Here is a 115,660-nt window from a genome sequence, read left to right on the forward strand (position 1 = left end):
GAGCAATTTGCGACAGATGTGGGCATGTACAGTAGGCCTGCCGCGATTAAAGTGCCTCTGGAATAAACAGCACAAATCAATAATGGGTTTCTCCATGAGCTGGAAATCAGTCCTTGGATTCGACACCAATAGTGTTTGTCCAGGTGTCATATCAGGGGCACACACTGCCAAAGCTGAGCCACAACACCCCTGGTTATATCCATACCATAAACACACACACACGCACCCCTCCCCCAGCACACACACTCTGCAATGGAGTCCGGGTGGCATCTGGGAGGCTGTGATTGAGAAGTGTAAATAAATAATAATCCCTGGAAAGGGGACCGGCACATCAGCATCTGTCTACTCCCCTGCTAATAGTTTTATTGTGGCACCATCAATTTAACACTCTTTGTTTCAATGGATCCCTCATTCAGGAAGAGATATTTCCTCTTTTAATTGAACCGAACAGCTTTGTTTGAGAATCTTTTTCCTCTAGCCCTAAACATTTAACGCAAAAACAAAAGCTCGCACAGCCACATGATGTCAGAGAGCCTTTTGGGCTTTGAATGCACACAAACCAGCGCAGTGTAGAAGCGTAATGCGCCTGATACCTTTCATTGTCATTCAAACGACACAATGTGCCCTTCAAAAGCCAAACCTCTATCAGGATTACACGCCGTTCGAGCTAAAAGTGCCTGAGCGTGTGTTTTTTACATGCATGGGTGTGTAAATACAATAATCTGCTGGTCATTGGGTCGGGCAACCGGAGAGGACGTTGAAAGAGATATTCGGATGTGACAACATCTTTGTCATTGGTTTTCATGATTCAAAGTGTCAAAACAGGGAGATTTATAGGAAATATGTCTATGCAAAAATTGCTAGGAAGTTCCTAATCCTAAATGCTTACTGTTTTCCAAAACCTGTTCCTAAATATGACTCCGGGCCTCGTCTATGTACGTTTATACAGCGATACAACTTAAGTTTCAGAGAACTTGTATTGTTTTGTTTTTTTTACCTCACTGGCACATTTTTTTATTCTTGTTTTAATCATAAATATAATAAAACTGAGCACGCTCAGATAAGCAAATGGAACAAAAAAAGGTAACAAATGCCTTTTTGGAGAGTATTCACATAAACACAGTATACGTGATGTGATGTCTAACAGTATATTGGATCCGTGCATACGCTCTTAAAGCGACAGCAGAGATAGAAAATCACTCACTGACCGTGACTGAATAAGTTAAGTAGCTTTAATAAGGATTAATCTATATTTAATGTGTACAGTAGGTCTGGGTAAAAAATATCAATTTCTCATTTTTACGAACCGATATCGATTCTTAAATCTCAGGAATCATCCATTAGTCATCCTGTTTTCAGTTGATGAATGAATGTAACATTGTTGCGCGCATCCCGTTCAATAAATCGCAATAATCTTTGTGCTTTGTTACTTTTGATATGAAACAAAGTCTCAGATTTCAAATTACGTCCATTTTCTTATGAAATTCAAAAACATAAATACCGTTTTTGGCGCTGTGGCGTGAGATCGCTCTGGCTCAGCTGAAGAGAAGCACATGATCTTCTCTTCCGCCTTAATAATAGCAGTTACAGTGCGAAATAAACATGAATGAGCCTCTGGAAGTGTGTTAAAGATAGAGTACAACTTATTGAAATCCGTATCATGTGACATGGAATCGCTCAGTGTTTCAACCGTGGAAAGACGTCAGTAAATCAGCTTTTAAACAATGTCATGTAACATCACATTTACCTCAGAAAAACCATATCCAGTGACCATAAACTCGTCAGTCAGCGAGAAGAATTAACTCTAGAGAGGAGCATTTTGCTAAATATATGCACCATATTACATATTCATTATAATTTTTAATGTTCTTCAATTTTTAATGCATGTTTGAATAAATCTGGCAGGTTTTTATGACAGCCACCATTTAAATGTTTATATTTCATATAACTTTATTATTATAAATATAAATAAAAGTGTATTTTAAGTGTTTGTATACAAATCAGTTAATTTTTACCTTCAATATTATAGTCGAAGCCTATAGGCTACAACTGACTCCCATAGTTTACAATAATAGTTAAGAGATTTGTTTTCCTTGAGAAAATTTGCAATGTATTATCCTGATATCCAAAATAATCAATATTGAATCGAATCGAATCGAATTGTGAAATTTGTGTCAATACCCAGCCCTAGTGTACAGTAAGACTATGCCGTGTTATTTTACATTTGATTATTACATTTTTGGAATAATTTTCAATCTGAACACTGTTTATTAAATTTGTATTGTCATTCTTATTTTTTCCGTTTTGTGTGCAATTAGTTTCTTTGTTCTTATTGCATTGCTGACTGTTTACTTGTCTTGCGTAATTATATTTGGAGGACCTTTTTTCTTACATTAGTTAACCTAATACTAGTTTTTGCTGCGGTATCGATAATTGTGAAAATTCACTGATATTTAAAATTACTCATATTGTGAAATAACTTTGATCATATTGCTCACAATAATAGTGTTAAATAAGATTATTTTTGGTCAATATTGAAATCGCCATTACTTAGCTCTGACCACATCATTTTTCTTTTTTCTGTGCAAGGAAACAAGAGTTACTCAAAATACCCATACAAATGGCAAGTGGTTTGGAAAAACATTAACAAATAGAAATAAAATTGCACTGACTTATATTGGTATCGACCAGTAATATGTAAATATGCAAATTTACACAGAGATAAATCAGATTATGTTTATTTTGTTAGTACCAATTTATCCAAGCAAATTGTTTTATTCTTGCTTCAAACATAAATCTAACAAAACTGAGTGAAAACTATGCTAAAAAATAAACTTTATTCAAGACCGTGGATTGAAGTCTGAACACTTAAAGTAATAGCACACTTATCGCCGGATGATTTTAGGTCTCATCCACGTCCGTAGCAAAAACAATGTAGGAGTTACATGCCAAAGTTTAATAAGAAAGTTGTAAAAAATGTCGAACCCTGAGCAAAAGTAAAAGCGACTGTCTGATTTTAGTTTCTCAACCTTGCTTTTACATTAGCATCCAAGAGCAGCTCAAAGGCCACTTTGCATGGGACGCACACATCAACAGCAACAATAAAGGACAAAAGTCATGGAGTATTACAGCGTGTGTTTAAAAGTCCTCGGCTAGTGCGGAGAAGAAAGTGTTTCCGTGGACATCACAACATGGCTGATGGCAGTATAAATAAAGCATGCTGGAACATCTGGTCTTTGTTGTGCGTTCAGCTTTTTAATGCCTTCAAAGAGCAACTCTGACGCTTCGCTGACTACCACTTGGTTTTAGCATGGAATAATAAACCATCTTTGGGGAATTGAGGCGGCCCGCACCACTCGTTCGGCTATGCCACTTATACGTTTCCCCCGCCCCACCCGTTTACAGAAACTTTCTTTTTTACTTAGTTGGTTTTAAATTTTTATACCTCAGGGAACATGAGCATGTCACTGTATGGCTGTGAGCGCAATTAAAATTCCCACAGTTCTGTCCCCGCTCTCCTTCTGCTCCGCCAACGCCTCTCTAGATGGCGCTGACAGAGAAAGTCTTTGCATTTGTATGCAAGATAGTCGGCATGCCGGATAAGGGCTTTCTAAGACTCAATTAAGAGCCGAGGGATTGTGCATTAAACACACAGGTTTTAAAATCTGAGTGATTAGAGCTGATTTGCTTGGCCGGAACGGTCGTGTTCAACAGCTAGCGTTGATTATGACGATGACACCAGTGCTCAGATTCTACACAAGAAAGAAGAAGCGCACGGCGTGATTTAAACAATAAACATGCATGATTCACTGCAAAAAAATGCTTTTCTTGCTTAGTATTTTTGTCGTTTCCAGTCCAAATATCAAACATTTCTTAAATCAAGATCCATTTACTAAAGTAGTAAAATGCCATAAGATATTATGTCCTGTTTTCAGGGGGAATTAATCAAAATTAAGTGAGTCTTTGCTTAAAACAAGCGAAATAATCTGCCAATGGGGTAAGAAAAATAATGTTAATTCAAACAGAAAAATGTTAATTTGGCAGATAATTTTGCTTGTTTTAAGCAAAAATTCACTTAATTTTGATTTATTTCGCCAGAAAACAAGACTTAATATCTTATTTCATTTAAATACTTTAGTAAATGGATCTTGATTTAAGAAATGTTTGATATTAGACAAAAATACTAAGAAAAGCATTTTTTGCAGTGCATTGTACAGGGTGTATGGCATGTGACGTGTCCGTGGATGACTTTTCTTAATGAATTAAAGTTAATATGGACATATAATGTAAGGTGCATATCTTAAAGTCTGCTTTAAACACCTTTTACACTGTAGAAGATTTTCTAAATAAGCATTTTTGCCTTGTTTCCCACTTCAAACGAGGTCAAATGCATAAGATGTTAATACTTGTTTTCAGAGAATGTATCAGAGAACATGTCTTGAATTTGTAAATTTTTCTTACCAGACTGGCAAATTGTTTTATGCATAAATCGAATACAAATAATTTGCCAGTGCGGTAAAAATAAACTTATATATATTCTCTGGAAAAAAAAGAAAAGGTAAAATTGCATTTGAAATAATTCAAAGTAAGCATATTTTTATATTTTGACCAGAAAGACAAAAATGCAGACAATGTTTTGCAGTTTAGTTCATTTTAAAAAGTAAAAGTCATTTTTAAAGGTTCAATGAGCAATTCATTAATGAGCACATAAAAGAGGCATGCATAGCAATAATGACAGCAATAATTCTGCTGTTAAAAATAGTTTTGCATGTGTAAAATGTCACACCACAGAATATTTCAACTTTCCAAAAGTACTTCATATCAACTATTCACAATTCTGAAAGATGTTGAAAGTGTGGGTAGACGATTGCATTATTTTTGGAGTTCATTGACTTGAACATGCAGTACAAGATCCCATTCCCAAGAGAATGATCATTTTGCTCGGCATGAATTGTGGGAAACGCTGAGGCACAAAGGGCATTTTTATGGCCCTGCAGAAATCTCGTCCTGTACTCAATACTGTGAATTTCTCTGACAGACTTTTATTATTGGAGCATATCCTGTCTCAGATGACGGTGATGTTATTTGTGTCGCTCGGCTCTTTTCAAACGAGTTTCAGCATGTGTGAATTACTCGGAAATGACGTGTCTGAAAAGCGCAGCTCCCGATAAGAGAAGAAATGCACTCTGGATGAATTGTGGAGCTGTCTAGTTAGGGAAATGATGATGTTGTATAGCATCATTTAACAATTCAGTGGTACGAGAGACTGATGTGTGTGCTGTGGCATTTAATGACTCTGGTCTTTTGTTCTGTCAGTCTATGAGCCGCGTATGAACTATTGGGTGACGATGGATATAAACTTACACATACATCAAAAAAAAAAAAAAAAAAAACTCTCAAATTTCCTGTGACCAAGTTGAGGCACTTCAACATGTGTTGTGCTCAAATTAGAAAAAAAAATCCAGTCAAGCAAGGCCTACATTTCACACACTATAAATACATATTCAAAAACTATTCAAAAATAACTATAGTCATCCTAACAGGGAAAACATAAAACCAAAGAGTACAGACTATGCAATATATGTATGCATGTATGCATATATATATATATATATATATATATATATATATATATATATATATATATATATATATATATATATATATATATATATATATATATTTTACACGTTGTTCATAACTGGATCCAAGGGATATTTTGTTAAAATGACAACCAAAAAATCATATAGGCTGCATCAATCTCAAGATGCATCGAATTCCATAACGACACACAATATTTAGATATATTTCCCAGTCCTACTTTTAAGCAAACTTTCACTCTAAGTTTGAATATAAAAGGTTGCAATTCTACAATTAAAACATTAAGGATAATTAAAATTTGCATTTGATTACATTTTAAAAGGATAACTAAATTGTTATTTGATATCCTCCATTTTAAATTTGTATTTAACATTACAATGTTTTTATATACTATGTAATCCTGACAGTAAAATAAGCCACTATAAACTTGCATAAAGGTCAAGTAAAAAAAAAAAGTGCTATACCATGAAACAGCCAAAATCTTTTAAAAAAAAAATCGTTTAAAAAAATAGATTTGTGGTCATATCGCCCAGCATATATAATATATATATAATAACAATTTAGGTCTCAGAAATGGTTAAAAAAAAAACAAAAAAAAAACACATCTTTAAAAACTGTTGCATTGCTTTACACCAGTGGTTCCCAAACTTTTTAGAGTGGCATTTCAAGGGTTAGTTCACTCAAAAATGAAATTTCTGTCATTAATTACTCAGCATCAGTAACGTAGCAACTAGCATGCTTTGCTAAGGCAGAATACTCTGACTGGATCCAGACAGTGTGCATGTGCAGTTTTGAACGCAAAAGATGAGGTAATTTGATTGGGTGACCTCTTACGGCACTACCACTTTCCAGTTTTTACACTAGATGCGGCAATGTTTGTTTCAATGTTATTTTAAGGTGGAGTAGAATGGCAAAACTCACGCATTTTGTTCGCGTACACCCTGTCAGTTTGGGAACCACTGCTTTATACAAACTGGTCACAAATACATCGGCTGCAGGGAACTGTCACTTAACTGTGACATACGCAGTGTTTCATGGCAAAATGCTTTCAAAAAAAAAAAAGGGTAGGGAAAGGACTTTTATTTTGTAATAACTCCTAGATGAGATCAAAAACACTTCACGAGTAATTAAGCGAGCTTCAAACAAACCGAGGTAAATCAGCCACAAAACAGTTTGGAGTTTCGCCTGCGTTCAATTAATGCAACAGCCCCACCCATCGCCGGTGAATTAGCCCTATTCATCTCTGTTAAAGCGTTGAGAGGTGATGCTTCACTTTAACTGCGCCACACCATGCTTTATTTTCCTGCTAATCAGCATTTAGTGCTGTGAAAATCCAGGTGTGAGACTACTGTTGCAAGTTAAAATCTGTTCCAAGTTTTAGACTTTTTCCCCTGAAATCAACCATTAATTAGTCACAAACATTTCTCCTCCATTTCTAATTGGCTTGTATTTGTCAAGATACAGTTAAAGAGAACGTTTAATTAATTAAACATGAAAGTCACACCTTCCTGAGTGTTGGAGAATACAGATGTAACAGATTATTTTTTTCCCTCCAAAAATCCAGAGCCACCATCAGATTTGCTCAACTCTTTATCACGTTAATTAGCACCTCAATCCTGTCCTTTTTGCAAATGAGGCTAGGTGAGAGGTGTGGGTATAATGGCTTAAAATTCACAGAGCTAACGAGTTATTCATCCCTCCACAGCTGTTCCATCCATTTAAACACTTAAAAACCATTTTTTCGCCTTTATCTTTATTTGTTTGATTTTTTTCTGTGCTTTTTTTTTCCTGCATGATGGCTAGCTAGGTGTAAGTCGCGTACGCTCTGTCTAGCGTCTAGCTGTTTTTGCGGGAAGGCTTGCTCTCGGTATGACTAAAGTAGTTCCAGGTGGAAATTATATTCATTGATAGTTTAAACAAACAGGTGCGAGAAGCCCAACTTGAAGTGTTATTCTGCTTGTCACATTAATGGATGCGAAGCGGCAGAAAGAACCGTTAGGCTCAAATGTTGTCGGTGAGTTACCCACAATGCACCTACTGTACCACAAACACCTCGGCAAATGATTTTTGTTAAATTAAGCGCTGTTAAAAGGATTTCCGACAACTATAACACATTTCACTCAAGATCAGAGAACATAGGCGTTTTTTCGAGTAACAAAGTGAAATGATATCCTTCAGGACCTTGATTGTACATTAAACAACAAGTTGCAATCCAGAAATTGTTTTTTCCCTCGAGCTCTAACATAAAAATAAAATAAATAAAAAGTTTCCAGAACTGAGTTCCTGGAAAAACCATGCATGCACCAGTCAAACAATCCTAATGGATAATTATTTTAAGGTCTATTAGACCTTCTTGACGTCAATCAGATCTGTGCATTAGGACATATGCAGCCTATAAGAAATTATAAAATGATATAAGTTGCAGTCCGTAGTTTTTCCTCTTTGTCGCCATCTCTGTTCGAAATCTGCAATTGCAGTTATTCGCGGAGTTATCAACTGTACGTGGGTTGTGCCTTGGCACGGCACAGCGGGGATGAATCCGATGTTTTGGGAGAATGTGATTGTGCGGCTGTCAGTCACCGCCGGTGTGGATCCTGGCATTCGCAATCACAGATTCTACTTTTGGGAAGTATGACCAACATAAGAATTTTCACTGGAAAATGTCGTCTGAACAAGTAACATCCACTTTTATTCTGACCAACTAAGGGAAAAAAAGTATTGCAGTAAATCACGCTGATTAAATCTAACGATCGCTTATCATATCGCGTGCAAATTATACTTTGCTCTCAAATTGTTAATGTTAACAACATCAGCATTGCGTGACATTTAATGCCCTTCCGATATTATCCTTGTTTTCGCATGGGCCGGTTGTAGGGCTGTCACTTTTGTGAAAAAATCCTGTTCGATTTTTGAGACATAAGTGTTCATTGAATCGATTGTCCATGTCTAAAGATGTTTCCATTTTAAACGCCAAATATGGGCAAATCCACGGACAACTTTCTGGATCCGCCTTTCTGGATCCGCCATCATATTGATAAGTCTAATTATATCAAGTGCTGTGAGAAAAGGCTATAAATCTCCACCTCCAGCATCCTCACACTCATAGCCGACTAGCCGAGACTCTTCTTTATGTGGACAGATGTGACGTAATGACGCAAAGACATGCTCGAATTTCCCGCGGAAATCCACTTAATACCACTGGAATTAAAAACATTATTACAAGCTTACCGTTTTGAATCGAGCTACGGCAAGCAGAGAGTTTTGAACACTGGCTGGTTATGGTTTGTTTTGGATCATTTTTCACCCAAAAAAGTTACGGACTGCAGCTTTAAATTGCATAACGCTGAGATGAAGTCATGGCGATTCGTGATCTGGTGCTGATGTTTTGGTCACTGTGTAAGTGGAGCCATCAGTGTGAGTGGTTGCCAATGAGTGGTGTTGCTCATCCATGAGTTATTGCTTTAAAATGAATGCAGGTAGACAGGCTTCGAAAAGGAAAATAGGTTCAATTAGTACTTCAGATAATAAGAGGCCACTTCAGCTAAATTTCCTGAAAATGAATAAGTGGACACCTAGTGAGTAAATGGTTGTGTTGTTCAGAGTATTTTACCTCGGCTGAACCATTCCTGCTGTGAAGAAAAATAAATAACTAGCCATTGAACCTGCATTAGATTACGGTCTACGCTGCTTGCATAAGCACTTGACAGCAAGAACGCAGTAACTGTACAAAGAAAAATGTTAAAAGTGATATTTTAATGACATTCAAATGATTGAATTTACAAAACAAAACACTTAACTACATATCTACCTATTAGATTTTTCATGCATTACTCATCTTTTTATTGCCACTGTGTGAACAGCTTGTAACAAAACTTAACTGAGACCTTCTCTGACTTCCTAGTTTCTCTGAAAGCCTGTTGACTGATTTTAATGTGAAGGGGATTTTTGCTGGGAAAATCAAAAGAATGCAACTTTTACGCTCACTCCTGAGAGCCTCTCTTCTGTTCAATGACATGACATGAATGCTTATACAATGTTCAGGATAATGCCAAAAGAGCCATTCTGTGCTGTAATGTCAATATATCAAGGGATTCGTTCAAACTGTAATCTCAAATATACTAACATGTCGACATGATGCAAACATATCCACATCACTATGATCAGATGCTTTTGTGTGTTTATTTAGTTATTGAGAGGAAAACGCACAGCACATATTTACATATTCATCTAACCGTCGCTTTCAACCGCGTGGATGGCGTCGGGATGTTCGTTAACAGTTTATTGCTGCATAGATACTTCCATTTATATATTTTGTCATTTTGACGGACAGGATCGTAAAAATTCCGTCCTAATCTATTATTACCCATCATTTTATTTTTCATATTTTAATGATAGCCTAATAAGACATTTAATAGCTTCTGTTTTCGTTCACATTTTCATTTTTATTCACAAACTTATAAGACTATCACATAGGTTATGCATTTATTTATATTATGAAACGAAAGTTGAACAAAGACTGTACGCCACTTTTCAGTTTTCAAAAAACTTTTCAACAGTTGACGCAGAGCGCGAGAGAACGCGATAATCCCTTCCTCTTTACTATTACAGAACAAAATAAACATGAATGAACATCAGAAAATTATGAAACAAAGTACAACTTACCAAAATCCATATCATGTCTCATGTAATCAGTGTTGCAAACAATGTCACGTAACAACAGAAAAGCAATTCGTTGACCATAAACTTAATAGTCAGCAAGAAAAATAACTCTAGAGGAGCATTTTGCTAAATATATGCACCATATTACATAATCATATTTTTTTTATGTTCTTTAATATTTAATGTATGTTTTTTTATGAGTTTTTATGACATCCACCATTTAAAACAAAACGGATTAGAAACTTAATTATGCGTGTAAGCCAGAGAGCAAGTATGTATAAGTATTATAACTTATTATAAAATGGACTTAAATTACAGTCACCAGTCCAGTACAATAGACCACCCTCAATGTCATCTGTGAAAATGATGGACGGCAATTGGAAAATGTTCGGTTAACATTTGTGTGTGCACGAGCAAAAGCTGCTGGCTGCAGTTCACTTAACGGCCACTGGTGTCGCTAATAACAAGGGTTTCTGAATTCTACATTAAGCCCCTTTAAGAAAATCATGCTTCAACATTTAAAACATGCGTTGCAATGTCACATTGCTACGAGGTTGCTAGGGTGTTCTGAATGGTTGCCAGGTAGTTACCCAATAGCCCAAGTCAAAATATGATGTGATTTTTTTCACCCATTTGTTTTGTCCGCCAAGCAAAGTCTAATAATTTAGAAAAGTAATAGCACACAATATACATTATATACATACACATATTCATATATATATATATATATATATATATATATAAATACAGTATGAGTTTAAAGTGCCCCCATTATGCTTTTTTAAAAGCTAATCCTAATTTTGTTTTGGAGTCTCCCACAACAGGTTTACATGCATCAAAGTTAAAAAAACAGTTTAATTTTCTCATAACATACATTTGCACATTACCACATTTTTCAAAGATTCTCAAACAACTCATCTGATGAATCAATCTCTCTTAAATCCCTCCTTTCCGTGAGCTGCTCTGCTCTGATTGGCCAGATGGCCCAGTCTGTTGTGATTGGTCTACTGCATACAGCGCGTTTCGGAAGCTAAATGCTATTACCATAACAACTTCAGCTCTGGAGGCTTCCTAAAGCTCAGCGATTGTACACACTGTAAAGACAGTAACGATTACGTTGATTTTACCATATCAATCCGAGCACGAGTCCAATGATGAAACATTATTCAACCCGAACCTCCATCGCAAGGACAACTCGAGCAGGACGTTTCTCAGTGATACACTACTCGTTTTGATGTACATTATGAGATGTTGCAACTGTAATCCCTCACCATCAGCATTAACAAGTGCATGTCCATCAAAAAACCCATGTGTACATTTCTAATTTATTGCGGTGCACATGTGGGAACTGTATTAACTGTATCAATAATAACAGTGCATACATTAGTCGAGCTCTAGCGTGAATGACTGATGTAACAAACGTTTTAAAACAACTCTTGCTCCATGCTTTATCTTTCCTCAAAGTAGTGAGAATGACAGACGATCTGCATTAATAGACACAGTTTTAGCTAAGAAGTAGAGATAGAAATATTTCAGTAAGACAGTAATAACGTGAGTTAGCAGGTTAGCCGGAAAACTTACATTCACATGTTTTGTGCGACACCTTTAAACTTGTTCTACAGAAAAAGGCAGACAGTCTAGTGTTTGTAAGAGATAAAGACACGACTGGGGACGCTGTAAAGCTGCGCTCCTGGCACTATACCATACGGTTGCTTGGCAACATCTCAATTTAGCCGCAAAGTGGAGGTGTTTGAGATCGTCGCTGATAAATATTGAGCATGATGATATCTTGATCTCCACCGACCTGTTTTGTAGAGGGTCATCAGTGTTTTGTTCAGGTTTTGAATCTATTGCATAGGTTCAGAATGAGGTAAAATGGTGCCTTGCTGCACAATTACACCATTAAATTCGATTATTTTCGTAAGGCGCAGAGTTTGGGGTGGGTTAATTGAGCTGAGCAATGCTTGTTCTGTGAGAGACCACAGGCTTGGAAGAAACTGATCAAGAGACTACAGATCTAATTAGTCATCAGGACACAGACCGCAATCTGATTGGACCTCCTGATTCCACCTGAATCTGATTAACTTTACAATCCTCGGCTGTGTTCGTGATGCACTGCATTCTGCGGGGTATTGTACTATTTTTCAAGTATGTGGGACAATATAACACTTCCATGCAAGAAATAAAACAATGCAAGATGCAAAATGCAACGACGGTGGAACAACCCGAGGGCAAATAAAACATGACAAATAGCAGTATTGGTTGCACATTTTGACAAACACAATATGTCATCCAGATCTTTCATGCATGCAAAAACATGCACACTTTGCACAGCATACATGCAAACACCTTGTACTATTTCTGCAGCGTCTCGTGTGCAGTTTGAGTATCTGACTCATGGCAGCGGTGAACTCTCAGATTCTGGCTCTTCTTCAGATGTTTGCTCAGAGGAGCCAGGAAACCTTTACATCTATCAGACTGTTTGGACTGGGTTATCAGGCCATCCAGCTGTGCTGGGAGCTTGTTCAACACATCTATATACAACAGCACCACGTACAAACCAGGGCCGCTTTGTGCTGTCTAATAATTTTTCAAAAAAGTAGTATGTGAGACAATATGCATGCAGCATCTCCTTTGTCTTTCACAGAAGAAATAAAGCGAGTTCGGAACAACCCGAGGGCAAATAAAACATGACAAATAGCAGTATTGGTTGCACATTTTGACAAACGCAGTACATCATCTGGATCTTTCATGCATGCAAAAGTGTGCACACTTTGTACAGTATACATGCTGCAAAAATAGGCAAAAGAGGATTTTTGCCTCTCCACAGATATTTAAAAAAATAAGCAGATAAAATATTGGGTGAGAAAATGATTGATAGCGCAAATATTACTAAATGTAATATTTTACTGTCAAAAGTGACTTCAAGGGTTAGTTCACCCAAACATTATCCCATAATTTACTCACCCTCAAGCCATCCTAGGTGAATATGACTTTCTACTTTCAGCCAATACAATCTGAGTTTTATTAAAAAATATCCTGGCTCTTGTAAGCTTTATAATGGGAGTGAATGGTGCCTTAGATTTTGAGCCCAAAAAAGCACATCCATCCATCATAAAGGTAATCCATACGGCTCCAGGGGTTAATAAAGGCCTTCTGAAGCGAAGCCATGCCATTTTGCACAAAAAAATAAATAAAAAAAATCCATATTTATAACCTTATAAACTATAATAACTAGCTTAATAATAACAAGCTGAACAATGACTTCACGGTTTTCTCCAGAGCGGCTATATATATATATATATATATATATATGAACTAAATAATTTTTTTTTTTTTTTTAACAACAAACTTTGTTGCATTATTTTCCTGTCATCACTGTAAAGCTGCTTTGAAACAATCTGTATTGTAAAAAGCGGTATGTAAATAAAGGTGACTTGACTTGGCTTCCGGTAACGGCCGTACGCGAGTCTAATTCAAGCGGAAGAGTGACCTCTGACCCGACGCATGATTAATATTATTATATTATCAATATTCAAATATTCAATATTTTTATTTTATTTTTTACAACAAAAATGAACCATCACTGAACTTACTTAAAGCAACATTAAGGAACTTTTCCTCTTCGGTCGCCCTACAGGTTGGAAGCGGAATTGTCCATTACTGCTGTCGTAAATAATTTAAAACGATGTCCAGACAAGGTAGAGTATGTTGCATGATTTCATGAAAGCATGATGTAATGCGACATCAGAAACGAAGAAAAACTAAATAATGACTATTGTAACGCTTGACGTAAAGCAAGTCAAATTTGTAGTTTTCTTATGTCTCATTAGAACTACAGAAACGCGACCCGATCTGGCAAACTTGCATAGTGTGGTTATAGCAGATAAAAACTATAATAACTGGCTTAATAATAACAAGCTGGACAATGACTTCATGGTTTTCTCCAGAGCGGATATATGTATATACAGTGAGGAAAATAAGTATTTGAACACCCTGCTATTTTGCAAGTTCTCCCACTTAGAAATCATGGAGGGGTCTGAAATTGTCATCGTAGGTGCATGTCCACTGTGAGAGACATAATCTAAAAAAAAAAAATCCAGAAATCACAATGTATGATTTTTTAACTATTTATTTGTATGATACAGCTGCAAATAAGTATTTGAACACCTGAGAAAATCGATGTTAATATTTGGTACAGTAGCCTTTGTTTGCAATTACAGAGGTCAAACGTTTCCTGTAGTTTTTCACCAGGTTTGCACACACTGCAGGAGGGATTTTGGCCCACTCCTCCACACAGATCTTCTCTAGATCAGTCAGGTTTCTGGGCTGTCGCTGAGAAACACGGAGTTTGAGCTCCCTCCAAAGATTCTCTATTGGGTTTAGGTCTGAAGACTGGCTAGGCCACGCCAGAACCTTGATATGCTTCTTACAGAGCCACTCCTTGGTTATCCTGGCTGTGTGCTTCGGGCCATTGTCATGTTGGAAGACCCAGCCTCGACCCATCTTCAATGCTCTAACTGAGGGAAGGAGGTTGTTCCCCAAAATCTCGCAATACATGGCCCCGGTCATCCTATCCTTAATACAGTGCAGTCGCCCTGTCCCATGTGCAGAAAAACACCCCCAAAGCATGATGCTACCACCCCCATGCTTCACAGTAGGGATGGTGTTCTTGGGATGGTACTCATCATTCTTCTTCCTCCAAACACGGTTAGTGGAATTATGACCAAAAAGTTCTATTTTGGTCTCATCTGACCACATGACTTTCTCCCATGACTCCTCTGGTCATCCAAATGGTCATTGGCAAACTTAAGACGGGCCTTGACATGTGCTGGTTTAAGCAGGGGAACCTTCCGTGTAGGCTTGTTGCGATAGTCGGTGTTACTGGTGATACACGGTGTTTAACCCACCTACCGGTCATAGCACTTGACCACCGGCACCGTCACCATCGTGTTGAAGTTTTAGCCTATAGTAATAAAGCACTTAATTCAGTTAGTGACTACGTGCCTTCGTAATTTAGCGTAAGCGGAACGTTCACATATCGCGCCTAAAAACGCATAGAAAACGCTTTTTTTTTTTTTGCTGAAAAAGGCAGGCACTTTATTTAACGAATAGTGATTTTTTTTTAAATATAATTTCTTGTTTGATACTTGCACGATGTGTGCAGTGGTTCGTTTTAATAAATGCACTTTAAAGGTGTTTCATAAGTGCTTTTGTTTAGTTTTTACATGGTGTGTTAAGTTATTATTCATTTTGCAATAAAGATGTGTGTAATACAAGCGAGTGTCTTATTGTTTTGTGTATTTTTATTAAGAATAAAATAAATTAACCCATGATTAATTCAAACAAATGCTACTGAATTGCCGCTAATTAAAGTGAAAGTAAAATTGAGACGTGTGCACGTCCGCATTTTCGGCCACCCGAAATCCCTGACACGCAACCCCGGTGACACCGGGATTACCGGTTTTTTTACACGTCGATTAACCGGTGGAAAAAATCCGTCACCGCAACATCCCTACTTCCGTGCCATGCATGATTTCAAACCATGACGTCTTAGTGTATTACCAACAGTAACCTTGGAAACGGTGGTCCCAGCTCTTTTCAGGTCATTGACCAGCTCCTCCCGTGTAGTTCTGGGCTGATTTCTCACCTTTCTTAGGATCATTGAGACCCCACGAGGTGAGATCTTGCATGGAGCCCCAGTCCGAGGGAGATTGACAGTCATGTTTAGCTTCTTCCATTTTCTAATGATTGCTCCAACAGTGGACCTTTTTTCACCAAGCTGCTTGGCAATTTCCCCGTAGCCCTTTCCAGCCTTGTGGAGGTGTACAATTTTGTCTCTAGTGTCTTTGGACAGCTCTTTGGTCTTGGCCATGTTAGTAGTTGGATTCTTACTGATTGTATGGGGTGGACAGGTGTCTTTATGCAGCTAACGACCTCAAACAGGTGCATCTAATTTAGGATAATAAATGGAGTGGAGGTGGACATTTTAAAGGCAGACTAACAGGTCTTTGAGGGTCAGAATTCTAGCTGATAGACAGGTGTTCAAATGCTTATTTGCAGCTGTATCATACAAATAAATAGTTAAAAAATCATATATTGTGATTTCTGGATTTTTTTTTTAAGATTATGTCTCTCACAGTGGACATGCACCTACGATGACAATTTCAGACCCCTCCATGATTTCCAAGTTGGAGAACTTGCAAAATAGCAGGGTGTTCAAATACTTATTTTCCTCACTGTATATATATATATGAACTAAATAACTTTTTTTTTTTTTTAACAAACTTTGTTGCATTATTTTCCTGTTATCTCCGTAAAGCTGCTTTGAAACAATCTGTACTGTAAAAAGCGCTATATAAATAAAGGTGACTTGACTTGGCTTCTGGTAACGGCCGTACGCGAGTCTAGTTCTAGCAGAAGAGTGACCTCTGACCTGACTCTTGACGAGTGACCTCTGACCCGACACATGACGAGTGACCTCTGACCCGACACACGACGAGTGACCTCTGACCCGACGCATGACGAGTGACCTCTGACCTGACACACGACGAGTGACCTCTGACCCGACGCATGACCTCTGACCCGACGCATGATGTAGGAGTAGCGTAAGCTCAGGTGAGAGTAGACGCCTCTCGCGGTTCAAACAAATACAAACTCAAGCTTCTCCCACATTTCTCTTTTAAAAATTCTCGTTTTAGTCTTCGAATTTGTGACCGTTGTTTTGTTTTGATCTATCCTCTGCATTACCACGTTCGTCAATACGAAATGCTTCGGGTCAGAGGTCACTCGTCATGCGTTGGGTCAGAGGTCACCCTTCCGCCGGAACTCGACTTGCGTACGGCCGTTACCGGAAGTGATTTTAGATTATAAAGTTATAAATATGGGTATTTTTCTTACAAATCGCGTAGCTTCGCTTCAGAAGTCCTTTATTAACCCCTGGAGCCGTATGGATTACCTTTATGATGGATGGATGCACTTTTTTGGGGCTTTAAAATCTAAGGCACCATTCACTCCCATTATACAGCCTGGAAGAGCCAGGATATTTGTTAATATAACTCAGATTGTGTTTGGCTGAAAGTAGAAAGTCACACTGTACACTAGGGATATGACAGTAAGGAAATTTTCCTGGGAGTTTGGAGTTTTTCCCTCTTTTGCACCTCGCTTTTATTTCGCTAATTCAAAAGCGAGAGTAAAATGCACATGGCCACACGAGTATTCATAACGCCACGGAGCAGAGCGAACGTTTTCAATTAATTCCTATGGAAGTTGAGCGTGAACACACACTCACTCCACGCCATTATGAAATTAACTTGAAATTACGACTGGAACATTAAATTTACATTCAACAACAACGAAAACTCAGAAGTTGTCTGGCCTAAAGGTGCAAAGTCTGGGAAACAATCTTTGATCTAATGAAATGCTATTAAAGATGTCATTAAATTAAGCTAGGTTTTTTTTTAGAGCTCATTAAATGAAACACATATAGATGTTTCAGTTGTTATAAGAGCTTTGTTTTTTTCAATGCAATTTGGGGGAAAGTCTATTCGTCATTCCTTAACGACACTAAAAAATTAGTTTGACAATGATGCCCATCCTGAAATTAAACTGAGTTAAACGTGGCCTTCTTTCTTATGTTATGTAAAGTATAAGTAAACATGATTATCCATTAGGTCATTAAGAAGCCCAGCTGAGCCCGTTTGCTGATTTTCAGACCCTACAAGTGACCCAGATTTTGAAAAAGAAAGCAGGGCAATTTATACCAAAGGGGTTCATCATTTGAAGCATTACATCAGTGTTCTCTGAATGGACTCTACTGACAGCTAAATATGACAAGAAGGATTTATATATCTGTCCTTTACATGGACCCCGGTCAGCTGGATATTCAGTTACAAAACCAAAACGAAACAATGAAAAAGTTTACAAGGTTAATGGCATCAACAAAACTCAGAAAATATTTCAAGGATTTGAAGGCCGACAGAACAACAAGTCCAACACAAACTGTGAATGATAATTTAGTCAGTCAGACGACTGTTCTTAACCAAAATATCCCACTGTCAAATACTGTGCAGGTTGTAACAAAAACAACTAAAATGTACATACAACCTTAATTAAAATTGAGTATTGTTATAAATACAAATGTTTTGTTATCAAAATGTTCAACATTATTTTATACCAAATATTACTTATAGGCCTTTACCTGCGCGTAAAGTTTTTCAATAGGCCCTACATTAGGCTGTATATAAAATTCAAGAGAATATGCGATGGGCCTTTTTTCACATTTCCGGGAAGTCATCATAGTTGGGTAAACTTCTCGGTGAATGAGAGAATACATTAAATATAATTTTTGTGTTCCCATTTGATCAAATCTCAAATCACTCCCACAGCCTTAGAAACACCCTCACATAAGCCAAGATTCTTGTAATTTGATGCAATATAATGCAAATTATATTTGTTATAAATGTATGACTGTTATAAATGTATAAAAAAATTAAATATGAAAAAAAAAAATTGCAGGATTTACGTCAATGATGACCGTTACGTCAATGATGACCGTTAAAACACCTCATAGTTTGTGAAAAGGATCCATGCGTGTCAGTTTTTCAATAAAAAATAAAAAAATTCACGAGAACTTGCGATTCAGATGACAGTTCTAGCATTCATCGACTTGCGCTCATGTATGATGTTAATTCCATCCATTTCTAACTGGTTAAAATGGCGTTTTTACTACTCACCTCAGCCGCACTTTTGCTTCCAGTACAATCCTTCTAGTCGCGTGACACGTGACGTGAGTTGTGTTCGACTTGAAGCATCGATGTATTACATCAAAGTATCGCGAGAGCGATTCAAACGCATTTGGAGCGTCTTCTCTTTAATCGCTCTCGCGATGTTTTAAACGGCGTCTCCGAATGAAACTTGCGTTGGTGAATCAGTTCAACGAATCCTTTAAAGAATCGATTAAAACGCTGATTCGTTTGCGTCATCACTCAAAAATATTCGGGAAAGTGAATTGACACAAGGAGATTTGTCTTGTAGGAAAATAATTAAATGAAAATGTAATTAGGTCAATATTGCTGTTTATGGCTGTGAATTTTTATATTGGTATATACATATACAATAATAAATAAATAAATAAATAAATAAACACTAAATAAACTTGTTTATTTATTGAAAAGTAATGTGGAAAAACTTTTTTGTGTGTGTCAATTTGTTAATAATTAATCTGTGGTAATGTTTTAAGATTTGTAGAGTAAAATTTATAGTTTTTATTTTCAAGGGTGTAAAAAAAGTTAATAGACCTTTATGGTAAGATGGCTCTCCCAGAAGTGGCACAGAAGACCCCGGTGGCATGAAGTTACAAGTCTTATTTTTTTTATTTATTTCATACTTCTAATCATGGGGTTATTATCCAATAATTTCATGAACTAGATGTACATTTCAGACATCTTTGTTTTTCATTAAAATCTGTAGGCTAATTGAGTGAAATCATTCCATTTGAATTAGTATTGATATAATGATGTATCTTTAATTAAAATATGGTAAATTAAATATGTAAACATTCATATGCCTGTAAGTCAAAGAATACATTTATTCTGCTTTGTCTGTCATCGGTTGTTCAATTATTTAACTAAATTGTCAAAACAATTTTAAATACTATAGTTGTTTTAGTATTTTACATTAGTGACACAAAAAATGTATAATATATGCTAATAAAATTGATATCACAAGTCATTTACCCAACATACATTATATGTGAATATATAGGCCTAAAGTGTAATATATTCCTGTGATCAAAGCTGAATGTTCAGCATCATTACTCCAGTCTTCAGTGTCACATGATCCTTCAGAAATCATTCTAATATGATGATCTGATGCTCAAGAAACACTTCTAATATTATCAGTGTTGAAAACATGTCTTACACGGTCAGTTTTGATTTTATGTTGCCCGGACTCTTCGGCCGTGGAGTTCATGAAGACAGAGAACTTATTTTCCTAGAGAGATCGCATCAAAATGACTATATTGGTGTTTCTGCAGCAGGGGCTGATGGGTAATGTTTCACAATCCCAAATCCTGCTATCATTGTGTCAACCTGTTGTAAAATCTCTTCATTTACTCTTCAGGTCAAATATTGAGTGAAGTATTCTCAAAGCATGATATGATCAAAGCAGCAAAGTGGACTAATGTAAAGAATTGTTTAATTGTTAGGGTTTGACTTACTGTTACTGTTGTTTTTTCTTCTAATAATAGAGTATATATTGTGCTGTATATATATATATATATATATCACAGGTGAAATCTGAACTGTGGAACTTAAATATTGCCTTAATTTGCAAATGTTTTTATAAATATCTGATGGTTGTGTTTTATTTTTAGTTGTTTATTATATTATCTTATTTTATCACTTCTACTTAAACTTATTCTACTTATTCTTCCTCTAAACTTCTACTTATATTATTTCAAGTAATGACATATTATTTTTATGGTTATAGTTGACATTAATTACCCTGTGAGTTTTTTTTTTTTTTTTTTTTTCAAGACTTATATGTATATTTCTGTTTAAATATTAAGTATATGGTCAGGTTGTTTTCAGTAGTTAGTGATACACCATATCAGCGACCATATCAGATCAATTTCTAAGTGGAAATTTTATGATCTAAAAAAACAAAAAAAACAACAACAGAAAGAGGAGAATCTAATCCGTCATTGGAACACATTTCAGTCGAGGGCCTCCATGGTATAAGGAATTTTATTTAACATTTTCATGAAATTTGATGCCTGCTAATGTACACATTAAAATATTAAACTTCACATACTTTAAAAGAAAAAGAAAGTTATTTTCCCACTTGCAATAATAACAAACTGCTGTCATTCTGACAACAAACGATTGTGCTGAAGTTCAGCAGACAATCTGCAGAAACTGCAAACTTGCGTATTTTCCACGTTTTATATATATTAGTTATCTACATAGCCTACTTGTGTTCATCTCCTGCCACACGCATATGCATATACACAGTTTGCCCAAACAAAGGACGTTATTAATAACATAGTCATTTGCTGGATATTCAGTGGTTTAGAACTTACCCTCATCCTGAAACAAATCAGAAAACGTGAATGATATTTCTCGCTAAAAAAATGCCTGCAAGCAACACTGTGATGCTTTGAGGTCATTGATGATTTCCCTCCATATGTGCAAAACATATTTCCACATGAGTCTCAGAGCTTCACCTGGAGTTCACTGAGAAACTTCACAGCTTTACACCTCCATTCACCGCAGATCATCTCAGAATCACCTGCCGTTAAACACACGTTAATACTGTAGTGAAAGGACCAGCTGATGCGCATGCGCTGTGGATATTCTTTAATGCACATTAACGCAAAGATTCCGGAGTACAATACAAACAGTTTAATTGTGTCATTAACAATCAGTAACCACTCCTAGTTAGAACATTTCTGCGTAAAGAAACCAAAAAACACTTATAAAACAGTCAGTCGTAACAAAATAACTGGTGTTCTCATTGCAATAAACTCATAAAAAAGAACCACTTTTTTATACATCATATTTATACAGGAATAGCTTTGAATTGGATCGTTAACCAAAGGAAGACACATTGCAAACATCGATTTCACACAAATTGCATATGTTTTTCTGTCTAAGGTGGTCTATAGGTTAGTCGTTTACCTAAGCTTATTTGCATGATAGTAAAAATTGCATACAACATTAATCGTGAAGCTCGTAGCATGAGTTGCTTGACATACAGCACTTTTTTTAGGCAACTGTTAAAGCACATGTTTCCATTTAAAACGTTAAGACACTTCTGATTTTACTGCCCATCAAAATTACATTTATAAATAGAAAAAAGATCAGTAAAACGAAAAGCGCCAAATGACGGAAGTGCTCCGAAAAACGTAATTACATCAGAACGCAAAAAAATAAATAATGCAGGACGATGAGAACCGAACGAGGTTGTGATTCACATTTGAAACTGTGGAATTCCAGGATTTTACAGTGACCAAAGTTTTGCAAAATAATCTAACATCGGCAGTGCCATATAGTACAAGGCATTTGTTGGCATAGTTTCTTTAAGACTGTATACTTTTTTACAATTAATATATGTCTATGTATATATATATATATATATATTTATATTTCTTCAAAGCAAATAATAATAATAAGATTTCCCCGGGTTTCCCTGCAGGTCATAGGGATCCAGAGACTGAGCGATCCGTCAGATCTCAGTGCTCGACTCGGGACCTCGGCACTAAAGCCTCCGTCTACCCCTCGTCTCCAATTTCATGCATTTTCTTTTCTTTTTATATAAAAAAAATCCAGTTAACATCACATACGTAAACATCAAAGTCCATCAAACTCCATTGACTTTCCTTTTTTTTTTTTTTTTTTTTTTCAAAACCAGTAGTTTAAAATCAGTGTAAAAACAACAGAGAACAAGTGCAGTCGCAAATATCCACAGCAACATACCGTTCTCTTAAAGGAATAGTTCATGTTTTCTCACGCTCGTTTCATCTTAAAGTGATCTTTGAAGAATATTTCTACATGATAGAAGTGAATGAGAACTGGGGCCGTCATAAACACACACTCATGCGACTTCAGATAACCATGTTGTAAAAAAAAAAAAAAAAAAAAAAAAAATTATATATATTATGAAATTATATATATACTGTTAGTATGATATAAAATAACTCAAGTGTTTGATAATTTCAAGTTTTTGACTGATGTCAGACTTGACTTTCTCTATTGGTCCATTAGGTTAATAAAATAAAATAAAAAAATAAAATAGAGAGAAAAAATCTTGTTTTATCATTTTCAAGTTTTTGCACTGATCTCAAACTTCTTAGTTTGTTATGAATAATTTAATCTTTAGGTTTGAGTACATTACGAATAAAAGTCAAATAAGTTGCATTTACAGCAAACATAATCATACTGTTATATGTATATACAGTTACTGTGCTATAAAGTGTCTTCGGTCAGCATGGATTTGTATGGACTATTTATGACTAGGCTACTTATAATGTTTTTGTGCAGTTTGAAGCGTGACAGCCCAAATCGCCATTCACTTCATAAGAAACTGGTTTTCAAAAAACGATTTTTCTTCATTTAAGAGTGAACTATTCCTTTAAGAATTTTTTATTTATTTAATTTTTTTACATTTTGTGTGTGCAGATTATTGAAATGATGCACGAGTCTTTACAGTGAAATAATCCACGCATTACAAAAAAACTGTGAAAGTTAATCATCTGTGTATTATTCAGTCTGGTGTAAAAAGTCTTACAGTGTCGCTCATGGAACACAGACAAGCGAGTGAAAGAGATTCAGATTGGGATGGTCGAGGTCCGTCACTCTTTGGCCTCCTGCTCAGTTTGGGCCGGGCCCATAGCGTGCGCTTCGTTCGCCAGGTGTTCCTCCAGTTTAACGGAGAACATGCTGTTGTTGGTCTGAACGCTCTCGTCCAGCTCGGTCATCAACTCGCTGTCCTTGAAGTCCGTCAGGCCCTCGTCCTTGTGGTTGATGCTCGAGGGGAACCCCACGGGCTCTTTCAGCTTGCCGGCGTGGTTGATGTAGAAGCGCTGGTTCTGGAAGAACTTGATGATGGTGTGTTTGGGCAGGTCGAGCTGAGCTGAGAGTGTGTGTATGGCCTCCTCGTCGGGATACAGGCCCACGTCCTGAATGAAGCTCTGCAGGATCCCCAGCGCCTCCATGGAGATCCGGTTAGTTTGGCGGCTCTTGCATCGGTTCTCGTCCTCCGTCTCCGCCGGTGAAGCCATGGAGGGCTGTCGGGGGGGCAGGCGAGGGCCCGTCTGCTGCAAGGGCTGCTGGGATAGCGGAGGCTGAGAGGGGTGAGGCAGGGGCGGCTGGGCTTGGAGCTGAGAGGACGGGTGTTGATGAGTCTGAGAAAACAGAAGCACAGGGGAAGGTTTCAATCAGTCTGAAATATACATTTTAGAACATTAGTGTTTAAGAATGTATTTATTTGAAAAAATTGTCATTTTAAGAATTAAGAATCATTTTCTCTCTTGGTTTGAGTCCATTATGCCAGAAATAAAATTAAATAAAAATTAAAAAGAAAAACATTCTTGTTCAATAATTTGATCTTTTGTTTTGAGTCCATTACAATAAAAAAAGAAAGAAGAAAAAAAAGAAAAAAGAGAAACATTGTTGTTTAATAATTTGATATTTTGGTTCAAGTCCATTACAATCAAAATAAATAAGATAAAATAAAAAAGATTGTTTAATAATTTGATGCTTTTGCACTGATGTCAAACTTATCCATTTGTTAGGAATAATTTAATCTTTTGTTTGAGTCAATAAAATAAAACATTTGTTTAATATTTTGAAGTTTCTGTATTGATGTCAGACTTGATTTGTTAAGCATTAATTGATGCATTGGTCTTATTCCATTATGGAACTAAACTAAACTAAACTAAAAACTAAACTAAAATAAAACTAAAGTAAACTAAAGTAAACTAAAGTAAACTAAAGTAAACTAAAGTAAACTAAAAACTAAACTAAACTAAACTAAACTAAACTATAAACTAAACTAAACTAAACTAAACTAAACTAAACTAAACTAAACTAAAATAAAATAAAACTAAAGTAAACTAAAAACTAAACTAAAGTAAACTAAACTAAACTAAAATAAAACTAAAGTAAACTAAACTATAAACTAAACTAAACTAAACTTTTAAGTTAGAGTCATTAATTATATAATAAAATAAATAAAATAAAAGGAGATGATGAAATAATTTTCCAGCAAAAATAGCCACACTGTGATCAACAAATGATGATATATGATTTTCTTCATTCATCTGAGGGATTTCCAGCTTTACCTGCTCTCATTAATGACAGAACACGTGAACACGAACGCCAACTCTCTCATCAGAATATTCACATTAACAGAGCCGGTCTGTTGATTGCTTATCAAGCCCTATTGAAACGCTGTAGCTCAACACGGTAAACACAGACTCATGGTGTGTGTGTGTGTGTGTGTGTGTGTGTGAGAGATGTGCTATCGGTGTCTGTGTTATGGCCACTTTCACATCGATCTAAACACATGACACATTTGCTCTGAAATGTGCCATTGTTAGTGGGTTTGGGCCATTGTCGCTGCAGCTGCTGCTTTCCATACACTATACAGACGGCTTTTCCTGGGACATTCCCAAAGGGAACGGGAATGCTTGATAACATTTTAGCAAGTGCACTAGACTCCTGATAACATTTCAAAGACACTGGAATACAATAGGCAGAAATAAATGGGACATGAGCAAGAACAAGACATCAAGGTCAACAACTGGCATGCAGTGCATTAAAGCTGAAGTGTAATTCTACATTCTGAAACAAACACTGACGGACATAATGAGTTGTGTTTGCTCAACAGAAAGCTGTTTCTTAGCATCACGTCGCACCTAAAAACTCTTTAACCGAGGTAAAAATCACAGCAATGTACGGCATTTTGTATTTTATGGCTTTACTTTACTTTACTTTTCTTTTTAAAATAAATAAAATAAAATAAAATAAAATAAAATAAAATAAAATAAAATAAAATAAAATAAAATAAAATAAAATAAAATAAAATAAAATGAGAGACATTCGTTTATTAATTTGATCTGGTTTGAGTCATTTACAAATACAATAAATAAAATTAAAATTCTTGTTTGATAATTTGATCTTTTGGTTCGAGTCAATTACAATAATAATGAAAAAACAAAACAAAACAAATTACATATAATATAAAAAATAATGAAGATTCCTGTTTCATAATTTGATGCTTTTGCACTGAACTTATTCATTTGTTAGGAATAATTTGATCTTTTGGTTTGAGTCAATAAAATAAAAGGTAAAAGTGGTAAATAAGAGGTAATTTTTGTATTTTGTACAAAAGAGGCATTTTGTATTTTATGGCTTTATTATCCCACAGAATGCATTTGTTTACGCATTTATGTTTATGTAAATGCTTGTTAACACTTAACAATAAGGTGTCATTTCTTAACATTAATGCATTAGCTAACATTAACAACATGCAAAAATCTCTGTTAATGCTGGGTAAAATATATAGAATTGTTCATTGTTTGTTCATGCTAGTTCACAGTGCATTAACTAATGTTATCAGATATATCTTTTGATTTAAAGGTGTAGTGGTAAATGTTAAAAATGAACATGGAAATGCTAGCTAATATGAGTAGCCAAGCTCGGGTCTCCACGTCTTAAGTGGTGAAAATGGAAGTGAATAAATGTTTTTCTTCCCGCATAATATTTTCTTGGAATGACCATATGCTTGCGAGTAAACAAAATAATATCTGATCAAATACGCAGCTGTAACCACAAGAACTTGGGGATTTTTGTGATTAAATTTAGATTGTGAATAGTGATGAATTTATCAAAATAGCTAGCTGTCCTTAATATCTAAATGCAGACAAACGATGTTGCTAATGACTGCTACGCTTACACAGCAAACCTCCACACTTCACATGATCAGAAGAGTCCTAATTAGACATGTTTCTGGTAAAATACAACAAAAATAAAGGCATTACCACATGGTTATTTAATACATAAACCCTCTTACATTGAATTTCCAACAAAAATAGTTAAATAACTATAGGCTTTAATCAGGGGAACGGCGTATTTCATTTCTGACAGGAATGATTGTTCAATGGATTGTAATGTAGTTTAAAGTCCCCCTCTGGTGAAACTCAAGTTTTTAATGTAGTTTATATGTCTATGTGGTGTTTTTAATACGCTTTAAGACAAACCATGTGTAAATTCATAAGTCGACAGCATTGCTGAGTATTTCCTCCTTAAAACTGCAGTGAACCAAAGACAGTCTCAAAAACACGCTTTGAAATCGCTGGTGTTTCTGACGTCACAAATGACCTTGTAACCAATCAGATCAACGTGTGATCGTCAACCAGTGGATCTCTGAGCTGAGTGAGTGAGTGGAGGCGGGGCTCATTTGCATATTCATAGAACCGCGTATACTAAATGAGGCAAGGGTGTCGAGTTACATTCAAGATATTTTAAGGCATGAAGTAAATATGTAATTTTGGTGATCAAAGATGAGTTTTAAGGAATACAATGATTGACTACAGGGGGACTTTAATACACACACATATACCAGCCGAATTTTGATTCAAAAGACAAAATAGTTTTGAAAGGTGTGTTATGAAAATGACATGATCTAGGACTATACACAGCCTGGTTTACATTGGTGTTAAGTGAAGGTCTATGGTGTGTGTGTGTGTGTGTGTGTGTGTGTGTGACTGACCTGTAGGGGGTCTGTGGTGTGTGTGTGTTGTTTGTGACTGACCTGTAGGGGGTCTGTGGTGTGTGTGTGTTGTTTGTGACTGACCTGTAGGGGGTCTGTGGTGTGTGTGTGTGTGACTGACCTGTAGGGGGTCTGTGGTGTGTGTGTGTTGTTTGTGACTGACCTGTAGGGGCTCTGTGGTGTGTGTGTGTGTGTGTGTGTGTGTGACTGACCTGTAGGGGGTCTGTGGTGTGTGTGTGTGGCTGACCTGTAGGGGGTCTGTGGTGTGTGTGTGTGTGTGTTGTTTGTGACTGACCTGTAGGGGGTCTGTGGTGTGTGTGTGTGTGACTGACCTGTAGGGGGTCTGTGGTGTGTGTGTGTTGTTTGTGACTGACCTGTAGGGGGTCTGTGGTGTGTGTGTGTGACTGACCTGTAGGGGGTCTGTGGTGTGTGTGTGTGACTGACCTGTAGGGGGTCTGTGGTGTGTGTGTGTTATTTGTGACTGACCTGTAGGGGGTCTGTGGTGTGTGTGTGTTATTTGTGACTGACCTGTAGGGGGTCTGTGGTGTGTGTGTGTGTGTGTGTGACTGACCTGTAGGGGGTCTGTGGTGTGTGTGTGTGACTGACCTGTAGGGGGTTTGTGGTGTGTGTGTGTGACTGACCTGTAGGGGGTCTGTGGTGTGTGTGTGTTGTTTGTGACTGACCTGTAGGGGGTCTGTGGTGTGTGTGTGTGTGTGTGTGTGTGTGTGTGTGAAACTGACCTGTAGGGGGTCTGTGGTGTGTGTGTGTTGTTTGAGACTGACCTGTAGGGGTCTGTGGTGTGTGTGTGTGTGTGTGTGTGTGTGTGTGTGTGTGTGACTGACCTATAGGGGTCTGTGTGTGTGTGTGTGTGTGACTGACCTGTAGGGGGTCTGTGGGCACATGCATCAGGTGAGCTGGTCTGTCCACATGGTGCTGCTGTCCTCCGTTGCTCTCCTGCTCATATATCGCATCACGCTCCATTTGGGACAAACTCAGGAACCGGCGGATCATGGAGAGGTTCTCCCAGAGTGTGCGGTTCTCCGGGGACGGGTCTTCTTTCCAGCGCAGGAGTTCACACAACCAACCCTGCAAGAGAGAACACACACCTCGGATTTATTCATGTTCGTGGACATCTCTTCTGCTCACCATGGCTGAGTTTATTCGTTCAAAAACAAATAAAAATTAATAAAATATTATTATAATGTAAAATAGCTGTTTTGTGTGTGAATATATAGTAAAGTGTAATTTATTCCAGTGATCAAAGCTGAATGTTCAGCATCATTACTCCAGTCTTCAGTGTCACATGATCCTTCAGAAATCATTCTAATATGATGATTTGATGCTCAAGAAACATTTATGATTATTATCGGTGTTGAAAACAGTTGTGCTGCTGCTTCATATTTTTGTGGAAACTGTGAAAATATTTTTTTCAGGATTCTTTGATGAACAGAAAGTTCAAAAGAACTGCATTCATTTGAAATAGAATCTTTTGTAACGTTATAAATGTCTTTACTGCCACTTTAGATTAATTAATACATCCTTGATGAATAAAAATCTCTAAAGCAAAATATTACTGATCACGAAGTTTGAAAAAAATTTTTTAATTTAACATTAAGCTTTTTTGATATATATTTATGTTTATATACACACTTTTTAGGATTCTAATCATTATATTATTACATACACACAGAGAACATGAACATTATATTCATGAGTATAATAACTTCACTCAACTTTAGAACTAATTCACTACAAACATTTAAAAATGTAAATATGCTAAATCTTGTTAATGATTTTGTTTAGTACATAGTTTGAGAGAGGGGTTGCTTCCTGAAAAATGTACAACAAGAATCATAAATTGAATTAGGGAACTAAAAAATGAATCAGAACTGTTAGAGGCCCTTTCCCATTTATGCCCTTTTTTAGTCTTGATGTTGTTTCAGGCTCTACTAGAACAGGTTTTCCTGCTTGAATGTTGATTATTTTCCTCATATTCTCCATTGTTGCGGCTCCTCTCTTCCCAGTCTGTCAGTAACGCTCTGTTTAGTTCCTGTCTCTATGAAGCCCCGCCTTCTGAAAAGCACACTATGCTCTGATTGGTCGGCTGGGGCAGTGTGTTGTGATTGGTTGAGCGCTTCGAGTGTGTTTGGGAAATGTCCCGCCCCTTACCATAACCGCCAGTTTAACACACTACTAACTCAATCAGGCCCCGCCCCTTTATTCTGCGCATTAATTATTTAAATGAGGAATATTGTGACGTTTGTTCCCGGAAGAAACTCAAGACTACAATGGAGGCGTTTCAGGAGTTCAGAAACACTGACGCTAATATAGAGAATAACTCTCAATCATGCTCAAACGGCAACATTACACACTAAAGAAAGATGAACATGGAATAATTCACATTCCTAATATAACTAGCAGTAAAACGCTAGTTTTAGGAAAGGAAAAGAGTGTTTCCAGCTATCGAATCCTGGCACACTTACAAACGTGATGCTGTAATCTCCAGGCCAGTGTGTGGCAGCACCTTTCATTTCCACAGGATTACCCAGCACACACACACACACACACGGAGCAGAAGCCAGAGCCACACCAGAGCGCTGCATGGCAAAGATAACTCAGCATTTCTGTTGTCCCATGTTCCTGCTCCTCCCGAAAGCCATGTAAAGCCCCAGAGAGAGGCTCATCACAGCTCACCTTGTTCCTTTGCCACGTTTATTGTCACATTTTGTTTTATTTGCCGGCGCAGGGATTTGAGCTGCGTTCCTGCTGTGATGTCTGTAGCCCAACACAGTTCAAACACACACACACACACACACACACCTTATCGCAGCCATTAAGCACACTATCGTAAAATAATCCTCAATCAAACATCTGCGGATAAAACGGCAAACAAATCCCGCTGAGCCAAAGAACGAGCCACCGGGAAAAGAAAAATCACCGTGCAACCAAACCATAAAGAGTCAACAGAGGTATTAGCATTAATGCTGCAGCGTTACAGAACACACACACAACAATACACTCGTTTTGCATTGGACAGCTGATAGTGTAATGCTCTCTGGGCCTTGAAGACCTGAAAAAGCGTTTGTATTTGTCCAATTGCATTTCTTCCACTGTCTTACCATAAACAGAGCGCGCTCGCAGAGTCGGCCTGCATACGGGAACATTACTAGGATTTGTTTAGCCAATTCTGTCAAACACTATAAAGGATAATGCGCATTATTGAAGGATATGGAGATAGAAAACTAGTCATGTATTACTAACTCTGACTACAGCTCGGCTAGCCATGATGTTCAAACATACTGAGGAGAAGTAAATTGCTCTTTAAAGCAGTTCTTAGTTGTTTTGTTATGCTTGTTGAGAAATAAAAATGACTTATGAGTCAAAAGTCGACGTACAGTAAGAGTACAGAGCTAGGAGAATGTCTGAGCTCATAATGAGATCTTCTGATGGGAAAACTGGACACAGATTGAGAAATGACTTTCAATCACTTCTGAAGCTCTAGATGAGAAATACACACAAGATTATACCTTTTTTTATTAATAAAATAAAATCACTAATAAAATTAAATATTAATAATAATAATTATAAAAATGTATAAAATAACTAACTAAAAAAAATTAATAAAAAATAATTTGTTTTATTTTTGGTGTGAGATTTATCCAGTATCCATATGAAAGAATCACTAGTGAAATCCCTCATTTATTTTTATTAGGCAATGAAATGGAGATGCTGTAGTCTCCAGATGTTTGTCCTGAAACACCAAAATAAAAAATAAATAAAAAAATCGATTAAATATGGCTTTTATTAATAAGTCAAATTTAAGTGAAATTATTTTTAAATTTTATTTTATTTAGTCATTTTATTGTATTATTAAGTCAAATTTAATTGATACATTTAATTACATTTGGCTTAAAAGAAAATTAAGCTTTAAGATTTTATTTTATAATTAAGCCAAATTTAATATATATATATATATATATATATATATATATATATATATATATATATATATATATATATATATATTTTTTTTTTTTTTTTAAACATCAGGAGACTTCAGCATCTGTATTTGATTTCCATTTCATTGCCTAATAAAAAATAATTAATAGATTTCACTAGTAGTGATTCTAGTGAATCTCAAAAAAAAAAAAAAAAAAAAAACATATCCAGGTCACATTTCACACCAAAAATGAAATAGTGAAATAAAATAAAATAAAATCTTAAGCTATTTTTTTTTTAATTAATTAATTAATTTTTTTAAGCAACATTTTTTTTTTTTTTTTGGTGTGAAATATGAACATAAAATGTTCTTGACATATTACAGCTCAACTTTACAAGCCAGGTATGTTAGCCAAACGTCCATAAAGACGGTGAGGTTGTGGGACGGGTCAAGCGGCGCGGGACGAGCGGGTCCACCAGAGCCTCCATTGTGTTCGAGGTATAAATAGCAGTGGTGCATTCTGATAAAAATATTTCTCTTGCACACAATGGCTGAATTCATGCGTAAGATTCACCCAACTAAGCAGGACAGTGTGTGTGAGGGCCGAGCGGTCACAAGCTGCCAATGAGACACGCACAGGACACAACTGTGAGAGAACAGCGTGGCGTTTATGTCCCTCGCCCTGCCCGAGATGCCAGCGAGCACATTAATAACCTTGGGATTGAGTTCAGGAGCCCCAGACAGTTGCACATCACAGTCACATGGCACCATCAACACCTTTTTATTATCTCATTTTCTCCTTATCGTCCCCTCGCTCACCCCGTTCTGCCAGGACTCACACTCCTCTGAGACCATCCCGGTCTCAAATCGCCACTGGCATCCCAGTTCATATATACACTTCTAATACGCACTAAAACTGTGTACTTGTCTAGTGACTTTCGAGATTGTAGAGACTACAGTAGTTCTGGACAAGGTTGTGGGAAACTTCCTTGCTGTGGTTTAAACTACTGATACGCATTTAAAGGAACACACCGACTTTTTGGGACTTTAGCTTATTCACCGTATCCCCCTGAGTTAGATAAGTCCATACACACCCTTCTCATCTCCGTGCGTGCCATAACTCTGTCTGACGCACCACTAGCCTAGCTTAGCACAAAGACTGGAGGTAAATGGCTCCAGCTAGCATACTGCTCCCAATAAGTGACACAATAACGCCAATGTTTTCCTATTTACATGTTGTGATTTGTATAGTCACAGCGTGTACGAATAACAAGGTCACATGAGACAGCCATCTTCTAACCGTAGACATACTGGGAACTATATTCTCAGAAGACGAAGCACTGCTACTTGGGCGGAGTGATTTATTCAGTATTTAGCAGTATGCTAGCTGGAGCCATTTACCTCCAGTGTTTGTGCTAAGCTAGGCTAGCTGTGCGTCAGACAGAGTTACACAGATGAGAAGGGTATGTGTAGACTTATCTAACTCTGGGGGATACGGTGAATAAGCTAAAGTCCCAAAAAGTCGGCGTGTTCCTTTAAAGTACAGTCGAGAGACCCATCAAGAAAAAGCAGGAGGCTACTTTAAGAGGGCAATAACTTTTTTAAGTAACAAATCACACTTTTTTATGGTACCAAGTGAGGGCGATGGCATTAAACAGCATCTGAGCAGATCAATTTACATTTCATACCACCAATATAACTAGAAAAAAATGGAAAGGAAACAATTCTGAGGAAGATACTCAATTGAGTAAGATTCTGAAAGGCCAGAAAATGTAATCATAATCATAATCATAAATCATAATATTAAAATAAATATAAATAAAGCATGCATTGTCTTAAAAATTATACTAAACATGTACCAATATATCACCTTCTCTAATGGCGCGTTTCCACCGAGCGGTACGGTACGGTACGGGTCGGTACCCTTTTATTTGCGTTTCCACTGCCAAAAGTTGAGAATGGTACCAAAAAGCCGAACCGTACCGTACCACTTTTTGGGTACCCTTCCGTTGGGGTACCTAGCACAGTGGTACGGTACTAAAAGGTGGAGCTAGACTCACTGCAGGACGTTGATTGGTTGACAGAGAATCGTCACTTGCGCGTGCTACGAGGGGAATGACAACATAAGAAGCGCCATTTTTTTATATACAGTTTAATATAATATACTGTTACTGTGTCACGAAATGTAATTTTAAGAGTTTTTCAGGCGAGAATGTAGTTGTTTAAAGCTCTAATCTGTGGTTTATTTATAAAGATGATTTGTTTTTCCCCGGTTGTGAGATCCATGCGATCAGCGGGCGCTCGGCGCTCATGTTTCCCGGCTGGATGAGCCTTTCCTCGGCTAAGTTAGTTCTTCTGACGTTCGCCGATGACTCCGACGGTAGTGGTTAAACATGAGATATAATTCGTCTTGTGTAGACCTAACGGGCGATCTTTGGTCTCGTGAATATATAATTCGTTCCCTGTCAATCGTTTTGACTGAGGGCTAAGTTTAGTTTCATATTATAGGCTATTTGTATTTAACTTTACTGTTGTAATGTTAGACTAGCGCAGCATTTGGACATTTGACTGAATTGTTTGCTTTATTTCTTATTGTATAGCTTCTTGTACCTTTTACTTAAACTTTTATATTGGCTATTATTGATAAAACTGAAATTTTACAAAAAGAAATATGGTTTCTTGTCATTTTCTTATTACAAGATTATCACTGATGTTTATTGCAACATTTGTACAAATGCATATATTGCCTGTAATGTGTAATTTTTTTTATTATTTAAACGAAAAGAGGTAACGTTAGGGTTGTGTTTTAAATCGTTTTGTTATAAATAGAATAACGTATAACGTGCAGTGAATAATCAATATGCGTTGCGCATGAACCACATTTGTGTCCCTATAATGTTTAATTTATTTAAATGAAAACGAAAAGAGGCAGAGTAGTGTTTTATAACATATTTCGTTTTATTGTTGCTTAAATTTGTACATACAGAGTAACAGAGATAACCGGAGTAGCAGAGTGAGCTGAGTGACGCTTTTAAGAACGCGCTGTACCATGTGCATGTAGGAGTGAGTCGCACATGGCAAGTACAAACTTTGCGTACTTAATATTGAGAAAAGCCTAATGTCGGCGCTTGTCTTCTTGTGACAAACATGTCGAGGAGCAAGAACAAGATCTGCTGTATGTCATCCATTGTAGTTTACTATGTTCTTCTTCGCGCGAAAATTACGTCGATCGAAACACCACGCCTATCAAGTAAGGGTACTGTTGGCAGTGGAAACGCTAGCCAGATCATGGTTAACAGACCCGAACCGTACCGTACTGTACCGTACCGTACTGTACTGCTCAGTGGAAACGAGCCATTATAGAAAAAAAACCTATAAAACTTAGATTTTTTTTTTTGACAATTATTTTTTTTATTTTATAAATAAAAACAAAGAAAAATAAATGACTACACATATATATATATATATATATATATATATATATATATTAGTATAATTATAAAAAATAAAGATATATTTTAAGATGTTAAAAGAGAAAGAAAAGAATATATATATGTATATATTTAGTTCTTTAAATATTATGAATGTCAACAATGTACGTTTTATCTATTTAATTTTATACATATCTCTCAACATACAGTAGGCTATACCTCAAATTACACCAAAAAAAACCAAAAAACTTCCGCTATGTCATAGTTGAGACGCACTAATCCTAATCTTTCACACTATATAGTTTGTATATTATGTAAATGCTGATGTCCGATCAGCTGATATCTCCGTCAGCGCTGTCTCCAGATCAGTGCTCTGCCCTCTCCGACACGACCGTTCGCTTATCAGTCATCGCATCGTCCACTGCCTTTCTCAAACAAGTCAGCAAGTTTGGCTAGAGATACGGTCTCCATTAAACACACACACACACACACACAAACTCCTGGACTGTCGCTCACACGGACGCCTGTCAGAAACCGCAGTCTGGGGGCAGATGTTAAACAGCCATGCTTTCTTTTTCCCTCCTTTCCATTGTTTTTAAATAAAGATGCTAATCCATTGTTATGGCTTCAGCCTTGAGCGCGTCGAAGTAAAAACAAAAGCGAGAAACAAACATCTTGATGTCAGGCAGAGGGCTTCAGTGTTCAACAGACAAAGCATTATTGTTTCCTTCTCCACCGCCCTCCTGAATCTGGCACCGGCTCAGCTTTGGCAGACAGTGTCATGCAGATCAATTCAAAAGATAATACAGTATGTTCAAACCTGTTCTCGTCTGCGAGGGAACGCGTGTGGGGTTTGCGGATGTACGAGTGAAGGAATTGGACCCGCCGTATGCGCGTCAAGTCCATCTGTTGGCTGAAATATATTAATGCGTTCGCACAGCATATGTGAATCTTCTGCAACAATAAGCAAAACACACAAAAAAAACCCAGGCCAAAAATAGGCCGAGAACGGACTGCCTTTTTGGATATCTTACTATGCAAATCGACTGGCTCCCAGTATTTATTCAAATGGTGTTGGCGTGGAGGAAGAGAAAACGAGGCCAGAGCCCCAGATGAACTCTAAACACACACAGAAACACATCCGTTCTCTACAGATGTGGTCAAGCAAACACTCCTCATGCCTTTATCCTCAGGCTACAAACATATAACACTAACTAACCTCCCAGCTCAAGGGGGCGAGAGAGAGCGCCTGTGCCATTACACCATTAACAGCACTGATTCCCATCAAACTGTTGCTTTGAAACACAAAACTAACCGGAGAAGAATTCTCACGTGGCTAAATTAAGATATTGTTATGCACGTTCATGTTTCTCAACATATGTAAGGCTACGTGTTTCATCTTGTCTTGTTTGATTGCAACATGTGAATGTATAGATAAAAATTCCCCTCGGGGACCAATAACGCGCGTCTGTTTGTCTATCCATCTATATAGACAACTCTAGACAGAGACAAAAGGGTTGTTACATGAGCGCCTTTAAGAAACCTGCTAAACAACATGCGTGACAACATTAATACGTTCCCTGTGAGTTTCCTGGAAGTTACAATACACTGCGGCCTATAGATTTCTTGATAGTTCTAGTCTACTTTCAGAAAATCTTTTTAAAACACTTTACTTAAAGCCTTTATAATGCATTATTTTAAGTTATGCCTTGTAATGCATTGCATTGTATTGTATGGCCTACATGAATAATTGTAACCACAGTTATAATACATTAAAACACTTATCTATATTACAAACAACGCATTACAAACAAACAACTTCAGATGTAACAAGGAATCTGTAACTATTATAATGCATTTAACTTTGGTTACAATTATTTATGAAAAGATGTAATGCACATTATTAATATCTATACGATGCATTATTCAAACATTCTCTGATACTAACCTCCCATGTGACTAAGCTTGACTGACAAACAACTGTACCCCAAAACAACTGAAAAAACCTTCATGCAATGTCAATAACTTTGTCAACGAAACATTTGCATGGAAAAAGCAGGACTTGTGTAATCTGGTGGCCCGTAACTAGGTTAACATTTTCAAGAAAACAAACAAACACACAAAAACAGACCCAGGTTTATTGCATCAGTTTAAACAAAGAGCAGCGAGCCTGCAAGGAGCCCTCGACACACACGCAAACCTATGAGAAAACGCTAGTCCATCAATTAGAAGTGTGTGATTGAGATTTAATTCAAAGCTGGAGTTTAATTGCTAATATCAGAGAGTAATTAAGCAGATAAATCATGCCTGATCTTATTGAATTATAGATTAAAACTGCATAAAACCTGCAAATTGTACATGTCAGCTCCAACAGCACTCTTAATTAATTAATGTACAAGTTTGCTTTAAAACAGCAAAAATATATCAAGCTTTCGAAGCGTCTGAGGAACTTCAATTGCTTTACGTTGGTCAAATATAGCGCAGGATCATCGAGGTAGAACGGGTTTTAATACAATGCAACTATATATGTACATGTGTGTGGATATAAGCACTGTCAAGCGATTAAAAAAAAAACTATTTAAACACATTTTCAGCACCTAACATTATATTATATATTATATGTATATTATATTGTAATATATAGTTTCACATTGAACCTTTTTACTAAGTTCTATGAATGAAGGCCAGGATAAAACCAGTAAGTATAGCTGTTCAACTTAACAGTGTTATATATGTATATATATAGTTATTCAGTCGAGAGCGGTGAGTGATTTTCTCGTTGTATTTTGTTGTCTGATTAAAATGAAATGAAAAACTGCAGCTGGTTTATTAGGCCGCTGTCACTTTAAGACCTGACCTCACGATCTCAAACACATCTGATTTTCTCCAGACTTTTTAAATCATTAAGACGAGGCTACGTTCCAAGAACGGCTTTCTGAGAAGCGGCTTTCTGTGCGCACGTTTTTGGTGTGTGTGACTGCGTTCTCTTCTGCGTCTTATTGCGCCTTAAATGGTTTAAAAGCCCTTGAATGAATGATTGGCTGATCATAGGATAGGCCTACATACAGACCAGATAGAGCGATCAGATACTGTAAAGCTAGCCAAAGAATGCCATGAAAAAATGGATGTTGCATTAATTACGTTAAATATTTTAAACAGGAAATGTTAACCACAGAAATGAACGTGTAAAATATAGGCTATATTATACAGTAGTCTGTGATATATCCTGTAATTATAGCAATGTATACGTTTAAATTAAATGATTTTTCTAAAATAATCAAATGACTTCAGAAGACATTAAATGAAGTTCACAAGTTGAATGGATAATTGATATCATAATTTTACAAACTATAATTAATTAAATAATTAATTAAAGGATTAAAAGGGACTTTTACGGTAAAAGAAGCTCCAGGTCTAATTGTGAGAGTGTGAAGTAACTTTTTGCAAATAATTGAAAATATTGCTCATACAAATAAGAATGATTGTGTGCATGTCAAAAACGCAAAAAGTTTTCAAATCAAAAAGTCAAAATTAAAAATTAAAAAAAGTCAAGCAATTTGCATCGCTGGATATCACTGTCAGTCGTTTAAGATTTCTATCGTAAATCAGCTGTCAAATATTAAATATGCTACTTAATCACGCATTCTTTAATTATGTAAACTAAAGCGTCGACATTCGCATTGGTCTTTTGTGAACAGCAAGCCCCGCCTTCTTTGACCTGATTGGCCATCTCATTCATTTTGACATTGACGAGCGCTGTTCGACCGCTGAGACAGAACAAGCTAAAACTCTTTAAACTCTGTCATCCGTCAAAGAAGCGTAATGAAGCGCTTCAGAGCAGCATCAGAAATATCAAATAATTCTCATCAATGTCTATGGTGGTCACAAGGGTGAGTAAAAGGTGCCAAACTTGCTCGGCCATTAGCAATAAATGGACTTGTGTGACCCTGGACCACAAAACCAGTCACATGGGTACATTTTCTGAAATTGAGATTTATACATCATCTGAAAGCTGAATAAATAAGCTTTCCACTGATGTATGGTTTGTTAGGATAGGACAATATTAGGTTGAGATACAACTATTGAAAATCTGGAATCTGAGGATGCAAAAAAATCTGAACATTGAGAAAATCTCCTTTAAAGTTGTTCATTATGTTCGCGATTGTGCTGCATTCACTCACACAAATACATGTTTTATATATTTACAGTAGGAAATTTACAAAATATCTTCATGGAACATGATCTTTACTTAATATCCTAATGATTTTTTATGGCATAAAAGAAAAATCCATAATTTTGACCCGTACAATGTATTGTTGGCTATTGCCACAGATATACCCGTGGTTTTGTGATCCAGGGTCACATATATGGGACAATGCATGTCCAAAAGAAGGGAGAATAGAGCAGGGAAACGAGAGCTGGTCCGGTCCGCCTCCGTACGCCGTGGGCGAAGGCTTTCTGGCGCTGCCATTGGCTGCGGTTAAATTGAAATATTTCTCAGCGTGTGTCAGAAGCATGCAGAATGGTAATTATGACAGATCTGATTAAGCGGGCGAGTCGGGGGCCGGGCGAGGCGGCTCCGGGCTGCAGGTGCGACCTTGTGCATTCCTGCGTGTGTAAATAAAATTAATTACAAGCATGGGGGCGCGCGGCGCGTGACATCGCTACGTGCGGGGAGTCCCACGGGGGGGACCCTAATGGAATATTTTCCCGGAGTCTAATAATACAGTTGGTATTGACTTGAGGTAATTAGGGGGATCATTAAAGCCGCTTTTCCCGGCGTATTTGCCTGCCTGATCAGATTAGCGAGAATGGGCCTCAGAACAAGCCCTGTGTGGTCTGACAGAGGAGAACGAGAGAAACCGGGCCACCTCTAACACTACCTTACATGCAGAGAGAGAGAGAGAGAGCTAACAGATGGAGAACAAGCACGAGAAAGACAAGACGCTGGTCACCGCGACAGGAACAAGAACCCAATCCGTTAAACGACAAGGAAAAAGGTTCGTTCGGAAGAGAGCGCTGCGATAAATCAGACGCGGAATTAATTTCCCAGACATCTGGTTTCTGGTTCACGAATATTGTGTCTTTAATAATACAGGGGAACTGCAGCTGTTTCCCAGGCAACCTAATAACCAGGCAGCCAGATAAATAAATAAATCAATTAATAAACAGTCATGGCCCTATATTTCCGCTCTCCGAGGCCCGGCGCTCCCGTCTGCCTCGCACACACGCCCCTGGGAGACTGCGAATTCATAACCGCAAACAAACAACTCTTCAAAATGAAGCACGATAATGAAAAATATATATTCTCTGTGAAACTATAGGGGCCGGTGGTTCAGGAAGAGGGAGGACCGATCTTCCCTATAGGAGCGTGATTTGATTTGCATCCGGCTTTGGGTTCTCGTGCCGTAATGAAAGTAAATGCAGTTGATGAATTTACATCTGCCCTCTCTTTCTACTATTATCCCTATTTTTGGAAAGTCATAAAAACACTATCATGAATTTTGTCTCAATGCTATCGGAGCAAACATGAAAAAAAAAAAAAAGTATTTGTTGTCTCCCGTTTACCGCTATAGAAGCTGAACATGATGATGAGTATATCGTTTCTGAAATGTGAATTGAGTCCATATTCTTTAGTTTACATCACAGCATTGAACTATGATTTGCAGGAAAAGTCTCAGTGTCAATTCACCAGACAAAAACCTTGTTGAAAACAAAATATTGTCTGTCGTTTTCCTGGAGGAGAAAGACTGATGTTGTCATTCGGACCGCAGGTTAGCCGATGACCAATGCAATACCTAATACAAATTTAATGAGATATATATATATATATATATATGCAAAATAGAATTTAATGGTAGCCAATTAAATCCTGCTAAAATGTATAATGCAAGTGTATAATGCTGATATTTAAAAAAATAAATAATTACATTTAATTTGAAACCAGGAAATGAAACCAGGAAATGGAAGATAATATCAAATAAATAAAATAATTAACAAAAAAAAAAAAATTATACAAATATATTTTAGCCATTTCATAATGTTTTATTTACTTACAGTATGTTTATACTGTATATTTTACTTTTTAAAGTGTAAAAATTTAAAAATAAATAAATAAATAATGCATTATAAAATGGCCAAATTTATATATATATATATATATATATATATATATATATATATATATATATATATCTTTTATTTATTTTATTTATTTATTTTATTTTTTTGATATTTTTATTTAGGCTACTTGTTAATTATTTTTATTTATTTGATATTATCTTCCATTTCCTGGTTTCAAATTAAATGTAAAGTAAATGTATTTATTTACTTACAGTATGTTTATATATTTTACTTTTTAAAGTGTAAAAATGTAAAAAATAAATAAATAAATAAATAATACATTATAAAATGGCTAAAAAACACTCAATATTAAATCAAAATGAACGATATATCGGGCAACCACCAGCTAAAATTACAATTACAATTTTGTATTGATATGCGCTGTCTATCCTGCACATTTTAATATCTCTCTCTCTCTTTTTCGCGACCCACTGTTGCCCCCCTCGAGAGCAGCGAGCCAGGCGCTCAGTGACAGATGGCACAGCCTCCTCTACCCCCCCTTCACACACACACACACACACACACACACACACACACACACACACACACACACACACACACACACACACACACACACACCGGCCTATCGCCTGCCCCCCTGTACTGCGGCAGATCACTGACATTCTGTCTCATTAGAGCCCTGCTAATTACCACAGCCTCTTCCAGGAGAGCGAGAGACACCGAGGCAGACAGAGAGAGAGAGAGAGAGAGAGAGCGAGAGACACCCAGGCAGACAGAGAGAGAGAGAGAGAGAGAGAGAGAGAGAGAGAGAGAGACAGGTCACTCTGAGGGAATGGCTCTGGGTTCTGAAGGGCTTGTCATCTGACAACAGGGGCCGTGACTGTATTCACCATCACAGGGTGTCAGCACAACTCCCATAATGCCCTTCTTCTCTCTATTCTCTCTGACTGCCAGTTCAGCGCTGTCATGTCTGTATTAGGGGTGTTTGCTAAGTCATACGTCACTACTACTATTGCTCATAGAGTTAGGGATAACAGACCTCTAAACCTACGTATTCAAGTATGCATGAAACCGAAACCGCACTCGTTTACGTAACACTCGTTCCTGCTCTTACTGTGAATGATTCATCAATGCATGTTTTTCCAAATTATAATGTTAAATATTTGTATTCATCATTTTTCATTAAACTTAAATGAACTTTCTCCATTTTATTCTACCATTCAAAAGTTTGGGGTCAGTACGCTTAAAAAATTAGAAATTACTATTTTTATTCAGCAAGAATTCAACTGATCAAAAGTAACATTTATAAAGACATTTATAATGTAACACAAGATTCTATTTTTAATGAATGCTGTTCTTTTGAACTCTCCATTCATCAAAGAATTCTGAAAAAAATGTATCACAGTTTCCACAAAAATATGAATCAGCAGCACAACTGTTTTCAACATTGATAATAATCATAAATGTTTCTTAAGCATCAAATCATCATATTAGAATGATTTCTGAAGGATCATGTGACACTGAAGACTGGAGTAATGATGCTGAACATTCAGCTTTGATCACAGGAATAAATTACACTTTACTATATATTAACATAGAGAACAGCTATTTTAAATTATAATAATATTTCAGATTTTTACTGTATTTTTGAATAAATAAATATTATAAAAAAAAATTCTTAATAAATCTTTAAACCATAAAAATCTTACCACTCCCAAACTTTTCAACAATACTGCATTATATCATGTAAGAAAAGCGATTGTGATCAGTGCTTTATTAACTTAGGTTTGCAATACGCACCATATGAATGATACTTCGAATAAAAATGACATTTGCACAACAAACCGGGTGAGAATCTCCCGCCACTAAGCTCATGTTCACCTCCAAAACATCAGGATTTCTCGAACACTGAACGTCGAGCGCACAAATGAACAGTTTCTGCTTTTCGTTTTCGTTCTACAGGCTGCAGAAACGCTGGTTTTTCTGTGGTGCAGGAGGAGAAATTAATTGAAATGCTACTCGGAATATGAAAGTGCCACCAAATAGATAAAGCCTGGCACTCTCGTCCTGTATGGATGTGTGCCCAGAGAGGGGGACGGCATGGCTCAGATCCAGTGCCCATCCCCCAGTAAACAGCACACACACACACACACCGTACACACAGCTACATGAGTAAGCAGGTACACACGCTCACACACACACACATGCGACGTTTCTCTTTAACCCCCTCAAACTAGTGTTTGCAGCTTTTAAAAGGCCAGGGGACGAGCGCTCTCGTGGAGGTTAGATCTGTGCCGGTTCTGGAGCGCCGTGGTGTCGGAAGCCAAACCCGAATCCGGTGCCAGATCTCTAGCGTGTGCTGCGGATAGAGCTACCTCCGATTCGGCAGAGGATTCCTGCACTGAATGAATCCGACACACCACGCAATATAAGCATACGGCACAACGCCTCGCGGGACACGCCGTCCAGGACCAACAAACAAACACAGTTGGTGGTCACACTTTGCAATAAGGTTCCATTTGTTTACTATATTAGGGTAATATAGTTTACTACTATATATGTTCAGACCAAGCGGCAACCTTCCGGTCTCTTGAATCCAAGTGTGACTTAAACTGCAATTCATCGACTGGCCACTAGAGACAGGCGCCAAAACTTTTACAACAGAAAAAATGTGTTTACAGCCTGGTGCAAAAAGTGGTTTTGGTCTATATAGCTAATTTAGCCCTTCATGACGACTGTGAGGGGGGCAAATTTTTTTTATAACCCATCCATTTAAATTATATTAAGCCTTAAAGTTCTGCATAATTAAGGGTGTGGCCACTTGAGGGACAGGTGGATTGCCGCTGATGTCACTACTAGCCGTTTGTCTGCTGTCTGTTAGCGTCACGTCACCTCAGCTAATCCGCCTCGCTGCCCAGTTTCGTTTATCCGGGAGTGACGCTGCCAAGATGGCGACCGCCGGCTCCGCCCACTTTGTGCTTCAAAAATGCTCTTCAGAAACACTACGGGTGACGTCACGGACACTACACCCATATTTATTTACAGTCTATGGTTCAGATTTGAAGTTTGATTTGCAGACCAAAGAAAAAAAACATTTAGTCCTGGTCTGCTTAGCGTTCACATTGTCATTTTACACCGAACCTTAAAGGCACAAGCCGCCTTTCCACTGCGCACGACATTCGCATTTGATTGTCGCATTTCACCCCCTGGTGTCAGTCGCAAGGAACTTTGAAATTGGTCGTGAAGCAACCGTTACCGTCGGCTATTCACAATTGTAAAATTAATGATTTTAATGAATATAATGCATGCATGAATATATCCACACAAAACGAATGACCCTCAATACATCTAATATAAAAAACAGTCGATTTTATAGAGCTAATCAATATAAATATTGATTTAATAATGATACAAATATTTTTTCAGCCATAATTATTAATAACCGTCATTTTGCAGGAATAGCGTTTACATTAAAGTATTGAAATATTGGTAATTCTAGCTTCGCGCTCATAGTTTTGATAAGAATACATCACATCCGGTCGACCGGTCGCATACGGTCTAGCCGCAGAAGTTCAGATATTTCATCCGAAGCTCAAATCGGATCCGAAATTTCCGCATACGCATATGATCGGAACTCCCCGCAGCTCCCGTACGACTCTCCATTGGAAATGAATGACTTCCGGTCCGACGGCTGTCGTTTGTCGTTTGCAGTGGAAAGGCGGCTACAGGGATGTGTTCACAACCTGATCAGTTGGCTTTTATTATGTATATTTTGCGACATAACTTCCAAAACAATGCTGTGTTATGGACTAAATGCACTCGTTGTATGCGTGTAACTACATATGTGACCCTGGATCACAAAACTAGTCACGAGTCGCACGGGTATATCTGTGGCAATAGCCAACAATACATTGTATGGGTCAAAATTATCGATTTTTCTTTTATGCCAAAAATCATTAGGATATTAAGTAAAGATCATGTTCCATGAAGATATTTTGTAAGTTTCCTTCCGTAAATATATAAAACATTTATTTGTGAGTGAATGCAGCACAATCGCCAACATAAATTAACAACTTTAAAGGAGATTTTCTCAATGTTTCGATTTTTTTGCACCCTCAGATTCCAGATTTACAATAGTTGTATCTCGACCAAATATTGTCCTATCCTAACAAACGATACATCAATGGAAAGCTTATTTATTCAGATTTCAGATAGTGTATAAATCTCAATTTCCAAAAAATTGACCCATGTGACTGGTTTTGTGGTCCAGGGTCACATATGATGGTATTCTGACCAGCTGAGTATTATGACGCCTGAACTGAACTGTGATGGGCAACATCTCGACTATAACGAGAAAAAACCCATCTGTCCTTTTTAGGGGTGCATCTTCTGACATCATGTCCTGTTTTTGGTTCGTTTACATGTCTTTGGTCCACATTGTGTTCATATTTAATTCGAACCGCACCAGAGTTTGTTTGGAAGCGGATCGAGACTCATCTTTTCAGCGTCTTGGTCCGCTTGTTTGCAGTCACCAGGGTTCAGACGGCAGCGTTCACACCTGAACTGCACTAACAGAGCAATCGCACCAGAGTTCGTTTTAATCCAACCAAACACGCCGAGTGTGAACACACCCTTAGATAACACAAACTAACAGTGAAAAATACTTTCTTAATTTCTTCCTTTCTTTCTATTTACTAATAGAAATTTAAAATCAAAAGTTGTATTTGTTCATATTTAACGGACCTGAGCTGACATTAGGGTCTGTTTTATGTGTAGTAGACAAAACTGAGACATGCAGATCATGCACTTACTTCAACAGCAGTCTTTTCAAGCTTTAATATTCACAGACACTAGTCCAGATCGTGATTTGATTAAGTTTACAGCCCCTACTTATGATTTATTCACCCTTTTTTTAAATTACGTGACATTCCACATTAAACTGTAAATTCCATTTTTACAACCATTTTTTTATTTTAACCAAATTTTTATAACGTGTAACATGAACTAACAATGAGCAGTTGTTCAATGTTAACACTAACTAACGAGACCTTATTTTAAAGTCATAAAACGTAACAGAAATCATAAATTCAACTTCAAATCAAAATAAACAATGCATTTTAAATGCTTTTCTACATTCTGACAAACAATCTTACGCTGCATAGAAATGCACATTAAAGGCCAGCATTTTTTGCATTTCATTTCATTTCACTCCTATTGTTCTCCTAACTTTATCTGTGCGTTTTAGCATTCATGTGCATCTACAGAGAATGATGGGAAATGTAGTTTCAACCTGTTGCATAATTTCAAGGAAGAATGATCACTTGTCCTCATGAACAACTAAACTAAATCGTACCAATCAGCATACATCTTTTATTTTTTATTCTGGCCAATACCAATCCATAGTGTTGTCAAAGTACCGGTACTTCGGTACCAAGTCGGCACTGAAAATGTGACGATACCAGCATTTCTGTAGTACCGGGTATATTCAGTACCCACTAATAGGAGCTGCTTTAAGTCGCTTTCCGTGTTTTTATCTAAGCGCGGGGCTCCAGACTAACTTTTTTACTTGGAGCACTGACTGTCTGTTCCATTTACCTCACACACACACACACACACACACACACACACTGAAGCACGAGTGACGCTCGCTCTGTTTTCAGTCTCTGCTGCCTCACGATATGATGACATGATGAAATTCATCTCCAGAGAGTCATTTCATGAGCATTTTACCGTTTCATTTGAGAAAAAACTATCGTCATATCACACACACAGACACTCAAAATAAAAGTTCGGTTTAACTTGAAGAAATTGACAGAAATAATTATATTAGGATTTAGCTACGTCTCCATGGTAAGCAATATTTACGTTTAAACAGCATGTGGCCTTTAATGCTTATATGTATTATTTACTTATGATAACCGTCATAAATAAAGTCATTGAATTGAATTAAAAAAAATTTTTTAAATAGTTAAATAAAATAGAAAAATAGTTCCAACAGATTTTGCTGTGGTACCGAAATTGGTACCGAGAACCATAAAATTTTAATGGTATCGGTACTGACTACTGGAATTTTGGTATCGTGTATGGAAGCTTGTTTCCGCCACAGAATAAAACATTTTAAAAGATAATTGCGACTTTTTATCTCACAATTGCGAGTTTACATCTCGCAGTTCTGACTTTATTTCTCAGAATTGCGAGATATAAAGTCAGAATTGCATGAAATAAAGTCACAGAATTCTGACTTTTTTTCTCGCAATTGTGACTTTATATCACGCAATTGTGACTTTATAACACATAATTGCGAGTTTATATCTTGCAATTCTGACATCTTTTCTCACAATTGTGAGATATAAAGTCCAATTCTAAGGAAAAAAAGAGACTGAAAAAAATATTATTTTTACCTCAGAATAGTTTATATCTCACAATTCTGACTTTATAACACGCAATTGCGACTTTATATCATGCAATTCTGACTTTATATCTCCCAATTGCGTATTATAAATTCAGAATTGCGAGACATAAACATGCAATTCTGAGAAAAAAAGTCAGAATTTCAAGTATATTGCGAATTTATATCTCATAATTCTGACTTTATATCACGCAATTCTGACTATACAACCTGCAATTGCGACTTTATATCACGTAATTCTGAGATAAAAAGTCAGAATTGTGAGATGTAAACTCGCAATTGTGTGAAAAAAAGTCAGAATTGTGAGATTAAAAAGTCGCAATTACCTTTTTTATTTTTCACTCTGTGGCGGAAACAAGCCTCCATAATCGTGACATCCCTACCAATCCATGATTCTTTAAAGGACACGCCCAAATTTCCCAGCGCTAATTACGCCACGAGACGTCTCGCACACGGCATCATTCCGACGCGTTCGGCATCGGCGCTTGGCACCGGCCGGTCATTGAGCCGTCGGCCCCGCGGGCCCCGTGTGTGTGTGTGTGGGGGGGGGCTGGGAACGGGAAGGAGGGGGACCAGCTGCCCGGGGAGCGCACATTACGAGATGGAGCCGGAGATAAGTGCTCTCCCAGGCCCCTTTCTCAGCTGCGTAATTAGCACAGTTCTTATCTGCTGCTCAATTCACATTCACACCAGCCATGAATGAAGCACACAGGCTCAGGCAGGGCTGGAGAGACACACAGAGAGGGGGCTCTTTTCTCTCAAACCAGCACTTTATACCACAATCTTACTGGAATAAATGCCCCGGTTGTCTTTTCTCTCCTCCACCCTTCTCGGCTTTGAACTCCCTTCGACAAAAACAGTGGTTTGTGCATCAAACTGTAATTTGGTGAAACAAAAGTATCTGGCACCATAATCAGTGCAATCAGCAAAAACCTGCTGATATTTCCAGATAATTTAGAGCTTTTATCCGCGTTTTCCCCCCTCACATCAGATGTAATTGTGAAAATCTTTAAGTGTGCACATAGATATGTGAAACCTTTAATAATGGGGCTCGCCGTGCGTTTCTTTAATTAGTTTTAATAGGCTAAAACAGACGGTAATGTCTCTCACAGAGGCCTGTATTCAGCAGAAGGCTGTTCGCTACGTGAGATAACGGTGTGGTCGTTGCACAGCTGAATTATATAAACACATTTGTTTTATGTTGCAACACTGTCTGCTGTTCGCAAACCCACAATAAAGCGGCGCAAGTCATTACGGCGCTGCGCTAGCTGAGCGCGAGGCTTAACAAAGCTCTCCTTTTACACTTTTATCTTGCTATCTGGGCCTTCTTTAGACTGTACACAAAAATGTTTGACATGTTTTGTCAACCAGACGAGCGATTGAAGCATGACAGGCTAGTGAAAGTGTGTGTGTGCGAGGGTTTGAGCTGTACCTGGCTCTTGGAGGCGGCGACCTTGGCGAACATGGCCTGGGACACTTTGGCCCTCTTCATCTCCTGCTGGATCTCGTCGTAGATGGAGGAGTTGATGTTCAACACGCAACTCTCGGATTTACCGTTCCACTCAGAGGTCAGAGGGTTGGGCTTGACCTGAAGAAAAAAATTATTTCATTTTTAGTCCACCTATCAAATTACGCAAAAAATAAATAAATAAATAATAATAATAATAAAAAAAATTAAAAAAGAAATATATATATATAATATATTCTTCTATTATATATATCAAATTACATTAAAAAATAAAATAAATAATAAATGCATAAATATATCCTATATACATACATACATACATACACGTCTTTTCTGCTCAGCAAGGCTGCATTTATTTGATCAAAAATACAGTAAAAAAAGGAGTATTATGAAATATTATTACCGTTTAAAATAACTGCTTGCTTTTTTAATACATTTTAAAATGTAATTTATTCCTGTAATGCGAAGCTGAATTTTCAACTCTTATGAAGCAGCACAATTGTTTTCAACATCAATCATGATCTTTTATGGTATTTTTTTTAGGATTAACACAATGTTCAAAAGAATGTTATTTTTTTTAAATAGAATCTTTTGTAACATTATAAATGCCTATTTTCACTTGTGATCAATGTAATGCATCCAGATTGATATGTTGAAGATAGATATACACATACTGTAAACGCAGGTTTATAATCAAGGACAAAATCATGCTTCACTTTTTCAAAAACAATGTACCATATGTGCACTCACAGGAGAGATGCCCACTGGAATTCTGGGATTCCAGTCTTCTGGTCTCACATTATTACACTCCTCTCTTCTGGGCTGTGAAGACACACACACACAGGTTGGGTTTCCATGTTTTATGGGTACTTTCCATAAACAATGATTTTTAAACTGCACAAACTGTATATCACATCCCCTAAACCAGCCAATCACAGAGAAACCTTCTGCATTTTTACATTTTCAAAAAACATCACTTAGTATGATTTATAAGCCAAAAATATCCACACAAAGACAAGGATTTTTGATATTGCCATCTTTATGGGGACATTTTGTCGCTATAATACTTTACTTTACTTTTATACTTTATTGTCAGACAAGTCTGAAATTTTTCTTGCATAACAGTGTCTATGTTTACAACATCCAACATACATTCTACATCGACATCCACTTAAACCTCACACATTATGCATTCAGTACAACACTTATGCATCTAATGTGAGTAAAGTCTACTTGAACCGAACACACACGCACACACACACACGCGCACACACACGCACACACAAAACAACATTTCATCAGAATGCTTAGACTGCTGTAGTTCCCACGATCAGATTCATATCACAGTAGCTGATCCTAAAGCACACCACGTGACAAATGATTTCAGCAGATTGCAAAGTAATCTGCAATAACTTTTTATTTTATTTTTATTTTTTTATATGAAGGGCCTCCAAACTGAAGAGGCCGTCAACAGCAGTCATTTACATGTGAAGCATCAGTGTCTAGCTTGAGTTATTTTGTGACCATATGTAATTATAAAGGGACGAGCGTGTGCAAACTTGCACACACTGTCTGACGATCCATTAACGTATGAGGGAAACATACCTTCACATCTGTTTTTATGGGCGTCATAAAAGCCTCGCAGCGCTGCGAGACGCGCCACCCTGCTGATTTACAGCAATCCTGCAACATCTCACTCATATCTGTCAGCATCAAGCTGCCCTGCATCAAACACTTCCCTTATCCGTCATTTCTTATGCAAAACAGCCAATGATGGGGAGAACGGTATCTGATGTCATGTTCAGATAAACATGCATATAAAGGCGTCATGTTCAAGGTAGGAAGGTGTAATACTTATAATATTAAATTAATTCAATACTGAAAAGTACTAATGCAATAGTCGGTAACACTTTACATGAACTAACAGTGAACAATACTTCTATAGTATTAATTAATGTTAGCTTTCAACATTTACTCATACATTATTAAAATCAAAGGTTGTATTTGTTAACATTAGTTAATGCACTGTGAACTTACATGAACAAACAATGAGCAGCTGGATTTTTTTTTTTAAAGGGCTGGTTGATTATGATTTCACTTTTCTAACTTTAGTTAGTGTGTAATGTTGCTGTTTGAGCATAAACAACATCTGCAAAGTTACGACGCTCAAAGTTCAAAGCAAAGGGAGATATTTGCTTTTAAAGAAATCGCTTTTTAAGGACTACAACAAACGGCTGGTAGAGACTACACCACATTCCTCCCGGGTTAGTGACATCACTAACCCTAAAATTTACATAAACCCCGCCCCCTGAACACGATTTATAGATTATCATGACAGAATTTGCTAATCAATGACTAGAAGATAACTACACATAAGCTTCATAAATTCATCAACTAACCATTCAGAAATGTCCTGTTGCTTCTACATGTTGTCTCTTCTTCTTGAGTCTCTCCATTATTGTCTGACTCCGGTTTGAACATAAAAGGCTAAAAGTGTTTGAAATGTTCAGTGCATGTGTGTGAGGTAAAAGAACACGAGCTCTTGAAGCTCCGCCCACTGTGCCAGGAGCACCAGCTCATTTGCATTTAAAGGGACAGACACACAAAACGGTGCGTTTTTGCTCACTCTCAAAAAGTGTCAATTTTAACATGCGATATAAAAATATCTGTGGGGTATTTTGAGCTAAAACTTCACACACACACTCTGGGGACATCAGAGACTTATTTAACATCTTGTGAAAAGGCCATTATACCACCCCTTTAAACTAACATTAACAAATATTAATAAATACAGTAACAAATGTATTGCTCATTGTTAGTTCATGTTAGTATATACATTAACTAATGAACCTTATTGTAAAGTGTTACCCAATAGTCTAATATAATTTAATTATTTGTATTAAATTTAAATAAATTATACCTAACATTCACATGTGCATTATGCTTATTAGTTCGCAACATACGAACAACACCAAACTCTACTGGAATCAAAAGAGTGAAGTCATGCTTTTTCTTTTTCAAGTTTCAAATCAGTCACTAATGAGGTTCGGTTAGGATGCTGACTATGTAGTGCACTAGGTTTTGGAGCACAGCCATTATATGTGTGTCAGCCAGTGTATCGATATGCCCTTTCATTTAAAATTTCACCAATTTGTCCAAATATCATCAGATAATGGAGACTTTTGCCGAGCGCTGTACAAGGCTGACGAATCAGGCGCAGTTGCTGAATAATCAGGTTACAGAACCATCTGATAATGGGATCTGAACAGGAAAGCAGCATCTGGTTTGCACACACACACACACACACACACAAGGACATGATGCACGCAAGCGCACACACAAATGCGTGCACACTTGAGTGAGCACTGATGACATTTCGGTCTTTACACATTGTGTGTGTGTGTGCGGGAGTTTTCTCCTGTATAAAAGACCCTCCTCAGTCCATCACACACAGGAAGGCTTTGTGTTCGATCCACTGAGACACACTCAACTGCGTTTGAAGGAGAGCGTTCTGCATACCTCTCCTGCCCTGAGATCTGAAACGCTCTGGAGGAAACGTTCAGTGCAGGAAAGATCTCAAAGTAGAGATGCATTGATGTACTGATGCTTTTGTTTTAGTACACACCAATAACTGTAAAAACACTTACAATGCATACTCATAATTTAAGGGTAGCTATTTGATATTTGGATTAAAGTATCTGCAAAATGCATGTAAAAATGTTTCCTCCAAAGCATATGCATTTATGTACCGATACTTTTGTTATGATACTCGCAAATAACTGTAAAAAGTGCATACTCATAACTTAAGGGTAGCATTTCGTCGCTTTCGTATCTCCTTATTTCGTCATTTTTTTCATAAGTCATTACAATTGGTCACCCTTTACGTCTGTCGGTGGTTTTTGCAAATATTTAACTAATGAAAAGTATTAAAAAGAGCTTCTGACTAAACCCTGTAATTCCATTGGCTCCTCAAACTGTCAGTCAAACCTCATAGCTCCACCCACCTCTATCGTGAATGAAGTGCACACGTCTCTGCTTGTTTGCAATGCAAGGGTAAATAAAGAACTGGTTAAGTTTAAGAAACACTATATAAAGGCTAATGTTTTATGTATTTGAGGAGTAAAGAGTGTCGTCGAGTCATAGCCAGTCTTGTCTTAAATAGCTTGTCCTTTAAAAACATGAGATTTTGGCCAAAGGACAAAGCTACAATAAACTTTATAATCTGTAAGTTGATGAAAGCATAATGCGATGCATTTACTGCCTCAGATGATGCTGTTCCAGCAACGGATGAAACACAAATGTCTACAATTACCTGAAATTCGCTGGTCAAAAACCTCGTAACTCCATTTGAGCTTGATTTCGGTGAAATGTTAATAATATAATGACGCATACAAGTGTCTGACCATATACAGTATAAGCCACAACATCAACTTTGACGACGTGGTGTTTAAATATTTTAAAAATAGTGATTTTTTGATTCCACCCGACAGCGACGACATTTAATAGTTGGATAAAAGCATAAAACGTAAAAATGCTTCCTCCTCAATGCATCTCTACGTTAGTTTTGGTACTCATCAATAGCCAATAACTAAGTCCATACTCATAATTTAAGCGTAGCGCACTTCAGATTTTGATAAAAGCATCTACTAAATGCATAAAACATAAAATGTAAAATATATTCAGCTGTTAACTCCACTATTAATAACAAATCAAACATAGGGCAGTATAGCTGACCTCTAAAGAATCTGGAATTGCATTGTTTACTCTGTATTTATTACGAACTGAGACTGACATGCAGTTAGGTGCAAATGCACTGGAGCAGATACAGAGTTCGGTGTGAGGTTATAATGGTGTTCTTGTGGTAACCGTCATGTGTGAGCTCCTGACCAACAGATCACTACAACACACTGATTTAAAGCTACAGTGCATCATTTCCAGGCCACTAGCAGCGCCAAACAGAACTGCAAAAATAATGATCGTTTCCAAACAGGTTTCCATCGGTCGCACACTCTCAAACTCTCTTCATTTGAGTATTTCACTGTCAGAATTACCCACAGCTGCTTTAAAGTCATTTTCCCAGCAGTCAGTGGGGGTCCTCAGGACTGTGAAAAGCAAATACTCTGACGATGACTGATGAAAAGCATACCTGAGCTAATCATTCATTATGTTAGTCAGAGAGCGCACGCTAAATATTAGAGTCTGGGTGTTCAGCTCCACCTACATTTACATAAGCCAGAATACAGAATCTATTTAAACTCAACATGATCCCATTTACTTTATTAATTCACGTTTATGGTCTTACTGTGATTGATTTACCAGTGCATGTTAATGAATCAGTCATTTTGCTTTGTCTTCTAGTAAAAATAACCACCTTAAAACAACATTTACTTCAGAAGACGAATGGCAATATATATATATATATATATATATATATATATATATATAATTAAATTAAATAAAAATTAAATAAGCCTAAGAATATATTAACAGTAAATCTGTTTGATTTATGCATAAAACAAGAAAAACAATTGCCAACAGAGTAAGAGGAGAACTCAAGATATATTTTCTGTCTTTTTTCTTACAGATTTTGCTAAGTAAAATGTATCCAAATAAATGCATCTTGTTTTAAGAACACAAATATATTTTTACTGGAAAACATGAAGAAAACATTTTTGAACCAGAATTTTTGCTTTGTCTTCCAGTAAAAATAACCATCGTAAAACAACATTTACTTGAGAAGAAAAATTGCAAAGAAAAAATAAAATAAAAATTAGGCTCTTTTCAGAGAATCTATTAACAGTAAATCTGCTTGATTTATGCATAAAACAATAAAAACATTTGAAAACAGAAAACCTAATTCAAGATATATTTAATGCAAGACATATTCTATGTTGTTTTATCTTACATGTCTCCAAATGTATCTTGTTTTAAGGATGCATAGATATTTTTACTGGAAAACAAGACAAAAAATAAATAAATGTTTGTCATGCTTTAAAGGCAAAATGCATGCACCGCTTTAATTCCACAAAGAGAATCCATGTCTGAAAAGTCAGTTCAGATGCTTGGTAAGAAAAATTACAAAGAAAAATAAAAAATAAAAAATGAGGCTTGTTTTCAGAGAATCTATTTATAGTAAATCTGCTTGATTTATGCATAAAACAAGAAAAAACAATTAATTCAAGATTTTACCTTACAGTAAAAGGTCTCCAAATGTATCTTGTTTAAAAAAAAAAAAAAAAAAAAAAAAAAATATATATATATATAATAATAATAATAATAATAATAATAATAATAATAAATATATATATATATATATATATATATATATATATATATATATATATATATATATATATACATATTTATTTATTTATTTTTACTGGAAAACAAGGCAAAAATAAAAACATGCATCAAAAGGCAAAATGCACACACAGTTTTAATTGCACAAAGAGACTGTGTGTCTGAAAGCCCAGTTGAGTGTGTACCTGTGCGGGGCGTAAGGGGGGGGTGCTGATGAGCGGCGCGGGACCCATCGCAGAGGCTGCGGTCAGACTGCGCTCTCTCTCGTCCTGGTAGATCCGGTCTCGCTCCGCTTCCGGCAACTGGAGGAAGTTCTGCATCGCCCGCAGATTAACCAGGAGTGACTGAGACGCAGTCTTGGGGTCTTCCTCTTTTCTGAGAATCTCTGAGAGAAGACCCTAGAAGAAGCAGACCAAAAACAAGAGAGAAATAAATGTATTGTCCTCTTAGAAAAGAGCAATCAGGTCAAGAGCAACAATTAAAACACTCTCTCCACTCCATACGTGACAAAGCTATTGACCCGCCGCTAAGCTCCGCCCACCTCAGTCACTCCACACACACACACACACACTGAACGTCCCTTAGGAATGACCTGGAGATTTCTATTAAAAGTGTTTTTCAGTAAAAATGCTCATGCAGTGCTGATAATTTAATGGACTTTATGACTTAAATGTGACATTACAAAGCCTTTCTTTACAGAGAAGTTAAATTCTACAGTAATGTGATTAAAACTACATAGATTGCAAATCAGAATCGAGTGAAACGCTTCTCACAGTCCCTGAAAAGAGTAAAGCCTTATTTGAAAGTGACTACGAGTTTCTACAACATCATTTCTGCTTACTATATACAAACACAAGAGGACTTTTATACAACATACCCTATCATTCATTAAATGTTTAAAAAAATAAAAAATAAATTACATTTATTTGCATTTGTGCATTCAGTAGATGCTTTTATTCAAGGTCACTAACAAAAGAGAAATTTTATTTTATTTTATTAATGAATTCTTTTATTCAGCAAGGATGCATTCAATTGATCAGAAGTGACAATAAAGACATTTATATATATGAAGCAGCACAACTGTTTTCAACACTGATAATAATCATAAATGTTTCTTGAGCATCAAATCATCATATTAGAATGATTTCTGAAGTAATGATGCTGAAAATTCAGCTTTGATCACAGAAATAAATGACACTTTACTATATATTCACATAGAAAACAGCTGTTTTAAATTATAATAATATTTCAGAATTTTACTGTATTTTTGATCAAATAAATGCAGCCTTGGGGAGCAGTAGTGAACTTTTGTAAAGGTTAGGATTGGTCAGTCACACTAAGTGTAGGTTCAATTACTATCAACCACAATCAAAGTGTGATTAAAACCCCATAATCTCTAAGATAGGCCATTAAAATCCCGCATAAACACTGACTCTGAGACGCCGCCCCGACATGCCACCACAAGCAGCCATCGTTCACATGCAGAGAAGAATGTCAAATAAATATTTAAGAGCTGTGTGGAAACAAAAGAAAATGCATGTTGCAAATTCTTCACAGCACAACTAAATACCAATTTGTGCAAACGGGCCCGTCGTGACGCAGACACTGATTCCAATCGCTCGACACGACAACAAAGTCACGTCCGATCAAACGGAGGTTTAATGTAGAACGTCGTGAGACATTATCTATTATCTAGTCTCACACACACACACACTGCTGGCACTCGTCCAGGGACGGCTCGCTTTGTCTCACCTGATGATGGCAGACAGTCGTCAAGGCTTTCGGTTAGTAATAACAACGAGAGCAAAACCGTGTTCGTCTGACAACTTTCCCAGTGTTTGATCGGATGTTCTGGGTGCTTTCAAGTATTGATACGGGGTCATCGCGAGTATATTACCTCAAAATATCATACAGATACTGTATTCTAACCGCACAAAAATGCTTTTGGTTAAAGTTTGTACATTAATATTTTGGGTTAAAAAATACAGTGACACTTGATTTATTCAGATAAATAAATCCAAACTCATTCTGAGCTATAATTGCACAATAGACGGTTTTATTTAATTTAATTTTATATATTTTTATATAGTCTTATTTTCTAATAAATTATTTTATTCAGCACGGATGCATTAAATTAATCAAAAGTGACAGTATTTATAATGTTACAGAAGAGATTCAAAAGATTTAATAATACAATTTTTTTTTATTTGTTTGTTTTAACTTTATATTCATCAATTAATCACAAATCACGGTTCCACTAAAATATTAAGAAACATCTGTTTTCAACATTGTTGTTTTAAAATAGGTTACAATAGAAAACAGCTATTTTAAATCGCAATAATATTTCACAATATTACTGTTTTTACTGTATTTATGATTAAAAAAAATTCAGCCAGAAGAATCTTTAAACATTAACGAACCTTACAGACCCAAAAATGTATAAACGGCAGGAAATGTTGAAAACTGTAACAGAAACATTAACTTATGAGTCAGATATTAATATAATATCCTTAATGACTTCCACTCCTAGTAGACTCAAATAATGATCAGCCATAAATCTGCAGTTTGGCGTCAGTAAAAATAAATAAATAAAAATTCTATGACAGTCTTTTCTGCATCCAAATATTTTATAGTTCTTGCCTGTTGAGTGAAAACTGTTGATTCAAACTGTGCAATTTGAGGAATATTTCATGCACAATAACGTACCACAAACAACGAGGAATGAGTTTTTGACTGGAAAATGCATTAATTAGTATGAGCAATAATAATAATGATGCTAACGCCGCTAATAAGGGTCCTGTCCCAGCTCAGCGCTGTCAACAGATTACGTGCAATGCCGAAAAACGAGGTCAAACCAGAAGTCATGACCCCAGGAAGCGGATGGTTAGTACAGTTTTTGATTGAAAGATGAGTTGTGAGAAACGCTCTCGCTCGCTCTTTGTCCTGATAACCCTTCATTTCCTGGACGATTGTTCTCTTTGTGTTGATCCCAAAACAAAAGAAGATAAACCATCGAACTATCAGCGCTCTGCTGTCACTATATTAGCAAGGCATGGTGAATTTTAATGATGCTCAGAGCGTGTAGTGGCAAGCTTCACACCAACATGTCACAGCTGATGTATGGGGCTGGGGATATGATTCAGCATTTATAATCATCAACAAAATAATTTGACAGCCATCTACAAAAACAGCATACTTAATGGCTCCGCTCCAAAACCTGAGCTGTGTTACTGGAGACGGCCTATGTAGACGGCATCCAAACTGATATAAGGCAGATCTGGAACACAATAGTGACCAAAAGTGATGTCCGGATATTTGAAATATCAAAATAAAGTTGAAAATCCGATATGCTTATCACTTCCTACAGGCTGCGATTCAGTGAAATAAATGAATGCGCTGCGTGTTTCAGAGCGAAGCGCGGCGCTGTGTTTATTTACACACATGCAGCTCATGAGTTTGAGTCGCTTATATCGCCCAGAATGCACCAGCACAGACCAGCTCACCACATGTGATTGGAGAAACGTTTATAAACCGGTTGGCAACAAAGAAGCAACTTTAAGGCCTCACTGCAGTTTATCCACCAAAATAAACGCTCGATGGTTTAATGTTTGAAAATCAAGAAATTAAGATAAAAAAAATGTTTATTAAACACTACATTTCTATTTTATCGTAGCTCTAGTATTACAATTTTTAAATATTTTTTTGAGTAATATTCACACAAAAATAATTATTTTATTATTATATATTTTTGTATTTATAATTCTATTATATAAAAAATATATCGTTTTTTTTTTTCACATAATTTTTTTATTTTCTATGCATTCTAGAAAGATTACTTTCCAATTCTCAATTCTTTCCAAATTGAGCCATTTAAATGATCCAGTGACAATCCCTGAATTTGTGTCATATCGCAATAAAATCGCAGAAAGACAAAATACCCAAATATCTTTTTTTTTCTAATGTCATCAAAATACATAACACACACTGTAACATTTTCCCATAATCTTAGTTTGGGTTTTTGTAAATGCTGGGGTGCCAGACAGGACTTCTGTCATTAGTTTATCCACATACTGGATAAAACAGGACATTTTTAGTTAAACTGTGCTAGTCGCAATGCATTATGGGGTTGTCCAAAAATCATCTATGAGGGCAGCATGACGCCGCAAACCTTCTGATATAATTGTTGCATCAGAAGATGCATTAAAATGCCTCCTATGTATTTTTTTGGAGCTCATGTGAGAGGATAACACTGAAAACTATATATCTTTTTTATATCTTCAACCCATGTAGTACGTCTATCTTTTATCTTTTAAAAAATCGCTTTTATGATGTCCTATCTGGAGGTGTACCTGCGTCCTGTTGAAGGCGACGCGTGCGAACACGGCCTGGGAGATGCCGGCCCTCTTCAGCTCGTCTCTCACCCACTGGTAGATCTCCACGGACACCTCGGAGTTGGAGGACACGCCGCCGTCCAGCGGCTTGTTGAGCGCGCGGTTGACGGGCGGGTGGTTGAGGTACTGCTGACTCAGGGACTGCTGGGCCAGGAGACGGTTGACGGCGTACTGCTGGTTGAGGATCTGAGCCATGACCATCTGCTGACTGACCAGCTGAGGGCTGATGGGAGTGGACACCAGGCCGGGGTGCAGGCCGGGGAGCTGGGCCCGAGCGGGGGCCTGAGCGCTGTGGGACAGGGGCACCGGGGACGGCGGCTGCTCCGCTGTGCTGCCCGGGATGGGCTGCTGACTGAAGCTCAGGTGGTTCGTTCCAGGGGGAGAGAGATCCGACAGACCGTCCATCTCAGCTGAAGGCGGACACAGAGAAGAGGGAGCACGTCAGTGCACGGGGTCTAGAACGCTTTAACTGACAACTATCTGACGAGATGTGTGTATGTGTGCATGCATATATACACACACACATGCATGCTTACACACACACACGTCAACATTTGAAGTGGATCAAAAAAGTTCAAAGTTGTCCTAAGACAAGAACAGGTATTATTCAAAATTCATGTATAACTTTGAAAGGTTTTGATCCACTTCAAATGTTGACTACTGTTTGTATATATATATATATATATATATATATATATATATATATATATATACATACACACACACACACACACACACGCATGCACAATAACAATATTTCAGTAATTTATCCTAATAACAGAGACATTTTTTAAATTTCCATGCTACTGAACTTGCTTCTTCATTTAAAAAAAAAATACATATTAATATAAACATGAACAAATTAAATTAGTGGCATGTAGTGAAAGCATTTTTCCATTAAGTAAATATTATTTTTCAAGTAATCATCTATGTAAACAGTCATTAATGGAGAGTGCGGTAAGTGCCTTTTCTCTTTTTCTTATCAATATGGTGTCGTTTGATTCATATCAACAGCTAAATAGACAGCGGCACGTAATAGATTCACTTAAGACAGTTTACATTGATACTTCAATTCAAAATTGTATTATATTATCATAAAAAATATGTTTTTTTTTTGTATCAACTTGGCACCAAAGTATTTATACTTTTGCCCTAACTGCACACTAAATAAATAATATTTAAAAATAGAAAAATAAATAGGACATATCACCTAAATGGACAATTGGGCATGCTAACATTTTCAAAATAAGCGATTACTTGTCCTATCTCTACTCTATGCCAAACACATAATGAATCAATATCAAATAGCAAACACTTTTCTAATGAGCTAGACAAAAGCAAAAAGTTTCAAACTAAACGATCCTAATCAGACCCGTTCCAGCCTGCCATTACTACAGTAACCCAGTGCAACCTCTCTAATATAATGGGCCACAGTGTGTGACCTGTATCTGCATAAATTGGCAGCACTAGAAATTAGTTTATAATGTCCATGGCCAAATCATGTGAGCAATAACAACAAGCCAGTGTGGGCGCTGTGCGAAAGCAGAAAGCAGGACGTGTCTTCACATGGACCGAGCCAGAGAGACGTACACTTGAATCGTCCTTTATGCTCTTAATTCTAAAACAAGGTACACAAGCTGGCCAATATGAAATTTTGGGAAAGTCTAAATATAACCGGAGCGTGTTGCACTGGAAGCCAAGAGCACGGCCTTATAAACAGACTATTAGATGTGGCCCATGCCATCAGATGTTGTCTGATTCTTTTAATCACAAGTTTTGTGTGACAGCCAACAAGCTGCAAAATCTGAAAATTAAAACCCCATTTTTTCTGAAAGATTGACTACTTTTAGTGTGCATATTTGTCCATTTTTAAAGCTTTTTGGAGCTTTAACGAGCTGCATGTAGATTTAGTCATTTCTCCTTTTATTTTTTACACGACCAAATTAACATCTTACAGATTTGGAAACGGCATAAAGGTGAGAAAATATTTTTAAAAACCGTCAAAGGACTGAAGTGTTATACCTTTTTGCAACGCAGGTAATAATAATAAACTTTATTTATATAGCACATTTCAGGCATAAAGTGCAGTTCAAAGTGCTTTACATAAATATTATATAGTAGTCAGCTGATGGAGATTAGTTTAAAGAAAATGAGAAGCACAACGCCCGTCACCTACTAACACCTCCATCACAATCTTACGGATTTTACGGAGCGCAAAAAAAGCATACCAAAATATAAATATTTCAACAGGAAGATAAAAACCAGATTAAGCGCATGGAAACTCTCCAGAGATACGCACAATAAGCACAAGGACGCAAACATGTGTCTTAACTGACAGCGAGCACAAAGCCGCGGCTGTTCTTTTCAATATCAGCCGAAAGTGAGAAGGAAAAAAAGCAAACAAACAAAACAAAACCAAAAAAAAAGGGGTAATAATCAAAGCTCTCCCATAATCCCCCTCATTCCTGTGCTGTGATGTTACGGTATGCCTCTCGGTTGTGTTTTTTGGTGTTGAAAACTGCTGGGGGGCACACACTTTTCCACGCAAATTGAAAAGGTTTGGAGAAAGCGTTCGCAGGGCCCGTTTGCAGACGCAGACTGAGCACCGGAGTCCCTCCTGTGGAATTCGCCACAAAGCAGGCTGGGATTAGGAGCACAATGGGAGAGAGAATGTGTGCTGAGGGGAGGGAGGGAAAACCCCACGGCCCGGCTGAGTCTGAATGGGAACGCTGCTGCGCTAGAGACGCCTCGACACACTCCCAAAGATCCGGCGGGACCGGCTGACCACTGACCGCTCGTGAAGCGATGCATGGCGGGACGCGCTCAACCCGGTTACGGTCGGCAGTGCGTTCAAGACATGCGTTTTATCATTAGCAGTGTTCAGCTATGCCGTAGCTTTGCATTCCTGAAGTTTAAATTAGAGTACGGTAAGTCATGGGTCTGATTCCCAGGGAATGCATCAGCTGAATAAATGTATAACTTGAATGCAATGCAAGTCACGTTTATTTATGTAGCGACCTTTTACAATACAAACAGCTTCACGGTAATAAACAGGAAAATAACAGCATTAATGTTGCAAAATTGCATTACATTTTAGCTGTAAACTCTATAAAAGCTCAATTTAGATCAAGACAAGAACTAAATCGAAGAAATGCATATATGCAAATGTACCGTAGCATCATGCATTCCAAGCCCCGCCCATCATAATCTCATTGGTCCAAAATCCCACTCTATATAACTTTATTGGAAACATCAAGTATGCTCTGATTGGCTGTGCGTCGAGAAGCACGTTTGCTTTCAGTGTGGACGGATACATTTCTCGTCGCAGTATCACAACGAAACCAAAATATAAACCTTTCGAAAACAAAATGTTCGAGGCATTTGGCAAATGCAAAATAAGTTTTTTACAGATGCATACAGTAGGCCTACACTCACACTATATAGCAAATATCAACTGCGCGATTTTGTTTGACAAATGTAAACTATATTATCGCACAGTAATGCATTAAAAGTTATATATATATATATATAATACATCCGTATACGTATGTGAAAAAATATAGCAAATCTCAAATGCATGACTGTTTATATCATTGCAAAATGTAAACTATATTACCACTCAGCTCAATATGAATTATAATATATAAATACATAAAATTTTATCAGTATACACAAGAAGGGTGAAATATACTATATAGGAAATCTCAATTGCTTGATTGCTTGTCTCGTAGCAAAATGTGCCTATATTATCGCCCAGCTCTAATCTGCTAAATGTGACTAAGATATGAAGATATTATAAATATTAACATCATGATTTTCCGTAAAGCTGCTGTGAAACAATGTGTATTGTTAAAAACGCTAGACACATACATTCGGCTTGGCAGACATTTAGTGCCACAACAAAAGAAAAAAACATGTACACGGTATAAATGCGTATCATTTTACAGTGGCAGCCGGTGTCATCTGATTGTCGCGCTCACGCGGCTCTTTAACGCAGTAAGCGTTCCCGCTATCGGGACTCGAGCACATGCGCTCATGTGTGATATAGTTGCGGTGCGTCACGTGACCTACCTAACGTGGTGGCACGAGGACTGTCATGGAGGACACACGTCCCCAGGTAACCCTCCAGCTGAGAGGGCTGGCGCACGACTGCGCGGATGAACACACACACACACAGGTGTGGAGAGAGAGAGAGAGAGAGAGAGAGAGAGAGAGAGAGAGAGAGAGAGAGAGAGAGAGAGAGAGAGAGAGAGAGAGAGAGTGAGTTAGTGGGGTAAAAGTGAGTGTGTGAGCAGGAAAAAACAGGCAGATGTAAAGAGCTGAAGTATAACAACCTGATTGACAGGTGCGTGTTTGAACACTTGAAGAGATAAAGATCACATGTATTAAGTGCTGCATTATGTGTGCATGGCAAATATTGAATTTTGAAGTCACAGAAAGATATTTTGTTCTTAAACATACATTTTTTTGTTAGATTTGCATTTAAACTGAATCTATAGAACATAAGCAAATGAGGTTTATTAAAACCAGACAGACAGTTAGAGAGACAGACTGACACAACAGACAGACAGACAGACAGACAGACAGACAGACAGACAGACAGACAGACAGACAGACAGACAGACAGATAGATAGATAGATAGATAGATAGATAGATAGATAGATAGATAGATAGATAGATAGATAGATGGACAGACAGAGACAGACAAACAGACAGAAAGAGACAGACAGACAGACAGAAAGAGACAGACAGATAGACAGACAGACAGACAGACAGACAGACAGACAGACAGACAGACAGACAGGCCGCTTTGAATAGTTTTTTTCAGCCTGATGTGGTTTTGACCAATCTTTAAGCGTTCTCTTACCTATCATGTCTTTTGTCTTCTTGAAATGTTTATACCAGCGTCCGAATTCTTGACACTTCGCCGCAGACACGTTTGCATAGTAAGTGCTGTTAACAATTGAAGAAATCATACTCTGCAAGACAAAATTGTATGTGGTTTAAAATCCACATTCACACACAGTACAGCAACAAGTCCTGTCATTCTGTGCATTATGTACAAAGTGTCAAATCTTGATCCAAGAAACGGTAAAAAAATGCGATTCATGCACAATTTTTTTTTCTGCAGTAATTTAAACGAAAAAAAAATACATGTCCCTTTAACAAATGCCACAGAGTCTGAAAGAGGACGCATACAGGAGGATCCGTGAGGCAGAGAGCAAAGCACACGATGCTTTGGGGATTTCTGCCCTATATGAACGCAACTCATATTCACAATCTGTTTTCACAGCCGGAGTTGCATGTTGAGACCACACAACGAGTTCACGTCTCCTCGCTGCCCTAACAGCATGTTTCTATTCATCTTCCCTGCTTTCTTCTTTTTCTATTTTAATGCATTCCACTCCGAAAAAAAAAAAAAAAAAGAGAAAAAAAAAAGCTGAGATTCTTTTTCATTAAACCCAACACTTAACACCTTAATAGCCCTGGGCAACATAGCGCAGAAATTGTTTTGATTGTTATAAATATTCAAAAGATGAAACCATCTGTTTTTAAATTACAGGTACAGCAGCTTTATCATTTTTATAACATGAGCACTTGGGGACTCGGAGGTTTGGAGGAGGGGGTTCGGGTCTTCAACAGAGGACGGTTATAGATAACTTCAGCAATCCCCTTTACAAATGATCCAATGCATCTTGAAGCAAACGTATGGATATGCTCTCAGAAATGAAGGCTCTTCAGTGGCAGTTATGCATCAAGAACCATTTTCTTTGTGACTATAAGCTTCTTTAAAGGTTATTTTACATTATTATAGGAACTTACAACTGTTCTCCTTTAACATCATATAGAACTTTAAAATGTTCATAGAAATTCAATGCAGAAATTAATATGCAGTTTCAAACTATACGTGAAGATCATCATATGGAATTTAAAAAGGCTCTCTGACATTGTATGGAACTTAAAAACATACTCTTTTGGCATGCTATAAAAGTTAATTGTTTTTCTATGAATATCATATGGAGTGTTTTCAAAAAAGGAATTTAATATGGATCATCATATGGAACTTGACGTCTGCTTATGGCATAATATGGACATTTAAATTGCACTTCTATGATTTCATATAGGCCTGGTTTCACAGACAGGGTTTAGATTGAGTCAGGATTAGGCCTTAGTTCATTATTATTTTTATAAATGTGACTTAGAAAAAAAACAAAACATGATGCATCTTGACACAAAACAATGGCACTGACATTTTTTAAGATATGCTTTCAGGAAAGACGGCTTTTAGTCTGGGAAACAAGGGGATCGAGTTTTAAAAAGTTCACAGATGACTTCATATGGAACTTTAAAATGTTCTTTATGACGTAGGAAAATTTAAATGGTTATATTTGATATCATGGAGTTTTAGAATTTAACCAGACTATCACATCATGTGGAACATACAAATGTTTGCTTATGGCATAGTATGGAAATTTGCTCTATGTATACGCGGTTCTATGAATATGCAAATGAGCCCCGCCTCCACTCACTCACTCGGCTCAGAGATCCACTGGTTGACGATCACACGTTGATCTGATTGGTTACAAGGTAGTTTGTGACGTCAGAAACACCAGCGATTTCAAAGCGTGTTTTTGAGACTGTCTTTGGTTCACTGCAGTTTTAAGGAGGAAAATACTCAGCAATGGAGTCGACTTATGAATTTACACATGGTTTGTCTTAAAGCGTATTAAAAACACCACATAGACACATAAACAACATTAAAAACTTGAGTTTCACCACAGGAGGACTTTAAAAGTGCTATTCTACAGCATCATATGAAATGCTTGCTTATGGTATAATATGGAAATTTTAATTGTAAAAAATTCAACTTTGTTTTTAATTGTAAAAACATCTAAGTTCCATATGATGTCTATTTTTATGCATTTGGCAGATGCTTTTATCCAAAGCGACTTTCCCTGGGAATCGAACCCATGACCCCAGCGCTCTTCTGTTTGAGCTACAGGAAAGCATAAAGAACTATGGCACTATATGGAGTTTTAAAAGGTTCTCCAACGGATCAGGATAAAAAGCCCTTCAGCGTGTCTCCATGAACAGGTGCAGACTTCAGCCAGAAGAGGGTTAACCACATCGCTGTGTACAATGAGAAGGACTATTAACCTTTACTGCCAAAGCTCATGCTGCTGCACAAATGAAAAGTGTATAACGGTCTCCAAGATGAGGAGAAGACCCTCTCCAAACGTACGAGTGGAATATGCATGCAGACGGGAGACATTTGAAGGCCGACCGGCGTTTTAAATGTCACAGCCCTCTTTTAATCGCTGATCTGAAACAACAGTCATGGTGGAAGACAGCGAACCGACAAACTCAGCAACTAACAATAGAGGAGGAACAGAATCACACACGATTTCATGAGTCATCAATGATCTGTTTGAGATCCACGCTCATATTGAGTACAGTTGACACAGATGTTGTGAGAATCTGCGTTCATTAATCACTCGTCTCACACCGCACATCTCCCGAGCCCCGTACGCCACCACAAACCATGCAGATAAACACCTCAGCGCAGCGAGCGCCAGGAGCCATCAACAGGTAATGGGACGAGCCTGTTTAAAAGATAACCATCGAGAGGCCTTATCTGAGCGCCCAGGAAGTCTGTCACGCTGCGATCCACATAAAACATCTATTTGACTTTCCGTCACGGGAGAGTCGCACAGAAATGCGAGGAAGGGAATCAGCGTTCGCACTTCCTCCTTACGTGGCATCTTGTGTTGGAGAGGTCTTTTAAACATCTTAATTATTAGCTTCTTTTCCGTCCACTCCGTGAGAAAGGGCCCGTGTCAAACCTGTGAAGATGGCATTTGATGGCTATTTGCTGCTATGCAACTCAACAGCTGCTCTTTCAGGGCCACACACACACACACACACACTCTTTTGTGCCGGTCGTCTGAGGGGACACAGGGGTTAAGTTTGATCACGGGAAACATACGACGGCTGATGAGCGGGGGCAAACCTGCCCGAGCAATTCACTTTTCTCCTTTCTTTAGCGTTGCGCGACAAATCGGTCTGACGGCGGTCGCATTATATTGAGCTGAAAACAAAAGCATGTGTTTTTTTGTGGTTATTTATCCAGGGCATCTTTAGGCCAAATACACGATGAACTAGGAACAGGTCAGGATGGTCAATTAATCACCCAACAATTAACTAGTCGATTAGTGAGGTTAACTGGTGAGTTTGTCCATAAAATGAATATCATTATCAATATAAGGAATAATACCAATATTATAATACAATTAAATTTTCACAACTTTTACATTTAAATGTTTTAGCGCGTTGACTTTGAGAAGTTTCTAAATTCATCCCTGCTGACATAAAAATAATACTAACATTAAAATTCACAACATCAATATTATTAAAAAAATTTAATGTTTAATTTAAATTATTTTTTAGTGTGTTGACCTGAGAAGTTGCTAAATTCATGCAAAAAAAAAAAAAAAAAAGCAAATAAATATAAATAAAAATACTACAATTTAATTTCAATTTAATTAATATCAATATCAACATCATTATAATAAAATTAAACTAAAGCGCCTTTCCATAGCACAAGGACGCTTTACAGTAATGATTTCATGACAATTTAAGTCATGGAAAAGCACACACATTCATGCATAATCATTTTTTCTCCATTGTCATCTCAGTTTCAGCTTCTTGCACAATGAGTCGCATTTAAGTCAAATTAAAAGTACTTCAGCTTTGAAAAGGGCAGTTTAAAAACTCAACATCCCACATGAACGGCACTATAAGAAACAAGTCTGGTTGCTGTATGACAGACCCTCCAACCAACATATTTATATAAAGCTTCCTTTAAGAACGATTAGCCAACTAGTCCTCCATACAGTTCACCGATTAGACTACACTAACCCGAAACATGCAACACTATTCACAGTCCCCTTCTGCTAACCAGTGGCGTACTTCTCCTTCTGATTCTCCATTCATTAACCTTTTCAAGAGCAAGGGATTACCGTTGGAGAATCAAGGAGACACTAATCCTATAAAAGTTGGCATTCGTTCTTAAATTGGCCAGATCTCTCCAACTCTTCCTGTTCGCCTAAAAGAAAGGTCACCTCTACTAGGTTACCAACCAAAGACGCGCCTAACATGACGAGGCATCCTGGAAACAACAAAAGCAGAAAGCAGAAAATGTGAGCGGACTGTAATTCAGTGGAAGTGCCGGGCCGCTGCTCAGTGGGAATAGCTCACATATGGACTGTAAACAGAGTGATTAGAGAGATGTGGAGCGGCCCAGCCCCTGCGCTGCCTGAACAGCACCCTGGGACTCTTTACACCACACACACACACACACCTGCAGGTAGAGAACGGGCTTCCCTGAGATGAAATGCACTACGACTGTGCCAACACACACGAGCTGAAACACCCGTCGTCCCTAAAGCATTTAAACAGCAGCTCTGCTTCTTTAAACAGCAGCAGTTTTAAGGGTGAATCTCATGGAAATGTGTCCGGGTCACATTTCATCCACAAAAATCTCAATTTAATTTAAATTTTTTTTTTTTAAATGGATCTTAATTTTTTTAAAATATAAATTCACATTACTGTAAAAGTCTGGAATAATAATAGTTAAAAGTCTTCCTAAAAAGTTGCTCAATTTATCCCACAAAAAATAATACTATATAAATAATATCATTATCGATATAAGGAATAATACCAATATTACAATATTATAAGTATGGAAGTTTTCAAAAATCTTCGAAAAAAAATGCGAAAAAAATTCTTCAAATTTTTTTTCCCACAAATCTTTGAAAATGTAATTTTCAAAAAATTACAAAAATCTAAATTTAATTTTTTTTTTTTTTTTTTTTAAATGAAGCCTATTTTTAGGATCTTCATTTAAAAAAAATATAAATTCACATTACTGTAAAAGTCTGAAATAATAATAATTAAAAGTCTTCCTAAAAAGTTGCTCAATTTATCCCACAAAAAATAATACTATATAATGAATATCATTATTGATATAAGGAATAATACCAATATTATAATATTATAAGTATGGAAGTTTTCAAAAATCTTCGAATTTTTTTCAAAAATCTTTGAAAATGTAATTTTCAAAAAATTACAACAATCAAAATTTAATTTAATTTTTTTTTTTTTTAAATGAAGCCTATTTTTAGGATCTTCATTTTTTTTAAATATAAATTCTCATTACTGTAAAAGTCTGGAATAATAATAATCAAAAGTCTTCCTAAAAAGTTGCTCAATTCATCCCACAAAAAATAATACTATCTAATGAATATCATTATCAATATAAGGAATAATACCAACATTATAATATTATAAGTCTTTGAAAGAATGAAAGAATTTTCATTACTGTACATTTAATAAATAAAAAAAATAAAAAACGCAGCATAAACACGGTAAGAAAATAAGGTAACGCTTTAGATTAGGGTTCAATTCTCACTATTGACTAGTTGCTTATCATGCATATTACTAGGATATTGTCTGTTTATTAGTACTTATAAAGCACATATTAATGCCAGTTGATGAATAGTTGTAGGAAAAAAAATACTATGGAAGTCAATGGGGTCCAACAACTGTCTGGTTACCGATGTTCTTCAAAATATAATCTTTTGTGTTCGGCAGAAGAAAGACATTCATACAGGTTTGAAACAACTTGAGGGTGAGTAAATTATGAAAGAATTTTCATTTTTAAGAGAACTATTCCTTTAATCCTAACCAATACCTAAACTTAACAATTACAGTAGTGAACATTTAAAGTGGATCAAAACCTTTCATTAAAGTTATACATGCATTTTGAACAATACTCGAAAATCTCGATGCACTTTTCTGATCCACTTCAAATGTTGACTACTGTACTTTACAAACTATTAATAAGCATTAATTAGGAGTTTATTGAGGCGAAAGTCATGGTTAGTTAATAGTGAGAATTGGACCCTAATCGAAAGTGTGACCGAAAATAATCCCACCATGCTTTATAAATTATTTGAACGTTTTGCATTGCAGTAATGAGAATTTAAGCTGCTTAATTGTCATTAAAATAACGCAATAATGCAACGAAAATAGGCTTAATTTTCCATAAGCACAATTCAATTCTTTCTTTGGTTTTTAAGGTTAAAAATGACACGTTGACAGGTTTTCGTGAGATTCACCCATAACAGTTCACAGCTTGTAATGCATTATCAAGATCATTGTGACTCGCCCATTGTTTAGCCAACAATACTCGCATTCACAACGGCTAGCAACAGCATCAAAATAAAGTGCATTAATCTACAGGCACGACAATGGCTATTGATTTGGATTTCTATGGCAATTCTGTCCATTTCCACTCTATCAAACTCTGGGCATTTGTAAAAGGGACACTTGCAATCTTGGCAACTAGACGTGGAAGGCTCCAGCACCTGTGATAAGGGACATTCTTTTGCCAGAGAGCTCTGGTTCATGTCTTTGAGTAACTCCTTGAGCGCATTTCTTACTGTAGAGTGGGTCCACTGCTCTGGAGGAAGGTCTTCCAGTTTAGGACAACTGCAGGAAGAGATAGAACAAGAGAAAGAGAGAAGGAAAGAGTGAAAAGAGAGAGAGAGAGAGAGAGAGAGAGGACAGTGAGCACTGGGCTTTGCTTCTCTGCTGCAAGCGTCCCTCTAAGACAGACAGATTTCATTTGGCGCATGAAGCAGATGCATCTGGAGTCTCTCTCTCTTTCTCTCTCTCTCTCTCTCCTGATTGTTCTGATTAGTTAATTACTTTATACAACACATCTGCTGTATTGATGCATGAATTATACATCAGCTGCATGCGGCGACTATTATTTCACGTTACTTCTACCTTCCTGCCTTGATGTGCTTGCTGAAACAATTTAAGGTGTTTCCAGATAGATTTAGATGCTAGATGCATTAAAAACGACCAGAATCTAAACACTTTATCCATTTAGACGAGCATTAAATAATTTTTTTTAAAAATGCACGACCAAATCAATGGAGAAAACACAGCTGCATTCAGGGTGTCATTAATGAATGCTTGTTCAATAGGACGCAATAAACGGCAAGCTGCCAAGTAAATATCGTAACACCGATGTTCGACGCCAGCATGCAATGCAAATTAAGGATGAGGAGTGTCATTTCCGCGCCGCCAGCGTCACCAAACGGAACTGCAAAAACAATGACGGGTTTGCAAATGATCCGACAGACAGATGGTGACTTTAACTTAACCGGTGGCATGAGCGATGACCAAAGTCAGACAGGAGAAATGATTTTTGCAATGCTATTTGGTAACGCTAGTGGTGTAAAAATGACACCTTTAAATACACATCCTTGAATTTAAATGAAGGCTCCCTTGGATTAATCTTTTTTTAAAAAGCGCAATACTGATGGTTTCATAGTTCTTTGGAGTAATTGGATGAGAGGTAGTACTGCTGTAATGTGCAATTAACACATCCATGTTTGCATATAGACACACACACACACACACACACTTAAAGAAAAGGAGCGATCTGATCCGGCACACCTTAAAGTGCGAGACAGCCACAGAGCCTCTGGAGACACACAGATATACATGGATGTCTACAGAAAGAGGAAGAGGTGTGTCTGTGTGTGCCCACAGCAGTGGCTTGTGGGAAATAGAAAAAAAACAGCCCTGTTTGTGTTGTGGGTACAGTAGATGGGAAACACTGACCTGTGTAGCTGGATTTTCAGCGTGACCACATGGTACACATCCTGCAACATGTCCGCCACTGTGGCGTCGGGTGCATCCGTCACGTAGGAAAGAGGCACGGGGTTCCACTTGCCCACCTGAATCAGCCCTGCGGTGAGGAAACACCATTTACCGCAGGCAGACACTCGCACGACAGCACACAGGAATAAAACACTGCATTTTCACTACTAGAAAGGTTTTCATGCTTAAGGCCCCGCTTACACGAAGGGAAGACGCAGATACTTCCCTGCGGTTTGACCTCTCATTTACACGAAAACCCCCGTTTTTATGACAGAAAACGATTATTTCTAAAAACTCCGGGCAAAGTGGAGATTTCTGATAACGGCGGTTATGTGTTGCCGTGTCAACTGGGAGAAACGGGGTTTTAGGTTCTCAAACGTCACATTACGCGCCAGAAAATGCTTAACGTCAAGTGAGCGCCCTATGTTTACAGTTTGTTTGGGCGTATTTATGCGGGTTGATGTAAATGACAACTTTTTTGAAAACGGAGGGGGGGAAATATTCATTTCTCTAAATACTATGTGTAAATGTGGCCTTTGTTGATTATTTTCTCCATTGTTGCGGCTCCTCTCTTCCCAGTCTGTCACTAACGCTCTGTTTAGTTCCTGTCTCTATGAAGCCCCGCCTTCTGAAAAGCACACTGTGCTCTGATTGGTCGGCTGGAGCAGTGTGTTGTGATTGGTCGAGCGCTTCGAGTGTGTTTGGAAATGTCCCGCCCCTTACCATAACCGCCAGTTTAACACACTACTAACTAACTCAACCAGGCCCCGCCCCTTTATTCTGCGTATTAATTATTATAATGAGGAATATTGTGACGTGTTTGTTCCCGGAAGAAACTCAAGACTACAATGGAGGCGTTTCAGGGAGTTCAGAAACACTGATGTAGAGAAGAACTCTTATCATGCTCAAACAGCAACATTACACACTTAACAAAAAAGCATAATACAGTATGTCCTCTTTCTTAAGTTTTTTAAAAATAATAATGTGGCAATTATGGTACTTTGATGTGTCATTTAATAACCATATTCAACATAACACACTTAAAAAAAAAATACCATGTTATTACCATTATAGTACCATTATGTCTTAACCTCAAAACCTAGTAAGCTGACAATACACAGGCAATCTTCTTTATGCGGTAAGCATCGCACACATCTTTTGTGGACAACACAATCCCATAATACACTGCAACAACATTAATTAAAAGATCTAGACAAGACGGAAGGTGAAGTGAGAGAAATGCTGGTATATCTTTGCATACTATTTTTTTATACAATACCATTCAAAGGTTTGGGGTCGGTTTAAATGTTTATGAAGAAGTCTCTTCTGCTCACCAAGGCTGCATTTATTTGATTAAAAACACAGTAATATTGTGAAATATTATTACAATTTAAAATCAGCTGTTTTCTATGTGAATATATAGTAAAGTGTAATTTATTCCTGTGATCAAAGCTGAATGTTCAGCATCATTACTCCAGTCTTCAGTGTCACATGATCCTTCACAAATCACTCTAATATGATGATTTGATGCTCGAGAAACATTTATGATTATTATCAGTGTTGAAAACATTTATGCTGCTTAAGCTTTTTTCCAGGATTATTCGATAAACCGAAAGTTCAAAAGAACTGCATCACATCAATTTAATAATAAAAAAAATAATTTCTTTTGAACACCATGTTGTGAACTTAGCAATATTATAATGCCAAACTCTCACCATGTTTTAGAAAAGTGCTTTCGAAATTTTATTTTTTTATGATAATACCATTGTACTTTTTTAGTATGGAGTTAAAGAAAGGCTTTCACCCTTTAAAAAAAACATTTCTCGACCACATGTTGTCTTTTGACTGGCACTAAATAAAAAAATAAAATAAAAAAAAAAGATCCAGAAGATCCAACGAAAAAAGAAATTATGATGGACAGCCTGCAATAAATTACAGACTGAAGGCTCCAGCTCTTAAAATAGCCCCCGACTCCATAAAGCGAGCAATTAGAAACCGCAGGCCCACCTCCACACTCGTTCCCATTGAGAAAAGTGTGATTACAGAGAGCAGGAGGTGCACCTGTGTGTTCCTCTACCCACAACCCCCCTGACCTCGGCATCAGGTCAGCCCGAGAAAACCCAGAACGGAGCCAACAAATCACTCCAAAAATATCTCTGTTTAGCCTCCAAAAATATCCGAGCATCTGCCCGGCGTTCGATGACTCACGGTTCTGATCTAAATGCATGAAGAAGAAAAAATCACGTGCATGTTCTGGAGACATCGGTGTAGTGAATGCATTGGTGTTAAGAGTGTGAAAGCATGCCGTACCTTTAGCCTGAGCAGCCGAACTGTGCGAGTAGCCCAGGGAGAGCAGGGCCATCTCGATCAGCTGGTTGAAGAGCATGTCCTTCCTCACCAGAACGAACTCGGCGTGTTCCTCTTTACTGTCGAACTCGATGGGGCTCTCGTAGTGCTCCACCACACAAAACACTGGCAGCATGTTACCTACACACACAAGAGCACGCTTTACACTCCAGCCTCGCGGAGAGAGCTGCCGAAACGCCACACATTATTACCAGCAGTGCTGTACATCCAGCCAAAAATGCAAATGCAAATTATAAACGAGCTAAAAATAAAGTTTGCATTTGCTCAAGGAAGATGCCAAGTTGTTGCTAGAGAGTTCTGGGTGGCATTTAAAAAAAAAAGAGAAAAAAAACCTAACCCTAAGCATGAGCAATAGTGCCTAACCTCTAATTATCAATTGATTATAATCCGCTGTAATGGTGTTAAAATAAAGCAGCATTGTAACATGCATAATAAGATCAGAACGCAGAGCGAGAGGAGATGCCGTCAACGAAACAGCTCTGCTATTTAAACGTGTTAGCGCACTGAAAGGTTAGGGCTCATCGTGGGTTTAGCGCTTTATTTATTGTTAAGGTGCTCAAATCACATTAGAATACTTCTTCAGGCAGATCCCAGAAGCCTTCCCATGATGCACTGTACGCGCCGGCTCCCAGTGCTCCCCATCCACCTTATTCCTGACGAGCTCACTGCGTTTTTAATTATGGGAGGCACTTCCGGTTTGGGGAACTTCCATTCAAAAACACTGAAATGAATCATTTCAAATCATAAGGTTGCCCTACAAATAAAGCAGATCCTCAACGAGTTTTCTTTCAGGTTTTATTTAAGAATAACGTAACACTTGGTATTTTAACGTGACGTTATAACAGAGAATATCTATGGCAAGAGCTTTTTTCAGTCACTGCTGTCTTTTCCTCATGATTATTTTCTTTTTTCCTTTTGCATTCCACTGTAATATTATGTCAACATATCCTGCACATTTGTGGTCTGTTCCCCGATTTAATTTTACGATAATTCCATTAATAATTCACTGGAATGCACGAAGAATCTCTCGTTATTCTCCCCAAATCCTCACGTCTCTTTCCAGGTTTGTTTTCACAGGTAAATGCAATTTATAATCTGTCAAAATGACTGAAATCACTTTGAAATAGTGTCACGCAATGCTGAAGTAAATAAAATAAAAAAATGTATTAAGGCAACTTATGTTACATAATACAGTGATATTTAACCATGCGATTTTGCTGTGGAAAGACTCGCGCTTTTGGGGTTATTTGATCTGTTGAAAGTACCTTGTTGATGCTTTTACACTTTTAAATGTCCTTTTTAATGTTCAATGGTTGAAGGGTGAGTAATATAATGTAATCTCATTGTACACAGTTTAAAAATATATATTATTGCGTCCATAGAGCTCGTCTTTCACTGATTGTTTGCAGCTTAAAGGAAGTTACACCCATAATTCGTGCAAAGCGTCATGGGGCGTAGGAATAATGTGGACAGCCTTGAGGTTTACGAGTCTGTGTAAACACGCGCCGCTATCAGGGAAACAACGAAGAATCTCCGTCCAAAGCTGTCATGTGTTCGGGTTTACTGTGCAAATATCACATAATACCAGCCAGCTGCAACACTCCGGTGATGAAATTTCAGGAACTTCATGATCTCTTGGACTCAGGATCTTTATTTTTACAGGGTTTAACACAGGCTGGGGGGGGATATCAACGTCTTCCATCCATGGCAATCGTAATAAATCATATCTCTGCTCCTCACGGTCGCAGTTTCCAAAGAATGCGACCGTTTTCAGGAAAACAATCAATAAATAGGGGTATAATCATAAGCAGATGCCAGGGAATGTGCTGAATCGAAGCTTTTCCATTTTTAATAGATAAAGATCTAACAATAAAGACTGCTGTGTCGGTTCATTTCGGGATCAATACACGCTTTGTTCCCAGAGAGCTGAGAAAAGCCCATGGTAAATATTATTCAGCTAAAACAATGAATACAGTAGCTACCAAAGTTCAGCAGGCACTCAGCAAAAGTTCACTATTTCCCATAAATAATAATAACGGTTGTCCAGAGAGCTGTAGAACACAGCAGAGGAACATGAACTAACACTAAATGTGTTATAACTACAATATCTCCCCTTTAATTGTACACTGCATGTGTGTGTGTGTGTGTGTGTGTGTGTGTGTATATATATATATATATATGAAGAGTTCAGATGCAAATGCCTCTAAGTGCCATCTGAAATTTTCTTCTAGAATGATAATTTTTATCAAGCTCATATATTTAAGTTCAATAATGTCACTTAAATAGCAATGCAAATGACCTATTAATTGTCATTTAAGTGAAATTACTTAACTTAAATATACAAGCTTTATAAAAATGATCATAGAAGAAAATTTCAGATGGCACTTAGAGGCTTTTGCATCTGAACTCTTCATACATATATATACATAACATACACACACATACACCCATACATATACACATATATGCATGCATGTATATACACATAGCAAAATGAAGCATCAAAATCACCAAACAAATAAAAATAATCAGGATTTAATTTACCAAGAATTTCAATTCAAAAAGATTTAATCTGACATAAACAAACAGTGACTGCTTTCTGAAAATCAATGCAAATATGCTTACAGTTAGTGCTAAACATATCCTCAGAAATGTTGCTGGCTGGCGATACGTAAAAAAAATATGCAATCTACACAGGGGTTTTCGTCCTGATCATCAGTGGCCACAACTACAGCAGGTTTCTGAGCGATGAGCTCCACCCATCGTGAAATATCATTGGTCCAAATGACCTATTCTCATAACTGTGCATTAAACATCACGTTTGGGTGGACAGACGAATCGCTTCTCACTGGAATCTAGGGGTGGAACGATATATCGTGTCACTATATATCGCAATACAAAGATACAACTATGTATCGTAGTGATAATACAGTTTTCAGAGTTTTAGTGTCAGTATTACATTAAACTACTGTATATAATGTTGAATATAATGTATAATAATGCAATGGGGGAATATTTGTGTCCTGATAATGCCAAATGTCTGATGTTTCCAGTAAAAGTGGCCTATATTATTTTAAATATATCTAGTCAGTGAAAGAGTGCGAACATTCGTCTAAAACAATTCTGTATTTCAGCTTGAGAATCATGAATATTTTTATTCTTTTGTCACCATTGTCCTGTGCTTTGGGTTTCCAGCACCAAATCCAAGCCTATTCATTTACAACCACAATATAACACGAAATTTAGCATTTTAATCAACAGTACATTTTTTAGTTAACCTTTAACCATATGTCTTGGAGTATCGCAATAATATCGAATCGTGAGTTCAGTATCGTGATACGTGGCATGAGGGTATCGTTACACCCCTACTGGAATAATTTGGAATTTAAATACTAGAGTTTTAGTGTCAGTATTACATTAAACTACTATATATAATGTTGAATATAATGTATAATAATGCAATGGGGGAATATTTGTGGGTAATGCCACATGTCTGATGTTTCCAGTAAAAAGTGGCCTACATTATTTTAAACACATCTAGAGTCAGTGACAGAATTATTTTAGATGAATATTGTTTTCAGAATCATGAATATTGTTATTCTATTGTCTCTATTGTCCTGTGAATCAGGTTTCCAGCACCAAATCCAAGCCTATTCATTTACAACCACAATGTAAAACATAATTTAGCATTTTAATCACCAGCACATTTTTTGTTAACCTTTTATCACGTCTAAAAAAGGGTATCGAAAGGGTCTCGTTGCACCCCTACTGGAATCGCGTCCCAGGGCCCAGCGGTAAGAAAACGCCAGCTCACCCCTCTTGTGGCAGGCCTTCAGGTGATGTCCGGGGGGTTTGAAGGGCACGCTGGTGAGTTTAGCTCCAGTGCTGCCGAGACGGGACCGGCCCAGAGGACTTCCGTTCTGTTCCAGACGGGCCAGTTTGGCTGGAGGAGCCTTGGTGTCGTTCAGACTGTTGACCATCTCACAGTTCTCCTTCCCCAGGCATGTTTCGCTGAGATGCTCCATGGTCCTCAGCTCCACTGCGCACTGTCACCTGAAGAAGGAAATAAAAGACAGAGCCGTGGTGTTAGGACGCTCAGAAACTTTTCCTTCCATGCAGAGAACAGTTCTACAGATTACTGAACCATAGAAGAAAAGAAGAAATTGCAACATAAACTGTGTCTCTTCCATGTCGACTGAAATGTCAAATCAAGCCTAATGTTACATGGCATTTACAATGTTTCATGCAACGATCACGTTCCCATTCTTAAGAGCATGTATTATGTATGTCTAACCCACTGCAGAATCCCATGTGAAGAGCAAAACAAGCTAGTTTTTGTACAGTCGCATTAATGAGTCCACTTCAGCGATCAGCGCACCGTACAGCGAACAAGAGGAACGGGCTGTGAAATATTTAGCGGATCAGATCTGTTAGTTGAAAAGCTGACGGCTCTAAAATACAAGTGCAAGACACACTTCTCCATGTAAAATACAGTGTGATGGATTTTGGTCCTGTTTGAGTTTAATGATCCCAACAACAACAACAACAAAAATCCAAAAAAAAAAAAAGTTTTCCTAAAATGTCTATACAAGATTATAAAGGACGTGCACCTTGTCTCAACACTGCATTCACAGTCAGCATGACAGACGGGGTTAGATTTCATCAAACAGGCCAAACAAGACATCAGACATGCAACAATGAATTCCACAGCACAGATGAACTCGCGTGACTCCATGTAAAAACCAATATAACAGGTATAGAGGATTTAAAAAGATGAACTCTGTGCACTTTTATGTTCAATTTAATGTTCAAGTGAAAAAGAAAACCTTACATGTCAATACAAACACTCTAATAGTAAAAAAATATTTCTACTTCTCCTGAACCTTAAAATGACTTGTATTGCTGTAACCTAATGCAGATTGTCATATCATATAATAATTCTGCATTTTATTAATCTAGATAATGTGCATGTTACATTATATGTTTATAACGCAATGAAATTATATTTAAAAAATAATCTAGTGCATACAAAAATATATATATTATTTGTAGACTTAAAAGAACGTACACATACTTTAAATCATTCCACAAAACAAAGAAATGAGAACAAATCAAGCAGCTTCACTCACCACTTTAAGACGAGCATATAAAGAGCTGTAGATGAACAGCGACTTCAAGTTTTGAGCACAAACTTCACTCGAATATCAGTTTTATGTCAGCTATTCTATTCTAAAACATACAAAACTTCCAGATCGTCCACACCACAATACCTAATGTCATATGCCAAGTCATGAATTACAGCGGATAATACATTTAGAAGCATACATACGAAGCGCAAAGTACTTTAATATGTGATCAAATCTTTTTTTTTTAAAAAACGTAGATGCATCAATCCTAAATGCAGCGATCGCCGGTAAGTCTATTGACTTCAATAGAGTTTACCATCACATCCACCATCCGTTCTGTGCGCAAAATAACGCAAAAAAATAAAAGTAAGCATCGGCGTTCCCTACACATCCCACTGAGCTTGAACAATGCGAGGCTGTAGGATCAGAAGCTCGTCTCCTCTCAGGATCATCTGGCCGAACAACAGCACGAAGACATCGAGTCTCATCTCGACACATGCGGACCCGAAGCGGCTCTAAAAGTGCGCGATACACTCGAACGTCGAATGAAACATCAGAGCACGAGAAGATTCCTGACGCGCGTCAACGCTACATTGTATCTTCCGCTTGTTACATTTGTAACATTCGCGCTCGGTCCTTTTCTTTCTGTTTCCCTTCTCTCTCTCTGTGTGTGTGTGTGTGTGTGTCTCTCTCTTTCTCTCTCGCGCGCTCTCTCTCTCTCTCTGGCCCATTAAATTATGAGTTGCATCGGCTCATCCCTCCCTCTCCGCGCGCCTGCCGCTTCTCCTCATCCCTAAAGCTCCTAAACGACGCGATTGAAGACTGCTTTCGGGAGCTCTCGCTGTCCTGGAGGATGAAGGCGAAAATAAAGTAAAAGTGCCGGAGAACGAGGATGATGATGATGATGATGGTGGATTTCCGCCTGCACGCGCGCAGGAATTTTTAATCAGCTTGATTAGAGTGAGGCGGTTCTGCATTTATTACTGAATAACACACATCCACACACACATCCTGTACACACACACACATACAGGATGCACATTCATTTCTGCATGACACAATAAAATCAGTTTGTATATTTTTTTTGTTACAAAATAAACGATCTTTGTTTGTGCACAATGTTGATTTTGATCCCGATGTGTGTGTGTGTGTGTGTGTGTTGTTGATCAGCTGAATCGGAGGTGGAAGGAAAACGCGAATGATCATATGAACGAGTGTGATGATATTATAGCAGCTTTTCTGTTTTTAAAAGTTGCAAAAGAGCCTCAAGAGTACAATATTTCTTATAGCAAAAGGACACGCCATCTGTCAGTGATGCTGGTGCATGACACGCACGCGCGCGCGCGCACACAGACACACACACTCACACACACACACACACACACACACACGTGTGCAGGTGACAGCAAACGTCCAACCATGAACACACACACACACACAGAGAGAGAGAGAGAGAGAGAGAGAGAGAGAGAGAGAGAGAGAGAGAGAGAGAGAGATCTAGTTTATGTAAATATAAGCAAAATTGATGCACGTTAGTAAAAAAAAAAAAAAAAAAAAGTTTACAAAGTGATGATTTTGAGGAGAATGTGCAGTAAAATAAGAAGTGCAGATTATATCTGTTCAAACTTATAAAATGACTTAGAATTTCAAGCATTATTAATCATTAATAAAAACTCTTAATAATTCTATTTACTTCAAAAAAAGAATAAAATCATTCTCGATATTTTTTTGACTTTCAAAAAACATGCCCATAAAAGACAATAACTTGCAGAGACATTTTTTTTTTTTTTCAGCCACACTGAACTTGTGTTTTCATAAATAAAAAACACAAAGATGTATAAAGACAACAGTCAGGCAGATTTATGTGCAAGGGTCAAAGGTCGTTTGGAAATGATTTTCAAAGATCTGAACTTGCTGTTGTGGACACCATGTCCTGGATAAATAATGAAATATTACCAGTACAGGAGTAAAACCAATCCAGAGAGAGTCCAATCCTGTACCTGAGTATTTAGGCTAATTATTTAATTGTTAAAAAAATGACCACATTTATATTTATCTAACATGGATACTTTGTTTCTGCTACTGTATGTTATTGTAATGCCAAGTGAGACTGAAATATACTGTTTATTCCTTGAGATTAGCTTTAAGTAAGCAAGCACATTCCTATGCCAGAATCAACAGTCATAATGACTAATCGGCCTAATAATTAATGACAGTGAAGACAGTAAATGTTGTTTTGTGACGTGTGTAGACATGAAACTAAAGGTGATAAAGCTATATGAAATCAGCAGAGCACAACTAGAACATGAAGTCTCACTGTTGATAAAAACAGGAAACGTAAGAGAAGAGCGATGGCCAAAAAAAGGTGGATGCATTCGCAATACATATCACACATTCGTCACACGAGTAAATGATTTCGTTAACGTTTTTTCTAAGTTACATTTGAGTGCATGTCAGTGCATCTGCTATGTCACAGCGCTGAACATTTCCGGCACTGAAGTGAGTTTGCCGAGAGCTTGTTTTTGCTGTCTTTAGTCCTTGTGAAACGCATTGTACAGCGACAGGCCAAAACTAATACGACCAGTCAAAACCAGTTCATCACAGTTCATTCAGTAGATTCACATTCAGGCAAAAAGCAAAAATATGCAATTGAGGCTGTTTTCTAAAACGATGCACAATATTCATATAAAATATACAGTGAAATTATTTCTACCTGATTTTTAAGTTGATTAGAAAAAAATTAAAATGCGTTTCACGGCTTTATCTCTGCTCCCACAATCCATCAGTGGCTCACAAAGGGATTGTGCAGTCGCACGGTTCTGCTTTTATTTGCAGCCGAACGAACGGAGGAACGAACGCAGCGCGAGCGGAGCGTGGCGGCCATGTTGACGTCTCCTCTGCTCTCGTACAAGAGCATCACACAATCTCTGCCGGCCTCGCCAGGAGGGTCCTGATGCTGCCAACAGGTGCGCACACTGCCAAGAGCCCTGGCACACACACACACACACACACCAACCCTGACATACAGGAGGGCATGCAGATTCACAGAGCAGAAATGATTTGATCCACTGTGGTTATAATTCAGCTCTCGCCTATTTAAAGAAGGGTAAACACAATTGAAGAGTTTAAAATGCCAACATGCTCAGGGCAAACTTATATGCGAGTGTGCTAAAAAATATATAATGCACAATGTACAATAAAAAAGCAATGCAAAAAAAAAAAAAAAAAGCACTGTAAAATAGAAGCTGTTTCTGCGTCACCTGACACTTTCATTAGTGCAAACTATTGTTTTGGTCATAATAATATACATAAATGTTTTATCTAAGATTTCCTCATTTGAAACACTCAGTTCATATGACATCAGATTAAATATTTAGTTATATAAATCACTTTTTTTTTTTTTTTTTTGCAAAAAATAAACTGATTACATTTGATAAAAAAAAAAAAAAGCAATTCATAACTCTTTGAAAACCCTGAGGATTTTAACTTTTCCCCCCCCCCCTGTTTCATAGCAATCTAAAGATGTTGCATTGTTTATTAGCCTTTTTCCATTTATCCTGGAATAGCGACACAGTACGTGCAAGTGTACATCCGAAGTTCTAAACCCATTATGACAACAAGACCGTTCTCTATGGCTGTTTATCACTCGGCACATTTCACCAGCGCTGTCCTGAACGCTCGCTCGCGTAGGTGTTGTTTAGTCTATGTGCTTGCCACTTCCGCAATGTTAAATGTGCATTAACAAGATTATTTGAGGTAGTGTTATAAATCAGAGCCAAGAGCATCTCGGCAGTTTGATAACACACACAGCATGGGGTAAGTCATCAGTGCCCACCACACACTGAACACACACACTCATCAATGCGCAGGCGAATGGGCAGTACACAAATCTACATTAAAACACACATTTCCTGGAAACACCAAAACCTGGAACTCATTACAGTCTCCAAATATTGCTTGCTGGCACAGAATGTTACTCATGCATGTTAATACAGTAGTTTGTAGTTGACTGTGCATGACTCACATGACTTGTAAGCGTATTAAATTATAATAATAATAATAAACAGCAGACTTATTAGTCATGTCCATAACTTTACGTGTTTAATAGCTTTACAAAAAACACTAGGCTTGGGTTGTTTGAACCCATGTTTGGATCAGATGTGGACAAACCCAACCAGAGGGTTTAAAAGTTTCATTTAAAAATGTAAATGAACGGTTGGGTTCATATTTGACCCAGACAAGGGTTAAATCAGCTCAGCGTTTTCTACAGTGTACACACTGTAAAAGTCCCCCTGTGGCTTCCTTGCACCTGTCAGATAAAGAGCGACAGACTGATCAGTGAAAGCGTGCGAGAGCTTTTGTGGGATCCTGAAGTCCGGCCGCAGACGACAACAAAAAGATCCCGCTCTTTGAGACTCCCGACGGAATCCGTATCAATTATTTAAAAACAATTACTCCCTCCGCGCGCACAAGAGAGGCTCTTTATCGGCTTGTTTATTCCCTGCTTTTATCGAATTATAAAACAAATCCTTCATCTAGCAATCAAGTGAGATCAGTTTCAAGGCCTGGGAAATGAGTTTTCTGTCACTGCAGTGGGCCAGCATCACATGACACAATAATTAGCCTTCTAATTTCTGCCTCGTGGATTGCAACGTATCAACAATTAATAAAGTTAAAGCGACAGGGAGGGGGAAAGTGGCTGTGAAGCTCTTTGTCCAGGCGCAACTGAGATGCAATGCTTGAGCCCACGCAGAACTTTTACGTCCGTCATTCACAAAGTTCTCTGGCTCTTTTCACTATGCTTTCAGCCATCAACGCCAGTGCCATTTAACACACACTTCTGCCCTAAAAATAGGCCATTAAATGCAGCAAATTGAATGCAACAAAAGTGCATATAAGTGCAGAGTTTTGTGGTGTGAAAGGTTACCAGGTTCAAACACACACACACACACACACACACACATGAACTTATGCATCAAATCAGCTAAAGAAACGCAAACTTGAACTGCATCAGAGGCCTGATGACAAAAGGCAGGATTTGCAGCGTTTTATCAATATACCTCTTCCCTCTCTTTTTAGTGTGTGAGTGTGTGTGTGAGTGTGTGTGTGTGCACGACCAATCAAAAGCAACAAATGAAAAGCCCTTGCTTCTTTTCAGTCTACTACACTGCAAAGGCAAAGATTTGTATGGCGTTAATCTGCGTCCCACCAAATCTCTATAAGTGCACGTGTGTGTGTGTGTGTGTGTGTGCACTGTAGAAGAGAGTATCTTCTTTAATTGTTTCTTGCGAGTGTGGGTGGGTATTAAAACCCTGATCTTTTGCAGTATGTGCATTCCTCTGATACATACTGCTGTCTTTGTGTCGCTTTACCAGAACAAAGGATTCGAGAAAACCTACACAGATCGGATAACGACAAGCATAGAAAGAGCAGACAATAACATCAGATCAAAACATATGGAGTGTCTAAATTTAGGTTCTGCGAAATTTTAAAAGGTGGCTCCGAGTGCGTATTTCAAATTGTATTAGTGATGCTTCTGCTGAGAATGATAATATTGCTCTTCTGATTTTACACAAATGTCATTTAGCCCGAGCATGACCAAATCAACATGACGCACTTTTGACGCTTTGTCCTCTGAAAAGATCCGGCGACGATTCTTAAAACCAGATAAAAGCAAGCAAATACATCAATTTAAAGAAAGGGGGGAAAAAAAGAGTTAGCGCTTGAGGAATTAAACACGAGATGATTTTTTAGCACAACCGTCAAATCGGTCCTGATATATGCAAATGATCTTGAAAAAAAAGTTGCTAAATTATTTTGGAGTTGCATGTGATCGTCTGCTTGACTCAGAGCTCAAGTATGCACAAACAATCCTTAATTTTTCCTTTCTTCTTCTTTTTTTTTTTTTTTTTTCACAAACTGGTTTGAGCTTGTCATCAAAAGTCTCTGATTCATTGTTACCTTTCCTAACTATTAGAAATCATAACAGCTCTTTTCCACAGAGGGTGGAATCTCCGAGCAGCCGCATATTAAAAAACGAGACAGACCTCTTATTTGCTGGCGACAGTCTAATAAATGCATACACTGGCAGCTAAACAGGTATTTACCGTGCTCTAACCACAAGTATAATTCTTCTCTTTGCTGAGCTGTTATTTCACCCTAGCGTTCATTACCGCCGCGGTTAAGACGATTAATGCTTTTACCCGCTCTTGACTTCACTGCGAGAATCAGACGCAGACCAACCAAGAAGTTCTCCATCCGGGAGGAGAGGAATCCTCTCTCTCTTTTAGACGCAGGCGACGGAAAGCTCGCGCCTCGATTGCTGTCACTTACAACAGGACAAATCATGCGAGACGGAGTGGAAATAATTCATCAAGGACGAGTTGCCTTGATTATCCTCTCAGGTGATGCTGAAAATAACCGATGCGGCGTGCCGGATAATTGGTCTCGAAGGGTCGGGAGGGCGAGCGGTGTGTGTGTGTGTGTCTCAGAGATGCACCTTTGGTCACCGGCAGGTGAGAAGGCGCATGATCTCGGGTTCACTCTTTTAACACTCTTTGTTCTCCGAGTCTTTGGACATAATATCATTTACAATATGATATTACTACTCTGACATCCTGTTGCGTTCAGGGCCTAACCGGCATCGCTCTCGGTGTGTGTTAAACACACATCTGCATGTTGCTCAGAGTCCGTCCGAGCGTGCCAAACAATGCAGAGATTTGGGACACAGATATGAATCGAGGTTCGCTCATCACATCAGGGAGAGTATCTCAACAACAGCCAGCCGTGGAAATGGGGTTAGGTGATGCCAATAAAAGTGCTTAACAACTTTCAGGTTGAGATCAAGAGGGCCCACACGGTTTCACATCGACAGACTGTACTTCTCAATGTGACACCATCCACGAGATGTAAGAATGAAACAAGTGTGAAAAACCTGCTTAATCGCAGCGACTTTGATGTCAAACAGCACTTACAAGAAGCAAACCTGACGCTGGCAGGAAGAGCTCGCGAGCTCTGTTCTCAGAAACACTGACCAGATCAACCACACTAATTCTACCCCAGATAAATAGACTAATCTCAAGAAGAATAACCTCGTTTTCACCACACTGACCTCCTAATGAGGGATCAGATAAACCCTGCACTACAAACGGGGTTGCGTGAAAGTGTGTAATATTTCAGTTTAAATCTATACAGTCCATATTATCATCACGCTTTTATTTCCTGCGTTAATTACATGCACATCGTTTTGCACTGCAATAATCTCGTTTTCACAAATACAGTTTGTGGACGGCACCTTGCCCACGAGTAACTGTGGTGAACGTCTTCACGAGATCATGCACTTCCTAAATCTGCTCTTCATCAACACAGCATAATAACAGTAATGCATGCTTGTCACTCATAACCAGAACTGTAATGTACATGCATTTAAATGCAACATTTAATGAAGCACTTTGTAACATAATTTATTCCATCACACCCCATATAACTGCCAATTAAGAGCAGTAGATGTGAATTTAAAAGCACACAAATATATTTATTTTATTTTTTCAGAGCCTAAATACAAGCAATTCGGGTCAAAAATAAGTGGAAATGCATTAATCTCAGTTGTGAATAATTATTTTTTAGTGCTAGCTCCTGAACACACAATGATCTGCTTGTGTCTTGTACTTTTTTTCAAAGCAAATATACTGACAGTAGATTTTACGAAACAGATGTAGATATAGACAAACATGCATTTAATGCTGGCATTTGACTTTTAACTTAATATGATAAATATATATATTTTTACAAATATTGTGCATCTGAATCTTAACTCCCTAAAGTCAGATCTGCTCATCTTTATTTCTCTGCATGTAAACACTTCTCATGTTTGCATCTGAAACAGGGTCCTGACCACTAAAACTCGGGATGATCCTGCGATATAAAGTTCTACATCACACCAGCTTGCAGAAAACAGAAATCAGTGTGAAGCGATTCTCTGCAGGCTGAGAGTCAGTTTTATTTAGAAGCATTTAGTCGTATTAGTCATTTCATCTTATTTAGGAGCATGTCTGTCTCTTGACTCCATAAAATGGGATTTGTTTCTCCTTTTTTTCCTATTTAGATCTTATGCACATGAATGCATACCAAATGCAATCCTGACCAGCGGATTGTGTTTAAAACACTCTTATAATCTGGAGTTGTGTGGTTATAAATCATTGCATTTGTCAAGACACTATTAAAAAAATAAAAATAAACTTCTGCCAAAAAAATCTACATTTAGAAATGTATATAAAAACGCCTGGATATCACTGAAACCCGAAAGTATGAATGAATGATGTTCCGTCTTTCGTTATTAATTCTTTATCGTGCAATCTATTGATAAGAGAGGGCAGCAAACAGATCTGACTGTTCGTGAAATATACAGCAGCTTTGCGTTCGGAGCAGATGCTCACACACACCGAGAGAGAGAGAAAGAGAGAGAGAGAAAGGAAATACTACAATACCTTAGAGAAGTTAGCAATCTCCTCGAATGCTCTCGTTTTCCATCCAAAAGTTGAGAAGGCTCGTTTAACTTGGTCCGGGCGTTGAGAGATCCACAGCTCTGCTCGCGGATGGAGATGGAGGTGTCCCTGCGCGTACCGCTGGAGTTGGGAGCGCACGGACTGCGCGTAACGTGGGCTGCGGTGCGGGATAGAAGCGCGAGGGAAGGGGGAGGGTTCGAGCTCGAGGAGAGGGGTGTCAGGTAAACGAACCGCCCCTCCCCGTCGACATAAGACGATCTGCCAGCTGTGGCGCACCGCGTCTTCTTGCCCCACTTTGATTTTTGGAGCGGCGCGTCTCCGTGCGCGCTCTCCAGGGACTCATCCACTTTCACACTCAGCCATTCTCATATTTACACACCACATGTTAAAATTGTCAGGCAGGGGGACTGTATAAAATTATTTAAAACTTGCCATCCACAGCCACGGTGTGTTTACACTTCTAGTCATTTGATTTTATGTGCGACTTCACACACACACACACACACACACTCGCGGCTCTCGTGCATCTTGATACGGGATCACAAGAAAAAAAAAATTATGAGCGCATTTACTTGTTTATAGATCAATAAGTTTTCAATTATGCACATGCGTGTGTGAGATTGAATTTCAGCTGAATTTAAAGATCTTTTTTTTTTTAGCCGCGATGCGCATTTGAAGCGGATGTTGATTTTCAAACTAAATATCATATATTAATTTTGTTGTTTTGTCGCTTCAGTGAATGTAGATGTTGGTTATTTTTAAGTTTTAGCCTACATAATGGAATTTATCCCTCATTTCTCACTGAGCGCTGATTTATGAATTCGTCCGTTTGCAGTAATTAAATGTTATTTACACACTAAAGCGTCAATTTATGCTATAAAGTTGTAATTTTTAGCACAACTTTAAGACGTTTAATAGTCTTTTATTGTGAATTTAAAAAATGTTTTTAAACATTTACTTGCAGGCTATGTTTCAAACACCTGTTTAAATGCGGTGAAAACACACAGATCTGCCACATGCGTATTATATTTTAATATTCAAGGCGGAAAAGGAAACTTCGAGGTGAACTGTAGCTCTGCGGGAGTTTTGCACCAGATATGATGATGATGATGAGAAAGAGTCCTTTCAAATGTGAGTCATCCGACACAAACGCTCACGTTATTAGAAAGCTTTTACAGCAGAGCTAATCTGACATTTATTCGACAGTGAGTAAACACACATCAGATACCAGCAGATTTCCAGTAGAGCTTCAGCGCTTCCTTCCTTTGATGAAGAGGAAATAATTACCGCCGCACAGTTCTGATTCTGAAGACAAAGTTTGGATTTTTTTTAAAGAATTCGAAAAATTCGAATTAGAAGGCCAGTGTTTCATTAGGTGTGAAATTCCTCCAGCACTCTCATTTTCCCTCCACACACAGAATAATGTCAGCATGCTTATTAATTACTGTAATGCAAACATGGATTGAAATCATATATTTACAATGATGCAACATGCGGAAACCCTGAATGAATAGTGCAGACCAAAGAGTGTTGTAACATGACCACCAGCCTCCAGAAGTGACAGTACAAGCCCTGAGTCTCTGAGAAAAAAAAAATTATAAAGGGCACATTTTTTTTTTTTTTTTTAAAGCACTGACTTTGATATATGGCTATCTATATTTTGATTTGTGATCATGCTGATGGATGTTAAATGACAGAACTAGTAACATAAGTGTTGGCCTATATGCTGTAAAAAATTATATGATCAATAAGTTATGACAATATGTTTTTACATTGCTTTCTCTCATCAAAACAAGCAATTTTCAACTTTTTTATGTTATACAAGATTCAACTTTTTTTTTTTTTTTTTAAGTCAATTTAATGTATTTTAAACATCCAAGTTGATTGAACTTAAAAATTTAAGGCGGCAACATTTTTAACACTCTATTTCTGTAGATTGTAATTTTAAACTAAATTTTGAATTAATAATAAAAAAAAAAGCATGCACAAAATCTAAAAGATTGGTTGTAACAACAGTCCTCTTTGTACTTGACACTAATTTACACGTTTTTAGGATGAGCAGTGGATTTCCAAACATCTTTATTTCCTAGCAGACGCACATGAGAACATTGAGACACAAAAACCCTGAGCAAAATGTGTTCCAACGCTCTCCGTTCTCACCTTCACGACCCTTCGGGACGTGGCGAGCATCACCTGTTGCTACAGAACAAGCTCAGGGGTGTTTGTCCAAATATGTTTGTGCATTCATCTGTTTGTTGCGGTATTATTGTCATATGAACGGAAAGGCGGCTGCTATAGTGTGCTATGTTTAACTTCACATCATGGAAACAAGCATCTGTACATTTCCAAAAAAACACTGACACCTCGGACTTGATAACTAGGCCAAAATTTACATAATCACAAAGGAAGCTGTGTTCTAAAGCCATGCAACATTTTTGTGTATGTGTGTGTGTGTGTGTGTGTGTGTGTTTGTGTGTGTGTGTGTGTGTTTTAAATAAAGGGGATTCATTGAATCAATCAATGAGTTACTTTTCAACATTTTAGTGAAATATTACAAACTTCTTATCGTTAGAGCCGTTTCTTGTCATCATCAGATTGTGACTGCTTCTCAGAAAACCTGCCCAAATCGTGGCTTCGGGACTCCACAAAAGCCATAATGGTTTCATTTATCACTGGCATTGATAATTTTCATGTTCTCTGTATGAATCACCGTCACACATTAGTTTCAGGGGAGTGATCTCAAGTGGGAGAGATCAGGGGAAATTCCTTGAGTCTGAAATAGTAATATGAAGAGAGGAGAGAATATCTGACACTGCAGGATTGGCTTTGGATCATCATCATCATCATGAGGATGAAGAACACAGGAGGACGTGCTGTTCTCCACAGCGACCACAAGAGGGCTTCATGAGCGCTGGAGAGACACACTGATCAGCTTTGATTTACACACATTCATCCAAATCAGAGAGCAAGCGGATAGTTCTGGTTCTGGATGCTGATTGGATCGTAATGGAGCGTTCCAGTCATGCTAAAGCACACAATAGAGTAGCAGTTATGATGAGAAACACGTTTACAACAGTTATTGTGTGCATGACTTGAGAACAACTGTTAACTTCATAGAGAACATACATTTTTAGCAAAGACACACAAACCTTTTAAGACCTTTTTTTCACACAAATAACTGAACACACACACACACACACACGATGATGGTGAGCGTGCGCGATGATGGTGAGATCGGCTGCTGTCAGACTCCTCGATCATACAGAAATCTCACTGGATTATTACAATTAATGGCAAAAGGAATGTTTGGAAATGTAAACTGATATTTCCTACTGACACACTACAGCAAAAGATAGAAATAACTGACTTAAAACCTGTGTGTGTGTGTGTGTGTGTGTGTGTGTGTGTGTGTGTGTGTGTGTGTATATATATATATATATATATATATAATATACATATACATACACACCATACAGTATATATAATATATATATATATATATATATATATATATATATATGTACAGTATATATATATGTATGTGTGTATAAACGTATATGTATTGTGTGTGTATATATATATATAGACCAACTATTAACATTATATTCCGAGAATTCTTTTTTTGCAAAGACACATAAACCTTTTAAGATTTTTTTTTCTCCAAAATATACTATATAAATAGTACAGACTGTGTATGTGTGTGTGTGTCTATACATATGTCTGATCTAAAACACAAAACTTTTCATTGAAGTTTTTTTTTTTTTTTACTACAGTGAAATCTATCAGAATACACCAGTCGCATTAAAACACAAGAGGGATTTGTGAAGTCAGCCGGAAGAGAAAGTCATTTCAGAGCTGGATCAAATTATTACATTCTGATGAATGCCATACTTTTTTAAAATGTGGAATAATGTGCACCAGAAACACATATGTGACCCTGGACCACAAAACCAGTCACATGGGTCAATTTTATGCAATTGAGATTTATACATCACCAGAAAGCTGAATAAATAAACTTTCCATTGATGTGTGGTTTGTTAGGATAGGACAATATTTGGCAGAGATACAACTATTGTAAATCTGGAATCTGAGGGTGCAAAAAAATCAAAACATTGAGAAAATCTCCTTTAAAGTTGTTCATTATGTTCACGATTGTGCTGCATTCACTCACAAAAATAAATGTTTTATATATTTACGGTAGGAAATTTACAAAATATCTTCATGGAACATGATCTTTACTTAATATCCTAATGATTTTTGGCATAAAAGAAAAATCGATAATTTTAACCCATACAATGTATTGTTGGCTATTGCCACAGATATACCCGTGCGACTCGTGACTGGTGACGTGATCCAGGGTCACATATTAAGAAATGAATTGTGTTAATTTCGACGTCATGTTGACTTTAAAGCCAAATATGTCAGGCTGTCTGCCACGACTGCCATAACAGCTGAGCGTGCGTGTTGGAGAAGTCGCTAACAGAGCATCTTCTGAAGCACATCTGCACACTGACAGCGGTGTTAAAGCAGCGGCGTGGGTGTCTGACACCGGAAACTGCTTCATTCTGTTGACACACTCAACAGAATGAATGATTTTTTTCTGACAGACAAATCTAATGGACAGTAAAATCAAAATGCATGATTGAAAAAGTATTTTGCAGGTACATTGCAGAACACACAAGCTTTGTTTGCCCTGAAAAACACCCTAAAATTAGTGTTTACAACTCACAGCCAGACCGAAGAAGAAGAAGAAGAAGAAGAAGAGGAGGCAAGACTGCTGTTGTCGGTACATTTTAATTATAGACTATGTTTATTACGCTGCCTAGGGCAAAATATCAGAGGTCTCGTCTAAATTTAGAATGTTTTATTATTATTATTATACTCGCTGAACAATTTACAGTATTTAGAGTCTGTGAACTGTATAGTTATTATCTTGATTTGAACACATGCTGATGTTTACGGTTCAGGAAAAGACGTGGTTCTCAACTCAAAAATCTGACAAAGAGCAGGGAGAAATTATGCAAATTATTAAACGCTCAAACTATAACCATGCAAAACAAATAAGCTTATCGAGAGAGAGAGAGAGAGAGAGAGAGAGAGACATATACATTCTACTAACTATAAGTAACTTTGCAACTACATGTCAACTAACTCTCATTAGAGTATTAGGCTATGTTCAAAATGCAGGCAAATACATTTTTTTCTTAAATCAGATCTTTCATGCAGACTGTCCGCACAAGTGATCAAATAAAAATAATTGTGTGTCCAAACATAACCATCCAATCTGCATGGGTGCTTTAAAACGTCACCAGTTTTGATGTTATCATTGTGTGTCGCATCAAGAATGTTTGATATAAGATTCGAGCAGCCAGAGAAAATCTGAATATCTGTAAAAATCTGATTGGAAATGCATTTCAAACTGCATTTATACGTGGTTTGAATCAGATTTGGAAAAAAAATCTATTTCTTTGCGGTCCAGACTTTCAAAAACCCATCTGGATAATATCTGGATATGCAAACAATCAGATTTTTGCTGGCAGTCTGAACATGGCCTGAGTGGACTAGGTTCGAGTTAGTAGAATAAGTTGACATGTAGTTGTAAAGTTACTGAGAGTCAGGAGAATATCTGTTGAGGAGCATCAAAATAAAGTGTTATTAAGCAGACTCTACTAATACTCTAATGACTGATAGCTGGAGTTACTTATAGTTAGTGAATGACTAAAGTGGACCATCAAATTTAAGTGTTACCAAAACTTTCATATATTTTTTGGTCAAAAGTCCAATCAAACTGGCACACACTGTAATAATGTCTAACCTCCCCAACTCAAAATTGTAATAAATTTTTCAATTGGCCCAAGTAAAAAATTCTGTAAATTTAATTTTAGATGTGACCAGTTACTAGAAAATATTGAGTTGAGTGCAAATGAATTCATCACTTGGTATAAATGAGACAACATGGACAGGTTACACAATGTGACACTGACGTCTAATGTAAAATCTGCAAAACTCGTGGAGTTTACACTTTAACCGCTGATCTACAGTGAAGCTGAATCACTCCATTCAGAAATATATGTTGAAACAGCATCTATTAGATCAGCAGAACTGGTGTGGTTGAATTTCTACACGCTTTACACTCCCTACACATGAAAGAGAAGAGTTTGAGACGCTGATAGCCCAGCTCTCAGAGTCGCACCCGTGCAAGGCCGTGGCCGGATGCTGATTTGAAGATCTTTCTAGATAAAAAAGCTCTTTACAGTGTGAAACTGATGAACAAGCAAACACCTGCCATACACCCCTCATACAGTACATGCAATAAACTAATAAATGATAGAAACTGTTGACAGCTTGTGCTGTCAATCAAAATGAATCAATGAATATGCGCTGAGACATTATTGAGGTAGACGAGTAAACGTGACTTCACACACTTATAGAAACGCCCATTTCTCCATTGAGGTTTGTATTAAGACAGTGATATTAACAGACCAAATTCAGTTTTATTAATGATGCATACTATATCCAAGCGAGCGGATGAGCTCAGAATATAAACTCAACACGGTTTCTCATTAAGCGTTGTCCCATTGGAAACCATTATAAAGAGTTGCGTTCATATTCTGAGCTCGTCTGTATATAGTGCATCATCAATAAGGTTATACTGAATTTGATCTTTTAATATCACTGTTTTAGTACATTAAGTGTTTTTCACTTTAAAGTCCCTCTATTTGTAATGATTGCAATACTGAATCAGGAGCTGAATATGGATCAGAAGTGCACAACACTTGCATTATGTTCACAAATTTCTGTTTTTCTGCTTTTGAGGTGGAAGTTTGACAGGCCTGAGCCTCAGTTATACTGATGCTTTGTCTCTGCGCCGGTCACATGACTGAAAACTATGAAGAGTTTGTCAGTTTCTCAGAGGTAGACATCATGTGCACTATAGTTTTATTGAATTTTTGAATTAGTCTATATGTCTACATGCAGACTGACATCTCTGGCCATTGCATTACATCTCACTGTTTCTCTAGAGTCGTGCTTCGCTTTTAAAAGCTTCATGTTTAACAGTTCAACTTTTAGAAATGCATCTAGTGGTCAGGAGGCATGATTTACACTTTACTTAAAGCTTTTATGTATAATGCATTATTAAAAAGTGCATGCATATATATATATATATATGAAGAGTTCAGATGCAAAAGCCTCTAAGTGCCATCTGAAATTTTCTTTTTCATTTTTATCAAGCTCGTATATTTAAGTTCAGTAATTTCACTTAAATGACAATTAATAGGTAATCTTCATTGTCATTTAAGTGAAATTATTGAATTTAAATATACGAGCTTGATAAAAATGATCATTCTAGAAGAAAATTTCAGATGGCACTTAGAGGCTTTTGCATCTGAACTCTTCATATATATATAAATATATATTATACTAACCCTCTTCAATCTGTAGTTTTAAGAGTACACTTTATATATATATATATATATATATATATATATATATATAAAAAAAACGATTATATATATATATAAAATTGTGTCCAAAGTTAATATGCATTATAATATTTGCAAAATGAAGAGGGTTAGTATAATAATGCAGATTGCTTGTTACATCTGAAATTGGTTGTGATGTGTTTTAACGCATTATACTTTCTGTTCAATGAATAGATAAGTGTTATAATGTATTTTAACTGTGGTTACAATTATTCATATAGATCATACAATGCATTACAAGGCGTGCATTAAAATAATTTTATAATGCATTCTAAAGGAAGGATTTAACCATATTTTTTTAATCTTTTTTAATAATTAATTGTATTGTAAACATGTATTAACAATTAATTGAGCCCTTTCTAATGTTACAAAAAAAAAAAAAATCCAAAATCCAAAGACTGTGTGAAACAACAGTTCCTGAAAGTGCAGACGCTGCATGTGAGTCAAGATACATATCTGTACATGTGAAAAAAAGTGTGAGGAAGACAGAAAGAAAGAGTGTGAGAAAAAGTGTACTCTTAAATGTCAAAAAAACAAGCACAAAAATGCATTGGCACTGAAAAAAAAAAAAAAATGGATTCAATAAAAATAAAGAATTATCTATACGTTTGCTTTAGGATATTCTGTCAAATTCAGACTAAAGAAAAAGTTTCCAATTAGTTCAGGGAGGGATTTTCCTTGTGTTTTATGGGCCGTTTCAAGCGCTTGAGCTTAAATGCAACTTTATTACAGTAATTTGAAGAGACAAACCACACAGTGATTCCTAAAATTCCTAAAGTTCGCAAACAAAGCGAGTGATTGCTTGCCGTGAAACGCTCTCGACTGACAAGCACAAACACATCGCTGGGCGAAAGCCTTCATGAGGGAAAACTCACCGCCTTCGGAGACGATCGGTGACTACGGCACATTTTACCTGTTGTTAATTTGCTAAAGAGTGAAGTTCATCAATTATGCGTAATTGCATGGGCTGGAAAACAGTGTGTAACCATGGCAACATCCGTAAGCATCAAAGCACACCTATGCTCCAGTCAATCACGACCGCATCCGTGCAGAAAGAGTGAATTTTGACAAACTCGAGCATTACGTCAATCAAAACAGCATTTCAGACTTCATTCTATTAACATTCGTCTAAGAAAAAGCATTTTCATGACACATCTTTAACTTGTTTTTTTCCCCCCAGAAAATTACCTATGTAACATAAGCAAACATTAAAGCAGCGACGTGATGTTTGCCGCATACAATGCATTAGGTAAAGCTGTATTTTTTTCCTCTTTAATAAATCTGCTAATGGGTAGTTAACAAATAACATGAACTTTTAAGTGTTTATCAGAGAAAGTGTGTATTTTTAGATGCTCACCATTTCTTTTTAAGGTCACCGTGAAATCAAAATTGACAATTCTTGATTTATCCGTGCACTTCATTATTGTTCCCGGTCTCTTCTCTTCTCCGATGATGAGGCCTGGGCAACCTGTCAATCACATCAGATCCATAAAATAGTCCATAACACCTGATCCAAAGCCACATGCTAGTGTTATGCAAAGAACAATACGTTTTTTTGTCTTATTGCAGCTTGTCAAACATGATCTCTATGAGCTGCAATTTCATGAAAAAGAGCCATACGAGGAAAGAAATATATTATATTTTCCAGATAAATAATAATAACAACAGATTGTTTTACTTCACACAAATATTCTAGTCTCTCTAATAAAATGAGGCCATAAAAACATGCATAAAACAAACTATTGGGGCCCTTTTGATTTTTGAAAGAGTCTTTTCTGCTCACCAAGGCTGCATTTATTTAATAAAAAATACAGTAAAAATTGTGAAATATTATTAGAATTTAAAATATCTGTTCTCTAAGTGAATATATAGTAAAGTGTAATTTATTCCTGTGATCAAAGCTGGATTTTCAGCATCATTACTCCAGTCTTCAGTGTCACATGATCCTTCAGAATTCATTCTAATATGATGATTTGGTAACATTTCTGATTATTATCAAGTTGTGCTGCTTCATATTTTTATGGAAATTGTCTTTTTCAGTACTTTTTGATGACAAGAAAGTGAAATCTGAGGTAGAATGCGTTGTAACAATACACGAAACGAGTCTTTACAGTCACTTTTGATGAATTTAATGCATCCTCACTAAATAAAAAAAGTATTAATTTCTTTAAAACAAAAAAAAAGTAATGAGAAAAAAACTACAGATTAAAATGGAGCGTAATAACTAAGATTTGGACGAGTCTTCAAACCCGGCCGATGCTGAGAAACACAGTGCTGGTTTGATTACTCTGAGAAGTAAACGAGTTTCAATTACGCTCTATTGATAGACACGTTCCACTTCTTTTCTCCGACCGATTAATCCTGTGATATTCCATGTTGCTTTTGACAAGCACTCTACATCACCGCATTGAAAGCAATGGGGGATCCCTCAACCAAAGGGAGCGTTTTTCCCGCTTCTCCCGAACCTCGTTGCCCCCGGTGATAGTGACAGAAGTCAGTACGACTTCATTAAGATCAGGATGGTCTGCGCGACTGATCTCAGAACAGTGTCTACGGGCGCTAGCGTCACTGGGACCGGGCGAATATCCACACCATCCGTCATCCTGCTGTCATTAACTGGTAATGATTTGATTATTTTGCAGATGAATTGTGATATAAATCTCTTTCACAAGCACTTCCTCTGTGAATTCATCAAAACCGTTTGGGTAGAGCTGACAGAGATAAGGAAGGAAATGTTTGATGTCTGAATTAACAATTACAGTCAGTCTACTTATACGTAACACTTGTAAGTACTAAATCAGCGCAGTATCATAAATGCATTATTCATTTTTTTTCACTTATAATTTGCACAGAGGTCTTTTGTGCCATAAATGGTCATAATTTTCCTTTTTCCATAAAATAATCCTAACCTAATCCAAATTAGTTGTGGACATATTTTTTGGCCAGAAATTATGAACACATGCACAGACAAGACAGAAACAATGAAATATTAATAACTGATTATATTGCATGCTTTTTCCTGACAGCTTTTTGTTTTTCTGTGCATTTTTTGCATAGAAGCTGTAATAATTTTGCAGATAAATACCTTCACCAAGTTTAGTGTTTTGTTCTTCCCTTATATTTATAAAATATTTTCCTCATATTTTGATGGTTTAATTGAACTTTTGCACACTACTGTCGGCCCAATCCAATTTGTCTAAGCAAATTTACATACATTTCAATTGATATTTTTTGCAAACCCTTCACAGAAAGAAGTGTTGAATTCTGAAAGCTGTTTTCATTGTACAATGAAGTTTTATCTCAAAAGATCAATTTGATTCCTCATGATATGAACACTAATACATGTTTTACTTTTTACCACTGTGTTTCTGACAACTGCAATGAGAATGACAGACCAAACACAATCACAGTCTAATACAACCATCTATTGTGAGTTTCTTCAAATGCAAAAGCTTGCCATTTCTCCCACACGCTGCATGACAAACACATAAAAGATCATTTAAGGCATTCAATGCCACATTTATATGAAATAGTGACTCTGTAAGTTTGCAGTGCATACACTACAGTTCAAAAGATTTTTTTTAAAAGAAAATAATACTTTTTCAGCAAAGATGCAAAAGTGACAGAAAAGACATTTAAAAAATAATAAAAAACTTTTTTGAATAAATAAATGCTAAATAAATGAATTTAAATAAGTATAAATGCATTTTAAATAAATGCTGAATTTCAATATGAATTTTCTATTTAGCAAAAGATCCTGAAAAAAAATGCATCAGATTTTCCACAAAAATATGAAGCAGCACAGTTGTTTTCAATATTGATAATAATAAATAAAAAAGTCTTGAGCAGCAAATCAGCATATCAGGATGATTTCTGAAGGATCATGTGACAAAAAATTATTTTCTTTGTCAGTATTTTTCTCTTGTTTTCCAGTACAAATATTTAAACATTCTCAAATCCAAGATGCATTGAGAGGCAAAAGCAGATAAGATGTGAAGTCTTGTTGTCTAAAAATATATATCAAAGTTAAGTGAGTTTATGCTTAAAAAAGAACAAATATCAGCCAAAGGAGTAAAAAAAACAGGCTTAATTCAAAGTTTGTTTTTCTGACCCCATATATGTTCCTGTTTTAAGCGCAAACTCACTTAACTCAGACATCTTATGTACATGTGCTTATCAAGTAAATGTATCCCGATTTAAGAATGACATTTGCACTGGAAAACAAGACAAAAATACTGACGAAGAAAGTAATTTTTTTTTCCGAATGATTTCTGAAGGATCATGTGACACTGAAGACTGGAGTAATGATGCTGAAAATTCAGCTTTGATCACAGGAATAAATTACACTTTACTATATATCACTTTACTAATAATATTTCACAATTTTTACTTTATTTTTTGGTCAAACAAATGCTTGGTGAGCAGAAGAGACTTCAAAACCATTTAAAAATCGGTCCGACCCCAAACTTTTGCACGTCAGTGTGTGTGTGTGAAGGCAGCTCTCGGTCCACACACACACACACCTCCAGCCAACACGTTTCTTTTATCCCTTTCAGAATTCAGCACGATGCAAATGGCCTCTTGTGGAAGGCATATCATCCCCATCCACCTCTCAGCGCTCACTCCAGGGATGCCAGCGGCTCCGAGTTGGCCGAGATTCCCGAAGGGACACGAGGGGGTTTAAGCCTCAGCCGTCCAGTAAACCCACAGGCCCGCGGCCCTGGGAAACGTGGCTAATTGTGAGCACCTTGGCCAGGGCTCTCCGTTTGCCTTAGGTTCGCCACAGCTCAAAAACAAGTCAAACGGTGCCCAAATTTGGAGCAAGTGGGCCCAGAAATGTAGGGGGAGCGTGTCTTTGAGTTAATCTGGATTGGCGCCGATAAGAGGTGGCGTTTCTTTCTGTCTCATATCGGCGTCTGACACCGTGCGAAGGCTTGGGTGATGGTGGCGAGGCATATTGGAGAAGTGGCGCGTGCCAAAGCTGGACACTTCCACACGACATTCTTCAACAGCACGGATGGCATCTCGGCACCGCTGTCTGTTCCCGATCTGAACCGTATCGGTTAAAACATGAGGTCTGTGCTTTTAAGATTAGCTTGTTGCAGGTGAATTCAAGAAACAGGTGAAAAGCGCATGCAAAACATCATCATGCATTTCTTTGAGTTGAGATCATATTTACCTCCAATATTGACTGCGCATGGTTTCAGAAACGCTCATGACCGCAATACTCTTTTTTTTATAATTGGTAGGAAATAACCCACGCAAAACGTGAAAGCGACCGCAAAGACTTAAGGTCAAACGTTTCCTTTCACACCTTGATTCTTTTAAACGGCAAGTTTTAAAATAACTGACAGGGACAGATCTTGTTTTTGGATACGTATAATTCTCTGTGCACATGTTATGAACACTTCTACACTGGGTTAATAGAGTCAATGATGTTTAACTTGTGCTCATTTCAATACGCAATGCAATGCAATCATTCAATTTCACGAGATGCACATCAGCAAACGAGACGGCGCCGGAAATACGCATTTTCGCATTTTTTTTTCATTTTTTTTTCCGGTTTGCACGACTTTAGGGATTCTAATCATGCTATTCTTTAATTTCCCCAGTCTCTCAGAACATAATTCTGTCACGAATAGAAGCACAAATCAACACAAAGCACCTCAGCTTATCAGGCTTGTTGTGGAAAGACCGGCGATGGTTTGCTTCAAGTAAGTCGTAGGAGTTTAGAAACGGAAAGTGCCACAACAAAGAGCCAAAAACACTCAGTCAATACGATGAGTAACTGTGAGTAATATTAAAAGTGTGGAATTCATTGTAGTGGTATGAAGATTCAAAATGACATTTAGAGTATTTCCCTAATTACAGTAAAACTGATCTCTGAATCTGTCGTGAGTTTCATGCCGTGGGAATACTGTACCGAGACGATGTCTCATCTTAAACTGTCTCTGAATGAATTTCTGGCCAAAGATTTAACAATCTCTGCCACATTCTACAAGTGCAATTCATTTAAAATGTTTGTTAAATGAATCCTGTGCACAGATATGGTGAGGTATATAAAGACAGAGGGAGGTTTACTCACATATACTGTATATTCCACATATATTTCTAATATATATTAGAAATATATGTGGAATATACAGTATATGTGAGTAAACCTCCCTCTGTCTTTATATACCTCACCATATCTGTCCATATCGGTATATATATATATATATATATATATATATATATATATATATATATATATATATATGTATCACATCATGTATCTAAAAGCATTAATAATTTGTTACCATGGAGAATGCGGTACCTTTAATTAAAACAGAAAAAAATATTTTTCAACCCACTACATTGACCTAAACTATTAAAAGGAGAAAACCTGCCCACACTTAATTGTACCAGGTAATTGACAGAAAGCAAACAAGATCTCTATTTATGAGCGACATAAAAGAAATGCAAGAAGTTTGTGCTTTTTTATCAACGTGAAATGAATGAGCCAATGTCTTGACAAGTGATCAGTGCCTTGAATATAAGAATATTCAAGACAACGTAACTTGCAGAGGAAGACCTCGGAGTTAAACACTCTCAGCTCACCATAAGAAAGCGTTCAGATCCTGCAGGCCAATGCCACGGTCACCGCTTGATTCCCATGAAGCATCAAATGTGGCATAACATCAGCTGAACTGCTTTCTGCATGAACCATGGACGAGTTTAAGAAGGGACAGCCAGTGCCAGGTGAACAAAGCAGACGATGAATCTACTTAAAATGTCATAGCAATGGTCAAAATGTAAGTAGAAACCATTATAATCAGTGATGCTGTCTACACTGGATGCGTTTTAGACGTCCTCCAAGCGCTCAAGCTATTTCTGAGCTATTAGAACAAATGGATTTGCAATGTTCACTTTGACGCGTACAGCATCATCAAGCTGTTGTAGTGCGGCGCAACAAACATCACGTCCAGCGTAGATACTGTGTTTTAAAGACAAGGAAACATGACGAGGCATATATCGCCCTCGGATTCGCCGGTAGTGAAAAGAGAACAGCCTCAGAATATTTGCTTCTGACAGTATGAAGCCGAACAAGTTAACTCTTTCCCTGCCACTGACTGAATTTTCCGGCTTTCCGTGTTTTCACTGTTATCCGTGTGTTTCGTATGTTATACAGTAGGGGGCGCTATTATGCATTTACTGAAAGAGGACTGAATCTCCAGATCAAAACACAGGCGAAGAAGAAGCAGAAACACGCGATATCATATGTAATCTGAAGCATATGCGATCATCAACATTAAACAGCATATAAATCAAAACTGCTTAATGTTACTGAACGAAATGTCGACCCACGAGATGTAGGACTGTGAAGACACGGGTGTATATGGACTGAGATTTTCTCAGCTTTTTGCTCAAAATGTTGATTTTTTTATGAAACTTACCCATATTCAAGAGTTGATTAAAAAAGAATGCATGAAGCTATTTATTTATTTTTTTAAAGTAGAGGGTCGGTTCTTTCTTATATATTGCATGTTCAGAAATCCATGCATCAAAATATTCGGCAGGCCATTAAAACTTTTGTGAGAGTGATCCAAAAATGCTGGCCGTGGCTGGCAACTTTTTCCAAAAACACTGACGGGGAAAGAGTTTAGACGCCACTTTGAGGCTTCACATCACGAGCACAAACAGAAGTATACATAAATTCTATAGGATTTTGCAAGCAAGCTCATGTCTGAGAGTATCGTAATGTGAGTGAATGTAGGAGGGGCTTGGAAATATTTGTCTCTACAAAAGCAATCGAGTTGTGATGTCCCATAAAACAGTTGCACTTACAGTTTAGAGAATGTTAAGGCGGTATTTCTTGTTGGAATAGTAGTTAAAAAACACTGGTTAATTCCATTCTCTTGATTTTTGGGAGCCGTGGAGTTTCAGATAAAGAGTAATGAGAAAATAACAAAGGCATCAAGAGACACTAGTGGACTAATGGAAAGTTTGATTGTGTTAGTTGAGCCACATTTAAAAAAACAATTCCTATGTGAGATTAAACACTGCGTGAAGTCCTGCTAATTTGACTTCAATTAAACATCGAGCTATAAATGGTCTGTTCAGTGATCAAATGTTCACATGCAACAAAATGTAGGGTCCCAAACCATTACATCCAAAATAACGCGGGTCCCCAGAGAGGATCCCGGTATCTGATCCTCGTAAGTGACAGCTGATGGCTTCAGAAAGATAATTAACTTTTCAATTAGAGGTGCATCTGACATTGCAATTGTATCTACTTGAACAACTAAGGAGCGACTGAAGGAGATGCAGATGTATTATTACTGCAAACAAACAACGTGCTTTCCAAACAGATGTCATGATTTCTGATGTCTTTGTGCGACAGCTACATCAAAGAGCAAAGGCGAAATACGTGCTAAAATAATAATTATGACAGAGTTTGCACAATCTCTCAAAAGAGGATGATGATAAAGTTGCGTTTCCATTTTTCTTATTTATAGAATGTCATCTGAAATAAATAAAACCAATGAAAACCAATAGACACAATAAACTAAATGGCTCAAAAAACATGCACATAAATAAATAATAAATAAATCTAAAACATGCAAACAAAGACATAATTCCAAAATAGATACATAGCATAAAAACAAATAAAATACAAACATGAAACATGCAAATAAATAAATAATATGCAAACAAAGAAAATCATAAATCCAAAATAAATAAATAAATACATACACCATGCAAACAGATACAATCAAATAAATAAATAAAAACATACAAACAAGTACACAAATGCATGCATTAAACATGCAAAGACATGCAAAATAAATAAATACGACATGGAAACAAATACAATCAAATAAATAAATAAAACATACATTAAAAAAAAACACAAATGCATATATAAATAATGCAAGTAAATAAATATGGTTAGCATGCTACAATAAATGTCTTATATTCTGACTGAAGTACTGGCAGTGGTATCTAAGCAAAACCTTTGTTAGCCGTCCAAACACACGACTGTGTTTGTGTTGAAGACATACTGCCCACTGAATGTGATAGATTCAATTAGTGAGAGTCTATTAATTCTGTGTTAATATCACAGCACATCCTGCGTTTTCTTTAATTGAGCCGGTTGCAGGTTCAGAGAGGAGAGAGTCCGTGTGTCTGTTCATTACACGAGCCCAGATCTCCACCTGGGGTTCGTCTAAACTCAAGGCCGAAGGCCGCGGAAACATGGGCCGTAATTACAGGCGGGGATGCTATAGAATCATTTATGTTAATGCAATCACAATGAATGTTTTAGTGATCCTGGGAAAACCAGAAGGGTGGGGGAAAAACAATGTGTGAACAAAAAAAAAAAAAAAGGATGACTGGAAACAAAAGGCATCAAATTCTGCATTTTAAAAGTAGCGGGTCTCCGTTCGGTCAAACGCATTAAACGAGTGTAGTCACGAGTGCGTAAAAATAACCTCATCTCATCTCCATCAAAACAAGGTCTTAAATCAAACATCGAGCCATCCATTTATAGTTGCTCTTACATATTGTCTGAAGCGAAAAAGCGCCGTATCTGTCTCTCGAAATGTGTCAGGAATTACAGCAATTTTTGCCTCCAATTCCAAAAACATGCATTAACCCCCTCCTTAGGAGGTGCCATCGTTCTTTTCTGGTGCAAGCTAAATATCGCAGCGAAACACGGCTGTTCGAGGCAGCAACCTGGCAGCCGGATGAGAATAACCCAGCGCAGGAAGAAAGCATCCATGTTATCATGCGCACACATGTGGCCTGTGTAAAGATTAAGCCGTATTCATCCCCGGCTGCCTGCTCTTCTGCCTCAGTCCATCACAGATATGGCACCGATTCAGCCAGGAATGCAGGAGAGGTGCCATGGATTTCACACGCTCCCTAAATCAGCGGGACCCGAGACGCCGAGGTGTGGTACTCCGGGAAACCACGCTCACGAGAACCTCGTTCACGCTCCCAATAATAATAATAATCCCTGGAATTCCCCAAACGCAGACTCATTCACCTCTTCCCGGGAATGCGACTCTGTTTAGAAAATCGTTTATTTATTATAAATCGACGAGATCAGGCGAAACGCTCGATGCGGACGCTCGATAACGCGAAGAATGTGCTTGAATGTTTCCTAACCCGGGATAAGGAAGGGTCGCTCGGGTTCGGGAAGAGGCTTACGCCGTCGCACACACATCGGGACCCTCTACGTGTTAAGCCCTTAATAATTCCTGCTGTGTGGTTCAAAAGGAGACACACAAAGACCAGACAAAGTGATGAATGCCGTGTCTGTGGTGCCGGCCGGCCCATGCGGACAATGAACAAGCCGAGCTCATAAAGAGGCCTTGCCGGTGGGAGCGGCTATTAGGACACGTCATTCTTTCAACCAAATTCAGTCCTGAAATCCAGATTAGGTGCAAATCTCGAGTACGAGCGGGGCCGTGACCATCATAGACCACCGTACAATGATAAAAATCATAATAATTCATGTTAGTAATCTTTGTTTGGTATAAATTTAAATTAAGCTATATTAGTTCTGTCAAAATTAAATATATATATATATAAAAAAAATAATTTTTTTTGTTTTTTTTCCGTCATCCTTTGGCTAGCGTTACAATATATATTCAAGCTGTTATTCATGCAAATGCTTTTAAACCATTCAAGCACGATAAGACACAAAAGGGAACGCAGTGGTGAATCTTCTGTCTGTGTGACACACACACACACACTCGTGCGCACAGAAAGACGCTTCACACAGCACTTCAATGGACAAAAACACACACAATTATGCCAAATGTTTTGTCGGGTATCATCGCAAGCACAGTCTTAAATGAGTTAAATGAAGTCTTAAATGAACGTAAAGAGCTGATGCGTGTGAGATCTGTGTCATGTGCGTCAGGTTAAGAGACAGCAGCCTAATAAACACACCGCTGTCGGTCATTAAGGGCGATCAAAGAACAACAGAGATGATGAGTAACTGATGACTGAATAATATATTTCATTTATAATCTTAAAGCACTGTTTACAAGGTTGCATGAGTCAAAAACAACAACAAAAACAATAACTTATAATTATAATATAATAACTTATAATAACTTAACAATCATTTTTGTGTATTCAGGGCAACTAAATAGAATAGAATATAGATAGAAATAGAAATAATTGAGCCCTGATATATTAAAGCGCAGGGAAATGTGACATTTATTATCATAGGTTTATGTGAATATTGTTATAGATTCACTTAAATTAAAAGTTGTTATATTTTTTAAAGCCTAATAAATGTTAATGTTGATAGCTTTAAATTATAGAGACATCATAAGTATGGTATTGGTATCAGTGATGCTGGCCTTCTTTCGTAAAAATATGCCATTAGCATTTAAAATATAAGCTACTGTATTTATGTTGTTTCTACATTAATTTGGAGATTAAATGTGAAATTATTACAATATAAAAATATAAAAAACAAAAAAATGTAATGTTAGGTGCGATTAATCGTGATTAATTACAGAAAAATGTACAATTAATTAGTAATTTTTTAAACGATTGAGAGCACTAATATATATATATATATATGAATAAAAATGATAAATCGAACAATAAATGTTTTTTTCAGTGTCAGATTTTTAAACGTTTAAATTTTTTTTGGAGCACCACATTTCCTTCACGTTATAAATGACAAAATAAAAAATAAAAAATCCACATCTTCACCTGCTCTGCACGTCATGTGATCATGTTTCACCGTTGTCTGATTTCATTCATTTGCACCTAAGCTCATAAATAATAAAAAATACATTGGGAAAAACACATTGTTACCAGAAGGCTTTGTCACCAGTCATAACGTGCGCTCTGAACAAATTAAGTTCCAAACACAAACAACACAAAGTGTAGAATCTACTTTTATAGTGCAAAGTTTTCAGCTCTTCTTAATCAAATAAGGGTATTTGCACCCTGTGAGCGCACTGCCTGTTTGTATGTGGGTTGCAGGTGTACAAAACATGTTGTTAGTAATCAAATTTGTGTACCCAGGCATAAGCAATGCACTAACCTCTCAGAGTTGTGAAAGTGAAGTGTTGTTTGTGGGCGTTGTGCATTTTGTGGCGTGCATCCGTGAAGGGCTGCCGCTGCTGCAGTCGTCTGTGTCGCCAGCAACGTTTGCTTTTTTAAAAACCACTGGTGCAGTATATTAACTATAATTCATATTTATCATCTCTCGTACCCCAGCTGACTTCAACAAACCGTTTAACACTTCAGTCTTGCATGTGGCCCCCTTAATAGCTATTATGCTTGAAGGAGCACTTTAAAGATTTCAAATCATTTCTTTGGGCAAACACTAATGAATTATGTCACCATAACTGCTATCCAAAAGGGCCAGCGAACCAGTGGTAATTACGGGCCGTCAGCAAGTAATTTGTGCGTGTGCGTCGCGTGTGCATGTGTAACGTCTCACATTTAGCGCTCAGACCGTGATTTACGAGAATGATGCTTCCATGGAAAGCACTGGTTTCTTTTTTAATTCATTTTTGACCGGTTTATGTTGCTGACAACTGCCGTGCAAAATCCTGTCCCATTTCCCATTTCTAAAGTAAAATATTACATATGAATAATTTTGAATCAGCAACTTTATATTTCATATTACACAGAAGTAAAACACCTACATACTAGGGGAGTAACAGCCAGACGCGGCCTTACCTATGTTTCACTTGTTTCAATTGAAACAGGCCCCGCCCTCCAAAGGCCAGCAAAATCCCATTCATTTTCTCCGTAGGATATTGATTTTCAGCCATAATGTCTAAACCATCCAAGGTAGAGTGACCACGAGCTACGAGGTTGTGAAACGCAAGTTTCTGCTCCTATAAAAGCCACAAGGTATGAAATCAACCTTGTTATTTGCGATCTTCTGGAGAAATACTACACTACCCACAATTCTAAGCAAAACACATACGTCTCTGATTGGTCGAACTCGCGCCGCGGTTACCATGGCGACCATACCCATAGATATCATATATAAAGGCTAGATGTCTTGTGCTCGCTGCTGGCCAATGGAGGTTGACGTCCGCACGTGGCGGCCATCTTGCCACAGTGTGCTCGCTCACTCGTTTAATGGTGCATGTACTTTTAAATAACCATAACTTGCTCAATTTGCTACCGATTTTCAAACGGTTTGGTTTGTTATAAACGTCAGAGATGTAGTTATGACACTGCATACATACAGTGCATACATATGAATAATTATAACATACATGTTCAAGCATTCGGAATTATAGCCACGTTAATAACGTTTGTAAGAAACCAAACCGTTTGTAAATCCGTCAAGATTTCAGCGAGATAAGAGGATTTGTGTGCATGCTGATCACTCACCTAAATGCACAGCTTCACTGTGACAAGATGGCCGAACGGTGATGCCGGAAGTGACTGCGCCATAAGACATCTAGCGTTTATATATGATATCTATGACCATACCTGTCAACATTTGGTTTTCAAAATCCGGGAGATTTGTGCTGGGGGGGGGGTTGAGAATAGCAAGAGGTAGGCTCATGCCGTTAAGTGTACTGCACGTGTTAAGTGTATTATTTATTATTTACATTGCAATACCCATAAATGGTAAGATGCACGTAAATTTTTGCGTCCAACATTGTTGAAATTTACAACTGTACTTCAGTTTCTTTGCGGGGATACCGCCTTCACCTGCCATGTCTATCGGCTCGCTTTCGGGTTAAACTTTCCGCGACTGCGCAACTGGGTTATAGGTTGCCAGGTTGAGGTGACAAACGGGTTGAAATTGTATATAGTGTGTGGATTGTGTGAATATAATGCATTTAATACAAGATCTGGCAACTGGTCAACATTAGACAAACATATTGGTCCGATTATTCATAAAGGAGTTTGGGCCATGCAAATTATGGGAGTTTCCCGGGAGAAATAACAAACCGGGAGGGGTCCGGGAGATAGGGCTAAAAAACGGGAGAAACCCGGGAAAAACAGGAGTGTTGACAGGTATGATGGCGACGTTTACCGCCCCCGCGAACGGCTTAAGCGTTTTTAAGTTGAGGGGATGTTTGAGCTGTTTTGTTTTTTTAAAGTCAGCCCAGACAGCTGAAAATATACTGCGCAAATCAATTAAGCAGTGAAGCTGCCCTGCGTGAAAGGGCGAGGCTTATTCAAACGTAAAACGCTGTATAATTGTATATAGTTTTAATCAAATAAGGTTGGATTATTTCTATGTTGAGCTGCCTGTTCATGAAGCTGAAAGTGCACGTAATAAAATAATATACCATTGATGCAAACCAACAGGAATCCTTGCTTTTTCTGCTCTATTATGTTTATGTTTTATGTGGGCAGGACCCCATATTAGTTATTGAAACGGGCCCCCAGATGCTTAAGGCCGCCGCTGGTAACAGCACATGTATTTGCATAGATATCCATATAAGGCTAGATGTCTTACGGCGGAGTCTCGAACGGCATCACCGGCGGCCATCTTGTCACAGGCAGGCTTTCAGGCGGGCTCTGTGATACCTGATGTAAGGTGAGTGATCAGCACGAACACAAATCCTCTTATCTCGCTGAAATCTTGACGGATTTACAAACGGTTTGGTTTCTTACAAACGTTACTAACGTGGCTATAATTCTGAATGCTTGAACGTGTATGTTATAATTATTCATATGTATGCAGTGTCATAACTACATCTCTGACGTTTATTACAAACAAAACCTTTTGAAAATCGGTAGAAAATTTAGCAAGTTATGGTTATTTTAAAAGTACATGCAGCATTAAAATGCAATGTTACGAGTGAGCGAGCTGCCTGTGGCAAGATGGCCGCCACGTGCGGACGTCGACCTCCATTGGCCAGCAGCGCGCACGAGACATCTAGCCTTTATTATATGATATCTATGTGTATTTATCTCTACGCACATGCGCAGTTCTCATTTTACCTCAGATTAACATAAAAGCACAAAGTGACGTTACAATATGCACTATATATTATTATGTCTACTTTTGTGAGTCGCTTTGGATAAAGCGTTTGCTAAATCATTTAAATGAAAATGTCCTATTCGTTATATTTACTTAACCTGTTAGTGATGTCTTGATTATTTAATGTATGTTTAAATAAATTTGACATGAAAACTACTTATGACAGCCACTGTGTAAATGATTATTTTTCAAAAATGAACTTAAATGAACTTAAAAATTAAATTAGATTTAGAAGTTAATGCAAAACTTGCCTTATGTGCAATTTACAGTACTTTTTTCTTTATTTGAGTGTTGATTATTATATCTAAAAATAAAGCATCTGAATATAATAATTTGGGCTCTGTTGTTAATTGTAAACCTTGAATGTGTAATTAAGGGCTCCCCATGTAGTTTACAGCATTAGCTAAGATAGATTCTTTTATCCTTTAGAAAATCTTAATTATAATAGAATTTATTTAAACACATATACTTTGGTTTAAAAAAACACAGTTATTTTATTTATTTATTTTTAAAGAAAAGAAAGAAGAAGCAATTTTGTGTTTAGTTTTCTCCCGCCTGCTGTACCGAACCGTGACTTCAATACCGCGGTACGAACCGAATCGTCATGTTTGTGTATCGTTACACCCCTAATACATACCTAAGCCGGGTTAGGGACTCAAATCCTGCAAAACAAGATTATTTTTTTCTTTTTTTTCATGTACAGATGCACAATCACTTACAGGCATTTGCATTCTATAAAACTGATTTTGTTGAAAAAATGGGAATCATGAGTATTATATTTTGATAATATGGTTACACTTTACAATAAGGTCTCATTTGATAACATTAGTTAATGCATAAACTAACAGTGATCAATCTGTACAGAATGCATCAACCTTTGTTAATGTTAGTTAATAATAATGTTCATATTAGTTCACAGTGCATTAACTAATGTTAACAGATACAACTTTGGATTTTAATAATGTATTAGTAAAATGTTAAAGTTGAAGTAGAAGTTTTGTTCATGTTAATTTATGTTAACAAATGAAACCTTGTTGTAAAGTGTTACCGATAATATGTTAAAAGAGCATCTTGAACAGTCTTCAAAACATCTTCTGTGTTTCATGTAAGAACAGAACTGGAATTAGAGGTATAGTTGATCAAAACTTCACGAATATGCATCATACTTCTAATAGGTCACTTTAGGCTAAATGTATACAGCTAATTTTATGCTTTTATATTTCTTGTCATTGTAAATTATAAACATATATATTTGCATTGCTGAATTCCTCTCAAATATTTCTAAAAAGTAAAGATATCACGAAATCTCAGTGTTAATCTGGATGTGAAGTGTTTGAGAACAGCACCAGGAAAACCCACTCAAAGGAGAGAGTCTGCCTCTGCCCTCCTAAACCATGTGAAGGTGGACTAAATTTAATTACAGCCTCTATAAAATCCATTTGGCAAATATTTCAAGGTACAGCACAAGCCCAGAAATCGCAAACAGGACTGGCAAGCGCACACAGCGGCTGATGGTGAGTGACAGTAATCCATGAAGAGAAGAACCAAATTACTGCGTTTATTCCCAACCCCGTTTCCTATTCCGTGATGGATTTTTTTCTCCTTTTCCTTTTTTTTTTTAAAAAAAAGAGAGAAAACACACACATCTGCTGAGTAAATATTTCAAATAATGTCTGTTTCATGTTTGTGCACTTCCAAAGAAGCAAAAAGCCGAGAAGCTGAGCCAGAAACACAACTGTCAGTCTTTGTGATTCACTTATTCGGGTGTTAATTCAAACCAACAATCAAAAAAAAAAAAAGAGAAAGAGAAAAGAACGAAAAAGATTGTTTTACTCTCTAGAGCGCTTTTTGTTGTTAATTGCCATTTAGCAGTCGCTTCTTCTCCAAAGTCGAACACTACACACAATTGAAATGTAGTTCTTTTGGGACACATGGGCACTTTGTTACTGTTCAAGCGTTTGATCGGCACAAAGTTTGTGCTTAAAGAAATGCAATAACAAGCACGTTACCATCAGATGCGTCTCCATCCACTTCCACTCATATGGACACGCCTGCTGGAAAGGGAATGGGAACCGGTGACCTGCGAATTCATACAGCAAAAAGCATATATTTATGATTATGCATCTCATCCTGTAGCATTAATGCGGGTTTAAACGTTCATTACTACTGTTTTCAAACAGGTTTCCCAAACATTTCCAGCCCAATATTGTCTTTGCATATTAAACTAATATTAAAATCTTAAATATTACGAGCGTAACTCGTTGCGAGGCACGTTAGCAAGCCACATTTTCCACATTATGCAACATGATTTCTGAAGGAGACGTATGCATTGCTCGTTCCCCATCGGTGATATCACAGGTGAGGTTCCTTCACCCTGAAACACATCAGAGCGTGGCCTAGTTTCTGCAAGACGCGCGTGTCGTCGATGTAATCTTCACACGGGCTGCGTTCGACTGCCGTTCTGCGAATGCACAGACAGAGAAAGACCACACAGACGACCCGGGCTGAACATTTACGCTTCCAACACGAGATTACATCGGCCTCACCCACGCTCCCCCACTGCGAACTCGCGTGCCCAAAGCCGAAGCTAAGGGACGCATTAAAAACGCTCTGGCTGAGATTCAGGTAGCAGCATTATTCTGCATCTTGGAAGCTGGGGTGCTATTATTAAACCGCCACATGCAGGAAACACAACGTGCTTCGCCCTACATCAACTGTACACAATGCTGATGCCACAAACCCAGTTCGAGTTCCTGCCGTGCATCTTTTGTTGCACCTCACCTCAATCCCCATATTTCTGACAGACGTTTTCAAGTCACCTCTGAACACCTGACTTGAAAATGAGATCATCGCTGCAGCTTTGTTTAGAGATGCTGGCCTACAAACGCATTTCGTTAGCAAAGGAAATCCAAGATGCTTAGAATGGATAGGAGAAGGTCATCGGTAACTCGTAAAAACACACGTTTCTAAAACCTCAAGCCGGAATAGTAAACTTAAATGCAAAGCCTGATGTCATAAAAGGACATTTAGATATCACACACACACACACACACACACACAAAAAGGCATTTTTGTAGAAAAGATCTAAAGAAACTACAATGGGAAATATAATGATGGTATTTTTACATAGAGAGTTTTAAAAAAAGCTGCTGGCCTGGGTTTATACTTGACCTACAAATTTTTCCACTGGCCTCACCACAGCAAAATTATGCAAATTGATGCTTTTTTAGCAACATATTCTCTTCTATATGCTATGAAAGCGTGTTTCCGCCACAGAATAAAAAAAATAAAAAATAAAATAACTTGAACTTTTTATTTTCTGACTTGCAATTGCGAATTATAAAATCTGAGATATAAAGTCAATCCTGAGAAATAAAGTTACAATTCTGATATTTTTTTCTCAGAAATGCAAGCTGACTTTTTTTTTCTTCTTAGAATTGCGAGTTAATATTGCGTAATTTGGACTTTATAACTCACAATTGTGAGAAAAAAAATGTCAGAAATATGAGAGAGAAAAAGTCGCAATTAAATTTTTTTTTTTTTTTTTTCTGTGGTGGAAACAAGCTTCCATAATATTGCAGTACAAGTTTCCCTTACCAAAAAAACAATTTCAGATGAAAATTCTCCAAAGAACCATATAGAGCTCAACAATAAGGATTTTTGCAGCTGGCCTGGATTTGTACTTGCCCTGCCTTTTTCCCCACCAAAACAACATTATGCTTTTTTAGCTACATACTATATATATATATATATGCATTATACTTTATCTTTACCGAAAAAACTATTTTGAACTAAAACATAAAGTAACAGCTTGAAAGCAATGAAAACATGGCATAAGGTGTAAATTGTCAATGCAACCTCATCTTTAACCAATTAGATCATGTCAACTTGATGAAATCAACAGAATACGCCTGATTTTTACACTTTCAATCACAATCAAGAAGATGTAAAGCAGATGGGAAAGTTGTTGATTGGGATTTGGGATTTGAACTTTCATCCCCTTGAGCACTCGCACCACCCGCTGTGGCACGGCTCGGACAGAACCGTCACTTCTGAGTGAAACATTATGTCTATACACACTTTCATCACTCAATCACCTGCGGATGAGAACAGGCCCTGGAGGACGGGAGCGTTCAGTGGGCCGCCCGTGCCGTGTGCCATGCGCTAATGGGCCAAACCCAGAGCGGGACGCCTCTAATCAGCCGGGCTGGGAGGGATCAAGACTGATTTTTTGCCACAGGGCATTTAGCGTTCCTGAAGAGGCACGGATGGGCTGGTGGGAGGGGGGTATTGTCTGCCACGGCTGTGCGTTATAGGATTGAGCTCAAGTTTCCTTTGTGCGTGGATTTTTGTTGAGGGATTATGTTCTTTGAGAGAGTTGTGCGGGCAGGGGGACGGAGCGGAGGCGGAGGAGAAACCCGTGTCTTTGTTCGGAGCGCTGATCGGGAAGAGGAGAGGGAGAGAGGATATACAGGGAGAAAAGAAAGGCATAGCTCAATGAAGCGAGCATCTGTGTTATAATGTCATTGGGCTAGATGTCAAGCAAGTCATGTAACCAGCCATGTAACAATTCAAAATCAATTTACCTCCCAAGAAGGAGCTGATCTCGAAGGCACTCGAGAAGCGCAACGTTAATCGCCCTGGAAAGTTTCGGAATTATTTCTCTCTCTTGGCTTTGTCACTCGGACAGCAAGTTTGACACTTATAGATGGATGCTTCGTGTGATTTTTTGCAGATTTTAGATGAATGTCTAGTCACTGCTTCATTTTAAATGGTCCTTCGGGACTGTTTAGAAAGTCCATGTAGGATCCCAAATTAATACGAGGTCATAAAAGATGCATGCATAATAATAAAAGATTTTGCTGTTTAAAATAGCTTTAGCTGAAGAACAGCAGGA

At 37.4% G+C, this 115,660-nt stretch overlaps 1 protein-coding gene across 8 annotated transcripts; it reads right to left on the reverse strand.

Annotated features, from left to right (window-relative positions):
* Positions 1-23,424: 23,424 nt before the first annotated feature.
* satb1b (SATB homeobox 1b) lies at positions 23,425-88,460 on the reverse strand. 8 transcript variants are annotated; one of them, XM_084089628.1, is made up of 13 exons: positions 88,279-88,460; positions 78,481-78,719; positions 74,610-74,786; positions 72,261-72,387; positions 70,991-71,114; positions 64,429-64,540; positions 63,632-63,709; positions 59,519-59,970; positions 55,355-55,567; positions 49,620-49,691; positions 48,834-48,989; positions 28,417-28,623; positions 23,425-24,166 (listed from the first exon to the last, which is right to left on the reverse strand). In XM_084089628.1, the coding sequence occupies exons 2-13, from the start codon at positions 78,689-78,691 to the stop codon at positions 23,615-23,617; spliced, it is 2,481 nt and encodes an 826-aa protein (XP_083945754.1). In that variant the 5' UTR covers positions 78,692-78,719; positions 88,279-88,460; the 3' UTR covers positions 23,425-23,614. The 8 variants fall into 8 exon arrangements, with proteins under 8 accessions (XP_083945754.1, XP_083945756.1, XP_083945757.1 ...); XM_084089630.1 differs by having other exon boundaries at positions 71,066-71,114; positions 88,279-88,439; XM_084089631.1 differs by lacking the exon at positions 88,279-88,460 and adding an exon at positions 79,796-80,468 and having other exon boundaries at positions 71,066-71,114.
* Positions 88,461-115,660: the final 27,200 nt, after the last annotated feature.

Source organism: Abramis brama (genome assembly GCF_963993115.1).
Source record: "Abramis brama genome assembly, chromosome: 17".
NCBI lineage: Eukaryota > Metazoa > Chordata > Actinopteri > Cypriniformes > Leuciscidae > Abramis > Abramis brama.

Coding starts and splice junctions, on each gene's coding strand:
- satb1b (XM_084089628.1), bottom strand. CDS start 78,691: ATGGAGCATCTCAGCGAAACATGCCTGGGGAAGGAGAACTGTGAGATG. Junction 71,115..72,260: donor CTGAAAATCCAGCTACACAG/GTCAGTGTTTCC, acceptor CTCTTCCTGCAG/TTGTCCTAAACTGGAAGACC. Junction 64,541..70,990: donor AAGAATGTCCCTTATCACAG/GTGCTGGAGCCT, acceptor TTTGTCTTGCAG/AGTATGATTTCTTCAATTGT.